We start from the raw sequence: 131,865 nt of genomic DNA, 5'->3' as shown, positions 1-131,865 counted from the left end.
CACCTGAGGAACAATAGGTATGATAAAGTCAGCTTAATGGAGTCATAATACAAACAATCTGGACAATGTACAATAATACATGTAGATCCTGTATAAATAAAATCCATTTTCCCCCCTTGGAACTCGGATAGCCCTGATTGCTGCCAATATTTACAAGAGCAGACTTTAATCACGGGACTCAAAGTTACGCAGGCAGGGATGACCGCACACCTACGCAACTCACAGGTACCAACGTTAACGCAAGCAGAGATAACGCAAGCAGGGATGACCGCACACTTGCACTAGAAAGGCCAGAACACCAGAAGGGATGACCATACATTAGTGCTCCGCCGCAACCACCACCAAGACAAGCAGGTATGACCACACACTTGTATTAATGCGATACAGGGCAGGAAGGACCGCACACCCTGTATCGTAGGTTAGAAAAACACGAAGATTAGATAGAGCAGGGATGTCTACACCCTTAATCTCTCCGTACCTGTTCAAGTTTAACCCCAAACAGTCGCTAGTCGCAATGTAATATACATTGTCCCTATATATGTGCCGGCCTAAAATAATTCATAGTATCTAAAAATTGGAAATCAAAAATAAACAAACTAATCCGGCCTAACCCAAAACTACTTATGCAGAACAACTTATATACATTGAATATTTATTATGGTATAAAAATAATCATCACAATAATTGGTTAACAGTGGATGCATTAATTAAAATAATCAAGAATCAATAAATCAAGGGCAATAACTCAAAACAGTAATACAAAAAGATTCTAATGAAAAAATAGCTGCCTGCTTCAATTTTATAGTCATATCACATGTTGAGTATTGCAGTTCTCAAAAAGATCCTTTACAATTGTTCATATATGGGATATTTAGCTACATCAAACTCTTAACCTTCTTGCGAGGCCGAAGAATTGTCCTGGAGACAAAGTCTTAACAATTATAAAGAATCATCTTGCTGATTGGTTTCTGAGAAGAAGATTTTTAAAGATTTACTCTATGTATATATTCCTATGTAAAACTTTAAACACCCCCCCCCCCCCTATGTGGCCTCACCCTACCCCCAAGGGTCATGATTTTCACAACTTTGAATCTACACTACCTGAGGATACTTCCCACAAGTTTCAGCTTTCCTGGCTGATTAGTTTCTGAGAAGAAGATTTTTAAATATTTACTCTATATATTCTTATGTAAAACTTCGACCCCCCCCCCCCCCTCATTGTGCCCCACCCTACCCCCAGGGATCATGATTTTCACAACTTTGAATCTACACTACCTGAGGATGCTTCCACACAAGTTTCAGCTTTCCTGGCTGATTAATTTCTGAGAAGAAGATTTTTAAAGATTTACTCTATATGGGTCATTATCAAAATATGCACCCTTTTGTGTCAGTGTCAATTTAAAGGGGGAAAAATAATGTTCTGGGGAATATATACAGTACCATTGGATTTTAGGAACTTAAACCTATATTGTTGAACAAATAAATCGACAATTTTACTGCTTAAAGTATAAAAAAAATATTATTTGTTATGAGATTTCAGTGAATTTATGTTGTCATTAAATTTTTTCAACGTCTTTAACCTACAATATCTTCATTAATATTGATGTTTTATTCCAAAAATCACCGTTAATTTTCAAAACAACATTCATATTTTAATTTCTGCTATGCTCCTTAACAAGTTCTCTTTTAAAAACAATGAATTTGATGAGATATATGCTTGTACAAAAAAATTTTGTCATTGGTGTTACAAGGCAAATTATATAAAAACATCTTAAAATACATCAAGTAAATAATATTGTACTACAGTTGGAATCCCCCAGATCATAGTGACATCATTCCCTGCTACTAAAAAGATAAATGTATCAGTGATAACATCATTGTGATAGAAAATATGGCAGAAAATGTTAGTATGCTCCGAAAAATACAATGTAAACTGTGTCAGTGGGATACGTGCTATTTAAGGTTTTCTATTATGAAAGAACAAAAAAGTTTTTCACATAAATGATGAATGTTTATCACATTATAACATAGGCTATGTAGCTTTGTGTAGTATCTGTTCTCTTGGGTCATACTGCTACATTTACTATGGATACATCAGTGGTATAACGGTCAGTGGTGTAACCAAAAATTGTTGTTACACCACTGAAACAAGAGGCCCATGGGCCACATCGCTCACCTGAACAGCAGTTCCTTGTGACATTCTATTTCGTAGCATATGCTTTTTTCTATTTTTAAACATTGAACCCTTTATGGGGCCCCAGTATTGGTCCGAGGTTTATAGTTGGCTTTAACAACATAAATAGTAACATAGGAATGAAAATGTGTAGCACTGTGGCGGGACCGCATGTACAAAGCCTGAAAAAATGAACGTAGAAGAGTTCCACATCAAAAGGAATAACTCTCAGACTGTACAGAACAACATCAAGAAAGATAACTTTTGGTTCCACTACATTAGAGTTTACACAATTTATAGTTCTCGAGAAAAACTTTTAAAAACATTTTCAATATATCTTTCTAGGTTAAACTTTGAACCCATCTTGGGGCCCCAGTATTAGTCAAGTGCTAAAGCTTTATTTATTTGGAATCTACATTATTTAAGGATGCTTGCATAGTAATCTCACAAGCTGAAGCATTATAGTTCCCTAGAAAAAGATTTTTAAACATTTTCCCTCTATATTTCTATGCTAAACTTTGAACACCTCTTGGGGCCCAGTATTAGATCGAGGGTCACGGCTTTCATAATTTCGAATCTACACTATTTGAGAATGCTTATGTAGTTATCTGACAAATTGAAGCATTGTAGTTCTTGAAAAGAAGATTTTAAAACATTTTCCATTTATACTTCTACGTTTAACTTTTAATCCAGCTTGGGTCCCCAGAATTAGTCCAGGGGTCACTATTTTAAAACTATCAAACCTACATTATCCAAGGTGTTATGCATGCTAGTAAACTCACAAATTTAAGCATTGTAATTCTTAAAAAGAAGAATTTTCAAAATATGTTACCTTTATATTTCTATAATAAACTTTGACCCCTCTTGGGGCTCCAGCATCGGTCTGGGGGTCATGATTTTACCAATTAAGAATCTACATAAGCCAGGGATGCATGCATAGTAATTCCACAAACTATAACATTGTAGTTCTTAAGAAGAACATTTTTAAACGTTTCCTTTATATTTTTTAAAATGTTTGAATTTTGAACCCCCTTGGTGCCCCATTATTTGTCCGGGAGTCACGATTTTTCAAATTAGAATCTACATTATTTAAGGATGTTCATGTATGCATAGTAATATCCCAAACTGTTGCATTATAGTTCTTGAAAAGAAGATTTTAAAACATTTTCCTATATATGTTAAAATTTAAACCCCTCCTGGGGCCCCACTTTTTGTCCGGAGGTCACGATCTATACAATTTAGAATCTTCACTATATATACAACTTTTGTGTAAATATTTGCATTTTTGGTGCAGTAGTTATTGAGAAGAAATTTTTTTTTCTATGTACAATTGTAGTTCTATGTTAAATTTTGAACCCCGCCTGGGGTTTCAATTTAGATTTAGATTTAGATTTTCAATTTAGAGTCTTCACTACACATATCAAAGGCCGGAACGCCCACAAAGGCCTCGAGCTGACATTTTCTTTAAGATAGGTATCATTAATTTAAATTTCTGTACCAATAGTCGTATATCAATTAATATCAGAATAAAAATATTTTGTGTAACTAAATTCGTACATATTATAGTATTTTTTGCCAAGCAGACAACATACAAATACACATAAAACATGGGTTCATCAATAAGAGTTAACAAAAGCCCTCGCCGTGCACCGGGACACATCCGTCCTCGACCAGGGAGCTTGCGGAGATCCGTGCAGGTGTCACTACAGTATTAAATTTTACTATATATTCTTACCAAAGTTGCACAACTTTACATACAGATTAAAAATTCAAAACGAACTTCTGGAAAAAATCCTCTTGACATATTTTTAAACAACGCTTCATTTACAATTTTCTAGCAAAATACACACGTGCATCCAGCAAGGCGTGAGACTTTGTTTACTTCCAAGTTACACATGTGTTTGAAAATCAAGCCCAGGCCTTTAACCCCCCCCCCCCCCTCCGGAAACAACACGCATCAAAAATTCAAATGACCTCGCATTATTACAAAACAGGGATAGTTAGACCTCTTACACATTGTTTTTATCTTATAAAAAATCAGCTCCTGTTGCGTGCGGAAACGCCCCGAATTCAAAGGAAAATTCGGGAATTATTTTGCCTCAGCCATGTCAGTGAAATACTGTTATGACACCTGCACGCGCTGTCTGAGTTAGGTCGTACGTACAAGAAGTCCATAAATACCACAATATGCAACTATATTTTTATATGCAATTTTAACATCACCATGTGACTGTATACTCAGTACATTTCCTTATAAAATACGTAGTGTGCATTTGTAATACAATGAATCATAACTCATCATGGTTACAAAAACCGAAAAATTTTTAAAGTTCATAATATAAATAAATTATCTTCTTTCTGCTTTAAACACTCTTTGAACAAATTTTACGGGTTCATCATTTGTATACGAGGGTAACACATAAACAGTGTTTCCCTAATTATAATAAAACATACTTGTTTTTAAATTGAATTCTCGTGTAAAACAAGATTATCTATGGTATGGTTGTTTACAAATAAATCCACACCACGTGCGTTGATCTGCCAATGCTCAACCAAACTAGCTGCAATCTTGCAACAAAATCAGAAGATAAATTTATCGCTTATAATTATCTTGGAGACCGTGCCCGATAAATAATAATTTTATACATCAATTTTTATTTTTATCGGGTACGGTATCCAATAAAAATGTAAGCGATGAACTAAAATAATATTTAGTGAATTTTTACACCTTATCGTATTCATCCGTCATTTCTTATTTTAACAACCTTTTATGCTTATGCAATGAGTTGTCAATAATCAGGGACACAGTTGGGTTTTTTTGGTGCACAATTTAGTTGAATAAATGGAACAAAAGTCATGTAAACATTTTTCCTATGTATTTGTATGCTAAACTTTGAACCCCGCCTGGGGCCCCAATTTTGGTCCGGGGGTCACGATTTTTACAATATAGAATCTTCACTTTATATAAAAGCTTTTGTGTTAATATTAGCATTTCTGGTGCAGTGGTTCTTGAGAAGAAGATTTTTAAAACATTTTCCTATGTATTTCTATGTTAAACTTTGAACCCCGCCTGAGGCCCCAGTTTTAATCTGAGGGTCACAAATTTTACAATATATAATTTTAACTATATATACAAGCTTTTGTGTAAAAATTGGCATTTCTGGTGCAGTGGTTCTTGAGAAAAAGATTTTTAAAGACACGCACCCTATACTCACTGTTTCGCAATTATCTCCCTTTTGAAAAGGGCTGTACCCTTTATTTTAACAATTTATAATCCCCTTTCCATAAGGATGCTTTGTACCAAATTTGGTTAAATTTGGCCCAGTGGTTTTTGAGAAGAAGTTGAAAATGTGAAAAGTTTACAGACGGACGGACAGACAGACAGACGGACGGACGGACGGACGGACGGACGGACGGACGACGGACAACAGGTGATCAGAAAAGCTCACTTGAACCTTCGGTTCAGATGAGCTAAAAACTGTTACACCACATGACATTATTTAATTATTTTACTTTTTCTTCCATTTCATTTATATTTTGAGCATTTTGAACAATTGTTATTTATCAATTTTACAAGTTAGACACTGTCACAATAAAGAAAGCTTGACTATTTAATTGCAATTGTGTATTCTTAATCTGGAAAATGAGACCTGTTACACCATTGACATTATTTGAAACACCACTGACATTTTGTATGCTCTAATTATGTTTTACTCATTTAAATACTTGATTAAAAGATAAAAGTAAAAACAAATTTATGCTAATAAAGAAATGGAATTATCCACATTTTATTTTTATTAAAAAATCAAACTTTTTAATGACTTATAGTGTATTATAAGATATGTTATTCCGCTGACATTTCACATTCCCTATTATGTTATACTAAAATCTTTCAAATGCTTAAAGGTAACAAACGCTAGCTGAGCTTCAACAAACATATATAGACAAAGAGGAAGTGTACATATGCGTTGTATGCATTGATTTTGGAGAAAATTGGAGAAAATTCAATTTTATTGTCCAAAATGTATGATTGATATGAGCTGGTATAGTATTGACAATGTTGTTTGTGAGATTGATGAGGCAAAGAAAGTTCGAACTCGGTACAAGGTGGATAAAAGTGAGTGGATGCCAATAGTAAAAAAATATTACATCAAAGAATGAGTGATTTAATGTAAAAAAACATCTACATACAATTTTTCTGTCAGTGGTGTAACACTGATTATAAGTGGTGTAACAGTGTGTCTATCTTCAGATTATGAAAGAATGAGGCACGAAAACTTTTATTTAAGATCAAATTTATCACTTTTTAAATGCAATCAAAAATAGAAATTAGTTTATTTTACAAAATTTAACACGCTTATCTCTTATTTATTATCGCTAGGTCAGTGGTGTAACTTTAATGTCAGTGGTAAAACATAATAATCAGTGGTGTAACATGTACATTTTTCTCCAAATAAAATTAACTGACAATAAATGAATAATACATGTATATTTGAAAACACCAGTGCATTTATAGTAATGTCTTTTTTATGCTCCATTGAAAGAAAAATCCAGTTGTGTTCTTTTTAATGCTCAAATTAAAAATTTGTTGAGTAAGGCCATAATAAAATTAGTGTTTGTTTGGAATTGCCGCCCGCCTCATCTAAATACCCCCCGCTGGAAAAATTATATTGGCAAAATATGAGGAACTTTTTTTATATTGTTTTGTTTCGTTTCACCATGATTTCAGGTTAATAAATAGTTCGTTCGTCAAATGGTTTTTTTTAAATCGGGTTCGATCTTCTCTTAAAATTCACACACTGGATCAATAAAATGTTTTCTTTGAAGTATTTATAATGTTGAGATTCGAAGGTTCTCAAAAAAACGCGCCAAAATGTCAAACTAGAAGATGGAAAACGTGCGAGTCCTGCAGAACCATCGATCATTCTTTTGTGCCTCTCTATATAGTTGAATGATGAACTAAAGATAAGCAACAGAATATACAGTTTCAGTAGCGAATCCACTTGGAAGCAAATACTGACAGACTGAGAGGTTGTATTGGAGATGGACAAGTCCGACATGTCGAGATTGAAAACGACCACGCGGGGGAAATATCAGTCTAGTTGACATAAAAACTACATAGGTAAGATATAATTAATCCTGATATGGTCCGTCAGCTCGATAAGTCTTTAAAATACATAACATACAGCGATTACTGGTGCAGATAAATTGCGAGTATGTTAATAGAATGAATGATAATATTGAATCTTTGGTATTTGATATGCAAATGTATGCTAGCATTTTCTCTTACTTGAACCCTTACTTTTTTTAATTTAAAAATATCACATCTGATTTCAGGGAGTAAAAAACAGCTTTCTGGTTGCCCAAAATATAAGGTCAACAGTTACCTGCTGTTTATGCGAAAAGATAAGATGTATCTATTCAAAGAAAATTCTGACACTTAGGGGCACTAGGAGCTCTTCTAAAACCTGAAGGTAAAGCATTTATGGATAAATCAAGAATATTAAAAATTGATATTTTTTATTGCAATTTTTAGGAAATTGATGCAGTGAAATTAATATTTGCTGCATGTGATTCATTGAAGTATTGTTTCTTTGTTCTAGGTGATGTTCTTCGTGAAAAAGTGTGTGTTTGTTTTCATGATCAGTTAAACTGCACAATGCACACGGCCATTGAGTTTGCATACTATGCAGAGGCAGCCAAGGGCACAAGAAAAGATCTTTACTGCTATTGTGCTTCAGCTGATTTTCAAAAAGGACCAAAATCTTCCAAAGAAATTCCGCGTGGATCTTCCAGTTTGTGTGAATTGCCTCAAAAAGGGCTAGAAATTCCAAAAGAAACCCTATGAAAACTGTTAAAATTAAATCTTAAAAGTTTGACTATCAGTTTTGTGTTCACTGAATGTGTTATTTTTTTTAGCAACCTTATGTATATGTTTATCTCGTTTGACATGAACAAAGAAAAGAAATAAAAATTTTCACTGGGTTTTTTTTATAGATTTTATTCTTCATCAATTTTAAAAATAAATTTCCAATTTAAAAAAAAAAAAATATTACCTCCCTCCCTCCTGGGTCTGAAAACCCCCAGGCGACAATTCCAAACAAAGATTTTTTTATGGATGGCCTAACATCAAGACTTTGTCTCAAATGTTATGTTGGTCACTATGTACATGTGTCAAATATTTTCTGTTATCTAATTCTAATAACTTTAAATGAAGTTTGTTGATATAAACTTTTTGTCCATCATTTTAAGAGAATTATTTTATTTTATTTAAGAATTTTTTCCTATACTATATACCTGTTACACCACTGACAAAATGTTCACAGTTTATTAAATTTCAGTCTAATTATCATCCAAATGGTAGATTCCAATGTTTGCAAATTTTTAGATGTTATACTTCATTGTTTGTTAAATGTGTTTTTTGCAATCAAAGTAATTTTTTCAGCAAAAATTTTCTCATGTTTTTCATTTTTCAAAAGTCTGCATATTTTGATAATGACCCATATATTCCTATGTAAAATTATAACACCCCCCCCCCCCCCCCCCCAATGTGGCCTCACCCTACCCCCAGGGATCATGATTTTCACAACTATGAATTTACACTACCTGAGGATGCTTCCACACAAGTTTCAGCTTTCCTGGCTGATTAGTTTCTGAGAAGAAGATTTTTAAAGATTTACTCTATATATTCCTATGTAAAACTTCGACCCCCCCATTGTGGCCCCACCCTACCCCCAGGGGTCATGATTTTCACAACTTTGAATCTACACTACCTGAGGATGCTTCCACACAAATTTCAGCTTTGCTAGCTGATTAGTTTCTGAGAAGAAGATTTTTAAAGATTTACTCTATATATTCCTATGGTAAACTTCGAACCCCCATTGTGGCCCCACCCTACCCCCGGGGGTCATGATTTTCACAACTTTGAATCTACACTACCTGAGGATGCCTCCACACAAGTTTCAGCTTTCCTGGCTGTTTAGTTTCTGAGAAGAAGATTTTTAAAGATTTACTCTATATATTCCTATGTAAAACTTCGACCCCCCATTGTGGCCCCAACCTACCCCCGGGGGTCATGAATTTCACAACTTTGAATCTACACTACCTGAGGATGCTTCCACACAAGTTTCAGCTTTCCTGGCTTTCTGGTTCTTGAGAAGAAGATTTTTGAAAATTTCTCGAAATTTTTCATTAATTTCTAATTATCTCCCCTTGAAAACGGGTGTGGCCCTTAATTTTCACTACTTTGAATCCCCTTTGCCTAAGGATGATTTGTGCCAAGTTTGGTTGAAATATGCCTAGTAGTTCTTGAGAAGATGTTGAAAATGTGAAAAGTTTATGGACAGACGGACGGACAGACGGACAACAGACAAAATGTGATCAGAATAGCTCACTTGAGCTTTCAGCTCAGGTGAGCTAAAAAACCTATAAACTATAAAAGTACTTTTCTTATATGATCAAATACCAGTATATTACAATGTCTGTCTGTAAGCTAGAATCTTAGAAAATCACATGGTTTTGACTTATTAAATGATTGATTAGACCTTGCAGATATTAACTTTCATTTTCTTAAATAATTTGTTATATTTGCAAATATTGCATAAAATATTAGACTCCATGTAACATATATCCTCACACCTCCAAGTTGATAAGTGTTAACTACTTTTTTTTCCATTTTCTTTGTTTAAACATTTCTTGATAACTTAGATTTTATTTGCAGCAATATATGAAAAATTAAGAAACCAATCTTAAATGTAAAAACACTGCATTAGGAGATGAATGCATGGGTCATAGAAATGATAAAATACACCAAACAATATTCAATTATGTCGTATATGAAAATATATAAAGACAACATATACCCCATGTATTACAATTTTTATATAACAAAATTACTTGGATGGAAAGTTGTTTCCATGTGGGTTTTATTTTAAACTGTGTTATGTAACTAATATATAATTGGAATTAGCTTTTATATCATAAGTAAAATGCTGGTATTGATGAGAATTGTAAGGTGAATGATCTGTGTGATACTTTGTATTTTATACATTCATGCTACAAAAAGCAAGTACATGTACATGTAGTAATACTTGTCATATATAAACAATGTATATTTTACTTCATGTCTTGGATTTAAAAATATTAATGTAGGTAAAGTAGTGAAATGTAGGAAGGTAAACCATGTGTAAAGAAGAATATTCATCAGGAATGAAGTGTGTTGCAATCAGCATAATTAATTAAATGTGTACATCATATTTTTGCACATGATTTGACAGACTGCTCCATTGTTAGCTTTTTATTGGCCAACAAGCTTTTCATATCTCCCTCTGGGTCATCTATTAAATACTGACAGGCTTATGATATTAAAATCTGATCAGTTGGTACATCATGGGTGGAAATGAAAAGTTCACTTTGGACTTAATGGATTATCAAAAAAATGATATCAAATCCTGTTCTATTGTAAAACATTAGATTATATTACTAACAAAGAAAAGGTTTATCCCAACTTGTAAGTGGGTCACTTTGACCTCATTTTGGAATTTATTGACATATTCAAATCAAATCTGGGTCAAACCTCTATAGTCAACTACTATCTTGTAGTGTATTTTTTTTTTAAAGATGGATACTTTAGACTTTTCAAAAATATGTTATGGTGTACATATTCATTGTAGTTCAAAACAAATTGAGACAAGTGTATCATGTTCATGTAACAGTGAAGTTTTCTTTGTTTATTCATGTACGTGCAGTTATTTTGTAAATTGCATTCATATTTTTTAAAAAGTAAGATCTTTGTTGCATTTTTAAAGGGAGATTTGATAGGCATTTAATCGAGATGAAAAAAAATACAAATGTAAAGATTTCTATGGGAGTTTTTTTTCTTGTGCAATTTTATCATTTTTTAAATAAAAGTCCCTAATAAGGGAATTGCCATATGGATGTTTCTCCATTATTGTATCTTGGCTGTATTTTATTTATTATTGGAAAGAATTTCAGATTTTTGAACAAAATAAATTTGGAACTGTTTGAAATTGTTTTGTTTTTACATAAAGTAGAAACCTTGCTCAGCTTTTGTGAAAGCAAAAATATAAAAAGTTTCAGTAAATTTCAGTTGCGGAAACCCTTTGTAAACAATATGTTTCCCAATTGTATATGGAGGTTGAAACTATGCAGAAACTTCAAGTTTCAGTAAGTTTCCGCCGCAGAAACCATTTGTAAACAATATGTATCCCAAACGTATATGGAGATTGAAACTATGCAGAAACATCAAGTTTCAGTAAGTTTCCGTTGCGGAAACCATTTGGATTCATGGAGAGCCTAAGTTTCAGCACTGCGGAAACTTAATGAAACTTGAAGTTTCCGTGCTGAAACCTGTCGGAAACTTAAAGTAACCTTAAGTTTCCGCAGAGTTTCCAAAGGGTTTCCGCAGCGCTGAAACCAGATATTTCATCCAGTGTCCCAAAGGACAAATATTACACAGCCTTCCAAGTATACAATGGTAACATTCTCAGTAGTTATCTCTCTTTGCCCATTCATTCTTATGCATAGTTAGGGAATCTACCCCACCACCCCAGCTCCAAACCAGAAGACATAGAGAACCAAACTGATTGGGCAACCATAACAAGAGGCCCATGGGCCACATCGCTCACCTGAGCAGCAGTTCCTTGTGACATTCTATTTCGTAGCATATGCTTTTTCTATTTTAAACATTAAACCCCTTTCTGGGGCCCCAGTATTGGTCCGAGGTTTATAGTTGGCTTTAAGGACATAAATAGTAACATAAGAATGAAAATGTGAAGCAATGTGGTGGGACCGCACAAACACAGCCTGAAAAACTGAACGTAGAAGAGTTCCACATCAAGAGGAATAACTCTCAGACTGTACAGAACAACATCAAGAAAGATAACTCTCGGTTCCAGACTATACAGAACAACATCAAGAAAGATAACTCTTGGTTCCACTACATTAGAGTTTACACAATTTGAGGATCCTTGCATAGTAATCTCACAAACTGTAGCATTATAGTTCTCAAGAAAAACTTTTAAAAAACATTTTCAATATATCTTTTTATGTTAAACTTTGAACCCCTCTTGGGGCCCCAGTATTAGTCCAGTGCCAAAGCTTAATTTATTTGGAATCTACATTCTTTAAGGATGCTTGCATAGTAATCTCACAAGCTGAAGCATTATAGTTCCCTAGAAAAAGATTTTAAAACATTTTCCCTCTATATTTCTATGCTAAACTTTGAACACCTCTTGAGGCCCAGTATTAGATCGAGGGTCACGGCTTTTATAATTTCGAATCTACACTATTTGAGAATGCTTACGGTACATAGTTATCTGAAAAATTGAAGCATTGTAGTTCTCGGGAAGAAGATTTTAAAACATTTTCCATATATACTTCTACATTTAATTTTTAATCCAGCTTGGGTCCCCAGTATTAGTCCAGGGGTCACTATTTTAAAACTATCAAACCTACATTATGCAAGGTTGTATGCATGCTAGTAATCTCACAAATTGAAGCATTGTAATTCTTGAGAAGAAGATTTTTTAACATGTAACCTTTATATTTCTATGATAAACTTTGACCCCCTCTTGGGGCCCGAGTATCAGTCCGGGGGTCAAGATTTTACCAATTAAGAATCTACATAAGCCAGGGATGCATGCATAGTAATTCCACAAACTATAACATTATAGTTCTTGAGAAGAAGATTTTAAAACATTTTCCTATATATGTTAAAATTTAAACCCCTCCTGGGGCCCCTCTTTTTGTCCGGGGGTCACGATTTTTACAATTTAGAATCTTCACTATAAATACAACCTTTTGTGTAAATTTTGGCATTTTTGGTGCAGTAGTTCTTAAGAAAAACATTTTTAAACGTTTCCTTTATAATTTTTTAAATGTTTAAATTTTGAACCCCTCTTGGTGTCCCATGATATGTCCGGGAGTCACGATTTTTACAAATTAAAATCTACATTATTTAAGGATGTAATATCTGAATAAAAATATTTTGTGTAACTAAATTCGTACATATTATAGTATTTATTGTCAAGCAGACAACATACAAATACACATAAAACATTGGTTCATCAACAAGAGTTCACAATAGCCCTCGTCAAGCACCGGGATACATCCGTCCTCGCCCAGGGAGCCCGCGGAGATCCGTGCAGGTGTCACTACAGCATAAAATTTTACTAAATATTCTTACCAAAATTGCACAACTTTACATACAGATTAAAAATTCAAAACGAACTTCTGGAAAAAATCCTCTTGACATCTTTTTAAACAACGCTTCATTTACAAATTTCTAGCAAAATACACACGTGCATCCAGCAAGGCGTGAGACATATTGTTTACCTCCAAGTTACACATGTGCCTGAAAATCAAGCCCAGGCCTTTAACCCCCCCCCCCCTCCGGAAACAACACGCATCAAAAATTCAAATGCCCTCACATTATTACAAAACTGAAATAGTTAGACCTCTTACAACTTTTTTTCATCTCATAAAAAATTCAGCTCCTGTCGCGTGCAGAAACGCCCCGAATTCAAAGGAAAATTCGGGAATTATTTTGCCTCAGCCATGTTTTGACCTGAACCTTCAGTGAAATACTGTTATTTGACACCTGCACGCGCTGTCTGAGTTAGGTCGTACGTACAATAAGTCCATAAATACCACAATATGCAACTATATTTTTATATGCAATTTTATACTTGTATACTCAGTATATTTCCTTATAAAAAACGTAGTGATGCATTTGTAATACAATGAATCATAACTCATCATGGTTACAAAAATCGAAGAAATTTCAAAGTTCATAAATAAATTATCTTCTTTCTGCTTTAAACACTCTTTGAACAAATTTTACGGGTTCATCATTTGTATACGAGGGTAACACATAAACAGTGTTTCCCTAATTATAATAAAACATACTTGTTTTTCAATTTAATTCCCGTGTGAAACAAGATTATCTATGGTGTGGTTGTTTACAAATAAATCCACACCACGTGCGTTGATCTGCTGTATCTATAATGCTCAACCAAACTAGCTGCAATCTTGCAACAAAATCACAAGATAAATCTATCGCTTATATTTATCTTGGAGACCGTGCCCGATAACAAATCAATTTATATATTAATTTTTATTTTTATCGGGCACGGTATCCAAATAAAATGTAAGCGATGAACTAAAATAATATTTAGTGAATTTTTACACCTTATCGTATTCATCCGTCATTCCTTGATTAAACAACCTTATATACTTATGCAGTGAGTTGTCAATAATCAGGGAGACACAGTTGGGTTTTTTGGTGCACAATTTAGTTGAATAAATGGAACAGAAGTCATGTAAACATTTTTCCTATGTATTTCTGTTAAACTTTGAACCCCGCCTGGGGCCCCAGTTTTAATCCGAGGGTAACGATTTTTACAATTTAGAATCTTCACTATATATACTAGCTTTTTTGTAAAAATTGGCATTTCTGGTGCAGTGGTTCTTGAGAAGAAGATTTTTAAAGACATGCACCCTATACTCACTGTTTTGCAATTATCTCCCTTTTGAAAAAGGCTGTGCCCTTTATTTTAACAATTTATAATCCCCTTTACATAAGGATGCTAATGTACCAAATTTGGTTAAATTTTGCTCAGTGGTTTTTTAGAAGAAGTCGAAAATGTAAAAAGTTTACAAATGGACGGACAGACAAACGGACGGACGGACGATGGACAACGGGTGATCAGAAAAGCTCACTTGAACCTTCGGTTCAGGTGAGCTAAAAAAAGTTATTAGAAAAAAAACAGAAAATTTGTGGACGGAACCGTGACAGACAGAGTGATTACTATAGGGCACCCGCAAATCCTTGCGGGGCCCTAATAAAAGGGGATGAATATTCTAATTGGTTATCAAAATAAAACTTTTCTAAGTGTTTCTCAGCTTGGGGCGCCATTTTCATTTGCTAAAAGTTGCTTAAAACAGTCTAAACAGCAGTTTGGGACTAAAAAAAGACAGTCCCTTGTCACGTAATGCAGGGGGTCGCTTAATGCAGGGTTTTCATATAGGAAATTATGTTGGGCGGTCTGAGTATGGTCTCATAAGACAGAGAGTTGCTTAATACAGAGAGTTGCTAAGGCAGTCTAGACTGTATATAAACAAACAACACTTCGTCATTTTACGTTTTTTCTAGATTTTCAGTACAGATTTGTTGTAAGCAAATAAGGGGTCAAAGACATATGTTGTTAAACATCTTGTGGATTTCACGGCGTGTCAACCCGTGTATCTCCATTTTGCAGCAAGCGCTAGCTTTTTTGAGGAAACACAGTCTGTTCAACTCATGCGATATTCCATATACATGTCGGACTACTATTATGGTGCATTGTAACATAGTTGTTTACCAAACAGTTTTTGACGAATTTCTTCACAATAAGCTGAATAAAGTAATTCTATAAGCAAAGTATAACAATCTGTTACTTTTTCCATATATGAGCCCGTCCTTGCTTTATTTCTTTGTTTTTACTGTTACATGTACGTAAACATCGCTGTAATTTTTAACTCGTTAGTACAACTTTATTATGAGCTTTTTTCAACATTTGTTTTCATGTGTTAAATCAGCATAATGTTCTCAACATGCATTTATAAATGGGCGGGTCTATATAAATGCGCCAATCAGAATCTTTGTTGCGAATCACATGCAACTGAAATACAAACCGCGGTTAGATAGTGTCATCACTCAACGCAATGCTAGGGTGGTAGGGAATAGTTTTTTTTCTTCAAGGAAATGTTAAGCAGATAGTACTCATATATTTATGTGATCCAATTTTTTCTGCCAACTGTTGAGAATTTTTAAACATTTCAGAATAAAACAAGTAGAACTTACATATACATATGTAGCACTATATAAAATAGCCAAGGACAGTCTCAAATTTTAAAAAAATTTTTTTCTTTTTTTTCTTCACATTTTCACAGGTCCAGCACCACGCGTTAGTCCCGCTCAACTGCCATAAACGACCACAGGATTTGTAGCTTAATGTCTGCCCATGCAAATAATCACAAATGAATGAATGGGGGGGGGGGGGGGTCAATCATCGTCTTTTCGAGTGACATTTCATGTTCTGAACCCACCCTACTTTTCAACTACCTAAAGTGAAAATTTTGGCCACAGTTTTGCATTTTCATTTCATATCTAATGAAAAGTGCTACCAGTGTTAAAGTGTCATGTATCAATGAAATGGACACGAGAACCTCTATCCATAAATTGAATGCAATAAACATTCTAGCAATTTATACCCCTCAAATAACCAGCCAAAACTCAGGTCTCCCTTTATTTCAAAATTCCCAGGTCTTTTGTTCGAAACTATTTCCTGCCACCTTGAATGTGCTTCATAGATGACTGTAGTATTCTGCTGAGCTACAAAACTGTAGCTTTCCGGAAATATTGTCAGGATTTGATAACCCTAGATCTATTGTCTATTACACACAAATAAAAAAATGAAATTTATATACACATCTGAAGCGGCGCTCTGAAAAACGTGTGTTCAACTTGGACAATGTTTGTTTTTGTTTTTAAAAACTAATTTTCTTAAACTATCCTGTTGAAACATTAGATTTCATTTAACCACTTCTGTTTCATTCGTGACTTGGAGAAAATGAAAAGATCCATGAAAACTTTATAAAGAATGGCTCGTTATTCCATATATCGTAGACTGGCAATTCATTGCGATAGACTGGTCTTATGACAGGCATCGCCAGTCTACCGCATCTCGAAAACGAGGTTCTTTGTTTGAAGCTGGCAGTTTGCTGTGCAACAGTTCACGTGCGAATATAATCTATGAAACATGGAAATAACATTGGTGCCGATTATTGTGAAGTAAATTGAGGTTAAATATTTCAACACGTTGTCATTTTCACTTGTGAGGGTGGTTTTAGCTTGTTTTGATTTTTTCGTTTCATTTTGCTTTTTAACTTGGGAAACAATCGCCTATTATTTGAAACGAAGACTTCGGTAAATAGGCAGTTGATTGTTTACCTGCGAAAATGATAAAATCTGATGCATTAACAACATACCAAAGTGCATTTCCCTCTGTTTTTATTGTTTATTAATTTCTAATTGTGTCAACAAGGATCAAACAAGGGAGCGACTTTGGTTGAAATAATCGATTTTTGATCGGTAACTTCGCCGGAATTTCTTCCGAAAGAGAATTTAAAGTAGCCATGTATTCCGAGTTCATAATCGTGTAAATTAAATCCAAAGACAATAAAAGATGTTTATGAATTTGAAAAGACGTTTTCACAGTCTCAGTTAAACCCTGTTGTAATTAATCACCCGCGACTGTCTTATCTTTAGAGGTTATAAATACGGGTGATGCAAACACATATACCGTGCATTGAAAATTACAATCGATAATCATTACATTTCTTGTTGATACTACAATTAGAAGGTAACTTGTAATTATTTAATAACTCTGCCAAATTAATGCAAAACCGTTTGTTTACAGTTATCTTCAAAACTAAAAACTGCTGTAATTTGGTCATAGGGTAGGACTACTTTCTCCAAAATACACAGTGCATAAACTGATTTTGTGTCACCTGGCTAACTCAATTACAAAACATTTTATCTATATAATGTATGAATGCATTAAAAAAAATGAAATTAAACAAATTGGATAAGTTTTTAAAAGTTGCCTATCATTCTACCACTGACGCTGAAATGTTTGTTGATCATTGGAATTGTCTTGCTAAACATTATATACTTGTGTACAGAAAAATCAAAAGGATGATGTGCTATAAATACTTTCTGGGGTCCTTTCTCATTTGATGAATTATTTGAAATCTGCAACAATTTTGGTATTTTTCAAACGAGTAAATAAAAACTTCTTTTAAACAGTTCTGACACATTATAATTATGAGGATATCCGTGCATTATCATTATTTTAAAGAAAATATTGCAGCAGAAAATCTTGGTTTGTAGCCGTTTGTTGTTTTTGAGGGAATATGAAATAATTAATGGGCCTTAGTACGGAACTGATACCTGTATGCCTGACAATACATTAAATTATATAGCTTTTTAACACATCATGTGACAACATTTTCCAGTCAAATGTTTTCATCGATCAAGTGAGTAAGGATATAAAACGTCACAAAAGTTTACATCAGGTAAACAATTCTTTAAGGGAAGACCAATTAAGTTTTTTACTGTAGCCTTAGCAACCTTTGCCACAGAGTTCTTACACTGCGTACTGCCTTCCAGACTAGCTGGCGATTCTCTGTCCGTCAATCTTTGTTAACTTTCACATATGAGATATCAGCTGTGAAAATGAAATGTATCTCATCTGCATGCTATATTCATAGAGCTTGACATCTTAAATAAACACACTAAAAATATTCACTTAGATGTGGAAAATGAAAATTACACTTAAGTTCGATATATTTTTTCTTAAGTACCAATATACCAAACAAGAAATATTGCAGGTAAATGGTAACTACCTTTTTCAGTATTTTCATCATATAAAATAAATGTGCATTGCATGGCCTCTAAGACAACATATTAATAAAATAAAATGTTGGCATCCTTTAATTGTGTAGATTCAATATGTTCAAATTATGATTACACGCAATAAGGTAGGCCCACAATGGGTGCTGATTTTTTAACTGCTATACGTCTTAGGAAATGTATGATTTTTAACCGGGTTTTCCAACGGAAAAATCCGGTTATTAAAATGGTGAAAATGGCGGGCGGGCGGGCAGGGGGGGGGGGGGGGGGGCTGCCAAAAGGGTACCCTCATTGTACGGATAACTCCTCCTACAGTTCTCAAGATAAGAATTTGTTCTTTTGCAGATCAATTGTACATACATGTATATCAGAGGTGTGCATATTGCTAGGATTTTGATTTCTGATAATTTATCGAAAAAATACCAGCTTTTGAACTTAGTCATTTTTTGGCAAAATGTTGCATATAGGGTACCCTCATTGTACGGATAACTCCTCCTACAGTTCTCAAGATAGGAAGTTGTTCTTTTGCAGATCAATTGTACATATATCAGAGGTGTGCATATTGCTAGGATTTTGATTTCTGATAATTTATCGAAAAAATACCAGCTTTTGAACTTAGTCATTTTTTGGCAAAATATTGCATATAGGGTACCCTCATTGTAAGGATGACTCCTCCTACAGTTCTCAAGATACATGTACGAAGTTGTTCTTTTGCAGATCAATTGTACATATATCAGAGGTGTGCATATTGCTAGGATTTTGATTTCCAATAATTTATGAAAAAAATACTAGCTTTTGAACTTAGTCATTTTTTGGCAAAATGTTGCATATACATGTAGGGTACTCCATTTCACTGGATAAGGGTTGACATGGATTATGGATACAGTTTACATAAAAGAAAACCCGGTTTGCTGTCACATTGACAGCTTTTCACTGGTTTTTATCTTAAATGAGCTAATACTGTTCACATATGTGCAAAAACTGTAGGAAATAATATACCGGTGTTATATATAATTAATATATCACAATACATTTTCACCCCTACCCCTTTATAAAATATTGAGTTTTAGGTCAGAAAATTATCATGGTACTTAACTTTGCTAAATATTAAATTTTACTGTTCTTAATTATTTAAGGACACACGAGACGTTCCTCAATTTTATATAATTTTCCTTGATAAATTATTCCTAATTTATTAACATTTAAACCTGTTAATTCCCAAAAATTCAAGGTTTATTACCAGGCTATTTTTAGAGCTATAATATTTAGAATTTTCCTTAAAATATTATGCAAAATGCATTTGAATGCTTATAAATAAAGTCATAGAATATATTTTCAATTGAACACTTTATATCTAAATAAAAAAAGTATCATATAACAGGAAAATATAATTATGGAATTACTTGGTGGAAATCTTCACATTGATGAGATAGGAAAAATAGAAAATAATGGAAGATAGGTCGCGTCTGACCGTAAAGTGTGTTAAGTCAATGTAGTTCGCCATTGTTGCTCAGGTGAGCGATGTGGCCCATGGGCCTCTTGTTGTACAAGTTGGCGAGGATTTGATTTGTAGTCTGTCCCAAGATATTTATGCTGCATATTTGGACGATTTTGATAAAAATACATATACCTGTGAAAGAAGTGCAATTGAAATTTTAAATTTGCCAAAACACTACAATCATATCAGTTATTTCGTATTCCTATAGGGTCACTTCATTAATTTACTTGACTAATAAATTTGAACAACTTCTAAAAATAGTTAACTTCTTTATTAATAATGATACATGTATTATTTATTTCCTTATAATGATTGGAAATTTTTGGTTTACATGAAACAGTTTTAAAATAGCCACAAAACACCGCCCATTTTACAGATTATCAATTTTCCCTAAAAACATGCTCCATCTACACCATGGCTCAGATAATGGCCCCCTTGGGACAAATGAATTCAGCCACACTTGTCTTCGATGTTCTTATTAGCTCCTAAGAATTTATCATTGGCAAACAAAACTTTTGCAGTGTCAGTTGATAGAATACTTATAAAAAAAATTTTTTTAGTTAAGACATAAAGACAAAAACATCCATCTGGATGTATTTATATAAATATATTTTAGAGTGTTTTAATACCATTAATTAATAAATAAATCTGTAAGGTTTACCTCCTTTACTTTTCAACATCAGTGTACAATATATAGAATAAGGAAAATGAAAACTGTCATAAAATCATTAAATCTTGTCTGATCTTAAAAGAAATTGCAGGTGCACATCTTCAGATGGTGATCAACATATGTACAAATTTTCAGACTGTTCCATGCAGTAGTAAAAAATTTTTATAGGGGGTACAAAGTTGCGTCTACAGACAGACAGACAGACGGACAGGGTGAAACCAATAAACCCCCCTAAACTTCATTTGTGGGGTTATAATTAACATTTTTCCCTCATAAAAATTCACAGGATCAAAAACAGATATCCTTCAGAGATTCATAATGGGGAATATTGACATCTTTTCTCCATTTGGAAGTCACTCGGAATACCTCGCACAATTTTCAACGTTATCATCCGGGCTAAATTATGACAGATGCAATGCAAAATCACTGTATACTTTCTATTTTTAGCCATGTATTGAAACCTGACAAGCTATAAGGGGTGTTTTAAAAGGGAAATTTGGGGATTTTTTCATGCTATTGAATGAACAGCGTCTGAATCAAGAGGTATTTATAAATATAAAAATAATTTAAGAAATTTTGCAGCAAAAATATCTTGGGACAGACAATAGTATATTCCTGAATGTTCCTATTCATTTACATGTGTGCATGGCATTTAGCATTGTTCTTGATTTAGCGGAAGCTGTATTCCCCTAAAAACGCTAATAAGAATACACAGCCAAATTTTATATGTTTACAGTACCTTCTTTTCACTTTGACATTAATGTTTACCTCATAGCTGTACACAACAACCACCGATGCGTTCGATGGATATAAACATTCTGCTGTTGCTGTCAATTTAACTCCATCAGCACTTTTTTCACCTGTTAGGTTTAAACTTGGAAACCCACCTGTAATGTAAATTGAATTAAAAATATTTCATATAAAAATATGTTGGGCCTAATCATCCAAGTGAGCATCAGTTTTATTACCACTTCTGAATTCATACATTGTTAGCTGCAATAATGTAGCCCTCTCCCATTTATTATATCTGATGTTTACTGGAGAGGGCTACAATTCCGGTACATCGAATTACCAAAATGACAGGATTTACAGAAATGACACCTGAAATTACCGCAATGACACTAAAATCAACAGGAATGACACTTCAAATACATTAAAATGGGGATATATTATATTATACGTTTATGTCTTTCAGGTAAATACTTCACAACCAAACAGAAATAAAAACCTAAGTTAGATATCGTATTTATTGAAAATCAAAGAACGACAACTCTTACAATGACAATAATGATTTATTACTTGTATAAAATAAAATATGGGAAAATTTCTTATTTTTTATTAACAATACATATAGCAATTAATGAGGAATTTTAATTGCATGCTTTTAAACATCAGAGGGTCCAATTACATGCATACTCATCTCATAATTTTCCAACTATCCAACCATTTTCCGTCTTGCAATTATACCAATTATTTACCATGATGAAGACATTAATTGATATAATTTAATATATTTGTGGTAAAAAACATTTTTTAAATAAAATTAAGTGTCATTTCTGTAGATATAAGTGTCATTCCTGTAATTCCAGGCGTCATTTCGGTAAATACTGTCATTCCTGTAATTCGGGTTACCCCTACAATTCCATAGGATCTCCGTAATGGTGCAAAATTAATTTTTTAATGCGGCTGACTTTGGTCTGAAAAGATCGATTTTATATTTGACTTCCTTTAGATAAAATGATTTTTTAATTCAGGTTGAACAAATTAACCATATATAAATCAAAACCAGATAAAACACATCAGCATGTTTACCAGTCGTCTTTTTCAGCAGCCATGACAGTTCTCGCGTGATTTTATGGGATGTACGCTTGGAGTTTTGATGGGCTTGATTGATAACGCATTCATATTTACCGCGTTAATTATGTTTAAAATAGGGGAATTCCTATATTCAGTTCAAGCTCCGCTCCTGAATTCTCACTGGCTGTCCCAAAATAAAACCAGTCAAGTTCAGTAAACATGGCGGACAAATTCAACTTTCGTTGTTGACATACACGAAAATAACCAATATATGGACTAAACTTGATATTTTTGGATTAATTTATGCCATAGACATCTACAACGTTTGAGTTCAGGTAAGAAATGCAAATGTTATTGTCATTTATAAACGATTTGAGACGAAATCGTCACTCCCGCACTTGCACCACTAGGGAGATCCTATAGAGTTGTAGCCCTCTCCCAATAAAAAAAAAAAAATAAATCGGGAGAGGGCTACATTATTGCAGCTAATACGTTATATTCAACGAATACTGATGAAACCACAGTACTTTTTTTCAAATTTATTTTGAAGATTTTGCTGTTTGCCTCTTTTAAGTCAGATAATTTCTCAATCAAATTAGCACATTTTATCAAGCATGATTAAATTCAAGGTAAAAAATATCATTTTTTGACCCCTCTATTATCATTTCTAGATGCATTTTTAAGTGTAAAGTCATTTTTGTTGTTAATAACTTTCCATTTTAGATGCCATTTTTTTTAATAAAACACTTGTGAAAACTTGGTATATGCTCCAAAGCTATCTGAAATGCTACTGAAATTTAAAAATGATAGTGATTTGATCCCCTGCTGACTGATTAAGATGGCAATTAGCCCCTTTAAAATCTGACGTGTTAGCTTGTGTTGTTCTAGCTGGGTCAGTGTTCATGTTTTGCACACATTTTATAATTGGGTATAAAACAATAGGTGTGAAATGTGTTATGATACGATTTATGATTATTATCAGCTTTTTTTTTCATTTTAGTCCTAGATTTTCCCTTAATCGATAAAATATAATGATTAACGTTAAATTTCAGTCCAAAGCCAAGTGGAAGCTGATTCATGGATGATAATAGGATCAGGGTGAAAACTGTCTCACCGTAGACTACTCCTTATCCAAGCTGGACCGTTTATATTATAACAAATAGCATGTCCATCCAAACTGGTAAATTAATATTATAAATAATTTTTTGCATCAAAATGACTATATTTTGAAGTATAACAACATTCACTATGAAAACTTTATTGTCCTATAATTTTTTTATTATGAGTACCAATGGCGATAAATACAAATACCGGTATGTATGTATTATGATGTGTTTAGTCCAATACTCTTTTATGGTTAAAAACAACATGTGTTGTAAGAGTACCATAGCCCAGACACACAATTGTGGAGGAGTCTCACAAATGCATTTAAGGTCGAATAACACACCTGGAAAAATTCACTCAAATTAACAGGAATTTTTTTGATAATGAAAGATATAATGATAAATATAAACTGTACAAATGTCAAATAAGCGAAAAATTTGCAGTTTGGGGATAAAAAATGAATATCTAAAATAATTCTTACAGTAAGAAACAACAAAAGCCCCAGCGGGATTCGGACTTTTGATGTAAGGATCACAAGTCCGACACTTTAATCACTTGGCTATGGAAATAAAAGTCACATTTTCCAGTCCATAAAAGCCTTTTAATAAAACAAAATGTTGTTTCGATCAGCGGTCAGCCATTTTGTGATGATGTGTTATTCTACCATAAATGGGTTTTATTATGGAGTAGAAAATTATAATATTTTAATGACGTCTGCCACCTCCCTGCCTGAAAACTTTTGGAAAGGACTCTAATTCCAATAGTTTAGCATGAAGCATCCTTATGGGAAGACGAATATAAATTGCAGAAATGAAAGACCGATTTTTATTCATGCAAAGCGGAGAAAACCTCAAATATAGAAAAAATGGGGGGGGGGGGGGGGGGGTGCATTCTTGAAAATCTTCTTCTCATGAACTACTGACTGAAATTCAACGAAATTTAGCATAAATATTCCTTATGGAAAGGAAAATTTAAATTGCAAAAATTAAGGGCTAATTCTGTTTCAAATTTGAGAAATTTAGGAAAATAATAAGACAGAGAGAATGGGGGTCAATCATTTTAACTTCGGGCTCGATATTTCATATATCGAAAACCAGTTTAGAAGACCAGTCTATGTTAGAAGCAGCCATCTTGAAGTTGAACGAAATTGGTTGTTGTGCAACAGTTTACATGCGAAGGGAGTATTTGAAACATCCAAAATATATTTTTGCCGTTTATGTGAAGTACTTCACTTACTTCACTTATTCCTGTTCGCTCGATCCTTGGGGAGCATAGGGCATATGTGAAGTAAATTGAGGTTAAATATTTCCATGTGTTGATATTTTCATTTGTGATGGTTGTTTTAGCTTGTTTTGGTTTTTGTTTAGCATGTTTAGTTTCTTTTTATTTTAACTTGAGAGGAACCATCGTCTTTATTTTAGAATTTAAAATGTTTACGTGTAGACTGGTAAATCAGACAGCTGATTGGTTACATGTACCTGCGCAAAATCTGATGCACTAACAATATATCATAGAATACTATTCATTATGTTGGTACATGTAATTTGGTAAGATCTTTACATAATGGTTGATTAATGCAACATGTTTTATTAAGATGCTCAGCAATTTCAAAATAAACGGAGATTATTTTCCCTGCTAGAAATTTTTTAGTATAATATATATGATGAAAAATAAATTTAGTTTTTTCTTTGTTTTTAGTGCAATTTTTCTTGTTTAAATTTTTTACAAATTTCTATTTACTAACCTGAAAGTCAAGCTTCGAGTTATAAGAAAGATGCAGAGCTTTGCGCACAACGCTACTGTATGTTTTTACACAAAGCTGAGGTCATGCTTTAGTTCGTTTACATTTTGAAAGCAGCTATGCTGAATAGGAAATACCAAGTTTAAAAATCTAAAGTTGAATGTAATAAACTCATGTGATTAAAAACATGACTTAAATCAAGCTATGTATCTTGCTTATAATTTTATTCTACAACTGCCGCTGAAATTTTGGTTGATCAATAAAAATTTCTTGCTTAAAGGATGATATGCTGTAACTACTTTCTGGTGCCCCTTCTTCAATGATGAATTGCATAAATTCTTCACAAATTTTTGATAGTTTTTCTAACACAAATGAAAACGACGTCCATAGTCCTGACACATCATTATTATGAGAATAAAAGCATTATCGGTGTTCTTAAAAAATTATTGCAACGGAAAATCATCTTTGTTTGTGGACATTTGTTGTATTTTAATAAAGATGAAAATAATTGGTACAATAGAGTGACGTGTCTGCTAATACATTAATTTGAACTATAGCCCATAAACATATGTGACAGCATTTTTCAGTAAAGTTTTTTCTTCAATCAAGAGACACAGCAATTTAAAAAGTTCACTGGGATATAAACTTGGTTGGCCACATGATTAAATCCTGTGAAGCCCAAATGGCTTCTCAGAAGATTTGATCACATACCAACCAAGTTCATATCTGGTGAACTTTTTAACTTTATAGTTTATTATTTATATTTACGTTTGAGAATGGCAAAACGTTTTGAATCATTAATATAACAGTGTTTTTACGTTTACAATATTGCAACCATCAAGCGGTTAGCGCGTGCAGTTATCATTGTGACGTCACAAAAACGTTTATACAGGACTGAACGTTTTCGCTATTATATAGGTTTATATAAGGAAGCATATTTGCAAATGTAAATATTCGTTAATAATGGAGAAAACCAATTAAAGTGTTCAATGTTTTTAATTTGAGGAATGGAGCGCATTATTTCTGGTGCATTGAGGTACATTTTTCTTCTTTCATATATAGGATTTTTAAAAATAAAATACAACTAGTGGGTATTGTTTTTTTTTACAAAAAAAACACGTCTCCCCTTCTCCCCAAGGATTGTAATATGGGGCCAATTTAACAATTGAAAAAGAATGATGTCAGCTATATGTTACCCAGACCCAGACAAAATTTTATTATCTTTTTCTCAATTTGACCTTGAGTAAAACATAGTCAAGGTCATATATAAATCAAAAGTACACCTAAGTGTATTACAATTGTTCTTTGTTTAAAGTTTGAAGTCCTTCTGTCAAAGTATATTCAGGAGTTGAACAATGAAGTTTTTTCTAATTTGACCTTATAATAATTTTTTTAGGTCAAGGTCAAAAATTTTGGTAAGGTTCAACTAGGTTATATACCATCTATCCATGATACAAGTTAAAATTCTGTATGTTAAAGGAGTCATGTGTTATGGTCCGGACAATATTTTTTATGAAAAGCTTAACCTTGAAGAACAAAATAGGTCAAGGTCAAAACTTTTGGTGGCGTGCACTCCTTCTCAGTACCATCTACCTATGTTCCAAGTTTAAAGTCTTAATGTCAAATGGTATTAAAGTTATGTCCCAGACAAAATTTTATTATTTATTTCTTAATTTGACCTTGAGTAAAACAAGGTCAAGGTCATATATTATTCAATAGTACACCTAAGTGTATAATTAATGTTCTTTGTTTAAAGTTTGAAGTCCTTCTGTCAAAGTATATTCAGGAGTTGAACAATGAAGTTTTTTCTAATATGACCTTGAAATAAAAATTCTAGGTCAAGGTCAAAATTTTTGGTAAGGTTCAACTAGGTTATATACCATCTATCCATGATACGAGTTAAAAGTCTGTATGTTAAAGGAGTCTTGTGTTATGGTCCGGACAATATTTTTTATGAAAAGCTTGACCTTGAAGAATAAAATAGGTCAAGGTCAAAACGTTTGGTGGCGTGTACTCCTTCACAATACCATCTACCTATGTTGTAAGTTTAAAGTCTTAATGTCAAATGGTATTAAAGTTATGACCCAGACAAAATTTTATTATTTATTTCTTAATTTGACCTTGAGTAAAACAAGGTCAAGGTCATATATTATTCAATAGTACACCTAAGTTTATAATTAATGTTCTTTGTTTAAAGTTTGAAGTCCTTCTGTCAAAGTATATTCAGGAGTTGAACAATGAAGTTTTTTCTAATATGACCTTGAAATAAAAATTCTAGGTCAAGGTCAAACATTTTGGTAAGGCTCAACTAGGTTATATACCATCTATCCATGATACAAGTTAAAAGTCTGTATGTTAAAGGAGTCTTGTGTTATGGTCCGGACAATATTTTTTATGAAAAGCTTGACCTTGAAGAATAAAATAGGTCAAGGTCAAAACGTTTGGTGGCGTGCACTCCTTCACAATACCATCTACCTATGTTGCAAGTTTGAAGTCTAAATGTCAAAGGATATTAAAGTTATGACCCAGACAAAATTTAATTATTTTTTTCTTAATTTGACCTTGAGTAAAACAAGGTCAAGGTCATATATTATTCAATAGTATACCTAAGTGTATTATTATTGTTCTTTGTTTAAAGTTTGAAGTCCTTCTGTCAAAGTATATTCAGGAGTTGAACAATGAAGTTTTTTCTAATATGACCTTGAAATAAAAATTCTAGGTCAAGGTCAAAAATTTTGGTAAGGTTTAACTAGGTTATATGCCATCTATCCATGATATAAGTTAAAAGTCTGTATGTTAAAGGAGTCTTGTGTTATGGTCCAGACATAATTTTTTATGAAAAGCTTGACCTTGAAGAACAAAATAGGTCAAGGTCAAAACTTTTGGTGGCGTGCACTCCTTCTTAATACCATCTACCTATGTTCCAAGTTTGAAGTCTTAATGTCAAAGGGTATTTAAGTTACGGCCTGGACAAATTTGGATGAAGAAGAATAAGAAGAAGAAGAAGAAGAAGAACTAGAGCAAAGCTCGTTGCAAAGCAACGAGTGGGTCTTCCGTTAATGTCAAGAGTAAAGCTTGATGTTCCTGCAAGAAGATGATTGTTTAAATCAATAACAAGAGCAACTTAAAGTAAAAGATAAAAATAAATACGAATGATACTATGTACGAATTAACAAAAACTTTAACGATTCTAAGAACGACTTAACAAAAAAATAATTCCGAAGGTGTCAAAGTACTTAAAACAAAATTCGAATTATTTTTGGGACGAGTTTGAACTTTACGCTATTTTTGAAACCAAAAACGCAGAATCAAAATTTCTGAAAAATCAATTTTTAAACCCCGATATCTGTTATGCATCGTCCGATTTAAAAACGGATTTTAGTTTTGTACTCATCATGAAAATTTAAAGCAAGAGGCAAATGGGCCACATCGCTCAGCTGAGGAACAATAGGTATGATAAAATCAGCTTAATGGGGTCACAATGCAAACTACCTGGACAATGTACAATAATACATGTAGATCCTGTATAAATAAAATTCATTTTCCCCCCTAAATAGTCTTATGTTTATAATCATTAGTTCCTTTTCTAAAAGGATGATTTTATATTGATTTTATAGTCATATCGCATGTTGAGTATTGCAGCTCTCAAAAAAATCTTTAACAATAGTTTATATATGGGATATAAACCTACATCAAACTCTGAACCTTCTTGTGAGGCCAAAGAACTGTCCTGGGGCCAAAGTCTTAACAATTATAAAGAATCATCTGGCTGATTAGTTTCTGAGAAGAAGATTTTTAAATATTTACTCTATATATTCCTATGTTAAACTTTGACCCCCCCCCCCCCACCCATTGTGGCCTAAACCTATCCCCGGGGTCATGATTTTCACAATTTTGTATCTACACTACCTGAGGATGCTTCCACATACATGTAAGTTTCAGCTTTCCTGGCTGATTAGTTTCTGAGAAAACGATTTTTAAAGATTTTCTCTATATATTCCTATGTAAAATTCCATTCCCCCATTGTGACCCCACATACCACCTGGGACTATGATTTGAACAAACTTGAATCGACACTACCTGATGATGCTTCCACTTTATTTTGAGCTTTTCTGGCCTAATATTTTTGAGAAGAAGATTTTCAAAGATTTTCTCTATATATTCCTATGTAAAACTTGATCCCTCTCTTGTGGCCCCTCCCTACCCCCGGGGACCATTATTTGAACAAACTTGAATCTACACTACCTGAGGATATCTCCACACAAGTTTAAGCTTTTCAGGCCGAATAGTTTTTGAGAAGAAGATTTTTGAAAAATATCAACAAATTTTCAATAATTCTCAATTACCTCCCCTTTAAAGAGGGCGTGGCCCTTCATTTAAACTTGAATCCCCTTCACCTAGTGGTGGTGCTTAGTGCCAAATATGGTTGAAATCTGCCCAGTGGTTCTTGAGAAGAAGATGAAAATATGAAAAGTTTACAACAACGACAACGACAAATTGTGTACAGAAAAGCTTACTTGAGCCTTTGGCTCAGGTAAGCTAAAAACAAAATAAAGGAAACATAATTGCATACTTTTATTGAAAAACAAATGTTCACAGCTAACAATTGTAAATTACTTTAAACAGCCATAATTTTGTTTGTTATAATTTCTTATCAAACACAAAGCACAACAAGGCATGATGCTTTCTTAAAGTTCCATTACAGTAACTGTTCATGAATTATCCGATTTAATTTGAATTACTGGTAAATAGTCTGTAGAACACATTAAGGAATATGCATGTAGGTAGAGGTGACAGGTTAACCTCAAGAGCTGAAAAGAATCAACAGGTAAAAACCATGTGGCCACCAATAGCTGAAATTAAAAAAATCAATAAGCTGTGTTAATACATGTACCGGTACTAATAATAGCTGTGTTTACATTAACATATGCATAGTATTTCTGAAAAAAAATACACTGACCATGCAGTGTAATTAGTATGACAAATCCCGATACGTGACATTAGATGGCACAGGACAGTTTTTTTTATACATTTCATTGTAGCCTGGGGACGTGCGTCTTCGGAACCCTGTAACTAGAATTTCGCATTTTACTTCTGAATCTCATGTACCTAACATATGGGGCCTACATATTGAATATTAATTTCAACAAGAGACATCCCTCTAACTAATGATAATCATTAAAAATCATTTCATGAATTTTAGCAACACTCATAAGCCTTCAAGTACAGCAACTCTCAATTTCACAAAAATATTGACGGGTACTTTATCCGAAACTGTCCCTTGCTACCTTTAACTTACACTAACATTCTCTGAAAAGTCATCTTGTCTTAAACTTACAAAGCTTATGCTATTCTGAGAAAAAGTATACCTCATTTTGCCAATTCCATTAAGGATTAAGAAAAATATGGCCATTTAAGTGAACCCAGCATTTCCACTTTCTTCTATTTAACACAGATTCATAGGGCTCTCCATAAATAAAGCATCTTTACCTAATCTTATAGAGGTCAACTGTTGTTCAACCTCCCTAAATAAGAAACCTTATTCAAAACTACATACATATACATGATATTATCATGACAAAAGCATCACATCACTTAGAAATACCCTTACATGTATACCCTCCCCCTATTTTTTGATTTTCCTAAGAAGCATTAGTTTGAACACTTTAACCAAATATTATGAAATTTAAATGCTTCTATTCTGATCAATTGAATTTTTAAGCAGCATGCAATTAAAACCATCGCAATTGAAACTTTAGTAAAAATCATGAAATTTTAACACGGTGGAATTAAAACGACTTACAGTATTTCATCCGAACAGCCTCAAAGTATAATTTTCTGCTATACCATTTTTTTTTAAATGAATTCTACTGGGTTTTTTTTTTACAAATAAATTTAGCGAGGATTTTTTTCTCTTTTCTTATTAATGACAGGTTTTAAAAACAATATTATGTTTAGTATTTATAAAATTCCATAAACAATTTTACAAAGCTTAGGATTTTAGTTGCACAATGAAAAAATGAGGGATTGCACGATAATACATGCTCATTTTGAAATTTAAAGCATTGTTGATTTCTTTTCCTAGATAAAGATATGCACAAAATGATGTTCCTCTGTGATGCTTTGCCAAGATTAAAAGCATGAGAGAGAGAGAGAGAGAGAGAGAGAGAGAGATCTGAGGCACAAGTAGTAAAAATTATTACATACATTTGTCTTACTGTAAAAATTGTTTACAATGTAGATGTGTTCTGCATGTAAAGTTTACCTAAATGAATCAATAAAATTCAATATATATAAAAGAAAAACTAATCTCAAAGAATTTACAATGCTCTGTGAAATAATCAAATCTTGAGAAGAATGTTTTATAGATATCAGGGAACATTAACCTAAAATCTGAACTTAAAGTTCTTTTCATCTTGCACTCTGTTTTACATGCTCTTTCACAGGCGATAATCATATAGAACGGTGAGCCAGACAAAAGTTCTAATTTTAATTAGACTGAATATTTACCATGTCAAATATTTATTTAATTAAGCACAAGCCTGTCTGAGTTCTTTAATTCATTAATTAAGTGGAGGTGATATGGTAAAGATCTGCTATATTCAAATATTTAGGGTAACGTTATCATCATGCAAACATGCACTCTAATTACAACATTCTACTCTTGTGTGCCTTTGGACCCCCACCCCTTTTAATTGCACTGTTCTACAGTGTGTGGTGTGTTGTTCAATACAAAATAATAAATAGAAATTCAAAAGACTAGTGTGCAAAACATACACATGAAAATACATTGGACAGATAATATCCCGAGATTTCTCAGACTCAAATGCCCGCTTTTATATTGTTACGCACGTCAAAATCCGGAAGTTAGAGTCAGAGGAATGTCGGATTAGACTGAAAAGTGCACAAACACTTTGAAAAGAAAAAGTCAATACGACATATCCTGTATTGAAACATACCTTTAAAATCTGTCATACGTTAGTTGAGCTGAAATTTCCACTATCGCGGTCTTGCAGGCCATTCTTCTGACACACCGCTATCAGCTGTTGTTCGCGGTCAAAACATGGCGACTTGACATGGGGAATCGTACGATAATTATTTCGATTAAAACTAATAAGACTAATAAAAACTAACAACGTAATTATCGATCGAAGTAAGGAAATCGTTTCGATAAACACTCTGATTAACTATATAAAAAACGAGTTCGGTTTTATGACCTATACGAAATCTTTTCAGCGGGAGTTACTTTCAGTGGGAAGATTGCACTATTTTTTAAACCAATAACGAGGAATCAACATTTCCGGAAAAATCAATATTTAAATCCCGATATTTTTGCAATGCAGTATCCGATTTTAAAACGAATTTAAGCTTTGTATTAAGCTTTGCAAACTATACAATATGCATATAATTTTATGATTTTTATAAAGTTTTATGATCAGTACGAATTGTTACAGTAGAAGTTACTTTCAGTGTGAATTTTGCACTATTTTTGAAACCAAGAACGCGGCATCAAAATTTCCGGGAAAATCAGTTTTTAAACCCCGATATCTCTGTAATGCATCCTCCGCATTTTAAACGGTTTTCAGCATTAGATTCAGCTTAAAAAGCTCTACAAAATACGTATACGTAGCTTTTTTACAGATGTAAATCGACCAAATCATAAGCATTGAAAATTTCAAGCCTCTATCTTAAAGCGTTTTTGAGAAAAGTCCCGGACAAAATGACTTTTTTAAAATTTTAAAAATGACGTAACGTCAAAACGGAAGTGACGTTGTCTTTAAAACTTTAACATCTTTGAGGGACGATAACTTGCTAAAATCTCTGGAAGTTTCATTGAAATCGGTTGAAAACTTTTTGAGTTACGAAGCAAAAAAGGAGTCAGAAAAAAAAGAAAAAGTATAATTATATAATAATAAAAAGAAACCGAAGAAAAACAAAAGGGTCTTCCGTTGGAAAACGGAAGACCTTAATCAGAAGAATAAGAAAGTCGACAAAAACAATATGTCTCCCCTTTGAAAGGGGAGACATAATAACTAGTAAGTAGTGGTGGGAAAAAATGTATCTTTATGCTCCCATGTATTTTAATAGTTTTATAAAGTGATAGGGGGGCTAAAAAAAAAAGAGGCCCAAGGGCCAAATCGCTCACTTGAGCAACAATTGCCTTAGTTCTGATCAAATTAGCATTACAGTATCAAAATATCTTGACAACTAAGTATATACAGAAGATCTTGCTAAAAAAAATTGAAAATCTGCAAGTTTTTATCCACCTCTTTTTTTTGGGTAAATACCAAGCCCCTTTTGTTGTACCTGTCAGAAGATTTTTCTCTATTCCTATAGACCCCCCCCCCCCTCCATTTTGTGGCCCCACTTTTCTAAATGGAATCATGGTTTCATCAAACTTAAATCTGCATAACCTGTGCTTTCACACTAAGTAATGAGTTTTGGACCGAAAACTTTCCCAGAATATTTTTAAAGATTTTCTCTATATATTCCTATGTAAAAATTCAAACCGCCATCACGGCCCCGCCCTACCACTAGGGACTGTGATTTTGCAAACTTGAATTTACACCATCCGAGGATGCCTCTACACAAGTTTAAGCTTTTCTGGCCAAAGAGTCTTTAAAAAGAAGATTTTTAAAGATTTTCTCTATATATTCCTATGTAAAACTTGATCCCCCTATTGTGGCCCCACCCTACCCCAAGGGACTATGATTTGAGCAAACTTGAATCTACATTATCTGAGGATGGTTACATGCCAATTTGAGCTTTCTTGGCCAAAAAGTTTTTAAAAGAAATTTTTTTCAAAAAGATTTTCTGCATATATTCCTGTATGAAACTTTATCCCCCAATTGTGGCCCCACCCTACCCCCGGGGACCATGATTTGAACAAACTTGAATCTACACTATATGAGGATGCTTCCATTTTATTTTTAGCTTTTCTGGCCTTTTACCTTTTGAGAAGAAGATTTTTTAAGATTTGCTCTGTATACTCCTATGTAAACTCGATCACCCTATTGTGGCCCCACCCTACCCGGGGACCATGATTTGAACAAACTTGAATCTACACTATCTGAGGATGCTTCCATTTTAATTTGAGCTTTTCTGGCCTAATAGTTTTGAGAAGAAGATTTTTAAAGATTTTCTCTATATATTCCCATGTAAAACTTGATCCCCCAATTGTGGCCCCACCCTACCCCAAGGGACTATGATTTGAACAAATTTGAATCTAAACTATCTGAAGATGCTTCCATTTTAATTTTAGCTTTTCTGGCTTGATAGTTTTTGAGAAGAAGATTTTTAAAGATTTTCTCTATATATTCCTATGTAAAACTTGATCCCCCTATTGAGGCCTCACCCTACCACCGGGGACCATGATTTGAACAAACTTGAATCTACACTACCTGAGGATGCTTCCATTTTAATTTGAGCTTTCCTGGCCTAATAGTTTTTGAGAAGGTTTTTAAAGATTTTTTCTATATATTCCTATGTAAAACTTGATCCCCCTATTGTGGCCCCTCCCTACCCCGGGGGACCATGATTTGAACAAACTTGAATCTACACTACCTGATGATGCCTCCACACAAGTTTAAGTTTTTCAGGCCGAATAGATTTTGAGAAGAAGATTTTTGAAAAATACCAACAAATTTTCAATATTGAATAATTCTCAATTATCTCCCCTTTAAAGAGGGTGTGGCCCTTCATTTGGACAAGCTTTAATTCCCTTTACCTAGTGGTGCTTTGTGCCAAATTTGGTTGAAATCTGCCCAGTGGTTCTTGAGAAGAAGATGAAAATGTGAAAAGTTTACAACGATGACGACGACGATGACAGACAACAGACAGATTGTGATCAGAAAAGCTCACTTGAGCCTTTGGCTCAGGTGAGCTAATAATACATGTATTCAGAACTGTACAAAAACAATAAGTCTCCAAACTTCATTCGGGAGACTTATTATAATAATAAAGATTAAATAGAGATAGGAAGGGTTGGAAATTCACCAAAAATAGCAGCCAGCCACAGGGCTGGCTACTTTAAAAAGTTACCAGCCCTGCCCGAAATCTGCCAGTCCTGATAAAAAAGTTCATTATAATAAATGAACTATACATAAAGCTTAAAATTTACATCTGTAACACAGGCCCCACGAAAACATAACCCAAAGAATGCTTATTATTAAGTTTAACATGCTTAAAAAATTAAACTATTTATCTACATGTACTTTATAATTATAAACCCTCTTTTAGAAGCCAGCTAACAATGTCATGATCATGAACTTTCTAAACAATTTCAAAGATTGACAATAATATGATATCAAATATTGAAAGGGATTAAATTAAAACAACTGTAAACTAGAGGTACTGTGAGCAAGCTCACAATTGATACCCCCCGCTAAGAACAAAATCATAACGCGTGTATTTTTGCTATTATAGAAAATATTGGATGAATCTATTTCACTGACCATTTTCTATAAATAACAACTGCTCTATTTTTTAAAACTGTTAATGCTAATAGGAGTAAACAAACCCATTTCTATCCTTTAATTCCATTTTATTTAAAGTTAACTGTTAATGCATGAGGACATTTGCATCCTTCCTTTAACAACCATGACTCAAATCAAACTCGAATCAAACGAAACCCACATATGTCAAGCAGCCATTTAATATTTAAACATTTTGAATTATAGGTATACTGAGCCCGATTTTTTCCAAAAAAAAATTTCCACACATTTTTTTTTCCAAATAAAAATTTTATCGGGGCAGGCCATTTTCAGGGAACAGGGGTTAAAATCTAAAAATAATTTTATGTGGCCTGAGAAGAGCAAGCTTTGTGTCAAATTTTAGTTTCTAATATTTCAATTAATACAAGAAATGACACCGACAAAATTTAGCATTTTCCCAACAATGACCTTGAACTTCCTCAATTGACCTTGGGTCAAGGTCATGACACACCCTTAGGTCATAAGCAAACTTTGTGTGAAGTAAGAACTTCCAATATTTCTCCATAAGAAAGATATGGACCGGACACGAATTTTGCCTTTTTTCTGCCAGTGACCTTGACCTTGCCCAAATGACATTGGGTCAAGGTCATGACACATCCTTAGGTCATAAGCAATCTTTGTGTGAAGTAAGAACTTCCAATATTTCTCCATAAGAAAGATATGGACCGGACACAAATTTTGCATTTTTTCTGCCAGTGACCTTGACCTTGCCCGAATGACCTTGGGTCATGGTCATGACACATCCTTAGGTCATAAGCAAACTTTGTGTGAAGTAAGAACTTCCAATATTTCTCCATAAGAAAGATATGGACCGGACACGAATTTTGCCTTTTTTCTGCCAGTGACCTTGACCTTGCCCAAATGACCTTGGGTCAAGGTCATGACACACCCTTAGGTCATAAGCAATCTTTGTGTGAAGTAAGAACTTCCAATGGTTCTCCATAAGAAAGATATGGACCGGACACGATTGCACAGACAGACGGACAGACAGACAGACGGACGGACGGACAAGGTGATTCCTATATACCCCCCCAAACTTTGTTTGCGGGGGGTATAATAAATGTGATAAAAATTTATTTATTCGGTCAGATGCACTCCTTTTAACTTCTAATTGTGTTTTGGTCTAACAACACTATTTTTCTGTAGGTTCAAAATATCATGGTCAAAGCAAAATAATTCCAGATTTCTCGTTTGTTTTGAGGTGTTTTCTGCCAGTGACAGGGCTCTATTTTCAATGAGATAAAAACGGTTAAAACGCATTTTTTCCCCGCTTTTTTAAAAATACGAGGTAACTTGATATTCTTATGCCAATTACTTGCACAGGGGATGAAAATGCTTGTACTTGATTTTCAACCACATGAGTAACTTCGATGTCTCCGAGTAAACTTGTGTCTTTGTGTTTATTTGCTACTAAATCGTTTATGAATTATTGTTTTAAAAGTTGTAAAGGGAGATTTCGCCAGAAGATTGTTTAAAATCAACTTCCCACATCTAAATATGCGTAATTTTGGTCAGAATATATCGTAAAAAATAATAGTGGTGTATAACCTATCCACCCTCGACATTGTTTACAATAGAGCTTCCCATGTGTTTCAACTGTACATCGGCGTCTTTTGTTTTGGTTGTATACTTTTTTTTCCCTTAGCGTCAATCAAGGAACGCTTTTTGGGAATCAACAAACTCAAAAACTTGCGCATCATCTAGCATGTTGCTTCTATTGCACTAGTGCCGAACAAAATTGTATTGCGAATACTGGTTGGCTAAAACAATCATTCAGACCAATGAGCGAATAGATTACAACTTGTAGAGCTTACCTAATTCTCAACAAAACCTAACAACCGACTTTGTCTGTACTTTTTGTGAATGAGGTAAATAACTTAAAAATAGAAATTGTCGGTTTTAAACTAGGAACTGGCTATTAAAATTAGCCCAAACGCCGGGCTGTCTTTTGAAGTTTTGCCCCCGCCCGCCTAAGAAACAGACCGTCTCGGGCGGGCTCTTATTTCCAACCCTGAGATAGGATAATCAAAAATCAATAATCTAAAGATAATTGACAATTTCTGATTCTAAAGGGGTCAGGATGACCCCTTAGGGTCATGACTTACATGCCATAATGATCTGATGCGCCATGACCTAAGGAGGAATAACATCTTTGGATTAAAGTGGGGATCTCAATGGTTTTAATGATAATGTATTTGATAATTTCAGGAAGAGCACTTGGGATCATGACCTACATACCATCTGAAATGCCTTGAACAAAGGAGACTTGGGGAATGAAATTCACTTCGCTGTAAGTGTCAATTCATTATAAGCGTGTTCGCTATAACCGTGTTTTACTGTACATGATATATGATTCAATTTAAGAACCCATATATAGATCAATCATCTCTGTTTTGTAATACTCCCTATGTATATATACATGTATTAGTTTTGTTTTGTTCTATACTATTCATGACTGTATTATGGCTTAGTCTTATTTTAAATTACATTAAAAAGTTGTCAAATATATGACTTGGAACCCCCACCCCCAAACAAACTCAAATATAAACTGTTCTCCCCCCCCCCCCCCCCCCCCCCCCCCTTAATTGTCGAATGATCTATTAAAATCAAAATATAATTTGGGTGTGAAAAACTTTTATAAACTGGTAAAAAAAAAATTTCTTAAAAAATATTACATTACACCTTGCATACATGACAAATGATCTATTGAGATATGATCATAGGTCATATTTCTACCTTGGGATCAATAACTAATATTCATTGGCAAGTTAAAATTAATAACAATAAATGATTCAAATTATAAATGTTTATACTCCACATCCACACCCCCCCATATAACCTGGTTCTAAAGATTTAGTGTTCTAAATACATTCTTACATGTGTACAGTAGCAAATTTTAAATCATTTCTTGATTACACGTCTGTTAGGGCATTGGAGTCAGAGGTGTATATTTGGGGTCTGGACCCCTCACTCCCACCCATTTTCTAAATCCGTGCATACAATTATGTGCATGTAGGCACATAGAAGCAAAATTAAAGCCGGCAACCGCCGCGGAGAGGGGGCATAATTTAATTTTTTTTGTAATAATTATATAGACCATTATCATGATTATACTTTCTATGACCTGAAATGTTAAGATTATTGATTAACTTAAAATTCACATGCAAACAGTTCAACCCAAAATTGCACATAAAGTGCCTGTCATGTGTATTATCATATGGGAAGGGATCTCATCCTTCAGTTATGCAAATTATAATTTTTAAATGTATTACTGGAACTTGCATGTGGCCTTCAGTTTTAATTAAACTGGTACTAAACAGTGTTATTTAGGGGCAAACACTTGGTGCGGGTATTACTGTCTAATGACAGCATCTAGTTTTTTTTTATTTTCAAACTTAACAAAAATGACTTAAACCTGGACATAAAAGCATGGAGAAGTAAAGCATTTTGTATAAACTGTCATACTTTCTGTGGTAACTTTATGTCAGTTGTAGGCACGAAGACTTTCGTTATACTTGCCAAATGACAACAGGTACATGTTAACATGTAAAGCTTTTTACACTCACATTACAGAAAACACTAACAAAACAACATTGTTAGTAACAACATTGATAAGATCCTATTTTTTTTTTTACAAACAACTTTTCCTGCAACAGCCACATCAAAATCTTAACTGCCTTTGAGTTAATTATTAAACTAAAACTTTCAAGGGATATTTGCCCTTAATTCAAAAGGCCAGCCCCTTTTTATTTGTGTAAAATGAAAGCCCTTGGTTTTCTGCACAACTTTTATCCTATGTGTTTTTACAAAAATGTTTTCATTTGAAAGAAACAAAGGAAAATATGTCTAAATTTTCGCACTTTTTGGAATCCTGTTTTTTTTTACCGCTACCTTTTCCTAGATAAAACATAGGTAATCACAGATTACAAAGCTCACCAAGACTAGGCATCACCCTTGAGACACCATCTTTATAAGACTATCTTTATCATATTATATGAAAATCATACTTTATGATCTTGGATATTCATGGATTCTGTTTTGTCACAAAATCGTATATCATCTGTTCAAAAATTGTAATCATATGTTAATCAATACAATGATATAAAATTAAATATTGCATCCTATCATTCTTACAATATATATTATATAATAAAATAAAATACCGTAATAAACAATGATGAGATTTGATATGGTAACGCATGATATGACATTGTATTGTTAATATATTGTTATACATTATTGTATTTGTTCACATAATACAATATAATAATCTATAATACAATATACAATATAATATAGTAAAATTTCATGTGATATAATACTATATTACAGAAACCAATATCATATTATACAATATCCTATGATACAATTATATTGTACATAAAATATTGTATCATAGGATAAAATATTATATATTGCAATTTCATATGTAATAGTATCATGTGATTAAATAATAAATTAATAATACAATTTAATATAATACAATATTGTATCATAATATACAATACTATACATAACAATATCATGATACAATATCATATAAAATATCAAAAATTTAATACAATATTATATCATGTAATTTAATGTAATTAAATGTTGTTTATATAAAATCATGTAGAGCAGATCGTATTTCATCTGTGTTGGATCACGAGTTACACTAAGCCAATCATATTATCGCAGCAGCCTGTTTGTAGCTTGCAGTTGAACAGTAAACACTCAAAGTATTTTATACCGATTCCTTTGGAATATACCCTAATTCATTTGGATTTATCGTCGATATTAACGCGGAACATAAACAACATTGTGAAAGGTGTTAAATATATAGTGAAAGTAACTAACGTTAATCCACGTGTGTTGTGTTTACAAGACACGGCCGAGTGCCTTCAGCCCTTGACTTTTAACCTCTTACATGTGATATTAATAGACTAGACATGACTGGAAGAAAGCGAAAACAGGCGAGCCAACCCGTTAGAAATGTACGTACACGCGGTGAAATTCCACGATGGGATGAAAACGAGCCTGAAAATTGGTCGGTGACCGAGTTAATTCGGAGACTTAAAGAGGCAAGTATCTTGTTGCCAGCTTCTTTGAAAAAGTCGCAGTTGATTCAGATACAGAGGGTTCCACTTAATCTGATCGCGGTTAATGTGATAATTCGGTTAATCTGATATAAAATCAAAACACCGATCCATTTGCTATATAAGCCTTTGTAATTTCTACTGATAATCTGATTTAAAAAAATGCCATTTTCGGTTAATCTAATACGATTTCTGTCGGCCGATCAAATATCAGTTAACGTTTTAACACCTTTTCCACCATGTCCACACCTCGTGTAAAACCTCCACTGTGTAAACAGCTTGGCACGTGCCTAAAACTTGCAAATAACGGTGCTTCAGGGAATTAGTCACAGCTCAACACACACAGATGGTCAGCTGGTCGATAGATGAAAGATACCGACATCGATAGTTCAGCCCACCCTCTAACACCTCTATATTCCTTTGTTTAATTAGTTGACACCCCTTTTGTGTACACAGTAACTCTTTACAGGGGATTAGTTTCACTTCAACACACACGAGTGTCTCACTTCTTCGGAAGATGAAAGCTACCGACATCGATAGTTGTTCCGGATGACCGCACACAGGACTGACCTTACCTGTGTACACATTTTACTGTTTTTTTCATTTACCAATTGCCTGTGTTAATTTCATGCTAGGCTTGCACCATTAAGAATTATTTAAACATGTAATTTCTGAATCAAAAGTGCTTGGGAACATGTGACATTGAGGAAATTCTGATTACTCTCAATTTTACATCGGGGTAGAAAACTTAATGAAATAAAATTCAAATAATTTGTTATCATGCATAATTGATTATTTAAGAGCATTCTACTATACCAGAAAAAGAATTAAAATAAATTGTCCAGGTGAAAAGAGGGAATGTTCAGACAATTAGCCCTTATCTACTTCCTGTTAAAATGGCCGCCACTCTGAAACCATCGTAATGAACAGTGAAGAAGGGAAACATTTTCTTTTGAGCATTTAAAAACAAAATAACGACTAAAATGCTATTTCATTGCTAATGCAAGGTAAATTATTTCATTATAAACTATTGAAAAACAGATTATATCTTTTTGTTGATAAATTATGTATTGAAACAAGTTGTATTTTATTCTATACCAAAATTAAATACCACAAAAACGCTAAATTGGTTTATCTGATAATCGGTTAATCTGATAATTTTTGCCTGACAAACAGACTATCAGTTTAAGCGGAACCCTCTGTATATCGAGACAATGTTTTGAATTCAAACCAATCGAGTGACAGAACAATACCAAGCGGGGAAGGAATCGACTCTAACGCGATTCAAAATGGCGACGTCTTACCCGTACTTCCGGCAACTTCATCTGATGTTATCGAAAGTGAGGCTGGGCGGATGTCCACTGAAGCGAAAGTAGACTCGCTCACCCACGCTGTAGAAAACATACAACAGTCATTGGTATCATTGACGAACGCAGTCAGCAGCATTCAGGCTCACAACGGGAACAGAAACCAGTCACTGACGTACGGAACAACAACCGATCTAAACACACGGGTCTCTTCGGATTCTGTTCCGTTTATAGAGACGGTGTCCACAACTCTGCGCAACATTATACAAGGTAAAGATGTTAATTTGGCTACTTTACTTTTGCCCCGTGAAAATGAAGAACATAAAATCCAAGATAACGAGGGTCAAGTCATATTAATCAAACCAAATCACGATGTCAGACTGCAGAGAAATCTATCAATAAGCGAATTTAACCTGGCCTTCTCCAAGTTTAAAAACGTCATGTGTGAGGTTTATCCTGAGAGACGACAAGAGTTGGATGCATATGAGAGGGACATCGTAGAGATGGCATCCATGACGCGTGGGCCAGCTTTTTACGATTATCACAAGGCATTTTCCGCAAGAGCAAGTGCCCTGCTCCATCAAAGAAATATAAGAGTCGATTGGTCAGTTAGAGACACGAAACTGTTTACTTCCATATTCGCGGGTCAAACTGTGATTAGATGTGACAGCTGCAACAGTATGACGCACACAGCTCATTTTTGCCCAAAAGCTAAATTAAATCCTGTCCAAAATAACCCTGTGCATTCTAAATACAGAGGATCGTCCAATCAACTTGATGTTCAAGGCAGACCGCGATTAACACACAAAGGAAAAGAGATATGTAACAATTTCAATGGAGAAAATGGCTGTAACAGACAATCCTGTAATTTAGTTCATATCTGCTCAGCCTGCAAGCTAGGGAAACATGCATCTATTCAGTGCAAAACTGCTGTTAGACAAAAAGACGGAAATACAATGGAGAAACAGTGACTAGAGAATACATCTACAAAAACGGATTCTTGTGGGAAGAGAAATACATGTGTAACGCCAATTAACATCATGGCCTTTAAACTTGAATTACAACACCACCCAGATAGAGATTTTGTGAATACTTTTATCAATGGTTTGGAAAGAGGATTTGACACAGGAATTGCCCAATTACCAGCTACAACATTAGAATGCAAAAATCTAAGTTCTGCTAGAAAGAATCCTGATGTAGTGGACAATTTACTCAAATATGAGTTAGACAAGGGATACTTAGATGGTCCGTTTGAAAAGCCACCCTATGACATATATCGTATAAGTCCGATTGGTGTGGTGGAAGGAAAATATTCAAAAAAATATAGATTGATAGTTGATCTATCATCACCTCACGAACACATTTCTGAAGTCAGTATCAACAGTCTTATTGATAAGGAAGATTACTCACTCCAGTATGTTCGAATTGATGATGCTATTAATATTTTGAAGATATTAGGTGATAATTCACTTATGTGCAAGACAGACATTGTGGATGCTTTCAAATTATTGCCTTTATCGGCATCTGTGGAACCCTACTATGGAATAAAGTGGAGAGATAAATATTATTTCTACAAAAGATTAGTCTTTGGATGCAGAAGTAGTCCAAAAATCTTTGACATGCTTTCTCAGGCTGTTTGCTGGATTTTGAACAATAATTACCATATTAAGCATATATTACATTTGTTAGATGATTTCTTGACTATTGACCCAACAGGCGATGAAGGATTCCGAAGCATGGCGATACTGACAATGGTGTTCAATAAATTAGGAATTCCAATATCAGAGAAGAAAACAAAAGGTCCATGTGAGGAGATGGAGTACTTAGGAATAATATTGGACTCATCTAAGATGGAAGCACGCATACCTTTAGAGAAAGTAGAGCGCCTATTCTTCCTCATTGGGAATTTAAAGTCAAAACGTTCATGTACAAAACGAGAGCTTCTTAGTATCTTAGGCCATTTCAACTTTGCAGCACGCATAATACCAGCAGGAAGATCGTTTACTTCCTATTTATTAATATTGGCACATTCTGTAAAGAAATTACATCATCATGTGAATTTAACGAAAGAATGCAGAAATGATCTGGTTATGTGGGAGACATTCTTAAAGCAATGGAATGGAAAGTCTTTCTTTTTGGATGAAAATGTGACCAGCGCTTCTGATATTTGCTTATATACAGATGCTTCTTCTACCATGGGATTTGGAGGCTACTACGATGGTAAATGGTTTCAAGGAAAATGGCCGTCAGAAATTCAAAATTTAGGAGATGACCCCTTATCCATGGCTTTGTTGGAACTTTATCCTATCGTGGTTGCAGCTGTATTATGGGGCCACAAGTGGTCGGGGATGAGGATAAAATTCTGGTGTGATAATCTTGCCACTGTTCAAATCATTAAAAAACGTAGATCAAAATCACCAATGATTATGAAATTACTTAGAAAACTAACTTGGATATCAGCCATTGACAATTTCATAATTTTATGTGACCATGTTCCAGGAAAGATAAACATTATAGCTGACTCTTTATCTCGATTCCAGATGTCACGATTCCGCGAAGCAGCTCCGGCGGCAGCAGCAACTCCAACCCCAGTTCCGCCCATACAAGAGTTAATCCTGTATTAGAAAGAGAATCTAGGATGTTATGTGAGGCATCCATTAGTGATAATACCAGGAGTACCTATAGAACTGGATTTACTATGTTTTGTCAATTTCTATCGTCCATTGGAATTGAAGCAAGGGATTATCATCCTCCAGAAATTTCTGAGCAGATCTTGATATACTTCGTTACCCACTGCTGCAATATGCTCAATTTGAGTCACAGTACTATCAAATTGTATCTTGCAGCGGTGAGATTCCATTACATCAAGGCTGGAGTGCCAAATCCTTTGTGTTCGGCAACAGATACTTGTGTGAGGTTACAAACAGTGATGAGAGGAATTCAGAAGCAAAAGTGCACAAAGGAGAAAAGAAGAACCATAACATATAGTGTGTTAGTTCAAATCCATAATGCATTAAAAAGAGGAATGTTCGGAGTATTTCTTGATACTATGTTGCAAGCGGCTTGTTCCACAGCATTCTTTGCCTACCTTCGATGTGGGGAATTTACCATAAACAACGCAAAACAAGACAATATACTGCGTATGGAAGACATGGTTATGGATACTGAAGAAACAGCTTTTACTCTCATTCTGAGAAGATCCAAAACCGACCCTTTTCGAAAAGGAATACAAATCCGTTTATTTCAATCCGGTCAAACCGTGTGTCCAGTGCAGTGTATGAAAAAGTACTTGATGTTCCGACGAAGCTGGTTCAACCGTAATGTGTCCTCAGCATTATTCGTAGATGAGAGTGGAAATCCTTTATCAAGACATTTATTCATATCAAAACTAAAACAGATTCTAAAATCGCTTGGTTTTGATGATGAGAAATTCCAGGGACATTCATTAAGGATTGGAGCAGCTACATCCGCGGCCGCAGGACAGGTAGAGGATCACCTGATCAAAACCTTGGGAAGATGGAGTTCCGATTGCTATACCAGATACATTCGCTCCGATGACCAAACTTTATCGCGTGCTCAACAAGCTATGTGTTGTCTTTAAATTCTAGAACTATGTGAGTCGGGTGTATGGACTTTCAATTGATTACTTACTTTGCATATGTATTGGCAATATCTCACGATTGTTGAAATGGACTGATGTTTGTTATTGTTATGTGTAGCTTAGATAATGACTTTGCATAGAGGTTATCCTTTAACTGCAGTTACTATGTACCGTACTTATTTGTTGCAGGATACAATGTTTAATTATTTTGCGAAATTTGTACTGTTTGTGTGTCGGAATGTTTCTTATATTAGTTGATGAAGGTGTATTAGTCATGAAGGTGTATTATCAGATCAAGAGTGGTGGTGATCAACCCAATTCCTTTTGGGGCTCTCAGCTATTACAATTAACATTTATAATAACTTCGTTTGGGCATTTCACACATGGTCAATTGGCCATGTGTTATTATACCCCAAAAGAATTGTACAATGTTCACTCATTTTGTTATTAGTACAAACACACGCACACAGGCCATCGGCCTTCCACATCAGCCATCGGCTACTACATATCAGGCCATCGGCCTTCTACATCACATCTCAAGCCATCGGCTACTACATATCTTTTCTAGATATTGCAGGCCTTATTGCCTCATTCTGTTTCTAATATTTTGTTTGCGTGTGTATTTTTATATTACTGTATGTTCTGTTGCTTAATAGCTGAGTAGTGCCCAGAAGGCAATTTGAATAAATTTGTAAATCTTTATTTTGGTTGGTTTTATATAAAATGTAATTTAATGTAATTAAATGTTGTTTATATAAAATCATGTAGAGCAGATCGTATTTCATCTGTGTTGGTTCACGTGTTACGCTAAGCCAATCATATTATTGCAGCAGCCTGTTTGTAGCTTGGAGTTGAACAGTAAACACTCAAAGTACCAACATCCTCCCCACCACCACCTTGATCTGATCTTGGGTAACTACTTGCATTTCACACATGGTCAATTAGCCATGTGTTATGGCATTTCACACATGGTCAATTGGCCATGTGTTATTATACCCCAAAAGAATTGTACAATGTTCACTCATTTTGTTATTAGTACAAACACACGCACACAGGCCATCGGCCTTCCACATCAGCCATCGGCTACTACATATCAGGCCATCGGCCTTCTACATCACATCTCAAGCCATCGGCTACTACATATCTTTTCTAGATATTGCAGGCCTTATTGCCTCATTCTGTTTCTAATATTTTGTTTGCGTGTGTATTTTTATATTACTGTATGTTCTGTTGCTTAATAGCTGAGTAGTGCCCAGAAGGCAATTTGAATAAATTTGTAAATCTTTATTTTGGTTGGTTTTATATAAAGTATCATATAACTTTTTACAATATAACATCATCATGATATTATATTGTATTATATGAAACAATAGTGTTTCATATACAATACTATATCATAGGAATCATGTTTTATCAATTACCAACAACAACATTTATCTATCAAGCAGGTTTGAGTAAGGTAAGAGATTTCTTTAGCATCCTTGATATTGGAGACCAGGCTCTTCATTTGAAGCTACATGTATCTCTGCGTTTCCTTTAAAACATAGTTAAGGTGGCTCTATACACCACTTTTTGATGACGCAGTACGCAAAAGAGTAAATCTGCAAGCATGCAATTCCATTACTGGCTGATTTAAACTGAGGCGAATTGTATATAAGGGACCGCTCTTTTGAAAAATTTGTTAAATGAATAGATCTAATTTGATATTTGGAAAATTCATTACTTACAAGTAATGTGGTATGTGAAACCTTCACGTTGTGTCGTTTAATTTATCGAAATAAAAAATAAAATCAAATATAATTTTTTAAATAGTTTCTTTCCCGTCATCGATATCTTACAGCGTAGCGCAGAGGGTTAGTGGGTTCTCTTCAAACCTTTAGGTCACGAGTTCGAATCCCGTTGTGGACATTAAACTTTCCAAATTTACCGAAATTTTCTAAAACTTTTTTTTGGTTGAATACTGGGGAAAAAAATTCTAAACTGGTGAGAGTATTTCAATTATTATATATATACTTTAATCTACATGTACATCAATATCGACAGATGTTCCTGACTATCTTAAGGGGATTGGAGGGTGGCTTTGAATTTCTCTCAGGTTGGGATACATATATCCTTTTAGTTAATTTCCCCCTTTATTTATTTGACTTAGTTTTGCATTAAAGAGAATACATTCACTTATTTAGGCGTATAATGAAATATGTATGTATTTATCATTCCAACATTATATTTAGGAAAATTTCTTCAACTCAAAATGAAAAGTCCCCAAGGTGTTTGGGCCTTGGGACTTTGGAACGATAACTCTTACCTGAGGAACTCTCATACCAATTAAAATTCAAAAAAAATTTTGGTGTTTATTTGCAATGATATTCATTCAATTTTGTCTGTCACATTTATTAAAATACATTTTCTTATAACATCAAGCAGCTTTTTCAGATGATTTATCAGCAGAGTAAGAAAATATGACAAATTACGTTTTGGGGAATTACTAAAAAAATTGCAACAATAACATTTTTGGATTGTTAAGAAGTGTTATATTTTTTTAGGTGTCCGAAGGAAATATCCATCATATGACAAAAAAAATTCTCAATTTGTTTATGTTAACTTTTTAAAAAGTATTTTACAAAAACACGAAAAAACATTTAAAAATTCTCTAAAAAATACCTGATGGTATCCCTATCATCATTTTGATATTTGATTAGTATATGTTTTGGGTCTTCTATTGAAAATTGGAATAAACTGTCGGTGTATAGAGCCACCCTAAATCAACTATGCAAGCTATCATCTATAAAATATGTGACCTGTTCCAAAAAACTTAACCTCATCAAGCATCCGAAACCTATGGCTCAGATTCAGCATTCAAGCCTGTCAGGTGCATCAGTATCATAAGACGCATCATCCATGCAAGTTTGGTGAAGTTAGGACCAGTAATATCTAGAACTGTCCTAATGGGACTAATACCCCGCAAGGCTAATTTCAAATGGGACAAATAATTGAATTGAATAATAAAGGTTTGGAACACATACAAAAAAAATCTAGAATTGTAAAAAAAAAAATAAGTTAAAGAAAAATTAAAATCAATATTGTCATATTTTCACTGTAAATACATATCTATAACAGTAATAAATTTACAAATATATGTATCTGATGATAATTTTTTTTTAAATTTAATTGATTTAAAGAAAAACCAACAAAATGTCAATAACCCCTCCCTTTGCAGTAAATGGAAATACCAGTAGCCAAGCAATGCTCTTCTGTTGATAAAACTTTCAATATTTTTCTAATAAGAGTCTTGACAGATGCAATTAGTTGTTTCAAATTTTCCTCAACAATGGAACTCCATATCAGAAAATTGATCCCATATAGGACTATGATTTTCTTTGATGAGCTTGTTGAATTTAATAAACTCCCAAAACATTACCATAATTACCATACTATGTAAAAAAAATATGTAAAAGGGAAAATTTAACATTACAAACAATTCTAAAATTGCCAAAACACTACAATAATATCAGTAATTTTGAATTTCATTCCAATTAATGTCCAATAGGGTCATTTCATCAATTTACTTGACTAATAAATTTAAAAAACTTCTAAAAATAGTTTAACTTCTTTATTAATAATGATATTATTTATTACCTTATAATGATAGAAACTTTTGGTTTACATGAAACAGTTTTAAAATAGCCCCAAAACCATCACCCATTTTACAGATTATCAATTTCCCCTAAACACATGCTCCATCTGAACCATGGCTCAGATAATTGCTCCCTTGGTACAAATGAATTCAGCCACACTTGTCTTTGATGTTCTTATTAGCTCCTAAGAATTTATCATTGACATACAAAACCTTTGCATTGTCAGTTGATTGAATACTTATAAAAAATATTTTTTTTTTATTAATTAAGACATAAAGACAAAAAACCTCCACCTGGATGTATCTATAAAAATATATTTTAGAGTGTTTTAATACTATTGATTAATTAATAAAATTTGTAAGGATTACCTCCCTTACTTTTCAACATTAGTGTACAATATATAGAATAAGGAAAATGAAAACTGTCATAAAATCATTAAATCTTGTCTGATCTTAAAAAAAATTGCAGGTGCACATCTTCAGATGGTGTTCAACATATGTACAAATTTTCAAACTGTTCCATGCAGTAACAAAAAAATTCTATAGGGGGGACAAAGTTGTGTCTACAGAAAGACGGACAGATAGACAGACGGACAGGGTGAAACCAATATACCCCACTAAACTTCGTTTTGCAGGAGTATAACTAAGATATCATCATCAGAGGGCACCAGCAATTAAAACCTTAACCTCCTCCAGCATCTGCAACCTATGGTTCAGAATCAGCATCCATGCCTGTCAGGTGCATCATAAGACACATCATCCATTCAAGTTTGGTGAAGTTAGGACCTGTAATAACTAAGATATATTTTTTAGCATCCTTGATAATGGAGAGTAAGCTCTGCATCTGAAGCTACCTCTGCGATTCATTCATATTACAGTTTTATCACTTATGCAAGTTTGAAATAGTACTATTATCTATTAAACATATGATCTGTTCCAAAAAACTTAACAATATCCAGCATCTGAAACCTATGGCTCAGCATTCAAGCCTGTCAGCTGCATCAGTATTATAATGCACCATCCATGGAAATCTGGTGAAGTTAAGACAAGTATTAACTAAGATAACATCATCAGAGGTCACCTGTTTCAAAAACTTTAACCTGCAGCTCTTAAAACCATAACCTCCTCCAGCATCCAAAACTTATGGCTCAGATTCAGCACTCAAGCCTGTCAGGTGCATCAGTATCATAAGACGCACCATCCATATAAGTTTGGTGAAGTTATATAAGGACCAGTAGTATTTAAGATATAATCATCAGAGTGCACCTGCAACAAAAACTTTAACCAGCTCTAAAACCCTTAACCTCCTCCAGCACACGAAACCTATAGCTCAGATTCAGCACTCAAGCCTGTCTGGTGCATCAGTATCATAAGACACAACATCCATGCAAGTTTGGTGAAGTACAGACCAGCAGTTACTTAGATGTTGCTATCAAAGGCCATCTGCAACAAACAATTTTAACCTGCTTGAAAAACCTTAACCTCCTCTAGTATCCAAAACCCATAGCTCAGATGCCAGCACTCAAGCCTGTCTGGTGCATCAGTATCATAAGACACATCATCCATGCAAGTTTGGTGAAGTACAGACCAGCAGAATGCCATAATCCGTAATGTCTCGTGTATAATACGCACTCGTGTATAATACGCACCCCCAAAGTTGTATAACACGCACCCAAAAAATGGCGAAATTAACAGCCGCCATTTCCCCCAAAACTATCGATGTTACATGTTAATCCATGCGCAATTTCTTTAATTTTGTGATCGGAACATAGCACAGACGATGAAAATCGACGGCCGCCATTTCCCCAAATAACTATCGATGTTTATTGATAATTTTATAACCCAAGCGTAATTAGTGTAATTTCGTGATCGGAACATGGCCTAAGCGATATTAGAGTCAAAGTTCTTACAATTTTACTTTAAAAGAATGGCAAAATTTACATGGGCGGTATCAAATATCATTTGACACTTCGTAAAGAGTTTCTTATACAACATCGTAGAAGTACAGAATCATCATACGTAGAGAAGAATGGCAACCGAGCCGAGTGCTTAAAAGTAATAATGTTTGCAGATATAACAAAAAAACTTAAAAAGAAATGATTTAATTGATTAAATATAGTCAAACCCTTTGATTGTTGTTTAAATAAACATTGTGAAGAAACGTATGTATGTCGTATATAGTCATTATCAAGTCGTACAAATGATCAATGTAATTTTAGCAGTGCCTATGTAAAGCAATAACGTTTAACTGCATAACTGGACACAAAGTAATTAAGTTTAAAAAAATCAGAATAATTGCTTATCTGCATGCACTTGAAAACACCCTGTGAAGTCCGACACGAGATATGTGCATGCTTCTGACACCGGAAATTGTTAAACAAACATTGACCACACGCCGAGTCAACAGGTGGCTGCTTACGTAATGGCGAATACACTGGCGATATTTAAACTTGTTTGATGCAAGAAATAGTGTTAAGAGAGGATAAATATTTCAATACATGGAAAAAAAAACTAAGAATAAGGTATTTCTGATGCAGTAAATTTAGTATACACTCATTCAATTTGCATAACATGCTATATCGGCAGTCACTACTTCCGTGGTATCAAGAATCACGGCTTGAAAAAATGGGGTACAATTTTTGTCCTATGTACAACACGCACCCCCCACTTTTGATCAAATTTTGGCTGAAAAAAAGTGTGTGTTATACACGCGACATTACGGTAGGTCCAGATGCATCATCCATGGAAGTTTGGTGAAGATAGGACAAGTTATAGCTTAGATACAGGACCTGCAACTAAAACTTTAACCAGGTCCGACGCCGGAGGTATAGCATAAGCTCCCCTTGACTTTGTCTCAGTGAGCTAAAAATGCAATCCAAAAACCGATGAACACAACTTCAATGTCTCTGTTATTCAAATTCGTTGGAATCCCATTCCCTAACTGACATTCCCTAAAACAAGACATGATTTTGTTGCTGCAACGAGGAGGTCTTTCGTCCAATATAAGAAGTTGAATCTGATACATGTATGATCTTGATTTTGCTATAAAAAAGCTGAACATAACTTGAAAATAAAGGAAAAAGAGGTCTTCATTTTAAACACAATTTTGCTTCTGGTGTAATGATTTCGTAAAAAACTTTACCCCTCGTGACCCCTAAATTGAGGGACCAGTCCCTTTTTCATCTTATCAAAAGAAACATACATTTTGTTCAACAAGTGTTTAAAATTCATGAGATCCCTTACCAAAATGAATTGTTTGCGGCAAATTTGCAGCAACCTTGCAGCAAATTTTCGGCAAACTGATTAGTTTACCAGAAAACTTTAGAACTTGTTTGCCGATCTTTGCCAGTAGTAGCAAACTTCTGGTAAACCTCTTTTATTTTGCCAGTAGTTTACCAGACACCCAATTATGTTTGCAGCTTCTTCGCCAGAAGTGGCAAACTTTTGGCAAACTCCTAAAAATATGCCAGATGTTTACCACAAACATTTCTTCTTTTTTCTCTGTTTTTTTAACTTCCTGAGCTTGCCAAAGCTTTACCAGAAATAAGACTTAGACAATTTCATACACATTCAACACAACTTTAAGACTGTCAATTATAATGAATTGCTTTTATAATTTTGTATATTTGTATAGAGAAAAAATAAATCTAATTAATATTTTCGGATTTAAGTTTTATTCTAAGATAGTCTCGATAAAAATGTTTATTATTATGAAAATAAGATCAACTTTAATCGCATGATGCACCCCCCCCCCCCCACGTATTACATGAACACCAACCTGTCTGTTCTTTTGTTATGCTATATTCTTTTTTCCTACGTTCAAATATCAGTCAACTTGGATTTGAGTATCTAAACCGCTTGATGTTGAATCATGTAGATTGAAGAATTTTCCGTAACGTTATGCTGTTCAGTGCAGTGTTTGTTTCTACTTTTACTTTTGTTTCAATGTTACGCTACGTGCGCGCTGATTGGTCGATCAATAGCTAGCCGCCAATTTTCACATTCGATGCTGCCATGTTGTCTGCCATCACCGAGATGGTAAATGAATGAAAATAAGGGAATATGGATGTGCACAAGGTAAAAGAAACATTGTCAATGGAGTGTTTACTTTTGGAAAATCCGCGGCAAAACAGAGGACGAATATAAGTGAATGAATCGAGTCTCAACACCCAAGGCCACTGCATGCACCATCTGCATGATCATGAGCACGTTTTTGAAAAAGTAAGTGAAGTAATGAAAATATATTCGTTGAATGGCAGTTTTAACTGGAATATAAAACGAAAGACTGTGATCTTTTATAATGAGTTTAACAGTATAAGGCCGTCCCTATGACAATGCAGGGTGTCGATCCGAATCCTGCAAAACGCTCGTTATTGACATCGTTGTGGCCATGATGCATGAACAAATAATTTAAATTTGAAATTTATTAAAACAACGCCAAATTTAGGAAATTATCATTACATAGTGTATAAGTACATTTTATATGATTTACATTTTTATTCCTTAAATAAAAGAATTCATGTTCTACTCACATAGTCAGAGTTTGAGTAGGCCTAATGCAAATTTGTAGCTTTATATAGATTAATAGATTGAGTAAGTATATGATAGGCCAACTTGTTTTTCTTAGAAACTGCTTTAAATTTGAAAACAATTGTGCTTATATGAAATCCATTTATCTTCCCAATAGGTGTCTGCCCTGGTGACTGCGGGTTACACAGACCTAAAGAAAACCATGCATGAACAACTATAACTCACTGATTTTATGATCAAATGATGCAACCAGAAAAGAGTGAAGACAGAATTTGTGTAAGACTTACGTAGAAAAGCATAATTATAAACAACAGTGCTGAAGTCTGACCATTCCATTGTGGGCATTATTGTGATATTCGGCTATTTGTTTGATATTGTTTATGTGTGAAATTAAATCGGAGAGCACGTACAGGAGACTGTCATAAAAAAGACATCGAGAATGCCTTAAAGAATCCCTGACTGATTAATTGTAACATGACCAGTGACCGTGCAGGACTATATGGTTTGAACTTCGCTGATTGTGAACTTTTGTACAAGTCCATCTGTGCATGCATGTTGTGATCAAAGTCATCAAACTGCATTCAAGTTTATCGATCTGCAGCAACAAATCATCACCTATCGGTTGAGTACTATTTGTCAAATTTCATTATGGTTTGTTCATCATTTTTGTGTTTATTTTTGAAATTTATAAAATGTGTAAAATTTAAAGTTAATTACTTGTGTCCTTTATCTCTAATTTTGCTGCAACTGTTTAAGTTAAACATCTTTGTTAATCACCAGTAGAAGTTATTTGTTAATTGATTGAAAAGCATAGTATATGTATTATTAAATGATTTTTTTCTTATGTTGTAATATCTTAAAGTTGCTATGTTTATCTGTAAGCTTGCGGCAAATTTGCTGCAAACAGTTTGCCGGAAGCTAATTTGCATACGAATTCTGAACTTGCTGCAAATTTGCCGCAAACAGTTTGCCAGAAACTAATTTGCATACGAATTCTGAACTTGCGGCAAATTTGCGGCAAACAGTTTCCCAGAAGCTAATTTGCATACGAATTCTGAACTTGCCGCAACTTTGTCGCAAACAGTTTGCCAGAAGCTAATTTGCATACGAATTCTGAACTTGCCGCAAATTTGCAGCAACTGTTTGTCGCAAATTTGCAGCAAACTCTCTGCAAATTTGCGGCAACTGTTTGCCAGAGGCCTTTGGTAAGGGATATCTGAGAAAGATTTTAGGGGCTGACCCCTATCTCCATATCATGGCCGTTAAACAAAATTTTGAGGGTTGAATGTTGTTAAGTACATCATTTTTAGCATCTTTTCTTCTATACTGCATTTCAAAATATATATCCTTATCAAGATAAAGGTGATCAAAGTTTTGAATTTCTGACCCCTAAAATCTACGTTATACATGAAAAAATCATTATATTGCATTGGGACATAACAGTAAGATAAACATTTTTGCATGCTTCTACAACTTACCGGTATTACAAAGTACCCCTCAGTAAAGAGCTATAACTAAAAGACTTGAGACCACTCTGGGTCCAAAATTTAAGGGGCCAACTGCAACCCCTTTTCCTTTGTTAATTGAATAAAAGGTCAATTAAAACTACACAAATTTTGTTCAACAAGTGTCAACAACTTTGTTATCCTTTTTGAGATATATGAGAAAGAAGGTTTCAGGAGCCGTCCCCTTATCCCCTTCAGCGGAAGACCCAACTACTTTTCCACTTTTTTTATCATATTTATTTTTTATTTGTCGTACAAATTTTGTGCAGGAGATTTCTCGGAGATAACTCTTTCAATTTTCTTCAAATTTTCAGGGTTGATGTGTCGACATCTGAAATTTGCACTGCTGTTTCAATTTGTCAATAATCTCTTCCGGTCGGAATTTATCATCCGTTTATGATTTTTAAAAGTCAATTTTGTGGCCTAGAGATCTAAAACAAGTAAAGATAGAGGGCTGAAATTTTGAGTGATGATAGACATCCTATTTTTTTGTTGCAACATGGTCATAAAAACGTCTGCCGTCAATTCCCGTGGTCACCGGAAGGAAAGTTTTCGCGCTTTTCAACTTTATCTTTTTTATAATTTTTCTTTGGTTGATAGTGATTCTTTTACTGATGCAGAATATGAAATTTGCTTTAAAATCGATCGACACATTTTCGAGATATTAAGGATCAAAGTCCTGAAGCGAGAGTCCTAGTAGCTCAGTCATTAGAGTCCTGGACATTTGGCCAGGTGACCCAGGTTCAAGCCCCGACTGCCAAAAATATTTTACACTTAGATTTTGCTTAGATTGACATTTAAATGATGGGTTTTATTCAATCTAATTAAAAATCGGACAGAAGACCCACTCCATCAAGAGTTATCATTAAAGGTTATATTTTAAAATTGTCTTTAAGCTGCATGTAAGGACCTAAAAACCATATTGACGCTTTCTTTAAGTTACCTTTATGCACCTTTAAGCAGCATAGATAGCTTAATGGTGGCTTAAAGATAGTCTTCAATTTACCTTAAGCATCTTTTAGCTAACTTTAAGGAGAACTTACAGATGGTCATTCATTATCAGATTGTTAATACAGGATGCATACTGCACAACGACGGACAAAGCAATTGCAACAGGTCACCAAAGTGACTCAGGTGACGTAAAAAAAATAAATGTAGATCAGGCCCCGAATGTTCATTATCATTAATAATTTTATTTACCACAAAATATTTTCTGTTGCAATTAGTTCAGGTGTCAGGTCATTTTGTTATGTTGCCTAAACTAGAAATAAATCAATGTTAAACATATCCAAGTTCCATCCAAGATAAACATAAGTTGCTTGGAAATACAGAGTCAAAACCTAGCTGTATCAAACTCTTCGGACATTAATGCTTATTTAATTGTATGGTTTAAGTTTCGTCAGATTGTCAAGGTGAAAAATTTGAAATTTCATTAGATTTAAGTTTTTCTAATTTATTCTACAACAAGTTCTTCAGGTATAGAATTGTTTTCTTAATTCTGTTATCATACTTACTGAAGACTGTAACAGTTGCACTTGATGCAGGGGTTGTTCCGTAAGTACAACCCCATTCACAATTATCACTGTATGCAACTGAAGATATTGGAAGATATAAAGTATTTCCTCCTTCTTTAACCATATTATTGCATGATAATATTGAACATCTGCCTCGCACAGTTGCACCACAAGTAAACTCAATTACTTGAGTAAAGTCTGGAATTCGGCAGGTCATATTGCATGGTTCATTCTTTACTGCCGGAAAACATGGCTCAAAATCGACAGCATAGACAAATCCATCTGAAAAAGAATAAATATTCAGAAATTTCTGCATACCTTTTACAAAAAAATGAAAGATTTTCAACCAATCTACAGTCATTATCTTAATCTAATATTTATTAAATATTTAAATCATTTTAAAAATATGAAATAAATGTGGTCACTTTATACTGACCTTGTGATGGAGATTTACATAGTACATGTATAAGTATGTCTATCAAAAAATAATGGAAGTAGCCAAAGTTAGCAAGTCTTACGATAACTAACAGGGAAAAGGAACAATATTAACTGTCCGACCTGCTGTATATCATGGTTATAGTGAGTAATATGTACAACCATTAAAAAACTTATATACAATATTGTTTGTCTCGGTGGTCAATAACACCTGAACCTACATGTACTTTTGAGGAATTCATATTATTTTTACGTAATTTGAAATGAGGTTGTTGGGGATGTTGACTTTTAAAAAAATAACACAATTCTTTTTTTAACAAAGATGTCTGCAGATTTGTTAAATACCATGTACACCATATTAAGCAATTAAAATGAATTTATCTTTTTATGTGGACCCTTAGCCCAGCCTTTCCAATCAAAAATAAATATATTTTATATTATTACAATGTACAGTAAAAATGGCTCATATCTGATATATAAATTTAGAATATGTTTGTAGACTATATGGGGGGGGGGGGGGGGGGTCCTCAGTAAGCATCAATTTATTGTAAGCGTAATTATTGTAACCCTGTATTAGTTTATATAATGTGCATTGGATACAGTTTAATCATTAAGGGCATGCTTTATATTCCAGAATTTAACAAAACATATAAGCATTTTTCACTCCCTTTATATATATAGATATAGATATACATTTTTAGATATTTATTCAAATATACTACAAGGTAGTATACTTAATAAAAACAACCATATGTAGAAAACATGTATGACACCATAACAAGTACTTTATTAAACTGACTTCCAGTCATACATATAATAAACAATTTGTACATGAATAACTCGATATACATGACACCATACATGTCAAAATGTATCACACATACTATAGATGGCTATATCAAACATCAACCAATAGATTACATATTGATTTTTTTCCCTCAATTTGGACCCTAGAAAGGCTAAAAGTTTACAATTTTTTAAAAAGAAAATCCTAAGTGAACGATTGCACACAAACAAGACATGTTTGTGAAACAATTATGCCCCCTCCTTTGGAAACATCTGAGAAGAAAATGCAAATAATTGGAATTTTTTTTAATTCCAAGGTCAAAAATTGCTCAATCATACCCAAAAAATAACTTTGCCTAGATCTTATTCAGATAAATCTGTATACCAAATTTCATTTCAAAATGTGGAACCCCTGCGAAGAAAATGAATGATAACTGTTGGTGGACTGGCCGTCTGCAGACCAACAGACAGACAGAGAGAGACGCACAGCAGCAAAGTGATATGCCATACCTTCTTCGAAGGGGGGATAAAAATAGTGCATACATTTATATGAATGTGCAGCAGTTGGGTAAATGCTGTGTATACAAATTTATGCTATTAGAATATTCCTATATACATGTATATGTAGTCCAAAAATGTAGCTACCATCGTGGTAATTACATAAATACAAAATATGAATTTCATGAAAATGCATTAATTATAGTGCATATCATGCAGTACATTTCATCAGATGGTTATATTATTTTTACCCGAAGTGATTTTGCCCCGGTGTGGGCCCTTTAACACTGCACCGTGCACCTACTCTGACAAATTTCCCCCCATGCATCAAAAATTTTCTGGGGAAAACACTGTTAATGTAGTCCAAATAATGTAGCTACCATCATGGTAATTACATAAATACAAATATTAGTAATTAAAGATGAAATCATGATATATTATGATAAGTACATAGTATTTCACTTGTTATTATATAAATATCATAGCATTCTGAGATTCTTTTTTTATATTAGCTTTTTTTATATTCAATTAACTTAATCATTAGTTATTGTTCTGTCTTCCTTGGTTATTAACCATGCAGCTAAATTTGTCTTTCTTAATGCTAATTACACATAATTTTTCTTGAAGTAATGAGATATAAAATTTCTTTATTCTTTCTATACATGTATAATGGATAATCAGTGAGAAAGGGACATACATATATGCACTTATCTTCTACATAAATTAGTTATACATGTACATCTTATTACTGTTATATATATTAACATAGTTTTTTGACATTGAAAAAATTTGAGTGTGAAGTTCAATGTTAGTTATTTCCTCATATACATGCAGTTTGTAAGCTCTTTATCTGTTGGAGTTGTTTGAGGTCCTAACATAATCAATTGTTTTAATTTCTCTGATTGCCCTGGTGCAATCAGATTAAGCACTGGGTCAACACATTCTTCGACTTTTCGCTTGTTGAAACATTCTGTAAGATATATTCTGCCTCATCAGTCCAGTTTGATGTTATGACAGGGTCTGTGATTGTCAAAGTTCCGAGTCCTGAAATAGAAAGATTTAAAAACTAGAAATATTGTTACTTGTCATATGTAATGTAAAACAACATATAAATATTAATACACCAGTCATGTCAAAAAAGCCTAGATAAAACATTGATTCCTATTCCAGTCTGAAAAGAAAGAATCAGTAGATAGGGAAAGTTGATGGTTGGGTGGATTGGTCTATGTTAATAAAATTGAAGGTAGGGCCAATTGTGACACCCTATTAGACACTATTAAATCAATGTAATCTTAGATGAATTAATCAAAGAAGATTTGAACTTCTGCAATAGGATCTAAACCTATGACCATTTATGATACACTGAATGGTTTGGAATAGGGAAAAACAACAGGGGATACTTGCCAAACCATTACATAAATTAAATAGATCTTCAAATACCAGCAACAAATATAATTTTTAAGGGTGGGGTGTAAATTGACCAATGAATTATAAAAATATGGGATAAGAGATAACCCCCGGGCATTTGCATACCAAAGTAATCGCCACGTCTAATCATGAGCTGTATCAAAGAATTTACATCATGTACCCGTACATTTAGGGGTGGGGATCTCTACTGGAACACAGCGAATTACCAGTATATATTGAGGGGGTGGAAATGACCTAATCATTATTTTAATCTTTGCAATTATTTTATAATATTATATTATCGGTCAAATATTGTTAAAAAGAAATTTCTAAAAGAGTGAAAGTGTTTTGAATATAATATACTTTTATCCACATCAATACCGACAGGTGTTCCATACCCCCAAGTTTAGTGAGGGAAAAAAACCCACCTTATTTTTACCCCACAATGAAAACAGCTGTGAAAAAAACTACAATGTGGAACTTTTCATTCAAGATTGACTGGTGTTTTGTTTCAATTGTTGATTGAGGCATGAACATATATTAGTTTCTAATATACATGTAGGGATACATCATTTTTCAATGTATCTGAAAACAGAGGGCAGTGTAAGGCTACTGCAGTACATTTATTCAAATCTTTAAGATTTGAATATAAGTTATAACAACGCACCTTTTATAATTAGACTTGTAAATGAACAGATGAAAGCATACATTCGTAAAGTATACAGTTATATTTGAGTGTCCGTATAATTGCCAAAATCAATCGCTTTGATGTTCTAAAAATAGATTCGGGGAAAACCAGTATGATCACCGATACATGTAGTGAAATATGCCAATAAAACAAAAACTTCACTGCAGTTGTTAGTTAACTTATATCACTGTTTGAAAAAGCTTATTTCATTCAACATGTATAGCAATAATATACCTGTATATAATGTGATTCTTTGGGGTATGACTTCCTTCGCTGTCCGCGGCTGGGTTGACAGGTTGTTTGTCGGCCATCACTAAGTTTTAAACCTTGCAGTTGTCTTGTTATGTCTCTGCAACAATTACAAAGGGTCACTAGAGTTGTTTATTCTGGATCGGCTTTATACAGACTTGTGAAACTGTTTGCGTAGTGTCCCGAAACCGTGTAGTCTTCTCGAACTTCCATTTTCGCGCACTAGCGTACGTAGCAACGAGGCGCCATCTAGCGACGATATTGTGAATCAACCAAGAAAGACAACCAGATTTCACTCGAATTTGCTTATTTTAACGGCAATTTAAACTCGAAACTCAAACTTTCCAATACTTTTTAAAATTGGAAATCATGTGCTGAGTGAGTTTAGTAACTATTTATAATCAAATTTTCTCGTAAGGTTTGCTGTTTTTAGTAATTTGATAAAAATATATGCTATTTTACTAAGACTTGCACGGCGTCAAAATTGAGCGCCTTGTCAATATATCAGGCCCGTATTCAAAAACGAAAAGAATATTTCATAATAATTTGGCATATACATTCTTAACATCCCAGTTTCTTGCTGGGTAAAATTTCGTTTTATTTTGCATCTTATCACTTATCACAAAATTTCGATATTGCCTGATTCTAACGTGAACCTGTACTTAATACTTATTTCTCTCTTTATTTTTTTTTCTTTCCCCTTTTATTATTTTTAATTATTTTGATCGACCAAATCTGTGGAAGGGAATTCTCCAAACGGCTTAGTCGACTTCAAAAACATTTTCATATCTGATTGATATTGCTATAAATAACCTTTTTGTATTTTATAATAAAAGGTCACTGTTTGTCTAGATAAATGTAAGATATAAAGGGAAATGTCGTCTAGGTACAAATATTAAAGGTTAAAAATTAGAAAGATTCTTGACAAAAGTTACAGTTCAATAATTGAGATCTAAATTTAGTCTCAGTTGATTAATTTCTATAAACATTTCCCATTTTCATTAATCACAGGATGAATGACCATCTTTAAGTCCTCCTTAAAGATAGCTTAAAGGTGTTTAAAGGTAGCTTAAAGACGATCTTTAAGCCACCTTTAAGCTACCTTTAAGCTATATGTATTGCTTAAAGGTGGCTTAAAGAAAGCGTAAAGATGGCTTAAAGGCAGCTTAAAGACTATCTTTAAGCCACCTTTAAGGACAACTTATAGGTCCTTAATGTCCAAACTTCTTTAAGCCACCTTTAAGCCACCTTTAAGCTACCTTTAAGCCACCTTTAAGCCATTAAAAAAAATTTAATTCAATATTGTGCTTAATTTCCAACAAAATGTATTAACTTTATGAAAGAAAAGGTATTAAAACGGTTTTTGTTCTAGAAAGAAAAATGAAAAAAAAAAAACACCAAAAAAAAACGGCTGCGGTGAGAATTGAACCCGGAACCCTTAGATTACTAGTATAACCACACATCCTCTGCGCCACGGCAACTTACATATTTATAAGCGTTTTTATATCCTATATATCAGTGGATATTGAATCACTGTATTGAATGTGTTTACTTGAAAAGATTTTGACAAACCATTCAGTTTGTAACAATCAATTATATCTAATTTATAAATTACATGCATGCGTGTATTTAGAATGAAATACGGAACTTGGTCTTCAGTGAACAAAAATATATTATACCTAAATGGAAACCGTTAGGTTCACTATAGTAGGCTTTCTTAGTTAATAAATTTAAACCGAGTAGATATACGTAATTCATCTAATTTATAGCTATAAAAATGTAAGAAAGAAAATGAAATCATTTCTTTTATTAAATGCATTGATACTATTAGGGTATTTGTTCAATTTCCCGCAATTTCCCGGTTTTCATGATCGCGGCGCCGTTCCAATATGTTTAAATATTTACATGTAATTGTATGTACATGATTTTTAAACTATCAATTCTATAACAAACAAAATTACCAATTACCGGTGACGTATTTACTGCATGTGGCAATTGCAAATGACTTGTACATACAATTGTATGATGTGCCAGGCCGGGTATATTTGACATATTTACCCTTATACATATATTTAAATAATCAACCCCTATTTATGATCACCGGTACATTAATTAATTAGCCTCAAGATTTTACTCTTACATACATGTATCGTTAATTTGTAGACGTAACACATTTGAAACCAAGAGCTAGGAAATAATACTTTGAAAATGAATTACAAATGTAAATTAACTTTTATTCACTAGACTTATCGTATACTCGTACATACTAAGATTCAACGCCTTTAGAAACCCTGACGTGCACCTGGGCACACGACACACCTGTTGTGTATATCTTGTATATTCTGTGTTAGTTCCAGGGGTTTTCTTAAGTTGGACAAACAATAGACTTTAATTAGATATACACAAACATGCACCTGGGCACACGACACAACTGTTGTGTATATCTTGTATATTCTGTGTTAGTTCGAGGGGTTTTCTTAAGTTGGACAAACAATAGACTCTAATTAGATATACACAAACGAACAAAACTATGTCTAGACAAACAAAGCAGTAATATCCTGCCCGATATAACAAAGGCAGTTGAGAGTCTTTTCATCTTTAACATGTATCTAGCAGATCTAGAGTTAGAAATAATGAAAATTGAAAAAAAAAATACAAACCTTAAACCGATTAACAAATTAAATCATGCATTTTTGGTTCATTATCTTTATTTTGTTTAATAACCAGATGAACTGAGAGAGAGATAGAGAGAGAGAGAGAGAGAGAGAGAGAGATTTTTCACCGATTAATTTATAATAGGAAACAAACATACTTTAATTAGTTTTATGCACATATTAAGATACAGAGACTGCGCTCATCCCTACACTAATTTTGAAACCCCCAAAAAATTATAAAGAATTTTATAACGGCAATCTGTGTCCATCGGAGCGGTGCTGATGATAGCGATCTGTGTTTAATGGAGCGACGATTAAAACCGCCTGGAACCCCCCCCCCCCTTCCTTGGAAATTATATTATCACTCGGATGACCCCCTAGAGCTCCCATCTCTATAAAAGAGCTTTTGCATTTAATATATGTTTTTATTGTTCAGCTTGATCAATATTGACTTAAAGGCCACTTAAAGACAGTGTAAAGGCAGTGTAAAGAGAGCGTAAATGCCACTTAAAGATGCTTAAAGGTGGCTTAAAGGTGGCTTAAAGGTAGCTTAAAGAAGTTTGGACATTAAGGACCTATAAGCACTTGCTTAAAGGTGACTTAAAGGCGGTTTAAAGGTTGTATAGCCTTTAAGCTCCTTTAAGTCACCTTTAAGCCACCTTTAAGGACTTGCTTAAAGATGGTTTTTCGCCCTGTGAATTTTCTTAATATATACGAATCACACTTAGAAATATCTTGTAGTTTACTCTTAGACTCTAAGACAATAACAAAATAATTGATACAAAGTTTCAAACATTTTGTGAACATTTTTTCCTCTTAACAAATCTATACTTTTGAATTAAAAAAATTCGCCAATAAACTACGAAACGCCTAAACCAGAGAAATTGCTTATACCTTTGGAATTTGAACACGTATGATATGATATCTGTAATCTATATTCAAAGTTTACTCTAAAGTTCTTAATAATAACTTTTTTTATATGCTGAAGCAATTATCTTCATCGTAACGTTATTTACCTATGCATGCCAATTGTTCATTCCTTTGTTACGTAATTAAGAATTTTAGGGGAGGGGGGGGGGGGGGGGAGGGGAGACGTTGCAGTGTAAAATTATTTGTCAATGAATTTTTAATTTTCTTTTAAACACATCAACATTAAGATGTCATCTACAACATATATTATTTTCATTACTACTTTCTCACTTTGCAAGGGAGATATTTTGATAGGGATTTTCCCGTTTTTTTACATTTCGAATTCTTCTTGACATTTCAACTTTCTGCAATAGTTATCTCATATATGGAATTTATTTACAAATTATATTCATTTTTTTTTAAGAATGGAAACAAATTTCAAATTATTCACATCATTGGCTTCTTTACATACATAGAGCATTATATTGCTAAAATTAGCACTTTAAATTTGGGAGTTTTATTCTTAATTTGAACAAAATGTGATGGCACATGAAAAAAATCTCAATAAAATTAAAGATAAAATCAGTTATTATTCTTAGCATGTACTTTTTAACTTCTAAATTTTCATAGCAAATGTTTAGCATTCAAGAAAGAGTCGTTAGAGTCGTGGACATGTGCCCAGGCGACCTGGGATCAAGCCCTGAGTGCCGAAATTTTTCTCTCTAATTTTTCGCTTTAATTAACAACTTTTTTTAAAAGTGAATGATTTTATCTCATTTACTCAAAAATCGGACGGAAGACCCACTCGTTGCTCGCAACGAGATCGTGTCTAGTAAATATTCTTTTTCTTTTCTTCTGACTCCTTTTTTGCTTCATAACTCAAAAGGTTTTTAAGCGATTTTAATGAAGTTTTCAGAGATTTTTGCACGTTAGCGTCCCTCAAAAATGCAAAAGTTTTAAAGAGAACGTCACCTCCGTTTTGACGTGACGTCAATTTTAATAAAATTTTAAAAAGTCATCTTGTCCGGGACTTTTCTCAAAAACGCTTTAAGATAAAGGCTTGAAATTTTTAATGGTTATGATTTGGTAAATTTACCTCTGTAATAACGCTCGAAATGAAAATCTGTCACTTCCGTTCGAAACCGGAAGTGATACAAATTTTTCGAAAAATAAATTGATCAAATAAAAAAAGTATATGTATTTTGTAGAGCTTAATAATCTGAACCTAACACTGAAATCAGTTTGAAAATCGGTTCATGCATTACAGAGTTTTTTGGGGTTTAAAAATTGATTTTTCCGGAAATTTTGATTCCGCGTCCTTGGTTTTAAAAAAATAGCATAATGTTCAAAGTAAAATTAACTCGAACCAAATATAATTGCTAATATAAGTCGCACTTGAACACATTCAATTTTTTTTTGGTTAAGCCATTCTTGAAATTGGAAAGGTTTTTGTTAAGTCGTACCTAAAATCATTCGTATTTTGTTAAGTCGTACCAGGAATAATTCGATTTTTTTCATCTTTTTATTTTACTTGAGACGAGAACAACGCCAACGACAGACAACGGACAAATTGTGATCAGAAAAGCTCAATCAGGAATTATTTCTTTAATATTCACATGGAATTTCAAAACCGACTGAACTTCTGCATATGCGTTGCACGCGCACTCGAATAGTTTAAACATACAGGTGAATCTCGATATCTCGAACTTCAGGGGACCATGATTAAACTTCGAGAGCTCATAAGTTCGAGATATCGAAAGTTTTAAAAATCTTGTTCCAGTCAGTTTGGTTCTAAAATTATAGTAGCCGGAAATTTATATTTATAGCATGGAAGGATAGTCTGATGATTTCAATCGTATTTTCTGCTACATTACTTATTTAAACCAATTTAAACAATACAGAACTTAGTTGTGTGGTTATTAAGTGTATATTTTTACGTAAAAAAACTTTTAAGCATATTATGTTTTCTTAATTATAACGTTAGAATATTTTAAATAAAGAGCAGTTTACCGTAACTTTCACAAGTTGTTGAAATAAATAGATCAGTTACAAATTACCTATCTACCCTTTGAAGGAAGCAAGGGGTAGTGTCCCTTACGTTATCAACCAATTAACACTACCATGCTAGCCCCCAAGAGTTCACTCAACCATCCAGGTAAGGTCCATACGGAGCTATAATTCATTATAAGCTTGGTCGGCCGCGTGTGTACACAGAAACGACTTCGAGTTATCAAGAGTGAAAAACAATGAAATGTGTGTAACGGGTCCCCGGTTTTACTTCGAGAGATCAAGAACTTCGAGATCGGAGTTCAAAAGATCAAGAGTAAATTTGCTTAGTTTATATAGAGAAAAAAATCGGGACCATGAGTTCACTTCGAGAGCTCGAAGTTCAAGCCATCAGTGTCACCTGTATATATTTTATACAAGTAATAGCTTTCCAAAAAGCTTGCCTGACTAAACAAATTCATTCAATGAAAGCATGCATGTATGAATTAGGCTATCTTGCAAGAAATGAATTCTAATTTTCGCTGCAGATCATATATTCATAAACAGAACGTGCATATTTAAGAATAAAGTTCAGTGTTTTCTTCCATCTTGTGCATCTACATGTATATCACTTCAAAATTAAATAATTTCATTAATTCAAATTGTTTTAGGAATGTACATATTATATCAAGAATTGCATGTTAGACTGAAAGCGGAAGATAAAACAGTCAAATTGTGTTTGTTATATTAAAATGCAAATTCAACTGAAATTCATATTTTTAATTTTCAACCACAGAAAATAGGAAAGGATAAAAGGGCACTTTGCATTGTTTTTTAAAGTGTGTTGGGGGCAGCTTCATCCAAAATATCTAGACAATCAATTAAAATAAAAGATGAATTCCCAAAATCATGAGAGAAAATCCTACTTGTAACTTCATTTCAATTCAATTAGAATTCCTTGTTTCCAAAGAGGTATTAAGTACCTTATTTACAACTCTTTACTGGGGATATTTTGTAATAGATCATAGAAGCAGAAATAATTACCATGTCATGTAACCCCGCAATATGATAATTTTCTTATGTGTTACGTAATTACGGGTTTATAGGGGTCAGAATGTCAAAACTTTGATCACTTTTATCTCGTAAAGGAAACATACTTTGATAAGCATTATATAAGAAAAGATGCTCCTAATGATATACCAGACAATTTTCAATCAACAAAATTTCATTAAATGGCCCTGATAAGGATATAAGGGGTCGGCCCCTAAAATGTTCTTTCTCAGATATTCCTAGAACAGTTACGAATGTCTAAACACTTGATAACAAACCTTTCATTTAATACCAAGGAAAGAGGGTTAGAACCTAAAATTGGGGACTTAAAGCCGCATCCTAATCTATTCCAGATATCATAAAAACTGAAACAAATTTCTAAACACTTGATAAACAAGAATCACAAAACATTTTATCTAATATGAAGAAACAAGAGGCCCATAGGGCTACATCGCTCACCTGAGCAACAATGGCTTTATATGGGTGTTCAAAGGATATTGTTTCATATGGCCCCACGGCAGAAAACCAAAAAAGAATACCATAAAATAAACCGATCCAAATTTTACAATTATTTTCCTACACTTAATCTTTGATATTGTACCCTTATGAAATACCATTTTTACCAAAAATAAGATCCTATGCAAGAAATAAAACTAAATTTTTGGCATGGGTACACTCTTAACTTCCAATTCCCTTTACATGTATTTTAGTTCTGCCCCCTCACTTTATAAAATGATCAAATTATATATGAGAATATGCATATAGGTACATATTCATCTTCAACTACATTGTAATAGCTAGTTATTGTATTCTATTAAAAAAAAATTCCTATATGTGAAAGAGGAAAATTGTACCTCAAGGCGTTCAAATTAAAAACATTCAAAAATTTAATTGGTCTTCCGCATTATAAACGATTGTTGTTCACCAAGCGTGAACTCGTACTACATTTTATAACCATACTCACATATAGAATCAATGCATAGGCGTCGGAACTGGGAGGAGGGGGAGGGCCTCCCCCTCCCCCCCCCCCCCCCCCCCCACTTTTTTTGGTAAAGTTAGACATAGCCGTACTCAACATTTTTTTTTTGCTTGTCAAGATTTCTGATAAGGTCTACCCCCCCCCCCCCCCCCCCTCAATGAGCCTCAGACTGCAATGTATTGACAGGCATATCGCTCTATTTTACCAAGGCCCACCTTTTATTCAAAATCAATGTTAACGAATGGCTACAAATCAAGATGATTTTCCGCTGTAATATTCCCTGAGAATAGCGATAATACATTTATTCCTGTAACAGTAATGTTTTTAACTGTTTTAAAGAGGTCGTATTTTTAAATTATCTAATGAATGGCTATAAGAGAGACATTCAAAGTGAATTTTAACTGTGAATCACTGATTGTGGTGACAAAAACATACACAGATTGACTATGCAATGCCCCAATACACGTTTTCATTCCAAAAAATGAAAGTTTTGACGTAATCACACAAATTTTATACATAAAAGGTATCTAATTTTCATTCATAAGGGAGATAATTTGAAGACATGCATATGAATGAGAACAGTGTCACGTGGCATTTAGCTCATGAATAAAGTGTACGTGATTTCTCTATATGTTACTGCATAAATAATCATCCTTTAATTTTTCTGTACAAGTATTTAACGTTTAGTGAAACATTTCTAGTGATAAGTCAAAATTTCAGGGTCAATCGTAGAATTATACGCAAGATACAGAACTCACAATTCTGTTTGGTTTGAGTCAATTTCTTCTTCACAAGAGTTAATTACATTCAACTTAAGATTTTTAAACAAAAGTATGGTTTCAGTTCTGTGAGCAAAGCTCTGTATCTTGCTTATAATTCACAACTTTGAATCCCCTTAGGCTAAGGATGCTTTGTGCCAAGTTTAGTTGAAATTGGCCCAGTGGTTCTTGAGAAGATGTTGAAAATGTGATCAGAATAGCTCACTTGAGCTTTCAGCTCAGGTGAGCTAAAAATGGACCGGCACTGCAGGTACCCTTTAAGCATAATCACTGTCACAATTTACGTCCATGCTTACTTTCCATACATTTTGTGCTATGTTTATAATGTTACTAATTTATTGTCAGAGTTGCTTTCCATAGTTTAAAGCTCACTCAACTGGTTTTACTAGGCGGGTTCTAATCCCGTGCATTTAAGAATTCAGTCTGGGCGTAGCAATTGGAGAGAGCGGACGTTTTCAACCAGCTCCCTCATTTCATTCTTCATGTAACATATAAGTATTACTGACCAGAGTCCAATTATTCTGGGTAAGTTTGTTTTTATTTTAATGAAACAGATTAAATGCCGTATTTATTCCTAAAATGACAAGATAACCTTGTTTTATATTTTCCTTGAGTAATTTAGAAGTAATTTGAGTAATGTGTGATAATGAGTATTTGCTCATATAAAAACTATTAAGTATAAAGTAAAAGTATGTGTATTGTTGTGATGTAAACATATGTTGTATGTATTTCAGAGTAAGGTGCGTTGTAGTTGCCGTAAAATAAATAAATGTATTTATGTAGTACACAAGTATATGAAAGTGAAGAACGTGTACGAGTCTAGTGACTGTGTAAAATAAAGTAAAGTAAAGTATATGTAGTGAAGAAGTAAAGATATGTAACAGCAAAATGTGCAAATGAAAGTGTAAATAAAGGAGAATGTATTGAGTAAAGTAATGTGCAGTAAAATGCAAGTATGGGTAAAATAATGTTATCTGTGTATCTATTATTTCATTTAGATTTCAGATCCCTTTTTGTACCTTTAATTGAAGTATATGGAACATTTGGAAATTTATTTGTAAATTACAACCTGAATAAAAGCTATGTAAACATACTAAAAGTTTTTATTTTGGAGCCGCAAAGCCACCCGGCGACAATACCCCCATAATAGTCACAAAATTATTTACATTTCATGAACATGAAAATTTGATATCATGAACTTTGACCTTTTGTAGTTTTAAACGGGTCCGGCAAAATCATTTCAATCACATGAAAAAAAAAGCATTCTGAGAGTATTGCATAAGCAATACACGTCCCCTACCAGTTTGTAGAAATTTTTGAAAACAATGCACTGTTATGGAGAATATCATTTCTTACTGTCTCAACAGACCAACCCGATAACGAACCCGATTGTAATAATACAAAAAACCCTGTCGATTCAATTTACAACACAATGCTTGATACTATTTTACAGAACTTATTTGTTTGTTAGAAACAATAAAAGGAATGGTCCAAGTAATGCACGATATTATTACTGACAACATACTTTCCTCGTATATTTGATACACACCGAGCCCGATAACGAACCCGAACATTAAAAAATTGGAATATAAAAAATTAATTTTCTTGAAAATATGTCAACCAGCACTACAAAAGTGTAAACTTGATCTGTAGTTTGATATTTTGAAGCTGCTCAGCAAGTTTCATATCATTCGTCCAACGCATAAAGAAAAAAACAGTGGAAAACTGAAGTGGGACAGACAGACGGACGGACGGACTGAGAGGAAAGCTATAGTCCCCTCCGGTGAAACCGGTAGGGGACTTAAAAGACTTGAGTATAGTAAACAAAATGGTATTTAAATGTAATTTTGGAACAATTGCTAAAAAATGAAAGCTGCAAACCTTACCTTAATCTGATTATTTTTTTCAGACAATTTGACCATCAGATTAAGCGGAACCCTGGCTTTGTATTTTCGTAAATAGCTCATATTGGAATATAACTGGCCTTTCATTTTGGCAATTAATATTTTTCCTTTCCATAAGGATGATTTATCGGCAATTACGTTTTAATTTTGGCAATTAATATTTTTCCTTCTCATAAGGATGATTTGTGCTAAATTACGTTAAGATCAATTCAGTAATTCTTGAGAAGATTCTTTAAAATACACCCCACTTTTTTACCATTTCGAGGTTTTCTCCACTTTGAATACAATCTGGCCTTTTATTTTTGCAATTCATATTCACCTTCTTATAAGGATTGCAATTCATATTCACCTTCTTATAAGGATGCTTTGTGCCAAATTTGGCTGAATTTGGCCAAGTGGTTTTATAGAAGAAGTTCAAAATGTAAAACGTTTACAGACGGACTGACAGACAGATAGACGACAGGTGATCAGAAAAGCTCACTTGATCTTTCGATCAGCTCACCTGAGCTAAAAAGGAATAAAATGAACAAGATATCTGTAAGCCAATGCTCACTAGTGATACCCCCGCTCTGATGTGAATATGCAAAATAAGCAAAGTCGACATTTAACAGAAAGCTGGCATCCGATTGGTACAGAAATATATCCCACAATATGGCATGCCTAAACAAATAGTGTGTAAAAAGTTCAAGCATCTGCGATAAATAACTGCTGAGATATCTTTGATGAAAATTTGTTTGAAAATTTTGGCTAAAAACAAACAAAGTCATTATTTAACAGGAAGTTGACGTTTGATTGATACAAAAATATATCCCACAATATGGCATGCCAAAACAAATAGTGTGTTAAAATTTCAAGCATCTGCGATAAATAGCTGCTGAGAAAACTTTGACTGAAATTTGTTTGAAAATTTTGGCTAAAAATAAACAAAGTACTCATTAAACAGGAAGTTGACGTTTGATTGATACAAAAATATATCCCACAATATGGCATGCCAAAACAAATAGTGTGTTAAAATTTCAAGCATCTGCGATAAATAGCTGCTGAGAAAACTTTGACTGAAATTTGTTTGAAAATTTTGGCTAAAAATAAACAAAGTACTCATTAAACAGGAAGTTGACGTCCGATTGGTACAAAAATAAATCCCACGATATAGCATGCCTATACAAATACTGTGAAAAAATTTCAAGCATCTGCGATACATAGTTGCTGAGAATTCTTTGACAAAAATTTGTTTGAAAACTTTTGCTAAAAATAAACAAAGTCGTCATTTAACAGGAAGTTGACGTCTGGTTGGTACAAAAATATATCCCACGATATGGCATGCCTATACAAATATTGTGTAAAAATTTCAAGCATCTGCGATAAATAGTTGCTGAGAAATCTTTGACGAAAATTTGTTATATATTTGAGATAAATACGACAGAAATTTTTGTTACCAGACAGATACACAAGGGTAAAACAGTATACCCCCTCTCCTTCCAAAACATTATTTTGTTAATACTTACGTAAATATGCAGGAAATACCAATGCTATAATCTGCCAGATCATTGAAGTTTGCATTTTCAGGAGACATGTACCTGAACAGAAATAACACAATTTAATAAAACTGTATATCACTAAAGCAAAACTTCTCCAACTTTAAATGATTTCTTTTATAAAACAAGTCTAGAGGCCCATGAGCTATATTCTAGCCCTTCATGGACAATTTCACTTCAGAAGGTCACTTCATTAAAGAGAGCAATTACAGCTGAACTCTCTATTATATAGGTAATCATTACTAATCAAAGATTAAAAGCTCACCAAGACGAGGCATCATTTTCATGAAACCATCTTTATCATATTATATGAAAATCATATATAGTTAACTAGAGCAGAGCTCGTGGCAAAGCCACGAGTAGGTCTTTCGTTGTTGTTGCTAGTTGAAAATATATGTGATACAGTGTCAAATGATTATAATGACTAAACTTTCAGTTCTGCTTTTTTTATAAAAACGTGTTGTGATTGAAAGCCTGCATGTAAAACGTGTTCTGAAAAAGAAAGGAAGAAAATGTTTCAGGAAAATTATTTGTCAAACACAATTTGTGTAATCGTTTGAAAAATTCTTTAAAAAATGAGATGTTTAATGGCGAGTTAAGTCTTAAAAGGGTAGCAAGCATTGTTATAAACAGTATATATGTACCCATGATACATGTCAGGAATTGTATTTTTTTTAAATTGGGGGCACATCGCTCACCTGAGCGACAATGACTTTATATGGGCGTTCAAAGGATATTGTACCATGTGGCCCCTCGGTAGAATAACAAAATATAAATATTGTAAAGTATTCAAATTTTACACTAATTTTTGCATACACTTAATCTTTGACATTTACCATAAAAAGAAAATCATATCCAAGATATAAAACTAAACTTTTGGTAGGGGTACACTGTTAACTTCCAATTCCCTATATTTTCGTTCTGCTCCATACTCCACCCCCCCCCCCCCCCCCCCCCCCCACTATATAAAACGATCAATATATTTGAGAGCATATAGGTACATTTTCTTTCTTAATACTTACCAGTTATTTTATTTTAAAAAAAATATTATAAGACTTAATTTTCGATATCACACCAGTTGTTGGAATGAAATATATGGGAAGAAGATTTTATTTGAAAAATTCCTATAGATGTGAAAAATATAACTGTGGCTCAATGTCCTCAATTCTGTAAACAGATAGCCATGCTATGACCTTAAATTGCTAGTATTAAATAATGGTCACTATGATATTTGAGTGTACCTAGGTGCTGCGCACTGACTGGTGCTAGGGATAATTGATAGAATGAACTCTGTGAATCTTGTAGCACTGCGTAGTATTCCTAAATGATGTTATAAAACCAGGCGAATAATATGGGCATAATAATATCCAAATTGAGAGTTTAAAAACAAGTGTCATATTTGGCGATTCTGTGTCTGCAACGATAGCTCTGGTACTCTATATTGAGTCATGTAATTGTATTGTGTATTCTATATATTAACCTTTGTAACCTTTTATGCCATGTATGAATGGACGTATTATGAGTAAGTGATGCCTCATACTAGGTGGGGGACTCTGAGACCCAGGACTCGGAGACTCAAATCCTGCATCCAGACTCTTTGATTGGCAGTTTTGACGGTTTTGTTACTTTATTTAGAAATAAAATATCAATCTTAATTTTGAATACTAAATGTTCACTCATGATCGGCGTAAATGGGCCGAACTAGTCAGAACTGTCCATCATATGTAAAATGTTATATATATATACCCATGTAAAATGATGTTGAGCAGATAGATTTAGAGATAGATTCAGCTTATAGAGATTATGAGACTCTGATTTGGGCTGCTTTTAATTGTTGTAACTATACGATCACGCTAAATAAAACCACTTGAGAAAGAAATACTGGACTTGTCATCACTAAGTTTGAACTGACCCTCAATTGGATCCGTAAGACAGAAGGATTACATGAACTTTCTTGGTGCCGTGACCAGGATTAAGCGAAGTCAAAACAGAATAAGGTAAGAACCATTTCTATATGTCTCTTATAGCTATCTCGAAGTAAACAACTTTGTCTAAGCAACCAATATGGCGACAGGTGATGGGTTTTATAAAAAAGAATTAAAAAATCAATTGGAGCAATTAGAAAAGCAATTCGCGGGGTTGGGTCAGAACGAGGAAAGTGAAGGGCAAGAAACAGGTCAAAAGTCCCCAGAAAAAGAGCAGATTAAACAAAACACTTTTGAAACATATCATGATGCTAGGCCGTATGAAACTCGTGAACCTCGACACCGAGTCTCAGATCAGGATGATGATAAAGATTTTTTCATTGGTCAAGTTAAAGCTATAACAGCCGCACTCTCAGTGCCCCTGTCATCTGTGATAACTCCTTCTGAGGGAGATGCTCAAAAATTTAAACAGTGGATAAAAGAAGTTGAAAAATACAGTGTTATGTCTGGGAAACAAGGTCATGAGATCCCCATGCTTGCATACATAACGAGTAAGGGTTCAGTGGGGGATTATATTAAAAGGTATTTAGATGAAACGGATGCGTCTGAAGAAATCCCATCTTGGAACGATCTTAAGGAATCCCTTAAAATTAGATTTGCAGAAATAACAGATCCCCAACACGCGTTAGCAGTAATGCGTAAGACTCGACAAAATTCAAATGAAAGTGTTCAGTTGTTCGCCGAGAGACTATTGCAAATCGCGGAAGACGCCTACAGTAATGACAGACTAAAAGATCCTTTGATACAACAACAGTTAGTAGATATCTTTTGTGACGGGCTGACATTCGACTACCTCAGAATGAAAATTTTGCGAGAAAACCCTAAAGATTTAGAATCTGCAATTCAAATAGCAATGCGAGAACAAAATCTGAGACAGAGGCTAGCGATAAGAGGGTCAAATATGACAGAAATTGTACAAAGTAATGACAACAGACGAACTCTTTCAAATGTTGATACTACTCTTCCCTTATTAAAGGATAGAGCAGATAATCTTACCTCAGTAGAAACAAGGCATGTATAGAACCAATGGAAATTGACCATGCGCGTAATAGTAGGTGTTTTAAATGCAAACAGACGGGTCATAGGGCTCGATTTTGTACTCTAAACAAACCCCAAGTCAGGTCTCAGCCTCAAATGAATAAACGACTCAGTCAAAACAAACCCGTCCATAATATAGAGCAGAAACCCCGTTCACCTGTGGAATGTTGGAATTGTGGTAAAGTAGGTCATGTGCGTGCAGATTGTTGGGGCTCGCATATGTATCAAAGAGCGCAGCAAAATCGGGGCAGACCATCAAATCGTCAAGGCCACACATATCTATTTAGCGACCAAGTAAATAGGGGATCATCTCAAAATTTCAAACCTCGCTCTTATTTTGACAAACAAGAACAGGAAAACTAAAACGTTCTTCCTTCGTTGAAGCCCGAAGAAAGAACTTTAAACAAAGACCTACATATGAAATTAATTTTACTAACAACCCCAGTAGCTGTTCATTTAAAGTAGGAAAAAAACAAATTTAGAGCTTTGGTAGATACAGGTGCAGCCGTATCTCTAATTAGTAAGAAAATGTATGATAATCTATTTCCCCGCCCCAAGTTGTTTAATAATGACATCCCCTCTTTACAAGCAGCAAATGGCAATTCTTTAATTGCGATAGGTAATGTAAATATTTCCTTTAAGATTTCAGGGTTAACTTTAGACCACAAACTTTATGTGACAAAGGGACTCAACCGAAACATGATTCTCGGTCATGATTGGCTCAAGAAAAACAATGTTCGTTTATACTTTGATCTTGGACTCATGCGTATTGATGGCAAAGTATACGTGGAACTTAAAGAAGATTTACACATCTCGACTATTGTAAGAACACCTAAGAAACTTATTATGAGACCAAACACGGTGACTGTATGTTATAGAAAAATAAATAACAATTTTCCTCTGGAAAAAAATGACTTGGTTGAAGTGAACAGCATAGACAATAACTGCATTATGGAAGACCCAGGACTATATTTAAAAGACGCCGTTTGTATAGTTCGAAAAGACAAAAAAAGTTCCAATGATCTTCGTGAACCAAACTAACAAAAATTTAAAATTCCAAGAGGCTACATAGTAGGACGAATTACCGCATTAAAACAGAAGGAAATCTCAGAAATACAGACTACTCAAGACACAAAAGAAGAAATTGATGTACCTAAAAGATTTGAACACTCAATCAAAAGACTTGTGAGCAAAAACAATGATTTATTTGCAAAGAAAGACGGTGATCTTGGAGTGACTGATACTGTTAAAATGAAGATAGAAACTGGAAATCACCACCCAATAAAGAACAGACCCTACCGTGTACCCTTAAATAAAAGACAGATACTTGACAAGGCCATACTGGAAATGATGGACGCAAAGATTATTGAGAGATCACAATCGCCTTGGTCATATCCCTTAGTAGTGGTGAAGAAAAAGGACGGATCAGACCGGATGTGCGTTGACTTTAGAAGCTTGAATAAGATAGTGAAACCCGTATCATTCCCGCTACCGTTGATTGATGACATCCTATGTTTACTAGGTAAGGCAAAATATTTCACTGCACTAGACTTAAAGAGTGGATATTGGCAAGTGAAATTAGAAGATTCAAGTAAAGAAAAAACGACCTTTGCATGTCACAAAGGACTATTCCAATTCAACCGGATGCCATTTGGGTTGAGTAATGCACCGGCAGTCTTTCAGGAGCTGATGAACATAGTTCTTCAAGGACAAGAAGAGTTTGCTATCGCATACCTTGATGACATTCTTATATTCTCAGAGACACCGGAAGATCATCTTCGTCATATTCAAGACGTTTTCAACCGCCTAAGAAAGCATGGACTTAAAATGAAGCTAAAGAAATGTAGTTTCTTCAAGGAACAGACAGAATATCTTGGTTTCATTATTGATGAACATGGCGTTACACCTGACCCAAAGAAAGTCGAAGCTATAAGAAAGTTACCAGCACCCACTACAGTCAGAGAAGTTCGTGGCTTTATAGGTATGTGTAGTTATTACAGGAGATTTATACCGAACTTCTCTAAGATTGCAGAACCATTGATTGACTTAACCAGAAAATATGCAAGGTTTAAATGGACACCATGTTGCCAAAAAGCGTTTGACTTTATCAAAGAAAGTTTAATGGTAGTGCCTTTACTAGCATATCCATATACATCCTGTACACCGATGCCATTGTATTGGAGCGTGCCTTACTCAAAAGACAGATGAGGGAGAAGATAAGCCAATATATTACTTATCCCACAAGCTGAGTAAAACTCAAGAAAAGTGGTCAACCATAGAAAAGGAGGCATTTGCAATCCATTACGCCCTTCAGAAGTTAGACCATTATTTACACGGTGCTCAGTTTACTATAAGAACAGACCATAAGCCGCTCAAGTATATCTTAGAATCTCCAATGCAAAATAAGAAAATTCAACTATGGGCATTAAGTATTGCAGGATATAACTGTAAGGTAGAGTACATAGAAGGAAGATTTAACTGCTGTGCAGATCTCTTATCCAGATTACCAACAGTCAACCTGGAGTGTGAAGAGGAAGAACAATCAGAGCATGATGAACCAGATGTTAAGGACAATTTCTTTGAAGTGAACGTACTTAACTCCAATGCCTTTTCGCCTAAGAGATTGGCCAGATGTGAAGTTAATCAACACGACGAATTGATCAAACCCTTTTTTGATCTACCAGAGGATATCAACATCAAAGAAAGTCAACAACACAACGAGCAGATCAAGAAACTGAAGAATCGGTTAAGTAAAGGAACAGCAACAGCAACCGAAGAAAAAAAGTATTTGGAAATTGATGGTTTAATGTACTATCTTTCAGATGGAGACTCAGAAGGCCCAAAACTTCGCCTGTATGTACCACGTGAGTTAGAACTTTTAGTAGTGCAGCAGTATCATGACGGACTTGGACATATGGGAGTGGACAAAACATATGACGTAATCAGACAAAAGTACTACATACCAAATTTGTACAAAAGGTTATACTCTTATATAGAAGGATGTGTAGTATGCCAAACGAGGAGCAATAAGAAAAATCAACCTCCACTTCAAGAGACAGATATACCACCTTTTCCAATGGCTAAAGTAGGACTTGATCTATCAGGACCATATCCAACATCCTTGTCGGGAAACAAGTACATTGTTTCTTTTATTGACATTTACTCTGGTTGGCCAGAAGCTTTTCCCGTTCCTGATAAGTCAGCTGACAACATAGTACATCTTATCTTAGAAGAAATATATCCAAGATATGGCTGTCCTCTTCAAATCCTCACAGACAATGGAACAGAAAATGTGAATAAGAAAGTGGAAGAAACTTTAAAAGAATTGAATATCAACCATATCAAAACATCTTATTACAGCCCTCAAGGTAATGGTAAAGTAGAAAGATTTCATAGAACTCTACATGACGTGATGGCTAAGAAAACAACAGACAACGCTCAAACATGGGATATTCATCTTAATCAGACGTTGGCAGCCATTCGTTTCCATCCTAACGATTCGTCAAAGTTTTCCCCATATTACCTTATGTACAACAGAGATGTCGTATTACCTCTTGATACGTTAATGAAACCTCGAAGGAGATATGCGGGAGAAGAACAACACAAGATCGCCCTACAAGAACAACATAAAGCTTTCCTGCTAGTACATCGTAATATGAAGGAAGCCAAGAAGAAACAGAAAGCTCAGGCCAATAAGAAAAGCAAAGACGAAAATTTTCAGGTAGGTGACCCTGTCTACCTTAAGAACAACAGGAGACAAAATAAGTTAGATAAAAAGTGGCTACTATATTATCGTATCATTGAGCAGAAAGGACCAGTTAGTTTCGTGGTGAGAGACCAATTGACTGGATTAACCACCAAATGCCATGCACGACAATTAAGACTGGCAGATATTTCGCACTGGCCCCTTTCACAAACTACTGAAGATGGTGGAAGAACTCTAAGAAAAACTAACTATGTGGTGCCACCAGAAGATGAATCGTCGTCAGAAAATGAAGACATGCAACCAGAACCATTGGAAAGAGCTATACAGTCCAAACAATGGGAAAGAGAAGGATCTTCAGACGAAGAGGATATACCCCTCGCAGAACTTCAGAGGCTTATAAGAGCTAAGAAGATCATGGATGATCAGCAGTATAAACACGAGAATGCGCAGACCGTAGATTCAGAATCGGATGAGACCCATGAGTCAGAACAATGTGATGAAAATAGTGGTCAAGACTATGAAATACCCTTTGATAACCCAAATGTACCCTTAGATGAAAATATGGAAATAGATGAAATAGTCCCTAAAGTAGGTCTAGGCTCAAACCAATCCCTAAACCCCGTAAGAAAAATAGCAAACAAAGGCATTCTGAGGATTGTTTGGCTATTATGAAGCAATTACTCAATTTAGTAGGATAAATAAGTTAAATTTATCGTATATTGTAGATGTAAATAATCTTGAATAAGCTTAGCTTTGTATATATTGCACGCTTTTAAAAAGGTATGACAGGATGACCCCCTGTGACATAAAACATGTATTGAGATTCGCCGACTAGCAAACGCAGAATCAGCACCTTGGTTATATGTATGTATATGCGGAGTTAAAAAGATTTAACACATACTCGATATACATGAAACAGCCATTAAGGAAGAAATTATTTTTTTAAAGTGTGATTTTTGTATGTGATTTAAAATCATTGGTAAAAACAATCAAATTTTGCGATCGACATCTTGAGTATGGGACAAGGTTGCTCAGGTTTTCATGGTTCAATCATAAGACCAAAGATATTTAAGTTTTCCCTATGAATTCAATTATGGCGGAATTGCCATAAACTAATTTGCATCACATGAAATTCTTGTCTTTATTGGGAAGCCCCTGGTTTTATGTGTGTTTAACTTTGGCAGTAACAATAACGATAGGACTTTGTATTAAGAAACGTAAAACTATAAAAAAGTGGGATGGTATATGCTGTAGTGGTTGCTGGACAGGTTGTCGAAAAAGGGGTAGTGACGGAGATAAGAAAGGTTCTTCCAAAGACACTGTATTTTGTTGTGAGAATCCAGAGAAAAGGACCTCTAGCGACATTATTGAACTTGAACCAATCCCGAAAGTCACTAGAATCCAAGAGAAACCCCGACGAAGCGGAAGAATCGCAACTTGCAAATTGACCAGTAACACGGGGATAATTTCGACTAAACTAGCACAACAATATCTTGGAGAGGAGAAAAATGAAGAATATCCATGGGCCAAATACTATCGACCGGACCCAGAGTTGGCACGTAAATACCTGGAAGAGAAGGCCGCGTTGTCTACGCAACAGAGGAACGCAGGAGACGCTCCGCGAGAAGTCGCCTCGCCATCCGCGCCGACCCTCTATCCACGGGTGCCGATGATGGATGAATAATTAAGCTACAGCCGCGAAGAAATTGTGTATTCCTTATAAAAGCATTGTGAAGTTTAGTGAAAATTAAAAATGTGAATTGTGTAAAAGTAGAAATGTGCGTTATCTTGTGCTAATATAAATCTCGCATTTGGTGATTCACTCTGGAGAACTTCAGGAAGAAACCGATGGACTCCGAACCTATGACGCTAGCCTCGCCCCTAAGAAGGAAGAGATATTTTGTGAACTTACAAGTATGCATTGACTTTGTATATATATGTGACATTAAGCTTAACCATACTTAGTACTACTTCGATGATGAATTACGATTATATTCAACTATGGTTATTTCATTTTGGTCATTATTATCATACTTTATTCATTATTGTTTTCATGATTGTAATGCGATATAATCAAGCCATATGATTTTATGTACGTGTATACATCCTGGTTATAGATTTGTTTTTGGAGATGTATGATGTTCCAAGCCAGAGGTGGAAACATGTCACTTGATACTATCTCTTAAAATCAGTGGTTGCTGGACAGGTTGTCGAAAAAGGGGTAGTGACGGAGATAAGAAAGGTTCTTCCAAAGACACTGTATTTTGTTGTGAGAATCCAGAGAAAAGGACCTCTAGCGACATTATTGAACTTGAACCAATCCCGAAAGTCACTAGAATCCAAGAGAAACCCCGACGAAGCGGAAGAATCGCAACTTGCAAATTGACCAGTAACACGGGGATAATTTCGACTAAACTAGCACAACAATATCTTGGAGAGGAGAAAAATGAAGAATATCCATGGGCCAAATACTATCGACCGGACCCAGAGCTGGCACGTAAATACCTGGAAGAGAAGGCCGCGTTGTCTACGCAACAGAGGAACGCAGGAGACGCTCCGCGAGAAGTCGCCTCGCCATCCGCGCCGACCCTCTATCCACGGGTGCCGATGATGGATGAATAATTAAGCTACAGCCGCGAAGAAATTGTGTATTCCTTATAAAAGCATTGTGAAGTTTAGTGAAAATTAAAAATGTGAATTGTGTAAAAGTAGAAATGTGCGTTATCTTGTGCTAATATAAATCTCGCATTTGGTGATTCACTCTGGAGAACTTCAGGAAGAAACCGATGGACTCCGAACCTATGACGCTAGCCTCGCCCCTAAGAAGGAAGAGATATTTTGTGAACTTACAAGTATGCATTGACTTTGTATATATATGTGACATTAAGCTTAACCATACTTAGTACTACTTCGATGATGAATTACGATTATATTCAACTATGGTTATTTCATTTTGGTCATTATTATCATACTTTATTCATTATTGTTTTCATGATTGTAATGCGATATAATCAAGCCATATGATTTTATGTACGTGTATACATCCTGGTTATAGATTTGTTTTTGGAGATGTATGATGTTCCAAGCCAGAGGTGGAAACATGTCACTTGATACTATCTCTTAAAATAGATGTTCTGACTGGTAGTCACTAGGAAGCTCGTCTGATCAAGGGTAGATCAAGGACGCTTTCCTATTCTGGGCGCCAGGCGTATGTAAACAGATAGCCATGCTATGACCTTAAATTGCTAGTATTAAATAATGGTCACTATGATATTTGAGTGTACCTAGGTGCTGCGCACTGACTGGTGCTAGGGATAATTGATAGAATGAACTCTGTGAATCTTGTAGCACTGCGTAGTATTCCTAAATGATGTTATAAAACCAGGCGAATAATATGGGCATAATAATATCCAAATTGAGAGTTTAAAAACAAGTGTCATATTTGGCGATTCTGTGTCTGCAACGATAGCTCTGGTACTCTATATTGAGTCATGTAATTGTATTGTGTATTCTATATATTAACCTTTGTAACCTTTTATGCCATGTATGAATGGACGTATTATGAGTAAGTGATGCCTCATACTAGGTGGGGGACTCTGAGACCCAGGACTCGGAGACTCAAATCCTGCATCCAGACTCTTTGATTGGCAGTTTTGACGGTTTTGTTACTTTATTTAGAAATAAAATATCAATCTTAATTTTGAATACTAAATGTTCACTCATGATCGGCGTAAATGGGCCGAACTAGTCAGAACTGTCCATCATATGTAAAATGTTATATGGGTCATTATCAAAATATGCAGACTTTTGAAAAATGAATAACATGAGAAAATTATTGCTGAAAAAATTACTTTGATTGCAAAAAACACATTTAACAAACAATGAAGTATAACATCTAAAAATTTGCAAACATTGGAATCTACCATTTGGTTGATAATTAGACCGTAATTTAATGAACTGTGAAAATTTTGTCAGTGGTGTAACAGGTATATAGTATAGGAAAAAATTCTGAAATAAAATAAAATAATTCTTTTAAAATGATGGACATAAGGTTTATATCAACAAAATTCATTTTAAGTTATTAGAATTAGATAACAGAAAATATTTGACACATTTACATAGTGACCAACATAACATTTGAGACAAAGTCTTGATGTTACTCAACAAATTTTTAATTTGAGCATTAAAAAGAACACAACTGGATTTTTCTTTCAATGGAGCATAAAAAAGACATTACTATAAATGCACTGGTGTTTTCAAATATACATGTATTATTGTCAGTTAATTTTATTTGGAGAAAAATGTACATGTTACACCACTGTTACACCACTGACCCTCAATTGGATCCGTAAGACAGAAGGATTACAATTCCTCAAATTAAAAACATTCAAAAATTTAATTGGTCTTCCCGATAATAAACGACTGTTGTTTACCTGGCGTAAACTCCCGTGACTTTTTAACCTTACTCACTTGATTATTGAATACACTCAAATGAAAAATGTTGTCAGGTGACATGTAAAAGAGTTATAATAGCCAATGTATTGACAGGCATACCACTGTATTTTACTAAAATCCACCCATTATTTTTATCTTTATTCAAAAACAACTGCTTTAAACAAAGAACCTTCTTTTACACCGTCCCGTTTTAGAAGTATGGAATACCAAACCCGAAGTTATAATCTGATCGAAACACGCATTTCCTTTTATTATCATTTTCATAAAAACTCAGATTTGAAACAAAATCAGCCCATAATTTTCGTAATTTATTTTTCCCTTCCATAAGGAATATTTATGGCAAATTACTTTGAATTTGATTCTGAATCAGTAGTTTTTGAGAAGAAGATTTTTTGAAATGCATCCCCCTTTTCCTACATTTTCAAGGATTTCTCCACTTTGAATAAAGATCGGTCTTTCATTTCTGGAATTTCTATTTGCCTTACCAGGTACCATAAGGATGCTTTGTGCCAAATTTGGCTGAAATTCGTCAAACAGTTTTAGAGAAGAAGTTTAAAATGTAAAAAGTTTACAGACAGATGGACAGACGGTCGACGGACAAAATGTGATAAGAATAGCTCACTTGAGCTTTAAGCTCACGTGAGCTAACAAGAGGCCCAATGGGCCACATCACTCACCTGAGCAACACTGGCTTTATATGGGTGTTCAAAGGATACTGTGCCATGTGGCCCCTTGGTAGATTAACAAAAAATGAATATCCGAATTTTACACTTATTTATGCATAATATATACTTAATCTTTGACATATGTACCTTTACGGAATACCAGTTTTACCGAAAATAAGATCATATGTATTTTCTATACTACTATATTAAAGTAACTCGAATTTTTTAACTTTAATACCGAGAAATCGGAAGAGTACTGTCTTTTGTTTTCTATATTTAAACATCATGGGTACTTGAAGATTACCAATTTGTTTTTATTTTTTCTAAATCAAACTTCACTAATTAATAATCAACGAAAATACCTTTAAAAATTCCGGAACTTACCTGGATTTTTTGGATTTTACAATCTTGCGCACGCGCATTACATTCATGCTAAATCACGTGAAGCTAAGGTTACGTTTCCAAAATATCACATTTGCATGGATAAACTCAGAAACGATAATACAAATACGTGTAAAGAACTATATATGGTATGAATCAAATTGGGCTCCATAATTCCCCATTTTTTAAAGTGTTTCAGATACACAAAATTGTTATGTTATTTTTCAGAACAGTTGTTATAAAATATATTGTTCACCTATTCATTTGATTAATATGCACTCACTGGCAGTATCTGACGTCAGAAGTGACACTATTTTTAGAATTCAATCAAAATCAGTCAAAAATTGACATTTTTCATATCTTTATACCAATGGGAAATATAGAGCGACGCTTTGAACAAAGAAAAAATTTTGTCACTTATTATTCTTGGCTAGATACATCTCCGATTAAAATATTTTGTTTGTTCAAGCATGTGCTCTATGTTTTCTGAAAGAAAAACTGCTTGAAAACAAGCCGTTTTAAGCTAAACATGCAAAAATGGCAGGAATAGGTTATCTTTACGATGTCATATTTCTAAATTGTGGGCACTTGAATCAAAATGAAAGTTATGAAAAAGTAGCACGTATATATCTGTACAAAGGAAACAAAGAAATACAGTAGAATGACGATCAAAACGTTGGTGAAATAGTGTTGAATTCTTCATTAACATGAATTAAATTTTTAGATGAAAGGTATTTACAGCCTCAAAATGGTTTGTTATGAATAATTTGACTGTCGTTTTTAATGCAGCTTCATTAATTTTCTCCAAAATCGTTTCCGAGCAATTCTGTAATTTTTCGCTACATGACGGGTATATGAGAGGCATTTTAACTAAGAGGAAGGCCTCTCCGAAGACACAGATTATTCTAACTCAGCAGAGTGTAGTGAAATTAATAGCATTATAGGCTTAACAGCTGCTTAAAGCTTGGTTATGTAAATGTCAACAATACGGTGTGTTGATGTATCTATTTCGTGAATGTCCGATATCATATGCAATATGTCAACCCGTGGTCACGGGTCAAAGTCTAGTAAATAACTAAATTTTCAGTTGGTGGTCACGGTTAACTTCCAGTTCCCTTTATTTTAGCGCCCCCCCCCCCCCCCCCCCCCCATCAATTCACTTTATAAAATGAGTAAAATACACGAGAGCATAAAGGTACATTTTCTACCTCCACTATTTACTAGTTATTGTAGTTTATTTTAAAAAATCCTATATGTGAAAGAAGAAAAGTGTACCTCAATGCACCAGAAAGATTGCGCTCAATTCCTCAAATTAAAAACATTAAAAAATTTGCTTGGCCTTCTCCATTATAAACGATTGTCATTTACCAGGCATGAATTCATTTCGTATGACGTTTCATATCCAAACTCACTTGACTGATGAATAAACTTAACTGAAAAATGTTGTCACATGTTAAAGAGCTATAATTCAAATTAATGTATTGGCAGGCATATCAGTCTATTTTACCAATGATTTCAAGCTTTATTGAAAAATGACAAATGTCCACAATCAAAGATGATTTTCCATTGCAATATTTTTTCAAGAACACTGATAATGCTTTTATCCTCAAAACAAGTGAAAAGCTGTCAATGTGACAGCAAACCGGGTTTCCTTTTATGTAAACTGTATCCATAATCCATGTCAACCCTTATCCAGTGAAATGGAGTACCCTACATGTATATGCAACATTTTGCCAAAAAATGACTAAGTTCAAAAGCTAGTATTTTTTTTATAAATTATTGGAAATCAAAATCCTAGCAATATGCACACCTCTGATATATGTACAATTGATCTGCAAAAGAACAACTTCCTATCTTGAGAACTGTAGGAGAAATTATCCGTACAATGAGGGTACCCTATATGCAATATTTTGCCAAAAAATGACTAAGTTCAAAAGCTGGTATTTTTTCGATAAATTATCAGAAATCAAAATCCTAGCAATATGCACACCTCTGATATATGTACAATTGATCTGCAAAAAAACAATTTCCTATCTTGAGAACTGTAGGAGGAATTATCCGTACAATGAGGGTACCCTATATGCAGTATTTTGCCAAAAAATGACTAAGTTCAAAAGCTGGTATTTTTTCGATAAATTATCAGAAATCAAAATCCTAGCAATATGCACACCTCTGATATATGTACAATTGATCTGCAAAAGAACAACTTCCTATCTTGAGAACTGTAGGAGAAATTATCCGTACAATGAGGGTACCCTATATGCAATATTTTGCCAAAAAATGACTAAGTTCAAAAGCTGGTATTTTTTCGATAAATTATCAGAAATCAAAATCCTAGCAATATGCACACCTCGGATATATGTACAATTGATCTGCATAAGAACAACTTCCTATCTTGAGAACTGTAGGAGGAATTATCCGTACAATGAGGGTACCCTATATGCAGTATTTTGCCAAAAAATGACTAAGTTCAAAAGCTGGTATTTTTTCGATAAATTATCAGAAATCAAAATCCTAGCAATATGCACACCTCTGATATATGTACAATTGATCTGCAAAAGAACAACTTCCTATCTTGAGAACTGTAGGAGGAATTATCCGTACAATGAGGGTACCCTATATGCAGTATTTTGCCAAAAAATGACTAAGTTCAAAAGCTGGTATTTTTTCGATAAATTATCAGAAATCAAAATCCTAGCAATATGCACACCTCTGATATATGTACAATTGATCTGCAAAAGAACAACTTCCTATCTTGAGAACTGTAGGAGGAATTATCCGTACAATGAGGGTACCCTATATGCAGTATTTTGCCAAAAAATGACTAAGTTCAAAAGCTGGTATTTTTTCGATAAATTATCAGAAATCAAAATCCTAGCAATATGCACACCTCTGATATATGTACAATTGATCTGCAAAAGAACAACTTCCTATCTTGAGAACTGTAGGAGAAATTATCCGTACAATGAGGGACAATGAGGGTACCCTATATGCAGTATTTTGCCAAAAAATGACTAAGTTCAAAAGCTGGTATTTTTTCGATAAATTATCAGAAATCAAAATCCTAGCAATATGCACACCTCTGATATATGTACAATTGATCTGCAAAAGAACAACTTCCTATCTTGAGAACTGTAGGAGGCGTTATCCGTACAATGAGGGTACCCTTTTGGCAGCCGCCCGCCCGCCCGCCATTTTCACCATTTTAATAACCGGATTTTTCCGTTGGAAAACCCGGTTAATAATAATGTGTCAGGACTATGGAAACTGTTTAAAAGACGTCATTTTCATTTACTTGTGTTCGAAAAACTATCAAAAATGTGTGTAGATTTTATGCAATTCATTGTTGAAGAACGGGCATCAGAAAGTACCCTTACAGAATTGCAGCAGATACTGCAAAGGCAGTAAATGCTGCAACAGTGCTGCAATTATACTTGATATCTACTGCAAAATTGAAGTATATTTGCAGTACTTATTAGCATAATGTACTGCGCACCAGTATATGCTGATAATCTACTGTAAATATACTGAAAATGTGCTGCAAAAACTTTCTGTTAGTGACACACAATTACATATGCTGCTTTTGTACTGCCAATAGGCTGCATTTCTACTGCTTTATCTTTATTAAGAGATACTGGTATTAAAGGTATACTGCATTTCTGCTGCCTTATCATTATCATTCACATATGACAGCCATAGGTGTACTGCATTATCTTTATCATTTAGATACAGGCATCAAAGGTGCTGCATTTGTACTGCATTATCTTTATCATTTCGAAACAGGCATCAAATGTACTGCATTTGTACTGCATTAACTTTATCACTTAGATCCTGAAGGTATACCATATTCCGCAAATATTACGGTACTTAGAATTACCGAAATACCCGGGATTTACCGAAATACCCGGTGAAAACACCGAAATACCCTTCAAAAACACCAAAATGCCCATTATTACGCCAAAAAGAGTGTATGTTTAGTATTGTATATAGATAGTTATTGTATATAAAGTTAATTTTTTGAATAAATCAGCCGATTTTCGTGGTTATTGATTAATTAAGAAATGAAGATAATTATTTTTATATTGATCGACGTATCAAAGAAAAAATTGACCGGAAAACTTCATCAATGCGCGTAGCGTATTGATGAAAAAATTTTCCGGTCAATTTTTTCTTTGATACGACGATCAATAGAAAAATTTTTATGTTCCTTTCTTATCATTTAATATAACATTTTCAAATCAAAAAATGTGAAGTGTCATTGATCAAAAATGTAAATAATGTAAATAAAGCGGCGCATATGAATACAAAACAACAACAGCAACAATATTCAAAATGGATGCGCCTTCAGCTGATGCAGAGCTATTGTACTGAATTTAACGGATTAAACACAAATAGTGAGTTAAAATCTGAACCGGCTGAATTGAAAACGAAAGGAAAATACATGCGATAGCTTGTGATATTATTCACTGTGCAGAAAAACTCGTAATAAAACTAGTTTTCATGTGAGATCGCTGGAATATACAACTGGACATAACCATCCAAGGAAAGGCGATCGTGGACGAAAATAGCTGATATGTCGACAAAGTATAGTATGTATAAGCGACTTTTGTAAACGTTGTGGTAACTAGATAGCCAGTGATGTACTTAAATGGTATATCTGCCACTTGGAATGCGCCGAAGGAGTTGATGCATTACTCATAGCTTTTCTTTATGACGCTTATTCTGATGACCGATCATCTACGTGTGTAAATTTAAAAATTATCCTTACCAAATTTGAACAGCTGTGTTACCGTGAAAGTTTATATAACCTATATATTCGTTATAATATTCCTGGAAAAGGAACAGCCAGCCTCGCTGTAAAGGTTGATTGATCTCAAGCAGACGAAATCGTCAGAAGACGCTTAATTTTCTATTTCGTGAATCAAACAATGTGTTTTGTTTATTTTTGAAGGTTAAACTTTCAAGTTTTTATATTCACAAGGTTGCATTTTGTTTGCTGTCAATAAAACAGACACAACTTTACATTTTGTTGACAGTGTTTATCTTGAAAATTCCCGTTCTATAAATAGTGTTAGATCAGAACAGTTGAGAAAAGTAGATCCGGCGAAAATTTTATTGATGCAGGTATCAAAGAAATTTTTCAACCAATCAGAAGCGCCGATATCTCATCAAACGAATAAATATTAAATGATAATGCAATTCTTCCAAGAAAGACAACTCTTTCATTAAATTTTCATATTATCATGTCATCTTATTATTTATCATTTCATCAATATTAAAAATTAGAAGCTGATAAACTGTTATTTTTAATTCTTAGTTATTTTATTTTGGGAATAAAATTTCACACCTCTATTCGAGTGAAAAGCAATTCATGCAAGAGTTATCGTTTTTAACCCAATGTCTACACATGTTAAAAATCGCTATTTATGTCAAAATACTTACATTATCAAACTGAAAATTGGGGAAATACATTTAAACACTTAGATTCAAACTAAGATGTTAAATATTTGTGCTCAAATGAGGCATTTTGGTGTTTTTGAAGGGTATTTCGGTGTTTTCACCGGGCATTTCGGTAAATCAGGGGTATTTCGGTAAATCTAGTCACCCAAAGGCGTCGGAACTGGGTGGACGGGTCCCCCCCCCCCCCCCCCGACTTTTTTTGGGGCAAAGTTAGACATAGCCGTACTCAAAATCTTTTTTTTTTTGCTTATAAGATTTCTGATAAGGTCTAGCCCCCTACCCCTCTCAATGAGCCTCAGACTGCAATGTATTGACAGGCATATCACTCTATTTTACTAAGGCCCACCCTTTATTTTCATCTTTATTTAAAATCAACATTAACAAATGGCTACAATTTAAGATGATTTTCCGCTGTAATTTTTTTCTTAAGAATAGCGATAAAACATTTATCTCCGTAACAGTAATTTTTAAAACTGTTTTAAAGAGGTCGTTTTTATTTAATTGTGTCTGAAAACCCAACAAAGTTGGTGTAGATTCATCGTATTAGGAGGGGCCCCAAAAAGTTGCTACAGCATATCATTCTTTTAATTTTTCTGTACAAGTATTTAAGGTTTAGTGAGACATTTCTAGTGATAAATCAAAATTTCAGCGTCAATCGTAGAATTATAAGCAAGATACAGAACTCACAATTCTTCTTGGTTTGAGTCAATTTTTTGTTCACAAGAGTTAATAACATTCAACTTAAGATTTTTAAACTTGGTATTTCCTATTCAGAATAAACAAAAGCATGGCCTCAGTTCTGTGAGCAAAGCTCTGTATCTTGCTTATAATTCGAAACTTGACACAGCTGAATATGGTTAGTAGGAAAAATTGTAAACAATTAAAACAGATGAAATATGCACTAAAACAAAGAGAGAGCACAATTTATTTTTCATAATATATATATACCTATGTTTAGACTGAAAATGCACAGCATTTTAACAAAACACGTTGCATTACAATCAACCATTACGTAGAGATCGTACCGAATTACCAATAGAATGTATAGTATTTATAATATAATATATTGTTAGTGCATCAGATTTTGCTCATTTTGCGCAGGTAAACAATTAACTGTCTGATTTACTGAAGTCTATATTTGATTCAATACGTAAAAATTAAAAAATACAGGCAATACCCCCCCCCCCCCTTAAGTTAAAAAGCATAAACAAAATTCAAAACAACGTAAAACCACGGTTACGAGTGAAAATGTCAACGCATTGAAAGATTTAACCTCAATTCACTTCACGAAATCGGTACAAATATGTTTAGCAAGTTTCAAGTATCCCTTCGCACGTAAACTGTTGCACAACAAGCAAATTCCTCTTTGTCAGTTTAACCCGTTTGTCATGCGTCAACATTCAAACATGGCTACTTAATTTATACGCACTTTATACAAAAAACTTTCGTTTTCGATATGGAATACCAAACCCGAAGTTATAAACCGATTGACCGCGATTATCTCTATTTTTATTTTCGTAAATAACTCAAATTTGAAACAGAATTCACCAATAATTTTTGCACAATATATTTTCCTTTTCATAAGGATTATTTATGCAAAATTACGTTGAATTTGAATCAGTAGTTCTAGGGAAGAAGATTTTCTAAAATGCACCCCCCTTTTTCTACAGTTTCGAGGTTTTCTCCGTTTAAAATAAAGGTCAGTCTTTCATTTCTGCAATTTATAATCACCTTTCTATAGGGATGCTTTGTGCCAAATTTGGTTGAAATTGGCGAAGTGGTTTTAGAGAAGAAGTTCAAAATGTGAAAAGTTTACAGACGTACAGACAGACGGACGACGGACAAAATGTGATCAGAATAGCTCACTTGAGCTTTCAGCTCAGGTGAGCTAAAAAACCGACATACAAGGGTTTTCCCCAAATTGCATAGAAAAGTGACGTTATTCAGTCCATAGAACTCACAGAATGATGAAGTTTGTGTCGCAATGGGTTTAAGGTATTTGCATTGAAATTATATGTGTCGATATTATTTAAATACTGTATCAGATTGGGTTTTCATAACATATATGTACTATATCATAGATTTTTCATGCGGCATTGCAATGACACTTAAAAAAAATAAACATATAGAAACTTAAAGGAAAATAACTCATCGAATGAAAAGTTTAAAAAAAAGAAGAAAAAATAAAATTAAATTTCTGCATTTTTTTTTTAATTATTCAAAAAAATTTAGCCATTTCAAATTTTTTTTTAAGATTTTTTAGCACGTACGTTATAAAAGTTGAAGTTTGAATACACAGCGGTAACTTATTATAAAACAAGGTTTTAAAAGATCTAAAAGCATATCCTACGGCGATTTTAGAGTAAACAAAATAAAATACACAAAATTGACTAGAAATGTGTTTAGTGATTGTATAGTTAAGCAACCAATAACAAAAAACAAAAACGGGACCCAGTATTGACATCCAGCAAAAGAAAAAAAAAAGAAAAAAAATACCAGGAAGAGACGCTTTGAATCAACGATCATTTGTACTATGAAATATTTTAAAACAAATCTAGAAATGTATAGTGAATGAATGAATGTGCAAGCTGGAAAGGTGTTCAAGGAAAATAAATATTTTCCATGACCTGTACATATATGGAATCAGCAATTGTTTGTACATATGAAATATTTTAAAAACAAAATTAAAAATGTATAGTGAATCTGCAAACTGGATCCATGTTCAAGAAAAATTATATTTTTAGGAAATAAACTACTAAATGTCATCGAATACGAATAACTTTAATTTGTAAGGTATGGGTTTTTAAATCAATAAATATCCGTATTAATACACGAAACTGGGGAAACCAAAATATGATTGAAATCATAATCGAATGGAAAAATGTTCTAGAAAATGGGAATGAGATGTGTTTTTTAAATCTTTTATTGTTGTTTCTGGGTTTTTTTTAATTGAAGCAGATGTGCAAACAATCGTAGCGGTATCAATTAATTTTGACATGATCCCTCCATGATCCCCGCATCTCGGTGATTCGTTATTGGAACCCTGACTACCCACAACATTATAGCTAACATAATTATTCTCTGATAAAGAAATTGTCTGACGCTTTCAGTGCTTGTAAACAGATAATTTTATTAATCTTTGGTACCAAATATGCTTACATACAATGAGCCATTCACATTAGAGCTCAACCGTCACCAAACTTTTAAAATCCCTCAGCTCAGTCCTCAACTCAAATCCTTAAAGGAGAAGTGCATGAAATTGAGGTAAAAACTCAGACTTGAGGTGAGTAAGGACTTGAGGAAAGTTGGTGAAGGCGGGGCCTGAAAGCCATTCGTTAATGGAGACGATTCGTTAATGGCAACCTCACTGTATTTATAGGATTTCATTTTATACTCTGTCTGAGTTTTGCTTCCACCACTTTTTGCTTGATGTTTCAATAAACATAAATATCTTTGTGCTCAAACTATGTTCATCCACTTATATGAAAAATGTCCAGATTATCTGTTACCACTTCAGGTTTCAATAAACATTCAAAAAATAGAAAGTCTACGGGGATTTTGCATTGTTTCAGCCATTAATAAGCCAGGATTATAACGTTGAAAAATTGTGCGAGGTATCCCGGCCGAGTACCTCCGAATAGAGAAAAGATGTAAACATTTCCCATTATAAATCTCTGTAAGAAATTTGATTTCGTTCCTGTGGACTTTAATGAGTGAAACATTTCCCATTATAAATCTCTGTAAGAAAGGACTATATATGATAAGGGCCTAAAATGGCCCCCTAAAATGAACATCATCATTTTACTATCATTCTTTGTTTTCTTAGTACAAATATGTATGTGATGTGTTTACATAATAATCATTTTGGTTCAAGTGCCCACAATTTAGAAATATGACATTGTAAAGACAACCTTTTCCCGCCATTTTTGCATTTTTAGCGTAAAACAGCTTGTTTTCAAGCAGTTTTTCCTTCCGAAAACATAGAGCGCATTCTTGAACAAATAAAATATTTTAATCAGAGATGTATCTAGTCAAGACTAATAAGTGACAAAAAAATTTTCCTTGTTCAAGCATGCGCTCTATATTTCCCATTCGTAAATAGATAAGAAAAATGTCAATTTTTGGCTGATTTTGATTGAATTATAGAAATGGCGTCACTTCTGACGTCATATACTGCCAGTGAGTGCAAATAAATCAAATAAATAGATGAAAAATATATTTTATATCAACTCTTCTAAAAAATTAGTTAACATTTTATTGTACCCGAAACACTTAAAAAATGGCGAATTATGGGGGCCAAATTTAACTCTTATCATATATAGTTCTTTGTTTTCGTTCCTGTAGACTTTTACGAGTGAAATATGATAATTGTTTAATGAAGATATCTTGGATATATTCCCTTTCATCGATTTCAACTGTAATTCTTTCACGGGTAGGTGTATTTTTAATCATTTTATTAAAAATCATCAACAAGTGATGGAAGCAATAACTTGGGACAGACTATAGCAACATTTTCAAGAAAATTATAATCTGTGTTTGGGGCCCAATATAAAAAAAATGGCATGTGACATAGGTCACAAATAGAATAAATTAAGAGTTTAAGTCCCCATCTTTATAGGAAAATGTTTTTCGTGTCATTGGCATCAATTCTTGTATAGACTATGCCAATCTTCTTAAAACGAAAGTAAAAATTATTAATTCAAAATCCCGTATTACTAAATTTCTTCTGTACGCGCCCAAACGGTCGCAACGTAAAACATATTATAGATATCATGAGGATTAAATAGATACCGTTGGTATACATACCTCTTTCCTAAACTGTAAATCTGGTAACTTCGATTTGTCGATACGCCCAAAGAATTATAGACATTTCGTACCATAACCTATTTGTTGGTTGGTACGAAATAGTTATGGTACGAAATGACTAGCTTCATAAAGAACCCAAAAGGACTCGAAAAAAACACATGGTTCTGACATTTGTGGTGATTTTAAATTCAATCAACTTTCTGTGTAAAAGCAAAATATTTCTAAAATTAGATACGAAATCTTATATCGACACAGAGACATAAATAACGTTATGGTATGTCTCTGATCACAGGCCTCTGAATTTCTATCAATAAGCCCACAGGGGCTCGTCACGAAGTTTTTTCAACCTTTTATTATATATACCACCTCTATACTATAAAATACAGTATTTTATAGTATAGAGGTGGTATATATAAAAGGTTGAAAAAACTTCGTGACGAGCCCCTGTGATAAGCCGTTAAATGTAGGGGGAAAAAATTTGTATCAAATTAATGCATTCAAGTCGCTTAAATTGTCAGCATTGTTTTTTGGATAATGTATGGTCTAATGCCCGCCACCAGTTTTGAACACACTACTCTCTCGTTTTATTTTTAAATATTAAATTTGCTATCCCATTGTTTGATAATACATGCATGTACATGTATGTCTTCCCTCACTGATCTGAAATTATGCTGGGGTGTCCCAGCAATAATTATATGACAGTCCCAGCATCGTTGAAATGGATTTCGTCTGGTATAGATAGTGTCTGGGAAACCTGACGTCTATTCTGATGAAGGTTCTGCCAATGATTTTCTTAATCTTATTGTTGACAGTTCTCCTCTTTGCGTCAAGTTCCTCTCGATGTAGAGAAGAACAGAATTTTCCTCTGGAGACTCTGAAGAAAATCTCGGGTTGTCGGGGGGTGAAATCTCTTATTCTGTGGAAGAGGCTTGTTAGACAGTCGATGACAGTAAACGGCTCTGTTCCACAGGAAAGGTCGTCACCCCCAATTCAATTTATTCTCTCAAACCATTATCATACAATGGTACATGAGGTACAATAACATATTTACATTAAATTGTGATGTCAAGGGTCTAATAAATTATATATAAATTATAATACAACATAATATTACATGTGTTAGTTAGCATAAGTAAGTAAGAGAAAAAAAAATAGTAATAATACAAAAAGTGGTAGAAAAAAAAAAATAACAAACGACAACGATTTCCGGGCTGTATCGCACCATTTTGTAGATTATGTTTGGGCAGGGCTGAGAGGCTGTCATACCACCAACTACAAACCAATCTACTTCAAATGGCATGACAAAGTCTGCAAAATAAGAAGCTCGCTTCACGTATGACGATCCGAAGATGGCGACTCTCATCTAAACTAAACTAAACTAAATAATATATAAGAACTAGATAATGTTTAAACACTAAGCCTTCTCGGGCTCGAATTCTTAAATATAAAGATGTAGCTGCCACGTTTTGATCCGGTGTTTAAACATTATCTAGTTCTTATATATTATTTAGTTTAGTTTAGTGCTAGTTTTGTAGATGTTTTTCTTCTTTCTTATGTAGTTTTTATTTTGTTGTCCTGAAGAAGGGACGGGTTGTCCTGAAAATTTGACAATATTTTACTTTATTGTTCGTGTCGTTGGTTATTTTTAGTGCTTTTTTATATTTCATCTTATAACCTTGTATCTTTTGATCCGACACTTTAGATAACGAGTGTTGTTGGTTTGCTAGTGCTTCTTTTATATATATATATATATATATATATATATATATATATATATATATATATATATATATATATATATATATATATACCGCCTCTGTTTACCTGATTTTTTTTTTTAATTTTAGAATATAATTATATCGTAAAGAGACGTCACATTCACCCATTGTATCGTTAGGAAATAAGAAATAACGTTGATCGTAATAGTTGAAATACATAAAAATCCCTTTCACATACCTAATTAACGTAATTATGAGCTTCCGGAAATTTAAGGGACGTGTTACATTAAAAGTGGTGTTTGTATTTCAATAGTAATTGCAAATTATTTCTTAACATAAGAAGTATATCTTATGAGATATTGAATTCCTTTTGAATTATGATGTTCTTTGATTTACCTCTATATGGTCTTGTTTCCCATACCACCTGTCATCTGGAACCGAAAGTATTATACAGAGTCGGAATAATAGGCATTAAAATGACATGCATCCCTACAACTATTGACATATTTTATTTCAATAGTGGTTGTAATGAACCGCATCCTTAACCACTATTGAAATAAATTATTTCAATAGTGGTTGTAATGAAATGCATACATAACCACTATTGAAATGTATTATTCCAATAGTGGTTGTAACGAAATGCATACCTAACCACCATTGAAATAAATTATTTCAATAGTACTGGTTATAATGAAACGCATACCCAACCACTATCGAAATAATTTTTTTCATTCAATATTGGTCATAATGAAGTACATCCCCAACCACTATCGAAATTATATATCTCAATAGTGATATTCACTATAACATATATCTATAATGATATATAAGCTATAAATTATTTTTTAATATGCAGGGGTTTTGAATAGAACTTCTGGCAATTTAGAACGTTGTCTTCTAGTACAAATAATTTACATAAAACATGATATATCTAAAGAAAGAGAAAGGTTTCTTGCCTAATTATGCATCATTGTATATATGTTGTATTCATAATAAACTATGGTTTACACTAAAGAGAAAGGTAAAGAAAAAATATGAAATCAATTCTATTTGTTGATCTGCGAGGATTGGTTATTTCTGCACAACAATAAAAATTCTAAAATAAGTACATTAATTTTATAGTCTCGTTTATTGTTACCGTAAAATATGCAAGTTTCAAGTATATATATATAAGTCAAAAATAGTGTATTTGAAATCGTTCGTTAGATAAAAACAAATGTATATGCATGTTCATTTGCGAGAATTGGTTATTTTTTCTTTGCACAGCAGCGAAAATTGTAACATAATTGTGTATTTGAAATTATTCGTTAGATATCTTGCATTTCAAAATAGTTTGCAAAAATGATATACAACTTCTTTCATTCCAAATGTGTTACAATAGTGATTACATAGTTATATTTATAAAGAAAAATTCATTCCAATCTACGATTGAAAAAATAAATTTAATAGTACATGTAGTTGTACTTTAATGGTGTCTGTAATTAAAAGTAGTTCTTATGATGAAATACATCCCCAACTTCTATTGAAATCATTACTTCAATAGTAGTTGTATTTCAATAGTGGTTGCAAACTGATTTTCCTAATGAAAACGTCCCCAACCACTATTGAAAAAATTTAGTTCAATAGTGGTTTTATTTCAATAGAGGTTGCAGGGTGATTTTTCTAACGAATTACATTCCTAACCACTATTGAAATAATTTATTTCAATAGTGGTTTTATTTCAATAGTGTTTGCAACACAGCTGTTTTAACCTTTAGGTAAATAAGAAAATTCTTTCCAATTTCGGCCTCTTTTGAAGATTCGAAGATTGAGTTGACACATCGGAAATCTTTATAGATAAAATTATTTATCTTCACCATCAGTCAGCATAATCCTTTATTGTTAATAACTCTTTTCTCGGAAACTAGGTTATTGACTTTCACACGTTTCGCTGTTTTGTTAACATAAGTAATTAGTGTCAACTCTGCGACATTAGCTTAAGGACATCGAAATCAAGCTTCCTGATTGGTCAATGAGAGCAATTCCGAATTGAGCCGGGTGGAAAGCGGATTCATGAAATTCACTTTCCATCCGATGCTCAAAGAATAAAGACATAAATTTGATTTAAAAGGATTTTGTTTCTTTTTTCCATCAGGTAAGATTGGAAAAATTTATGTTGGTATTTTCAGTAAATTTTCATTCAAATATTGCTTTTAATGCTCTTCTGATAAATTAAATACATTCACAGGGCGAAAAACCATCTTTAAGCAAGTCCTTAAAGGTGGCTTAAAGGTGACTTAAAGGAGCTTAAAGGCTATACAACCTTTAAGCCGCCTTTAAGTCACCTTTAAGCAAGTGCTTATAGGTCCTTAATGTCCAAACTTCTTTAAGCCACCTTTAAGCATCTTTAAGTGGCTTTTACGCTCTCTTTACACTGCCTTTACACTGTCTTTAAGTGGCCTTTAAGTCAATATTGATCAAGCTGAACAATAAAAACATATATTAAATGCAAAAGCTCTTTTATAGAGATGGGAGGGGGTCATCCGAGTGATAATATAATTTCCAAGGAAGGGGGGGGGGTGTTCCAGGCGGTTTTAATCGTCGCTCCATGAAACGCAGATCGCTATCAACACCGCTCCAATGGACACAGATTGCCGTTATAAAATTCTTTATAATTTTTGGGGGGTTTCAAAATTATTGTAGGGATGAGCGCAATCTCTGTATCTTAATATGTGCATAAAACTAATTAAAGTATGTTTGTTTCCTATTATAAATCAATCGGTGAAAAATATCTCTCTCTCTCTCTCTCTCTCTCTCTCTCTCTCTCTCAGTTCATCCGGTTATTAAACAAAATAATGATAATGAACCAAAAATGCATGATTTAATTTGATAATCGGTTTAAGGTTTGTATTTTTTTTTTCAATTTTCATTATTTCTAACTCTAGATCTGCTAGATACATGTTAAATATGAAAAGACTCTCAACTGCCTTTGTTATATCGGGCAGGATATTACTGCTTTGTTTGTCTAGACATAGTTTTGTTCGTTTGTGTATATCTAAATAGAGTCTATTGTTTGTCCAACTTAAGAAAACCCTTGGAACTAACAAAGAATATACAAGATATACACAACAGTTGTGGCGTGTGCCCAGGGTGTGTTCTCCGAACGCCTACTCCTCAATTAAAAATAATAATTGGTCAAGGCAATTATGGGGCCCTCTAAAGGGACACAGGTAGACTTTACCTGTATATTCTTTGGTTCACAGGTAGACGACATTGTCTTATTTATAATTTACAAAAAAAAAAGATGTAATAAATAGTGCTAATGGCTGCATGTACCTGACATTATGTTAAAAATACCATTTTTTAAAATAACCTAAATGTTTCAGTGAAATAAATTAAATAATCATTAGATATTATTAAAAAAAATTAAATATCTTTCTTCATTTTTAAATTTACATCTTAACAAAATAAAACATTATATCTTAAGGTATAAATTAAAATCAGAGATTTTAAATGATGATTATCTAAATTATGACTGAGATAAAATTATGATAAAAAATCACTTTCTTCAACAAATTTGTCCAAGCTGTGAATAAATGAACGACATAAGCTTAAATATTTTTTAATTACAAAGTCATAAAACCAAGTAATTGAACATCATTATGGTAAAAAAAATTTGCATCGAAGACGTGTGGTTCCAAGCCCTGGAAGACCGTGATGAAGCCGACCTGACGGAAGTGACAGAGACCTTTAAAGACTATGTGACAGAACAGTGGGTGAATGGTGACAGACTTATTTGGAATCACTTCGGAACCAATGGACCACTGACCAATAACAACCTAGATGCATAGCACGGGAAGATGAAGAGGATGGCCCTACACGTGCATGTTTGTGTATATCTAATTAAAGTCTATTGTTTTTTCCAACTTAAGAAAACCCCTGGAACTAACACAGAATATACAAGATATACACAACAGGTGTGTCGTGTACCCAGGTGCACGTCAGGGTTTCTAAAGGCGTTGAATCTTAGTATGTACGAGTATACGATAAGTCTAGTGAATAAAAGTTAATTTACATTTGTAATTCATTTTCAAAGTATTATTTCCTAGCTCTGGGTTTCAAAGGTGTTACGTCTACACATTAACGATACATGTATGTAAGAGTAAAATCTTGAGGCTAATTAATTAATGTACCGGTGATCATAAATAGGGGTTAATTATTTAAATATATGTATAAGGGTAAATATGTCAAATATACCCGGCCTGGCACATCATACAATTGTATGTACAAGTCATTTGCAATTGCCACATGCAGTAAATACGTCACCGGTAATGGGTAATTTTGTTTGTTATAGAATTGATAGTTTAAAAATCATGTACAGTCATACAATTACATGTAAATATTTAAACATATTGGAACGGCGCCGCGATCATGAAAACCGGGAAATTGCGGGAAATTGAACAAATACCCTAATAGTGTCAATGCATTTAATAAAAGAAATGATTTTATTTTCTTTCTTACATTTTTATAGCTATAAATAAGATGAACGTATATCTACTCGGTTTAAATTTATTAACTAAGAAAGCCTACTATAGTGAACCTAACGGTTTCCATATAGGTATAATATATTTTTGTTCACTGAAGACCAAGTTCCGTATTTCATTCTAAATACATGCATGCATGTAATTTATAAATTAGATATAATTGATTGTTACAAACTGAATGGTTTGTCAAAATCTTTTCAAGTAAACACATTCAATACAGTGATTCAATATCCACTGATATATATGTCACAGGGTCGTTAAATAAATAACGATCAAAGACTTGGATTCGTACTTTGCTTTTATATTATATATGAAAAGAAACCTAGAAAACACAGAAAACACATTCACAACACAACACACACACGTTGACGAAAGACAATTACATGTACTACATATTAAATTAAATTACAAACACAATGGTTTTCCCAATTATAATACCGGTGATTTACCGATAATATCACTGAATATGATGTTACAATAATATGTTTAACAGTGATCTTACCAGGTATCCAGGACTTTAGATAATAAATAAATAACTGGATCTTTGAAGATCAGGAATGGAATATAACAGTAAATGATACTAGCGCCATAAAGGGTAGAATCTGTGGGTACTGGATTTGGCGGGACTTGCGCTTATATAGTGAACGAAGTTAGTAAAACATGCATATTAATGAGCTAAAAGTCGTCTGTCATTGGTCAATAAGACATATATACATGTACCTGGTCACTAAATCCTAAAAATGGAAAAACCACGTGACTTATCACAACATTCACACATGCACTCATTCATACATACAGCAATGCGTTCTATCAGCAATGCGCGCTGATGAACATTAAATAAATAAATTAATATGAACTGTGACATATAGGATATAAAAACGCTCTTAGATATGTAAGTTGCCACGGCGCAGAGGAAGTATGGTGATGCTAGTAAACTAAGGGTCCCGGGTACAATTTTCGCCATGGCCGGTTTTTTTATGTGTTTTTTTTTTTCATTTTTCTTTCTAGAACAAAAACCATTTTAATACCTTTTCTTTCATAAAGTTAATACATTTTGTTGGAAATTAAGCACACTACTGAATTAAAATTTCTTTAATGGTTTAAAGGTGGCTTAAAGGTAGCTTAAAGGTGGCTTAAAGGTGGCTTAAAGAAGTTTGGACATTAAGGACCTATAAGTTGTCCTTAAAGGTGGCTTAAAGGTGGCTTAAAGATAGTCTTTAAGCTGCCTTTAAGCCACCTTTAAGCAACACATATAGCTTAAAGGTGGCTTAAAGATCGTCTTTAAGCTACCTTTAAACACCTTTAAGCTATCTTTAAGGAGGACTTAAAGATGGTCATTCATCCTGTGATTTTAGCTTTTTATATCATGGATAGGCAAACGTTTTATTATTTTAAAGTTTTTGTTGAACTTTGAATTACTTGTTTGATACTGATTTATTTTTACTTATGTGTTTTGTATGGTTTATTAAAACTGTGATTAGTTAATTGAAACATTTATGCAAAGTTTCCTCATTTTATCGTGTTTCCCACCGCTAAGATGGCGAGATAGTCGGGAAAACCGATAGAAATTATCAACAACTTACCAGATAGGCGTTAAGTATCTTTATATACTTCTATCTTAAACAAATCACAAAACGTGCGTCTTGCGCTCTGCAGACGATCTCTCTCTCTACCTCTCTGCGCATGAGCGAATGCATCCGGTGCCCGATGAACTCGCCCCCGCACTTATAATAGTGGGCAAAATCACCACACTCCCCCCGATTTTAAGGACCTGACCCCCGATATTACAAAAACAATGACATATTAATTAATACAATTTAAACCCCTATGATTGACAATACAAATGTAATTACCTAAAACATTGTGTTTTACCAGTACTCATAAAAATAGATATTAATTGTTCATAAATCATGACCAAATAAAAAGTCACTGTCAATCAATCACAGGCAACGGCTGTCCGGAATGGGAGCACGATGATCCCAGACCCTCTCGTCTCTTCTGGCGGTCCATGGTCTCTCATCCATAGCGATCCTTTCGCTCGGAACAAACTTGGAAGAATGTAAAAATATCCTGGGAGGATACACTGCATGTAGAAAGGCAGACAATCAATATTTCTGGCCCAACTGCTTAGCGAAGAAGGTGCGGAAGTTCTTCGTCACCGCCTCTTCAAGGTGTTCCAGGGATTCTCCGCGTATGGTCGCAACCAATTGGTAGACCTTTTCAATATGTTTAGGCGTCATTGGTCGGCCAACCCCACATGGCAGGTATGGGCTGTCGGTCTCCACTAGTATTTGACCCTGTGGAATCGCCCTAACGCCTTCCTGTTGGGTATCCAACATGCTTCGGACCCTTTCGCTCACCCCAAAGTACACCGGCCTCCCGGTATCTATCCAGAGTTTGATCTGTGCTTGGCCCCCTAAGAAGCAGTGCAGGTAGATTGGTGTCTGGATAGACACACCCAACCCATCTGAAAGAGTTATGCAGTCTTGGGTGGGAACTCGACTGCAGCTGTCCTCGTCTGCACCTCTCAGATGCAACACCATATTGGAGAATGGATAAACTCTGCGGAAAAATTCCGCAAGGATGAACTTTTGCTGGGGGTGCTGTTCTTTGACAGAGTAGTCCAAGCCTATCTCTCCCACAGCCCAGCCCTTGCTATTGCACAAACACATGGTAGCCGCCACATCAGCCCTTGTTGCTCTATATGCTTCCTATGGATGGATCCCCTTCGCAATCACCAACCCACTCTCTAACCTCATTGGGATGCGGGCCTCCTCCATTCCATAAACCAAGCACCCTCCGGAAATGGTGACCGGCAATAAGGAGGGTCGGCTGTCTAGGGCCGCGGCATTAATCGCTCCTGTAAATTTAGCTGGCATCCGTCCAGGGTGCCAATGGCAGTCCACCATCGCCAACTGGTGACCAGGCAACTCATTGGGATCACTAGCAGGTAGTTCCGCTTTCACCGGCACACGGTGACCCTCCTCTTCTGGCTCCTGAACCCCCTCTCTCGACACAGAGATATCTGATCGAGAGCGAAAAAAAATAGGTATTCCATCTACCCTTCTTAACGGCAATGTTTATCCCCATTGCCATCAATCTTGGATGGACTAGTAAAGCCATATGGCCGATTCTCCCAGCAATCAGCCCACTACTTGGGCTGTCAAGTCCAAAAAGTGTGAGACCCTGTTCACCACCTCCTGCACATGCCTGGAGAACGTCCAGTCCACTCTCCCCAGTCGTCTCATAGCCCACGTACTTAACCTCTCCAAGGACTGTAATACAGGCTCTCTCTGGTGTGTTTGAAAAACCTCAGCGGATAGATCCACTAGGAAAGACACAAACTTCTCAGGAGTATGTGCCCCTCCAGCATGGCCCCTTCAAATGTGGTAAAGCATTGGTGTAGCTCCCGAACATGTCTCCCCGCAACTGTGTACAGCGCACTTTCTTACTCCCCTTTCCCTCTTTTCCTTTGTGTGGGCTCTTTCCTGACAAGGACGCATACTAACTTCCCGATCTGAGCCACTGCTCTGGCTCGGATCAACAACTGTCATACTGGCACATCATCGAACACATACAATTCGAATTGCTCCTCCATCGCTGAATCTAAAATTAAAATATAACATTAGCAAATAAATTATATCCGAGAACACTCGGAAGCCAATTTTATAACTTAAAAGCTCTGGGATTTAATAAATGCTGATAACACTCAGGGAAAGTATACCGAGGTATCCTTTCTGCAATTTTAGCAGTAATACCCACACATTCCGGATGAAACCAGGCTCTGCAGGAATCAAATTGCACCATTAACCCTTTCCATTTAGTTTTTTACACACACAATATGACTTCCGTACCTTTTTCTGACCTCGCTTTGGCGGTTTTGCAAAAATAGTTTCATCATGCTTAGTAATACCCTTTGAATGAGATCTTGTACCCCTAGATGGTCCATGGTTTCCTAAGTCTCTCCTAAGTGGCAATACCTGCAGGGTCTTTGGCGGAAGTACTATCTGTATTGCTTGATCCGCCAGCAATTACCTCGTCATCTGGATAATCATCCAGGTCACTTGGCGACTTACTTTGCCGTGATCTCATGTAATCTACCAACCACTTTGGCAATTTCCGTGCATCACATTTCTTTAGTTTGTCGTGATGCATAATCTTGACCTCCCGACGTGACTTCATAGCAAAAAACCTACTTTAAATTGATGTTCTCTGGCTCTGATATCATAATCCCGCTTCAGTGTTTTTTGTGAGGCTTTTAACTTTTTCCTGGCAATCTCATGTGACTTTTGCAAATTTCACATATTTCTCTAATTCTCCTTCCTCCCCATATTGAAAATCATTGGAATCTGAGAGTGGATACAGGAAAGTTGCCGGTGTAATGAATAATTATGACCCCCATCGAATAATGACCGGGGGTCATTTTTCGACGTAGAATAATGACACCCCACCCCCCGGTCATTATTCTACGTAGAAAAATGATCCTTTTGCCTGAAGAATAAGTGTCATTTTACAAAAATGAGCACACTCTACATGAAGAAAAGTGACCCCTGTAGAATAATGACCCCCTTATAAATTAAGGTTTTTCAGTATAACTTTTTATTATTTGTGAAATAGTCTTTACAACATTGTAATTTGTACTGTAGTTTACAGAAATTAACAAAAATTTATAATTCATATTCAAATCAGAGACATAAATAAATGTTTATTGGCAATAAATGAGTAAACACGATACTGTTCATGAATTATACTTACACTGACGATTTTCAACTACTACAAACTACTGGTAATGCAAGTGCATCACCCTGAATTATTGATGAAACCAAAATTATGAAAAGTTTACTCTATTGTTAGTCATGACAACAATTAGCAGCCACTTACAGCAGCCATTCAATAAGGAAAATCGTTAAAGTACTGAGAGTACTCGAACAGAAAATATATTTTACTTGCTCATCGGCATACTTTAATTAACATCAAGATGATTAATACATTAATATTTGTAGGAGCATTGACAACTTTGGAGGCAGTAAAGATCGTGTGATCAAGATCAATGGAGATATAAACCTCTCGGAATTACCTGGTGGTACCCGTACAGCCCAAATTTGGAACCAGGAAATAATAGCTCTATAGGTCTCCTGCACTGCCCTGTAATTTGTTTGATGAACACTATAAAGAAAAAGGAGATAACGGCCCACCATTCACCACAATATCGGTGTGAAGAGTTAAAAAAGTTCTAGTGAGCTAAATGGACACATTTAGATATCATAATGATAGAAGCCCTCAGACCCTTGTTATTGATATTAAGAAAACTCCTCTATTTAACGCGTGTGTTTTCAAGTTCGCGTGATCAAAATCAAGGGTGATATAAACCTTCAAAATGAGCTCTTAACCCCTTAGAAATAATCATTTATTATATTCAGTCAGTGTTTATTATCTTTTTAAGATTTACTATAGTCAGGTACGCTTCACACATTTGCTCTAAAAAAAGTATATTCATGATCACAAATACAACATTAAAACAAATGTTTAGAATATCGATGTAACAATATTTATTACAGGTACATGTTCGTAGAAGAAAACAAAACTAACGTAAAATGTTTTTAAGGTGTTATATACCTCCGCTATTAATTTTACCATATATATTGTTTTTTTTAAAAAAATCGTTTTGATTTTTATTAAAGTCAATACCAAGAGAGTCTTATGAAACAAAGTTAAAGAGATTAAGCGCTGCTATATTTCTCCAAAATTGACAATGTGTGTAATCATGATATGAAGAAAATTAGACAAAGTGACGAAAAACCAAAACTTTATTATCGCAGCATAGAATTAAAAATATTAAAGGTATATGAAAATAATAGTTAGTTATATGCAATGTCAAATCATCTTACAAAACAAAGTGAAGCGCTGCTTTTTAGTTCAGAAGAGCACTTTGTTGTTTAGGTTTGTAAAAAAAACTGCTTCAAACAGCAAGAGTTATCTTTCTTTATCATGAACTATTGAAGATTTTACGTACAGGTTTTAAATTACAAATAATGTTTAATTTTTCATAAACGGTTTTCTTTTTTAAATTAGGATACGATAATAGTAAACGGATTCATATGTTTTAGAATGAAAAAAAATTCAAACCAGAGCTTTTTGTTATATATATAAAACACATAAAGGGGATCAAATGAATGATCTTCTAGTAATAGGTATAATCTCAAAATAGGGATATATATCGTCTTGAATAAAATGTGATATTGTTCTTTTGTTCTTTAATTATGTTTCCCCGTATTTGATCTTTTAAAATAGAAAAACATGACTTAGTTTTAAACATTTGAAATGTTATAAGTTTCAAATAATGAACTAAGTCTACAGTTTGCAATTGTCTTAATATGTTTTTCCCAATTCTAATTAATTTACCTTTGTGAACGAGCGATTAAGAGAGAAATAAAAATTGCCATCTAAAGTCTACAGTTTGCAATTGTCTTAGTATGTTTTTCCCAATTTCAATTCATTTACCTTTATGAACGAGCGATTCAGAGAGAAATAAAAATTACCATCTAAAGATTCTCTGGCCTAAACCATCATACACGTATTGTTGATGGACTGTACAAGTACATATAATTAAGGTATATTTGAATAAAAAAACCAAACAACAATGCATTGGAGAATGTGAGAAGGAGGGGGTATAGATATTCCCTCTTTCAATTTGATCAATATGATTAGTTTAAATTTCTTGTACTTTTTGGTAAAACAGTTCTAACTTTTTTGCGCCCCCCCCCCCCAAAAAAAAATTGGGGGTTCAGTTCGTTCCGTTCAAATTTCATCTTTTGAAATTTGAAATAAAATAAATGTCGCCGTACAGCATAAACTGGGGCCCCATACGTACCGCCTACCTTGTTGCTTGATGTCCTTGTAGCCTTAATAATTAGGGGTTATCCGAAACAAAGTGAGAATATTTTCTACGGAAGTTATCTCTCTTATCAGATGGACATTCAACCTTAAAAATTCACCAGGCTTAAGCTAGCAGCCACTAACAGCAGCCACTTTTTTGACTGAAAACATTTGAAATAATAAAAATAGAGAAATTGAATATTTAGCATAGTTTAGTACCATAAGTTCATTTTAAGTACCATAGCATTTTCTTACGTAAGATTAAATATTTTTATAGAAGGGTGGGGATAAAAAAAATACGTCATTTAAATTAAAATGTATCACTGGTATGTTAGTTCCAGCAGTTTATTTCCACACATTTGAAGAGTAATGGTTCTTTAACGATAAAATTTTCATGCAATTGCTAAAATGTATATTAGTTTGTTTAGCGCTTATTGTGGGCCGACCTTATAACCTGTAGTCATAATTTGAACAAGTTGAATCTACACAATTAGAGGATGCCAATACTCTAGTCCATTGATTTTCATATCAGAGGTCATGCAATACATATCGAGTTTTATATATAAAAAAGTGGTTAACCATTTAAACTTACTAGACCCATTAAAGCTCCAGGCCCTTCACGATGTCATATGATAGTACGTGTTATTTCATGCAATCTCTCTTTTTTTCCAAGATTAAGTTATGACAAGAAGTACGCGCAAAATCCTATTAGGTAATTTTTTTTATCTAAAATGTGTCTGTTATAATCTTGCTTCATTTATACGCCGACTCGATATATTCCAGAATTTGAAATGTGCAGAGAAGCTTTCATATGCGTAATGGCTAAACTGGCTTAAAGAATTGGCAACATTCTCTTTGATGTGAACCCTTAAAAATATGAAACCTGTTGAAATATGTTTCAATCACAATTATGGCACGATTTAACATATCTAAAATGAATACAATTACCGGTATAATATATCAACATAAGACATATTTCATTTTACTCTACTGAATTCAAAATCCACTGATGTTCCCGAAAATTGACTGATATTGTCTGACATCTACTGGACATCCACTGTACCCCACTGTACATTTCACTGACTTCCACTGTACCCCACAGTACGCACCTACTGACTTCCACTGTACTCCACTGTACCCCACTGTACAGAGCTACTGAACAGCACTGTACCTCACTGTACAGGCCACTGAACAGCACTGTACCTCACTGTACCCCACTGTACAGGCCACTGAACGGCACTGTACTTCACTGTACCCCACTGTACAGGCCACTGAACGGCACTGTACTTCACTGTACCCCACTGTACTTTTTAATATTAAAGAAAATATTTAATTATTTCCGTAACCTATAAAGTGTTTGCTATAATATTGTCAACAATCTATTGCAAAAAAAAAAAAGAAAAAAAAAAGAAATATGACTGTACATGTACTTGTTTCTGCCAGACATTAAAACTCACTCAAAGTTTTACCGGTTTTTATTATATAAAAATTATATTTTTATTATAATATTATTATATTATTGTATCTTACTCCCCTCTATGTACAGATTAACAAAAAATTATTACTTCAGTGATCTAGGACCAAAGATGAACTCTGGTGTCATTATAAATGGTTCACTTTAGATTAACAAAATTATTTAATTGGTTACCTAAGGTAACCTCTGTTCTCTTTATTGGTGTTCAAAGTAAGATGACCACTAGTCTCCCTACAGTTGCTTCTGGTGAATTAATCTCTATCTTCAAAAATGCATAAAGGTCAGACCTCTGGCCTTTTTTTGGATATTTCACTTAATATGATCAATGGTCTCCCTATATAGATTAATAAGGTTATCATTTCATTGATTTAGGACCTTGGGTGACGTTGGGTCTCCTTATTGAAGTTCCACTTAAGGTTAAGGTAGTCTCCTACAGTGGCGAACTTTTAGTGATTATCCATCTTCAAAAATGGCATTAGGTGAACTTGGTCATCCAATATATTACCAAAATTATAACAACACTTGATTCAGGACCTAAGGTGATCTCTATTGATATCGTTTTTATAATGATCCCTTGTTTCTCTACAGTGAATGGCTTCAGGTGAATCTGTATCATTAAAAATCTATAAATCTCTAGGCACGTAGCATCGTTTTTGAAAGTGGGGAGGGGGGGGGGGGGCAGAGTCATCCAAAAAATCTTAAAACTCTTGACAAGCAAAAATAAAGTTCCCCAAAGTCTTCAAAATCCTAATCCGTGGGGGACTGGGGGGGGGGGGCAGCCCCCCCCCCCCCCACTGATGCTACGTGCCTGGATCTCTAATTTCCCTATAGATTAATAGAATTCATAGGTCCTAATATAATATGACCTCTAGGCATATTATGAATATTTTACTTAAAGTGACACCTGCTCTATTAATTACCGAATTATTTTTCTCTCTTCATATTTAGGACCTAAGGTAACCTCTGGTCTCAAACGAACATTCCACTTAATTTAACCCCCGGTCTCTCTAAAATGACTGACTTCCAGTAAATATTAATCTTGTAAATTGTCATAAGATGACCGGATGACATCTCCCCATTGATATTACACATTAGGTGACCCCTGGTCCCTACAGTGGATCACTTCTGACGAATCTCAATATTGTAACTTTTGTTTCCGTATTGATTAACAAAATGATTACGACATTGTTTTAGGACGTAAGGTGACCTGTTGTCTCCCTATGGATATAGAAAAAAAGAAAGTAGATTTACATTCTTATCTTCACTTGTAAAAGGGTTCCATTAGTGCTCGTTAATACACTCATTTTGGAGAACTATTTTCGGATGACCCAAGGTCCTAGTTGAGCGTACGTTTTATCCTTCTGCGTCCTTTTCATTCCCCTCCAGACACAAACACGCATCAATATTTCAAATGACCTCGCACTGTTACCAAACCTGAGTAGTGAGACAACTTACACGTTGTTTTTTATCTCATACAAAAATTCAGCTCCTGTCCCGGGCGGAAACGCTCCAAATTCAAAGAGAAAATCGGGAATTATTTCGCGTCAGCCATGTTTTGACGTGAACCTTCGATGATGAAATATAGACTGGCAATGCCTGTCTAATATGCGCGATATATATTTCGTACGATAAACAGAGGACCAGTCTACGATGAAATACTGTTATGACACCTGCAAAGGCTGTGTGTTCGAATCTCGCCGGAGCCAAGATTTGTTCTTTCTCTCTATTTCCTTCTCTCCATTTTTCTTTTACTTTCTAACTAAAATATTCAAAATAAAGGGGTTGTTGGACTGAAGTACAAGTTGAAAACACTCGCACATTAAGATTTAGACAAACACATTCTTTAATTATTAGGGTCTTCCGTCTTCAGCGGAAGACCCTTCTATTATTCTATTGTTTCTTTTTCACTTTTCTTATTATTAAGGACTTCCGTTTCCAATGGAAAACCTTATTGTTATTGCTTTGTTCCTTTTTCCCTATTCTTCTATATTATTATTTTTTTTCTTACAAATTTTGTGCACGCAAGATCTCGAAAACTACTCAATTGATTTTAATGAAACTTGTCGATCTAATAGATGACGATGTGAACCGTATTGCAATTTTTTTTTATTGATGACGTCACTTTAGGTTTTGAGATATAGTCGTTTTGTCGATTTTCAAAAAGGTATTTTGTCGGCAGTACTCCTTTTAAACTATAGCAGATATACACTTGAAATTTTCAGTGATGGTAGACGGAAGATTGAAATTGTGCATGAAGGTTTAAAATCATTTCGATCGCAAAAAGCGCCGAAGCTCGCCTGGACCCCAAAATTGAGAGTAAACAAATATCATCATTTTTTCTGGTTTTCTTTGTTTATCTCTTTTCTGAATAATATTTTGTTAAAACATATAATGTTGAATTTTTTTTATATTTATAAGACCTTTTATTTGATATCAAGACAAAGGGGCTGGCCCCTCAAATTAGGGGACCAAAGGGCTCTAAAGTCTTTAATCTATAGCCCCTTTACTGAGATATATTTTGTGAAAGATTATAGAAGCAAAAATGTTTATCTTACAGTTATGTATCCAAGCAGTGTCATGATTTTATAATGTGAAACGTAATTAAGGTTTTTAAGGGGTAAAAAATCCAAAACTTTGATCACCGATATCTCAGAAAGGAAAACTATTTTGAAATGCAGTATAGAAGAAAAGATACTCAAAATGATCTACTAAACAATATTGATTCTTCAAAATTTCGTTAAACGACCCCTATAAGGAGATAAGGGATCGGCCCCTAAAACGTTTTTTTCTGAGATATCTCAAGAATGGTAACAAATTTCTATACACTTGTTGAACAAAATATCTTTAAAAGTAAATGACTTTTCATTTGATACGAGGAAAAAAGAGGCTGCCTTTCGAATTAGAGATCTAAATGTTTTCAACCAAAGCTCATACATCTAAAACAAAATAGTATCTGGCCCTTAGAATGTAGACCTTTGTCTTATATTTTAAATCACGTTTAACCGTTAAATAGCAAAACCAAGGTCGTACATGTATTTCATGTTCTAAAACACACGGAAGACCTCATCGTTGCTCGCAACGAGATCGTGTCTAGTTATTATTATTATTTTTTTCCAAATTCTGTGCACAAGATTTCTCGGAATCTATTCGACCGATCTCAACCATTTTTTCACAGATGTTAGGACGTGATCTAAACTTCATAGATTTTCTTAATTTTTTCGTAGTCACTTCCGGTACCCAATTGTCGGCCATTTTGTAATTTTTGACTACCCATTTTGTGCAGCTATAAACTCGAAAACCATAAGAGATATGAATAAGAAATTTTCCACAGGGCGAAAAACCATCTTTAAGCAAGTCCTTAAAGGTGGCTTAAAGGTGACTGAAAGGAGCTTAAAGGCTATACAACCTTTAAGCCGCCTTTAAGTCACCTTTAAGCAAGTGCTTATAGGTCCTTAATGTCCAAACTTCTTTAAGCCACCTTTAAGCCACCTTTAAGCATCTTTAAGTGGCATTTACGCTCTCTTTACACTGCCTTTACACTGTCTTTAAGTGGCCTTTAAGTCAATATTGATCAAGCTGAACAATAAAAAAACATATATTAAATGCAAAAGCTCTTTTATAGAGATGGGAGGGGGTCATCCGAGTGATCATATAATTTCCAAGGAAGGGGTGGGGGGGGGGGGTGTTCCAGGCGGTTTTAATCGTCGCTCCATTAAACACAGATCGCTATCATCAGCACCGCTCCGATGGACACAGATTGCCGTTATAAAATTCTTTATAATTTGTTGGGGGTTTCAAAATTATTGTAGAGATGAGCGCAGTCTCTGTATCTTAATATGTGCATAAAACTAATTAAAGTATGTTTGTTTCCTATTATAAATTAATCGGTGGAATCTCTCTCTCTCTCTCTCTCTCTCTCTCTCTCTCTCTCTCTCTCTCTCTCTCTCTCTCTCAGTTCATCCGGTTATTAAACAAAATAAAGATAATGAACCAAAAATGAATGATTTAATTTGATAATCGGTTTAAGGTTTGTATTTTTTTTTTCAATTTTCATTATTTCTAACTCTGCTAGATCTGCTAGATACATGTTAAAGATGAAAAGACTCTCAGCTGCCTTTGTTATATCGGGCAGGATATTACTGCTTTGTTTGTCTAGACATAGTTTTGTTCGTTTGTGTATATCTAATTAGAGTCTATTGTTTGTCCAACTTAAGAAAACCCCTGGAACTAACACAGAATATACAAGATATACACAACAGTTGTGTCGTGTGCCCAGGTGCATGTTTGTGTATATCTAATCAAAGTCTATTGTTTGTCCAACTTAAGAAACCCCTGGAACTAACACAGAATATACAAGATATACACAACAGGTGTGTCGTGTGCCCAGGTGCACGTTAGGGTTTCTAAAGGCGGTAAATCTTAGTATGTACGGGTATACGATAAGTCTAGTGAATAAAAGTTAATTTACATTTGTAATTCATTTTCAAAGTATTATTTCCTAGCTCTTGGTTTCAAAGATGTAATGTCTACAAATTAACGATACATGTATGTAAGAGTAAAATCTTGAGGCTAATTAATTAATGTACCGGTGATCATAAATAGGGGTTGATTATTTAAATATATGTATAAGGGTAAATATGTCAAATATACCCGGCCTGGCACATCATACAATTGTATGTATAAGTCATTTGCAATTGCCACATGCAGTAAATACGTCACCGGTAATTGGTAATTTTGTTTGTTATAGAATTGATAGTTTAAAAATCATGTACATACAATTACATGTAAATATTTAAACATATTGGAACGGCGCCGCGATCATGAAAACCGGGAAATTGCGGGAAATTGAACAAATACTCTAATAGTATCAATGCATTTAATAAAAGAAATGATTTCATTTTCTTTCTTACATTTTTATAGCTATAAATTAGATGAAGGTATATCTACTCGGTTTAAATTTATTAACTAAGAAAGCCTACTATAGTGAACCTAACGGTTTCCATTTAGGTGTAATATATTTTTGTTCACTGAAGACCAAGTTCCGTATTTCATTCTAAATACATGCATGCATGTAATTTATAAATTAGATATAATTGATTGTTACAAACTGAATGGTTTGTCAAAATCTTTTCAAGTAAACACATTCAATACAGTGATTCAATATCCACTGATATATAGGATATAAAACGCTCATACATGTGTAAGTTACCGTGGCGCAGAGGAAGTGAGGTGATGCTAGTAAACTAAGAGTCCCGGGTTCAATTCTCGCCGTGGCCGATTTTTTTGTGTTTTTTTTTTCATTTTTCTTTCTAGAACAAAAACCGTACGCGTTTTAATACCTTTTCTTTCATACAGTTAATACATTTTGTTGGAAATTAAGCACAATATTGAATTAAAAATTGTTTAATGGCTTAAAGGTGGTTTAAAGGTAGCTTAAAGGTGGCTTAAAGAGGTTTGGACATTAAGGACCTATAAGTTGTCCTTAAAGGTGGCTTAAAGGTGGCTTAAAGATAGTCTTTAAGCTACCTTTAAACACCTTTAAGTTATCTTTAAGGAGGACTTAAAGATGGTCATTCATCCTGTGTTCAGGATAGGTAGACGATAGTTTGAAGTTGTGCAACATGTAGTTGTTTAATGCCTGTTGCGCCATTTCTTGGAGCTCGCCTGGGCACGAAAAATGGGTACGAATTTTCATTCAAATTGTTCACACGTTTTGAATTATATCTTTTTATCAGTTGATATTTTGTTTAGACATATATAACAAAAGTGGTAGAGAATCAAAAGTTCTTTCCAACAAAATCAAGAAAAAGGGGCTGGCCTTTTTTATTAGGGGCCAAGGCACTCGTAAACTATTACAAATAACTTAAACACGATAAAGATTTTGTAATGCATTATAGAAGCAAAGTTGTTGATCGTACCAATATCTATTAGAAAAAATTATTGCCACGCCCATTTATTACGTAATTAGGGATTTTTAGGGGCCATAGTACTTAAACTTTGACGCAATATAACTAGAACAGTAGAAATATTTTGTTAGACATGATAGAAGAGAAAATGTTTGAATTTATGATTAAAATCGATTCCTATTATCAAAACACGAATTTCTGTCCCCATTAAGGATCTAGAGGGCTGGCCCCTAAAATATTCAACCATTTGTATCTCAAAAATGATCAACAATTTTAAATGAGTGTAAGAACAAAAAATGTTAGTATTCTTAAGACCTTTTCAAAGAAATCAAGGAAAAGGGGCTGGCTCCTTAGATTAGGGGCCAAGGCACTCGTTACCTCTTTTACAAATAACTTAAAAACGATAAAGATTTTGCAATGCATTATAGAAGCAAAGTTGTTGATCGTACCAATAACTATTAGAAAAAATCATTGCCACGCCCATTTATGACGTAATTAGGGATTTTTAGGGGTCAAAGTACTTAAACTTTGACGCAATATAACAAGAGAAGTAGACATCATAGAAGGGAAAATGTTTGAATTTATGATTTAAATCGATTCCTATTATCAAAACACGCATTTCTGTCCCCATTGAGGGTCTAGAGGGCTGGCCCCTAAAATATTCAAACATTTGTATCTCAAAAATGATCAACAATTTTAGATGGGTGTAAGAACAAAAATTGTTAGCATTCTTAAGACCTTTCAAAGATATCGGGAAAAAGGGGCTGGCCCCTTTTTTGGAGGGGAGGGGGGGGCAAGAGACTCGTAAAGTCTATTACAAATTACATAAAAACGATTAAGATCTCGTAATGCATTATAGAAGCAAAGTTGTTGATTGTAGCAATATTCATCTGGAAAACTCATTGCCACACCCATTTATTACGTAATAAGGGATTTGTATACATTATCTGAAAGTGTGTGGGGGGATAATTCTGAAATTGTATCGACTATTCATGGTATGATTTAAAACAGAAATCACAAGGAAGACCTACTCGTTACTCGTAACGAGATCGTTTCTAGTTATTAAGGTCTTCCGTTTCCAACGGAAGACCTTATTGTTTTCGTACTGTTTCTTATCATTATTATTAAGGACTTCCGTTTCCAGCGGAAGACCTTATTGTTTTCGTACTGTTTCTTATTAATTTTCTTAGGTTTCTTTTTCCCTATTATTATTAAGGTCTTCCGTTTTCCAACGGAAGACCTTATTGTTTTCGTTCGGTTTCTTTTTCCCTATTATTATTTTTTTTTTCTTACAAAATTTGTGCAGGCGATTTCTCGGAAATGGCTGAACCGATTTTCGTGAAACTTTCAGATCTAATAGATATTAGTCCGAACTTAATATACATTTTTTTATTTTGATGACGTCATTTCCGTTCTTGTGAAAATGACGTTTTAGCGATTTTCAGAGGGTCGGCTTGTCCAGGGATCTCCTCCTAAACGGTAAAAGATATTGAGTTCAAACTTTCAGGGATTGTAGACAAGAGATTGTAGATGTGCAATTTGGCATTTATATTTGTCATGCTCAAAAGGCGTTAGAGCTCGCCTGCTCCCAAAAATTGAGACTAAAAAAATGTCGTAATTTTTCATGGTTTTCTTAGTTTATCTCTTTTCTGAAAAATATTTTGTTAACACATGTAATGCAAAAAAAGTTTATATTTACAAGACCTTTCATTTGATATCAAGAAAAAGGGTCTGGCCCCTTAAATTAGGGAACCAAAGGGCTCTAAAGTCTTTCATCTGTAGCCCTTTACTGAGGGATATTTTGTGAACAGTTATAGAAGCAAATATGTTGATTTTACAGTTATGTATCCAAGCAGTGTAATGATTTTATCATGTGTTACGTAATTAAGGGTTTATAGGGGCCAAAAGTCCAGAATTTTGATCACATATATCTCAGAAAGGAAAATTATTTTGAAATGCAGTATAGAAGAAAAGATGCTCAGAATGATGTATTAAATCATATGCAATTTTCAAAATTTCGTTAAACGGCCCCTATAAGGAGTTAAGGGATCGGCCCCTAAAATGTTCTTTCCCATATATCTCAAGAACGGTAACGAATTTCTAAACAGTTGTTGAACAAAATGTATTGAAAGGACTATATATAGTTTGAGCCTAAAATGGCCCCTTTAAATGAACATTGTCATTTTACTGCAATTCTTTGTTTTATATATACAAATATACATTTGAAGTTTTTTCATAATTTTCATTTTGATTTTAGTGCCCACAATTTAAATATATGACATCATAAAGTTTACCTTTTCCCGCCATTTTCTCATTTTTAGCATAAAACGGCTTGTTTTGAAGCAGTTTTTTCTTAAGAAAACATTAAGCGACTGCATGAACAAACAAAATATTTTCACCAAAGATGTATCTATCCTATACTTATAAGTGACAAAAAGTTCGTTCTTGTTCAAAGAGTCGCTCTATCTTTCCCATTCGAAAAAAGATAAGAAAAATGTCAATATTTGACTGATTTTGAATGAATTCTAACAATAGCGTAACTCCTGACGTCATATACTGCCAGTGAGTGCATATAAATCAAATAAATAGATGAAAAACATATTTTATGTCAACTCTTTTATGAAATATCACAACAAATTATTGTACCTGAATCATTTTAAAAATAGCGAATTATGGGGGCCAAATTTGACTAATATCATATATAGTTCTTTAAATGACCTTTTATTTGATATCATGTAAAAAGGGGCTGGCCCCTAAAATTAGGGGACCAAAGGGCTCTAAAGTCTTTTATTTGTAGCCCTTAACTGAGGGATATTTTGTGAACGGTTATAGAAGCAAATATGATTATCTCACAGTTATGTATCCAAGCAATGTAATGATTTTATAATGTGTTACGTAATTAGGGGTTTTTAGGGGCCAAAAGTCCAGAATTTTGATCACATATATCTCAGAAAGGAAAAATATTTTGAAATGCAGTAAAGAAGAAAAGATGCTCAAAATGATGTATTAAATCATATGCAATTTTCAAAATTTCGTTAAACGGCCCCTATAAGGAGTTAAGGGATCGGCCCCTAAAATGTTTTTTCCCATATATCTCAAGAACGGTAACGAATTTCTAAACAGTTGTTAAACAAAATGTATTGAAATTTAAATGACCTTTTATTTGATATCATGTAAAAAGGGGCTGGCCACTAAAATTAGGGGACCAAAGGGCTCTAAAGTCTTTCATCTGTAGCCCTTTACTGAGGGATATTTTTGGAACGGTTATAGAAGCAAATATGTTTATCTTACAATTATGTATCCAAGCAATGTAATGATTTTATCATGTGTTACATAATAAGGGGGTTTTAGGGGCCAAAATTATAGAATTTTGATCACCAATATCTCAGAAAGGAAAAATATTTTGAAATGCAGTAAAGAAGAAAAGATACTCAGAATGATGTACTAAATAATATGCAATTTTCAAAATTTCGTTAAACGGCCCCTATAAGGAGTTAAGGGATCAGCCCCTTAAACGTTCTTTCCCATATCTCTCAAGTACGGTAACGAACAGTTGTTGAACAAAATGTGTTGAGATTTAAATGACCTTTTATTTGATATATAAAAAAGGGGCTGGCGCCTAGAATTAGGGAACTAAAGGGCTCTAAAAATTTTCAACTGTATCTCTTTACTGAAGGAAATTTAATGAAAGGCTATAGAAGCAAATATGTTTATCTTACAGTTCTGTATACAAGTGATGTAATGATTTATTCATGTGCTATGGAATAAGGATTTTTTAGGGGTGATGAGTCCATAAACTATGACCAGCTATATCTCAAAAAGGAAAATATTTTGAAATGCAGGGTAGAAGAGCAGATGCTCAAAATGATGTAATTTACAAAATGCAACCTTCAAAATTTGGTTCAGCGGCTCCAATAAGGAGGTAAGGGTCTGGCCCCTACAATTTTTTTTTCTCAGATATCTCAAGAACGGTAACGAATTTCTAAACACTTGTTGAACAAAGCTTTTATCCCTGATATAGTATCTGGCCCTAAGAATGTAGACCCCGTTTTTCTATTCTAAATCATGTTTAGCTGTTAAATAGCAAAATCAAGATCGAACATGTATCTCAAATTCTAAAATCAGACGGAAGACCTCCTCGTTGCTCGCAACGAGATCGTGTCTAGTTATTTTTTTTTTCTTACCGATTTTGTGCACGCGATTTCTCGGAAACGGCTCAACCGATTTACGTCAAATTTTCAGTTCTGATAGGTATTGATCTGAACCTTGTTGGAAATTTTTTGTTGTTGATGACGTCACTTCCTGTCTTGAGATATCGTGGATTTAACTGTTTTTATAGGTGTATTTTGTACGGAGAACTCCTCTTTTACCATTTAAGATATGATGTTGAACTTTTCAGGGCTGATAGACGAAAGACTGAAATTAATCATCTTTATGTCAAAGAGCGCCGAAGCTCGTCCGAGCTTGAAAATTAAGATAAAAAAGGCGTCGTGATTTTTCTTGGTTTTTTTTGAAGATCTCTTTTCTTGAAAGGATTTTGATAAAACATGTAGAACAAAAAAACTTCATTAAATCAAGAGCTTTCATTTCAGATCATGAAAAAGGGGCTGGCCCTTCAAATTAGGGGCTGAGAGGGCTCTAAAGTCTTTTAATGATAACTTTTTACCGTGAACTATTTTGTGATGCGTTATAGAAGCAATTATGTTTATTCTTAGGTCATTAACCTAATCATGGCAATCATTTACTCCTATGTTACGTAATTAGGGATTTTAAGGGGCCAGAAGTCAGTCCAAAACTTTGATGCTCAATATCTCAAAATGAAGAAAAATTTGGATAAGCAATATTGAACAAAAGATGCTCAAAATATTGAGCTTAACAATCTGAAACCATAATTTCCTTGTTATGCGGTCCCTAAAAGGAGTTACAGGGTGGGCCCCTAAAACGACCCTCTCCAGATATCTCGAGAACGGTACAAAATTTGTAAACACTTGTTGAACAAAATGTGTTTGAATTGACAAGAGCTTTCATTTGAAATCATTAAAAAGGGGCTGGCTCTTCAAATTAGGGGCTGAGGGGGCTCTAAAGTCTTTTAATGATAACTTTTTACCGTGAAATATTTTGTGATGCGTTATAGAAGCAATTATGTTTATTCTTAGGTCATTAACCTAATCATGGCAATCATTTACTCCTATGTTACGTAATTAGGGATTTTAAGGGGCCAGAAGTCAGTCCAAAACTTTGATGCTCAATATCTCAAAATGAAGAAAAATTTGGATAAGCAATATTGAACAAAAGATGCTCAAAATATTGAGCTTAACAATCTGAAACCATAATTTCCTTGTTATGCGGTCCCTAAAAGGAGTTACAGGGTGGGCCCCTAAAACGACCCTCTCCAGATATCTCGAGAACGGTACAAAATTTGTAAACACTTGTTGAACAAAATGTGTTTGAATTGACAAGAGCTTTCATTTGAAATCATTAAAAAGGGGCTGGCTCTTCAAATTAGGGGCTGAGGGGGCTCTAAAGTCTTTTAATGATAACTTTTTACCGTGAAATATTTTGTGATGCGTTATAGAAGCAATTATGTTTATTCTTAGGTCATTAACCTAATCATGGCAATCATTTACTCCTATGTTACGTAATTAGGGATTTTAAGGGGCCAGAAGTCAGTCCAAAACTTTGATGCTCAATATCTCAAAATGAAGAAAAATTTGGATAAGCAATATTGAACAAAAGATGCTCAAAATATTGAGCTTAACAATCTGAAACCATAATTTCCTTGTTATGCGGTCCCTAAAAGGAGTCGGCCCCTGAAACGACCCTCTCCAGATATCTCGAGAACGGTACAAAATTTGTAAACACTTGTTGAACAAAATGTGTTTGAATTGACAAGAGCTTTCATTTGAAATCATGAAAAAGGGGCTGGCCCTTCAAATTAGGGGCTGAGGGGGCTCTAAAGTCTTTTAATGATAACGTTTTACTGTTAAATATTTTGTGATGCGTTATATAAGCAATTATGTTCATTCTAAGGTTATTTACCTGTACATGGCAATCATTTACTCCTATGTTACGTAATTAGGGATTTTAAGAGGCCAGAAGTCCAAAACTTTAATGCTTAATATCTCAAAATGAAGAAACATTTGGATAAGCAATATTGAACAAAAGATGCTCAAAATATTGAGCTTAACAAATATAAACTATAATTTCTTCGTTATGCGGTCCCTAAAAGGAGTTACAGGGTTGGCCCCTAACACGACCCTCTCAAGATATCTCGAGAACGTACAAAATTTGTAATAACTTGTTGAACAAAAAGTGTTTGAATTGACAAGAGCTTTCATTTGAAATCATGAAAAAGGGACTGGCCCTTCAAATAAGGGGCTGAGGGGGCTCTAAAGACTTTTAATGATAACTTTTTACTGTTAAATATTTTGTGATACATTATAGAAGCAATTATGTTCATTCTAATGTTATGTACATGTACATGGCAATCATTTACTCTTATGTTACGTAATTAGGGATTTCAAGGGACCAGAAGTCTAAAGCTTTGATGCTCAATATCTCAAAATGGAGGAAAACTTTGGAAAGCAATATCTAACAAAAGATGCCCAAAATATTGAGCTTAACAATGTACAACCATATATTGTTTTTATCTGGACCCTAAAAGGAGTTTTAGGACCGGATATCAAAACGATTTTTCCCAGATATCTCAAAAACGGTAACCAATTTCTAAATACTTATTAGTGGTACACAAAAATACCTTTTGACTAAAATGAATGAAAAGGAGCTGATCCCTCAAATAGGGACACCAAAGGGATAAATAGTCTTTCACCCATTACTCATATATCCCGCCTCCTTTTCCGGATACGTTTCGTTGATGAAGGTCACGAGTAAGGTTATTCCATATTCTAAAAATCGGACGGAAGACCTCCTCGTTGCTCGCAACGAGATCGTGTCTAGTTATTAAGGTCTTCCGTTTTCCAACGGAAGACCTTATTGTTTTCGTTCGGTTTCTTTTTCCCTATTATTTTTTTTCTTACGTATTTTGTGTACGCGATTTCTCACAAACTAATCGGCCGATTTACATGAAACTTTCCGATCTGATAGATATTGCTCTAAACCTTATTGCAATTTTTTTTTAATGATGACGTCACTTCCGTTTTTGATATATTAACGATTTAACGACTTTTAGAGGGTCGGCTTGTCCACGAAGGTTCTCATAAACTAAAAAAGATATTGAGTTGAAAATTTCAGGAATGATAGATAAAAGATTGTAGATATGTAATAGGGCATTTATAATTTTTCAGCGCAAAAAGCGCCGAAGCTCGGTAGCGCTAAACAAATGAGATAAAAAATCGTTGTGATTTTGCATGGTTTTCTTAGTTTATCTTATTTCCCGGACATAATTTGTTATGACATGTAGAACGAAAAATATTTATGTTTAAAAGGTCTTTCATTTGACAACAAGAAAAAGGAGCTGGTCCCTCAAGTAAGGGACCTAGAGTTCTTGAAAGTCATCGCATTATAACTCAAAAGCGGTTAAGATTTCGATATGGCTGTCGCTGCAAAAGTTGTTCATTATTATCTTATTAATGTCGTGGCAATAATATTTTGTTCGGGTATTGCGTAATATGAGTGTAAAAAGCCAGACTTTTTACCATGTATTTGTGTTTTATTTGGCAAATAAACTGGCTGTTTGTGCGTAAAATTGGCATAAAGGGTACCAGTTTACATACTGAAAGTGTTTAAACATTTTAGTTTTTTCTAGTGAAACACATTATGGATAAAAAAACGAATTCTTTGCAATGTCTTTGAGTTGCTTTTAAAATCTAGATGGATTCGGATCTGTGTATGTGAACACCCTTGCCCGCCGCCGAGGAAATAGGTCGCGGCTGGACTAGCGAGCGGTCTGCCGTTATCTAATACACAAGATCTGCGTCTAGCTGTAATGCACACACGTGTTCATTTATGTAGCTTCAAACACAAAAATTCCGATTTTAGTAGTAAATAAAAACAGATTATACTTTTACCTACTACCATAGCAAGTGTACCAGGTTACATGCGGAAAGTGTTTAAAAAGTTTAATTCTATTCTAGAGAAACACATTATGGATAAAAGAATTGCTTCTATGCAATCCATTTGAGTCGCATTTAAAATTTAGCTGGATTTCGAGCTGCATGTATGTAAACAATTATACGTATCCGATCCCTTGCCCGCGGCCGAGGAAATAGGTTGCGGCTGGACTTACAAGCGAGCGGTCTTCCGTTATCCAATACACAAGATTTGCGCCTTGTTGTAATGCACACATGGGTTTATTCATGTAGCTGCAAACACGAAGAATTCCGATTTTAACGATATTAAAGATTTAAAGAAAAACAATTATACCATTAACTACGAAGTAATGCTGTTTTTGGTATCGTAATTGAATAAAAAAAAATAGTATGGCTGTCATTGAAATAGGGTTTCTTTGTGATCTTGTCTATATCATGAAATAGTATTGCTGTTGAAAAATAAAATTAAGTTATCAGACTGCAAACATGTCAAACCTACCACGTAGGGTGTACATTTACATAGCGCGGCATCTCCTCGGCACGATTCGCTGTAGTCTAGGACACATGCTTCTCGTGTTTATACGTTATCACACATTTGAATGTTCATTCATTCTCTGTTAAATTATTTTTATTTTCAATTATATTGGTTAACGATGCATCAAATCATTGATTTAAATCAACGTGCCTAAAATAAAAAAAACAACCTGCTAACAATGTTTTACTGTATTTCTGACATTTTGCTGCTGAGAATTTATTGCATTACATTACCTACTTCAACAAAATATAGGCGATATTCACAACATGATTATTCCAACACACACATCTTAAGTATCTGTAATCTGTTATAATTCAGTTGGCTAACAAAATAGTAGAATCTTTTTATGAGCTAAGAGAGAGAGAGAGAGAGAGAGAGAGAGAGAGAGAGAGAGAGAGAGAGAGAGATGAGAGAGAGAGAGAGAGAGAGAGAGAGAGAGAGAAATTGAAAGTTGAAATATATTTAAAAAGCGTTCGAGATAAGGCAGCTTAAGTGGTACAATGTTACATGTTAGCGGTAGGTGCGGGCACGATAAAACTAACCATTTTTAAACAAGTTGAAGTTTTTTTTATATTCAGGCCGTAAAAGACTAAGAGTCACTATTGGTTTAACCTTTTTCAATGGCAGTCTGATTCATAGAACAGAATATTCATTGCTGATTTTATTCTTTTATTAATTGATTTTATTTTTTGTTATTGAAATTATATTCTGAAAGAATATGCGAGTTTTAAAAATGTTTATGTACATTCGGTGAGTAAAAGTTTTGATTGGATTGGGACAGTTTAAGATCGAGACGAGGACAGTCACATGATTAAAAATACTTCTTAGTAGATACTGGTAAGGGAAATTTTCAAATCAAATGCGCTTTGCATATTCAGGCACACTCGAATATTTAATACATAACTTTTATATATTTTAATAAAACGGCTGTATGCTGTGTTATGTATTTGCTGTCTGAATAGGACTGTTCTTTCCCAAAAGAAGCGCTCGGCGATCGCGTAAAGAACGTTCTGTAAAGTACAACACCTGATTAGAGTACATGATTATATGTATTTTATAAAAGCGAAATTGTAGAGGTTATGGAGCCAATAAGCAAATCAAATTTGCCAATTAAGTAATAGCTGTTATCCAATGCCTATGGTTGATAATTTTACAAAGTAAGTTAAACACATGTTAATAGGAATTTTAAAGCACTTCCCGCCCCTTGTTAAGAGCTTCCGTTTCCTGCATTCTTTTCCTTTATTAACGACTTTTGTGCATTTTCTCGGGAATGGATCAAATTTTGTTACACGGCCCCGAAAAGAAGACCCCTAAAATTTCTTTCTCAAATATATCTATCAAGAGCGGTCTAAAATTTCAAACACTGGTGGCATGAATAACATTTAAGTTATTTTGTGCAAATTATTTAAGGAATGAATTCAATATTCATTTGTTCTATACGATATAAAATGGTTTGGGACAGTTTATGCTTTATAAACCGCGAAGAATTACACATTGCAAAATTGTAAAATTTACACACATTGTAAAACTTTCTAAATTTATCATTAAAATTAATAATTTTAGACGGCCCATGTTGCAAGTTTCTCTAGCCGAGGCCTTCTTTCAACATTGCATCGATTGAACATTTCAGCTTGGTTTGCCACAAGAGGGTGAAACAACCATGATATTTGACAGATTTGGCTAAAAGGAGTAGTTTAAAAGTTATGGATACAAAAAAACTCATTACATTAGATTATATCTTGTAGGGAAAAAAGTAGTTAATCTAAGTTTGCCATAAATACAAAATTTTATCATAAGAATATTTTAACATTTAGATCCGCCGAGTATTTCTATTTCTCTTCATTGTTTGGTGCCTGATTTGAAATTATAACGTTTCGAGGTATAATGAGGGGATGACAAACGATATCGGCAGTCTTACTCCCGCAGTTTCCTGAATCACAGCCTGAAAAAATGGGGTGAAATATAATCAAATTATGGCAAAAAATGAGTATTTATTTATAACAAGACTTAACAGTATAAACTGAAATAAGTTGCTACTTTGCATCCATTGGCGGATCCAGATGGGGGGTTCCGGGGGTCGGAACCCCCCCTTTCTCTGGGACATATGAATTTTTTGAAAACGTTTAATGCCTACTTAAAGGCAATTTTTCCCATTTATAAAAGAAATACTGTTATCTCAAATAAATGCTTTTAAAATTGCTTATTTAAAGAATTTCGTACTGCGTCCCATAGTTTTGTTCTTAGATGAAAAAAACTAATCGATTTTTTATCGAAATAAAGTACATTGTACTCCCCTTCAGCATCTGGTGTTTACTACACTGAGTAAACATGTGGAAAATTAAAGCAAAAAAAAATACATAAAATTAAGCAGTATCGCTAAAAACACAGATTTATAATAACATCCACAATGTATTTTCTACTCTATTTCTTTAAAAAAAATTAATTATAGTTCATGTACAGTTTTGAACTGTCAAGCCATTGAGTAAAACGAGTACACGCATTCGTTTTACTTGAGAAAGCCGATTTCAAATGTATTGCTTAGTTAATTAACTAAAGTAATTATAATAGATGAGTTTTACTTCGTTTCATACGAAAAATACAAAGAAAATTACATGACCTGCTTATGCGGGTTATGCTATTTTTCTGGAATGCTAGCTACCTTCATACCCACTAGAAACACAAAAAAGGGTTTTTTTTCGTTTTGTTTCCAAGAATCAGAAATTCTGTTACAAAAATACCGTGTAAAGGGTTTATATGTAAACCATTATGAAAATGCCCAACTTTTCAAAACTTTTCTAAATATGATCGCATTTGTACTAGTGCCAGATGATGTAGCGCACCCATTATGTACAGAGGTCACATCAAGTTCTCTGGGACGACAATTGCTTTTACCATTGTATTACACACGTACCATTTATTCAGCAGATAAATTATTCCCATTCTTTTGTCATATCCTACCATTTAGACCTTTATTTAGAAAATCAAAATCGATGAATAGTTCAGAATTTAAAAACATCAAAGACATAAAAAAAAATTACCAAAATATCCATTTTTATAATATTTTGTCGTAATTAGTCGGAGTTAATTTTTGTTTCTTAGTGTTTCTTTTCTATTAAGCATAGACGCACTTTCTCATTGCTGGAGACTTGAGTTTCTTGAGGTTAGATATTATGCAAATCTTCCTTACCTAAACCAAAACGGCAAAACGCTCAATAATTCAGTGCACTCTGCTGTTGAAATAGATGTAATAGTGATGAGATAAATGTTTATTAAATACAGTTGTATATGCACGGAAAACGTTCAAAAAGTCCTTGTTAATTGACAAATGATGAATTATGCACATATTGGTTTTTATCAAATGGACCCCCCCCCCCCTTTTTCAAATTGCTGGATCCGCCTCTGGCATCTATATTCACAGTTGTTTAAATCAAAAGCAACGACAGAAAAATTGGTCGATAATTGAGCAATGCATTAATCATCTCGCAGAAGGCCGATTGATCAATAAGTGGCCGGACTACGGGAGATAACTCTCACTAACTATAAGCAGTCGGGTCGTTTTTTTCCATCGCGGCGGTTTACAGAAAAGACCCATCGTTTAAAAGCGTATACTTGTTTGAATGAAAATCGGACTAAGCAGCTTTAACATTAAGATTTAAATGTGTAAGACACTTTATTTGTCATATGCATGATCCTGTGCATGAATTTTTTTTAATACCTGTTTATTCTCCAAAATAATCTCCAATTCTATTAACAACTGTTGTCATACAAAATCACGTTAAACAAAATTTCAAATGTTGAGTCGATCTGAACTGCTATATATCCAAGGAATCTATTGATTTTTTCATGTGTTAAGTAAATAGGTTTTTAGGGGTCTAACGTCCCAAATTTTGATCACCCATATATCCTTTGATATTTAATCTTTCATTCGAGATCAAGAAAAGAGGGCTTGCCTCTCAAATTAGGGGACCAGAGGGCTCTAAAGCCTTTACTGAGAGATATTTTGTGAAAAGTCATAAAAGCAAATTTGTTATCTTACAGTTATGTATCCAAGCAATGTAATGATTTTACCATGCAGTACATAATTAGAGGTTTTAAGAGGTCAAATGTCCGGAAAAAATAATTACTCAAATATAAGAAAGGAAAAATCTTTAAAAATGCAGTATAGAAGCAAAGATGCTCAACGTGATGCACAAAACAATATTCAACCTTCAAAATGTCGTTAAACGGTCCTTATAAGGAGATAAGGGATCGGCCCCTAAAACTTTCTTTCACATGTATCTCGGGAACGGTAATGAATTTGTTTCAGCAAAATGTGTTTAAAATTAATAGACCTTTCATTTGATATTAAGAAAAAGGGACTGTCTTCCCAAATTAGGGATCATGATGGGCCTAAAGTCTCTTATCTATATAGTCATATACTGAGTGATGTTTTGAAATAGGTAATAAAAGCAAAGTAATGTATAATACGTTTATATATCCTAACAATATAATGATTTTCTCATGCGCTACCCAAATAGGGATTTTAGGGGCCAGATGTACAAAAAGTTTAATCTTTTCTATCTGAATATGATGAAATGCAAGTATTTAAAAAAGCAACCTCAGAGAACTTATAAAAAGCATTACAGGAAAGAATTAGTACTCAGCTCCTATTTCAAGATCATGTTTTGTCGAAAATAAAGTCGATGACGTCATATCATCTTCTAAAAATCGGACGGAAGACCTCCTCGTTGTTCGCAACGAGATCGTGTCTAGTTAAGGTCTTCCGTTTCCAACGGAAGACCTTATTGTTTTCGTACTGTTTCTTATTATTATTATTTATTAAGGTCTTCCGTCTTCAGCGGAAGACCTTACTGTTTTTCTACGCGTTCTCATTCTTCTATATTATTATTTTTCTTCTTGGTAGTCACCCTTAATTTCTCAGCCATTTCTCAATCGATTTTAATGATTTTTACAGGGATGATGTCTTAGGTGAATATCTCTTTGCATCTTACTTCCTTTCTGAAAATTCACTTCCGCTTCTGAATTATCTCCCTTTTTCATGTATTCTGGAACATGATATTGTTCACGCATCTCCTCAAAAACTGTTATAGTTAGGGACTTAAAATTTATATGCAAGATAGAGTGGTTATGGTAGATTTGCTTGCTTGTTTTAGATTTGACCAGAAATCATCATCCTTGAAGCTCGCCCGGAACTGAAAATGTTGATGTTTAATTTTTTTGACAATTTTTACGAAATTTGAGATTTGATCACGAATATCTTTCTTCTAATCAATATTTTGCTAACACATGTAGAACATCAAAAATTAATCTATGAAAGATCTTTCAACTGACACCAAGCAAAAGGGGCTGACCCCTCATATAAGGGGCCAAGAGGGGTCTAAAGTCTTTTATCTATATCTCTTTAATGAAAAATATTTTGTAATGTATTAAAGAAGCAAACATGTGTATCTTCCAGTTATCTACCTATATTTGTTAAGAGTTTTCTGATATGTTACATAATTTGGATTTTAAAGGGGCTAGAAGTCCAATATTTTGATCATTTATTTCTTAAAAAGGAGAAATATTTTGAAATGCATTATAGAAGAGAAGATACTCAGAATAATATTCGTAATAATATTCAACCACCAAAGTTTCGTTTAATGGTCCTTATAAGGAGATAAAGAGTCGGCCCCTAAAACAATCTTTCCCTAATATCCCAAAAACAGTAACAAATTTCTAAACACTTGTTGAACAAAATGTGTTTAATATTAAGGGACCTTTCATTGATATCAAGAAAAAGGGGCTAGCCCCTCAAATTACATGATAAGAGGGATCTAAATGTTTCAATCAAAGCTCTTATACATATATCAGAAACAAAACAAGGGCGAGAAGTCCAATACATTTATGATTTATTTGTAAAAGAAAAAGAGGATATAGAAATTGAAGAAAAGAGTCTGTTTAAAATCAAAAGATTTTTCATTCTATTTCCAAATCATGTTTAGCTGGTAAATAGCAAAATAAAGGTCAAGCATGTATCTCAAACTCTAGTGATATTGGGAATTTAGTATTTTCCGTTTAATATAGAAGTCACCGACAACCGGCCCCCCCCCACCCTTCATAAAATCATTTAGTTTTTCTGGCTCGATTTTACTTGATCTTTGATCTCGGACCTTTAATTTTAACTTAGTACCATTCTAGATTACCGCACTAATTACGAGACCAATTCGTTCATTATTAACAGAGTTATGAACTTTTTGGCATTTGAGTTTTAATTTTCGTGTTTGACATGTCATGTAGAAAAAATTCTAACTCCCGAGCCCTTCACTCAATCCTCTTGAAATTTTGTGTAAATGTACCTCGGACCTCATTCTGTTTTTCTGCCAAATTTGCAGCGGGTTGAACAATTAAGAAGAAATTTCCGATATCAAGCCGCGAGTATAGCCTGTACGGGGACTTAAAATTTACACAGTGCAAGGGATGTAAGCAGCCGCGTAATATTTCTGTTGCATGTATATTTATTGTTTCCGTTTAGTCTGTATCTACGATAGCGTGTGAACTACTTATGAATGTTAGAACTGTGGAAATTACTGTCATCAATTTTTTTATGAATAAATTTACGTGTTACTGATTTCGTTATTTCTACATTTATAAAGATTTTACCAATCCTGTTGATATAAAACAGTCAAACATAATAGTAAACGACACAAAAAAATATCTACTCTGAAATACATGTGTAAAATGCATCAGTCATTGTTTTAGGACTTCCCCTAATTGTCGTTAACCGAATCCGAGATCCACACCTCAAAATTCTACTTTCGATTTATTTACGACGAAAATCAAGCTCGGTCCTTTTCATCCCCCTCCAGACACAAACACGCATCAATATTTCAAATGACCATGCACTGTTACCAAACCTGAGTAGTGAGACATCTTACACGTTGTTTTTCATCTCATACAAAAATTCAGCTCCTGTCCCGGGCGGAAACGCCCCAAATTCAAAGAGAAAATCGGGAATTATTTCGCGTCAGCCATGTTTTGACGTGAACCTTCGATGATGAAATATAGACTGGCAATGCCTGTCTAATATGCGCGATATATATTTCGTACGATAAACAGAGGACCAGTCTACGATGAAATACTGTTATGACACCTGCAAAGGCTGTGTGTTCGAATCTCGCCGGAGCCAAGATTTGTTCTTTCTCTCTATTTCCTTCTCTCCATTTTTCTTTTACTTTCTAACTAAAATATTCAAAATAAAGGGGTTGTTGGACTGAAGTACAAGTTGAAAACACTCGTACATTAAGATTTTGACAAAAACATTCTTTAATT

At 34.0% G+C, this 131,865-nt stretch overlaps 1 protein-coding gene and 3 long non-coding RNA genes across 4 annotated transcripts; 1 reads left to right on the top strand and 3 right to left on the bottom strand.

Annotated features, from left to right (window-relative positions):
• The first annotated feature begins 6,770 nt into the window (after positions 1-6,770).
• Positions 6,771-8,013, top strand: LOC109620955 (uncharacterized). Its single transcript, XR_002201569.3, has 3 exons — positions 6,771-7,295; positions 7,511-7,647; positions 7,777-8,013. It is a non-coding gene; the product is annotated as an uncharacterized lncRNA (long non-coding RNA).
• Positions 8,014-21,586: 13,573 nt separating this feature from the next.
• LOC136273101 (uncharacterized) lies at positions 21,587-95,579 on the bottom strand. The gene is made up of 4 exons (XR_010711277.1): positions 95,478-95,579; positions 72,952-73,023; positions 57,123-57,404; positions 21,587-21,705 (listed from the first exon to the last, which is right to left on the bottom strand). It is a non-coding gene; the product is annotated as an uncharacterized lncRNA (long non-coding RNA).
• On the bottom strand, positions 58,325-61,506 carry LOC136273100 (uncharacterized). Its single transcript, XR_010711276.1, has 3 exons — positions 61,171-61,506; positions 58,854-59,885; positions 58,325-58,796 (listed from the first exon to the last, which is right to left on the bottom strand). It is a non-coding gene; the product is annotated as an uncharacterized lncRNA (long non-coding RNA).
• Positions 95,580-103,823: 8,244 nt separating the features above from the next.
• LOC136269501 (uncharacterized metal-dependent hydrolase HI_0454-like) lies at positions 103,824-104,390 on the bottom strand. Its single transcript, XM_066072034.1, has one exon. It carries the CDS (start codon positions 104,388-104,390, stop codon positions 103,824-103,826), a length of 567 nt encoding a protein of 188 aa, XP_065928106.1.
• Between the last annotated feature and the right edge of the window lie 27,475 nt (positions 104,391-131,865).

The sequence above is a fragment of the Magallana gigas genome, chromosome 2, assembly GCF_963853765.1.
Source record: "Magallana gigas chromosome 2, xbMagGiga1.1, whole genome shotgun sequence".
Lineage (NCBI taxonomy): Eukaryota > Metazoa > Mollusca > Bivalvia > Ostreida > Ostreidae > Magallana > Magallana gigas.
The sequence above is the reverse complement of the archived record's forward strand: the minus strand, read 5'-3'. Positions and strand labels throughout refer to the sequence as shown.

Bases quoted from the DNA above. Each gene is read 5' to 3' on its own strand.
- LOC136269501 (XM_066072034.1), bottom strand. From the start codon at position 104,390: ATGTGTTTGTGCAATAGCAAGGGCTGGGCTGTGGGAGAGATAGGCTTG.